Source organism: Psittacula echo (assembly GCF_963264785.1).
Source record: "Psittacula echo genome assembly, chromosome: 1".
NCBI classification, from domain to species: domain Eukaryota; kingdom Metazoa; phylum Chordata; class Aves; order Psittaciformes; family Psittacidae; genus Psittacula; species Psittacula echo.
In genome coordinates, this window is record NC_137735.1 from 85,685,035 (window position 1) to 85,786,539 (window position 101,505).

Sequence of the window (101,505 nt, forward strand, 5' to 3'; positions counted from 1 at the left end):
GAGCCTGCAGCAATGACCTCAGCACACCCAACTGGCTCATGCTTCTCAAGCCAGGGGCTGACTGTTGTGCACAGAACTAATTGCATCAGTCAAGGGTAATGAAATCGGGGGTAATAAAAAGGGTGGTTTAGTGCAGCAATCAAGAAGGCCTCTGCCCTCCAAGCTGTTGCTTTTCAAGGGTAGAAGCCAGGTACAGCACTATGAAATAAGTTGTGGAACTCAGCTGAGCCCCCGTAAACAATTTTACCAGAAGGCAGTATGGGAAAAGCTGCCCCTTGGCCTCAGCTCTGCTGCCAAATTCTAGAGGACTCAAAGTACCTGAAGCTTAGTTTTGTCATGCCATCCCAGAGTTAGTGCCGAGTCCGTACTTCATGAACATGTAATTAATATATGCTGATAATAATTAGTTTCTTGCACTTACTGAAACATGCTTCAAGCCACTCACCCAAAGATGATAGATACACTCTCGTGAAGTGATGCCTGCACACACTCACACTTGAAAGTCCCAAGTGTCTCAAACTGCCTATTTAAAACGAGAGTATACATACTGCATAGAGCTTAGACCATTAGTTTTATCATAAAATAGAGTGTAGTCACTGTGCTCAAGCGCTGTTGTAGTTTGGGCTGGTATAAAGTGAAGTGAGTAACTGGTGGTTGTGCTGGTAGGTGTCATTTCTGCTGTAGGCAGGTTCTAGTGGCTGAACAGCAGGTCTCTATTATTGTAAGGCAGGTTCATTACAACCACCTCCCAAGCACATCCTCCCACTATGTAAGGCCCTCTCCAGCCAAGCCTGAAAGCCTGAAGTTTAAATGCTTAAGACACAGGCTTACAGCCAAGGGCAGTAAGATGCTGAAAGAGACATTTTAACTTTATACAGCTGCCGGAAAATAAAGTTGTCAGTTCTCTGGCCCTGCCTGCAGGTCCATGCAGCCATACTTAAAGCCTCCTCCTCTAGTCCCTGATGTTGCTGTGCTGGGGAGAAGAGCTAGAATCAGCTGCTGTGCTTGTGGTTGGCAGATCAGCCCAGGCTGGCCTGCTGACAAAGAACACACATAGGACAGCACAGTAAGAGGAATGCAGTGACCTTTAACAGCACACTTACTTAAACACAAGAAAAAAAATAGCCACGGTCACATAGATGAGGGTCCTAAGGCTCAGAAGGTTCCATTGATGTAAACATTTACTCATACAAAAAGACTCTTAAAAGCAGAGTTCTGTTTTTCCACAGCCCCATGTTTCAGCACAAAAGAGCTCCTGCCCCAGGGTAGGAAGCTGAAAGTGAGAGAAAGGCAGAGCTCCCATTTCAATGTCCCATAACAAATGGACATGTCATATCTGCCGCATGCCTCTGCTCCCTGCAGGGGGCAGCATCCAGGTGTGCCCTGGATCATTGTCCAAAACCATAATCAATCATCAATTTCCTGGTTCCTGGACACCAACTTTCAAACACTAGTTTTCCATTAGTATTTTTATATAAGACTGAGTGAAGAGGCCTGCACAGGCCCTGTGTTGCCTAGGGCTGTCAGGCGATAGCATACAGCCATCCCCCAGCCACTCTGTGTTTCCTAGTCCCAAACAAGCAGCTGATTCCTGGTTCTCTGCTTGCTGCCAGCCCTCCTGACCCAGCTCCACTCCTCCTTTTAAGTGTACTTCTTAATGCCTGGTACAACACTCTCCGTTCACTGGCTCTGTGGTTGCCAGTCCTCAGTAGAGGGGTTTAAACAAATCTCAAGGCGGTGATCAGCTGCAAACACCTGAGGGCTCCACAAAAAGTCCTTAGCTCATATTTGGTGCTTAGCCAAAAAGCATCAAGGCTGCTGTCCTCAGGTGCTGGGGCTGCAAACACGAGTTCCACCGAGAGCTCATAAAACTAACACCCAGACAGTGAGCGCCCCTTGATGGCAGACCAGCAGGAACAACAGCCTGCCCTCCGCAGGCTCCAAGCAAACAGCACAAGGGACCCATGACCTAGGCCCTAGAGCTTAACACAGAGGTAGGGGCTGCTTGGTTGAGTTTTGCTGCTCATGCTCAGGGAGACATCACCCATCCCCAGTGCCCCACTGCCCTTCATTCCACACAACTGGAACAGGGCAGGGTGGGGTGGCTGGGATTGCAAAATACATGGAGGCGGTCTGTGCACAGAGCTTGTGACAAAGACAAGCCACATGGGCAAGGGCTCACAGAGAAGCCAAGGCCCCTGTGGTCCCAGCTGCGGGCGAGCAAGACACCGTCACTGACAGAGAACCTCAGGGTAGCAGTAAAGTGTGCGCAGAGTTTAAAATCCTATGGCTAGAGCTGCCTCCTCCCCCATCACCTCCAGCACAGCACTGCCACTTCTTGTGGCTCACAAGAGGCACGAAGCAAACACCAGCCTCATCCATCTCTTTCTATCAGAGGCACAGCTGCAACTGGCTCATGCACCAGTGCATATGCTGACAGTGTGTCTCGATACCATAACTGAGTAATTTTGTTCAGCAAATTTTACACAACAAAGAGCTGTACTGCAGAGCAAAAAGCAGCTCTATGGTGAGTACTTCAGCAATTGGTCATTTCCCACAGTGCTCTCCTACCCCTGCACATGACACAGATGCTCCCTCCAGCATCTCACACTTACCTCCTGCTCCAGCAAGCAAATCACTTCAGTCCCTGCATGGATTTTTCATCCTCAGCAAAAGCTTTGCTGTAACTTCTGGTCTCCCTCTTCCCTCAGCCCTACTGTAACAGCCAAACATTCAGGCTAGAACCTCACCCGTCCTGCAGTAACTAACTCACGCCCCCATCACACAAGCTGAACTCCAGGGGTTTGATCAAAACCTCACACTGCTCATTCTTCCCCTTCGTAACACAGGACAGTGCTGTGCCCAGTTTAGCTTGGACCATCTAGGCCATGAGGAAAGAGCTGTTTGTTTTGTTTTGCTTAATTACATATATGACATCTAGAACAAAACACTCCTCACTGTAAACACAGATAGTTAAGAGCAATATGTACAGCCCTGGACATTTGTTAGGGCCAGCATCACATTCCACTTCCACGGCTGATGGAGCAGGCAGAGAGGCCACTGAGCAAGCATCTGGACCCATCAGTGACACATCCATCCCACCAACACACATAGTTCTTTCCCTGCTGCTACACTGCAGCCAGGGGTGGGGAGAGTGAGTGTGAGTGTGTGTGTGTTTCCAAAAGATTCGTCTGCTTTCAGAAATCACCAGGCACATCCCTTCACTGCCTTTTGCAGCCTGACCCTTGCACGCTGCTTCAGCAAGACAAAGGAAATCTTACAAATGCCACTGATCACCATGCTCTGTAGGCAAGAGGCACTCTGATCTGCCACGGAGAACACAGCCTTGACTCTGCTGGAGACATTCGAAATGAGAAGGAATTTGCAGCACATCTCACAGCCACTGCTCAGACAAAAGGCAGACACCAACCCAGCACCGAGATAAGCCCAACACTGGCCCAAAGCAGCCAACTGGCTTGGCCCAGCCCTGGAGGCAGGTCCTGTGTTGCTACTAAAGATAGCGCACTTTAATTGATCAAATTGTAGTTCTCTCCTGCTCTGGGAACAGCTGTGATGATGGCTCAGGTCACCAAAAGTCTCCATAAATCCTAGTCAAAGGACAGGCCACCCAAATAGCTCAGAAGAGCAGAACATGTGTTGGGCTGCACCAAGGCAGCCAATGTCAATATGAAGTGCCTAGGAGGCAGGACAGCGGAAGGCACGTAAAGCACAGGGATGCGGCCATCAGGTCGATTTATTACATGCAGGAATGAAAATTTCTGTTAAAAAAAGCAACCCAAAACTATTTGGGAATATTGATGCTGGTTTTACAGGATAGGCCTCATGGTGACGAAACGGAAGTTGTATGATTCTGGCAGGCCCTGGTGCCGTGTTTGGTTAAATCGTTTCCAGGTGAAGACAGGGAGACCGCCCTGCACCGGGGGGCCGTTGATGGCGGTGGCTGTGAACGCTGAAGCCAGGCGGAAATCCGACACCTGTAATAAAGGACAGGAGTTTGAGCAAAACGGTGGTGCAGTGGTGGACAAGCAGCCATCCCACAGAGCAGGGATAGCCCAGGAGTTTTGATAACAATAAGGTAAAGAAAGTGAGCAAGGGGAAATGCATTGATCAGGCAGCATTCTTCACCTGCACAGAGGCATCTTCAAGCACAGAGCATCCAGCTGAAGGGCAGCAGCAAAGTACAAGCCCACCTGCCCTCTAGCCCTTGTGCTACCCAGTGTGAGAGAGGCAGCACATCTGCCTTTGGGGCAATTGGGTTTGTGCCTCCAAAAGAGGTGGAGGTGCAGTGGGCAGCCTAGACGGCCTGATCTAAACTCTGCTGCATGTTAAGCAATTGGGCTGTGCCCTGCAGCAAGTCAGGGTAATTCAGGAAAGGACAAAAGCAGCAGAGTTAATGCTGCTGCCCAGGTTCCACCCTATTCCTCCATTACCACCCAAGAGGTCTCCAGCCTGCTCCATCATCCCAGACGCAGAGACACTAAAATTGCACTCAAGTGCTTGAAACTGACAGGTTTTGCCTCTGCTCTGGGCTACTTCTCTCAGTGTCCCTCTTAGGTCGCCATCCTCCCCCAGCCCATTCTTGTAAACTGACTGGACACAAAGCAATACCAAAACACAGCACTGGTGATGCCAAAACAGCCTCCACAGGGCCCATCCTAGCAACCAACTCATAATCCCAAAATGCAGCAGGCTGGACCCCACAGGACACAACACCGTACAACTTCCCAGCACAACAGGGCTGGCTTGAATAGCTGCTTACTCAGGTATTGCCCCTCACAGTGAAAATACCACACAGGCTGCCTAGGAAAACTGCTATTTTCTGCAGGACAGTGGGTCTGAGGATTTTCCTGTATCCCCCCCGGAAAGCAAAGTGATCTTTACCAAACTTTGCTCAAAGCAGTTTCACAGAGAGGTGGAGCCCTGGAGCAGGGTGACTCAGTAGAGAGCCAGGCTTTTGTAAAGGTAAAGCTAAGTGCGACTGAAAAAACATTCCTGTGGGATCTAGGGAGGCACCCACACAGCCCCCATGAACAGGAGTCAGAGGACTCATCTTCCTGGAATGATGTGATGACTCCTTCCAGCTTTCTCCTAGGCTCCTCCTGCTGCAAGGCTTTGGGGTTTAACCCCTAAGCACCACAAGTTCCCATCATTCTTTTCCTACACCTCTCCCTGTATCCTCTGCCCTCTGCCACTGTGCCAGGACTGGTGTCAGGGACAGGAAACAGGACTTTGCACAGACCTCAGGATCTGCCCCACCACCTGGACAGCACAAAAGGAGGGAACCGGTGGGCATGGCCATATATGTCGTAGTGCAGGGAGACATCCTACAGGTCTGATAAGAGCACAGAGGCTACAGCAAACATAGAGCAGATATTGAAATGGAGGTAATCTACCTTGGAGTCGTAGCAGCCTGCAGGCACTGGAAAAGAAGGATTCAGGTCTTCCCGACAGCAAATGGTGTTGCAAGGATTGTGCTCAGCATAGGGATCATGCTGGTAGTCTGGAGAAAAATGTGGTGGGGAGGGAAGGAAGAAAATAAAAGAAGTTAGTCCCCTCACAAAAAGCTGATGCAAAGTGTCCAAGCCACTAAAATCTGGGTAAGTGAGCTGGTAGAAACACAGGTCTATCACATTGCTCTCATGCTCCTCCCCAGGTACCAGCTAGAAGTCAGTGCTGGAGACAGGACAATTAGTAGACAAGCTCCTAATCGAAGTCCATACAACTGTTTCTGCATCCCAAGGGGACCACTGCCAACTTCTAACCACAAACATCTGCAACTCCACATGATGAAACCTTGCAGGAACATTGTCAGCAGACAAAAGCAGAAGAGCAAGGGAAGTGGGGATGAGATGTGGAGGGAAAAGTGCAGCAGTGAGAGCCTTTTTTTCCTGTTCTGGACTACAGTAAGTAGCATGAAGCAACGCCTTAAAACACCCACTGTAGCAGCTGCAAACTAAGAGGGGAAGGTGGACAAGCCTCAACATCTACGAACATGCTGCTACTCACAGCCAAAACATTGGCAATACCCCACCCTGGGAGAGGCCTCCCAAACCCCAAGCCCAGTAATCAGCACGCTCCCTATAATTGGGAATAAAAATACAGCATCTGAAGCTATCTGTACTTAGAGATGGGCTTAGCCAGAAGTTAACTAAGCTGGTTGTAATGCAGTTAAGAACCCCCCTGTCAGGGAAAAGCAGAGCAGAGCATTAACTACCAAAGATTATTTGCATAAACAGGAAAAAACAAACTGAACCAAAACAAAAAAAACCCAAAAAAACCCAAAAAAACCACAACAACAACACAAAAAAAACAAACAACAAAAAAAAAAAAAAAAAAAAAAAAAACCACAAAAACAAAACACCACACACAAAACCCAAACCAAAAGACCTGCAGTTTTACCCTAAATTCTCATCTGATTTGACCTAACTGTTGCTTACGATTTAAGGCTTTCAAGATTGACAGGCTGTAGATGTATTAGGGAACAGCAGCCCACAGAGTCTCTTGGAGTTATCAGAAACTCTCTGGAAAGGTCAAACAGCAAGCTTGAGGGCCCTTGTTCTAGAAGGAACTCAGTCTTGTTTCTATTAAGAGTCATTTTAGCCTGGTTTCCTACCTCAACAATGACTTTGTGTTACTCTTTTTTCTTTGTGTGTACTCTGCACATAGGGTAATAGAACTCTGATCTGTACATGAGGCTGCAGCTTCCCACTATGATCCAAGAAATAAAAGTAACACTGCTTTATTAAAATCAGCTCCACAGTACATAAACATGTGTCTTACTGTTGTATCTCATGATGTACTTCATGCTTTCCAAACTGGTCACCTTGCTGTGGTCTCGACGGAAGATTTTTGCTCTTGGAGCAAGCTCGTAAGAGAAATCCATGCCATACTTCTCAACATATGCTGCATACCCACTGAGATTGTAAATCTTTTCATGGAAAGGAATATTGTATGAAGGCCAGTAACCTGCCAAAGACAAAATCCAATCTATTAATCACTTAGAAAAGCTGAATGCTCTTGCTTATATCAAAAAAGAAAAATGAACCATTTTCCATGCTGTGTTGCCTTAACAGCATGTCGAGGAATAACACGTCAAACTGGTTTGAACACAAGAAAATAAGGCAATAGTCACTGGCATGACCAGGGTTGACTCCCAGTATAACACCACTGGAAACTGCACCCAGGCAACCTGCCCCCAGACTTCCATCCTGCAGACTCATCGTGCGAAAGAGCTGAGAAACTTGCAGGAGTCCAAAGTGAATATGCAGAGAAACCTCCTGCAGAGGTTTCCCTGCTCAGCCTTAGAGGGGCAAAAGATCATTCGCCTCCACCAAACTTCCCAGCTTTTTCCCAAGCCTCCCATCACACCACAGCAGAGTAATACACTGTGCTGACATATCAGGGACCCACAAACATACACAGACCACACACAAATATGTCTTTGGAAAGTTGTGGTTGCACACTGCAATAAGGAAAGATGAGGGATAGCTGCACATTTGCCAGTATCTGCCTTTGAGTGTGAAGAAGTGGTTGATTGGCAGAGCAGAGCCCTGCCCTAACCCTTCCAAAAGCAAGTACAAATCCTGCAGTTTTGCTAACTCTAAAGAGCAGATTTAACAACCAGACCTCCAGAGAGTTTTAGGTAGCTGACATACAACTGCCTGAAACAAGACTAGTGTAGAAAGCAGAAGAGCTTGTAAAGAGCCAGGAGACCATCCAGTTCAGGATCTGGGTACAGCAAGTCCTGGAAGAGATAAAAAGTAGATGCCTATACCTTAACATTTAATTTGTTGGGGTTTCTTTTGCAAGGCAGGCAGCAAGGAGTGTTCAGGGAGAGAGTACATAATGTAAACTAGCCCCAAGAGCAGCACACTTTCAGATTCTCTTCAAACTACTAGTAATCTTGGTGTCAGTGGGAATGTTGCTTCTCAAATGACACACACCTGGATTTGGCTTAGAGTTTTACTACTTTATTTATCTAGATATTGGTAAATGCAGCACTCCATGTATTAATGTCAGCCCAGCACGTGAGGAGTCTGGCTGTGAGATACTTAAGAAAAACCAAGTGGGACTCACTGTGAGCAAGACACACAGAAACCAAGCCCCCTGAAGGACAGATACACAGGCAGCATAAACAGTGGAACACCACCTGAGCTGAGACCTTACCAGTCTGGGTCCTGCCTAGCATGCAGCAGCCAGGAATACCCTGTCTGCTGTCATTTGCTTACATGACTTAGAACCTACATGAAGGAAAAGTGTTGTGTACACAAACTGTGTTGTAATAGAGGCATCCTCCAGGAATGAGCACGCTGGCCAGCCTCTGATGATACGGGCCAGAGGATACACATACATCAGCTCCTATATCAGTAGGGTTTAGTTGTAATTCAAAAGGTTGCTATTGTCTCACATGACTGCATACAGATGACTCCCTTATCCCACCTGGAAAAACTTTCTGTTTAAATTGCTAAAACAGAAGAAGCTATTCAAATTTTCCTCCAACAAGAGTTCTTCTGCATCTCAGGCTCTGCAAGACTGCAAATCCCATGCAGACAGTGCAGCGCTCAACCCAAGGGCTGCTATAAGCCAATGAAACATGCCAGTTAGGCCTGGCAGGGTGAACAGTGACAAAAACAAGTCAGAAATGGTGTAAAGCTGAAGGGGGGTGAGAAGGATTACATGAAGGCAGCAAAAATTGTTTGAAACAAAACGGCTTCCTCCTCTGCCCATCAGAGCAAGAGATCTCAGCAATATCAATAGCAATGGGAATATTTACATATCCAGTGGAAGAGACTCAGATCCCAGGTTCTGATCTGATGTGTTACTTTTGATGCTAAAAACAATGTACTACTCATTCATCATAAAGAAACATGAATTGCAGCGCACTCCTGTGCCCTTAGGCATTGTGGCAATGCCTGGAATAAGCCAGAACTTTCCAAGGAGACAGACTCAGGGGAAAATACCAGAGTGAAACAACCAGAGCTGCTAACATAAATGCATTTCCAGTCATTTTGATGATGAAAAGCAATTCATCAATTCACCTCCTCTGCACGTGATTAGAGGAGGGAGCACAAAGCACCAGACACACACTTAAACTTGTGGAATGAGCTCAAGCTCTTGGATGCTGCCATAAAGCATGTATAAAATATGTGTGAAGGAAACCTAACAGTCGGCGTTTTGCTTCACCTGCATTTTTGCTTGTTTGTTTTCCAACAAAGCTGCTGCCGGTCTTGATACTAAGGAATCTTTTAAACAGCAAGTATTTATCAGATAACAGAGCTCTAGAAAAGTTCAGAAGCTGAATCTAACATAGAACTTCTCTCATATTTTAAAGCTCATCTCCTTGCATGGTGACACACTCACCAAACATTTCAAGTAGCCCGCAGCATCACAGTTATTTAGTAGTATTTCAAAGAGACCTTACCTTTTTCCTCATGGGTCTCTAAGACAGGGCAAAATAATACCAGGAAAAAAGGCAAGAAAAAGAAAGAAGGAAGGTAAAGCCTACATTTCACTTCGCTGGTTCTAAAAAACACAGATACTCACCACATTTATGCCACAGCATAAAGAAAATATGAATACAACATAATAGACCTGGCAACAGAGCTTTCTATCTTGCAACTCAGCATTAGTGTTCAGTAAGCCCTTCCCAGTTACAAAGCATGACTCTCCATCAGCTGACACAAACAGATGGCTTTCCTAAGCCAGTAAGTGCTATAGGAGCTATTACCTTTCCGGAGAATATTTGTTTGATCAGAATACTCCACAAGGGTTGGGATCTGTTCAACAATGTACAATGCACCATCATCGAGGCTCTTCTGCAGCTTGACTTTCTTCAGGTCCAGCACCATATACTGATTGTTGTAGGTCCCTAGGTATGAGAGCAAAGAGAGAATTATTTGCCCTGCCTGTGGAAAGAAAAAAATACAAGGGGGAAGGGGAACAAGTCCTGTTTTCTAAGACTCATGTGAAAGTGTACTCACCTGAGTTGCACTTCGAGAAGATTTCTGCCCAAGATTTGCCACCATCTGCCATCATGTTAGCAATGCGGACCCTCTGCCAAGCTAACAGGGATTCAGGCACCACTTGCTTAATGAGGCTTTGGTTGAATACACTGTTGGTAGTCTGCAGCATTACCAAGCCACTGCCTAGTATGTAAAAGTCATCCAGGGACACCAAAAAGCCTTAAACAGCAATAATAGAAATCTGTTATTTTTGTGAACTGTTGATATAGAACAAAAGAGAGTGACAAGCTAAGAGGGTATGAACGAGTCAGCATGTGTGTGTGTCTGAAACCAAGCTGTACAAATATTAAAGATGAGGTGGCAACTTCTGCAAGTGCTTTAAGCCCACCTGTCAGCAGTTTCTCATTTGTCATGCTTTCAACACAGCCTAATTGTTTGTGTAGAGCATTTGCTTCATGTTTTCATCCCAAACTTAGAATAGGCTTGGAAAAGATGTTAAGATCATCAAGTTCCAACCCCCCTGCCATGGGCAGGGACACCTCCCACTAAACCATGTCACCCAGGGCCTCATCCAACCTGGCCTTGAACACCACCAGGGATGGAGCATTCTCAGCTTCCCTGGGCAACCCATTCCAGTGCCTCACCACCCTCACAATAAAGAACTCCCTCCTTATATCCAATCTAAACTTCCCCTGTTTAAGTTTTAACCCATTACCCCTTGTCCTATCACTACAGTTCCTCACGAAGAGTCCCTCCCCAGCATCCCTATAGCCCCCCTTCAGATCCTGGAAGGTCTCCAAGCAGCCTTCTCATCTCCAGGCTGAACAGCCCCAACTTTCTCAGCCTATCTTCATACAGGAAGTGCTCCAGTCCCCTGATTGTCCTCGTGGCCCTCCTCTGGACTTGTTCCAACAGTTCCATGTCCTTTCTATGTTGAGGACACCAGAACTGCACACAATACTCCAAGTGAGGTCTCATGAGAGCAGAGTAGAGGGGCAGGATCACCTACTTTGACCTGCTGGTCACGCTCCTTTTGATGCAGCCCAGGATACGGTTGGATTTCTGAGCTGCAAGCACACACTTCAGCCAGCTCATGTTCATTTTCTCATTGACCAACACCCCCAAGTCCTTCTCTGCAGGGCTGCTCTGAATCTCTTCTCTGCCCAACCTGTAGCTGTGCCTGGATTGCTGTGACCCAGGTGTAGGACCTTGCACTTGGCATGGTTAAACTTCATCAGGTTGGCATCAGCCTACCTCACAAGCGTGTCAAGGTCCCTCTGGATGGCATTTCTTCCCTCCAGAGTATCAACCAAACCACACAGCTTGGTGTCATCAGAAGTTTCTCCATCATATGTCAAGCTATGTTTTCTGCTGAGGATTACATACTGCAAATGCCTAGTGAGTGTTTGTTTCTAACAATGAAATTCCTTTTAAAAATACAACAAAGGAAACCAAAACCAAAGGACAACTCCACAGAGAGATTTTCATCAACCAATTTCAGGTTTAGATTTTTATTCTGCAAGGACAACAGATACACCTTTAAATTAATCCCTTCTGGATTAAATCCAGACAAGCAGAAAAGTCTTCCTTCTAGTTTAATCTTTTCCAGTCTAACCTTTAAAGCATCTCCAAGAAATGAGCACCTCTTAAATCATAAACCACATCCTATATTTGAGAGAGAGTTTCACCTACTCCTCTTTCTGACATGTTGTCATTAGGATTTTTTTATGCTTATCAGCCCTGCAAACTCAACACAGTGATGGATCTCTGGGCAATACTCCCTTCCACATTACATGCCAACAGAAGTCCTAGGTCCAGTTGCAGATCTGGCTGCAGACATACAGCCAGAGGTGGTATACGGAGCTGCAAAGGTCAGCTGTAATGCCATGGATAGCATGGTGACTACTTATAAAGCAGAAATAACTTGACTTTGAGATTCCCCAGCAGATACAGGGCTGCCAGGCTGGGGAAGAATTTTTGTTAACTGAGCTCCTGATGAGGAAGTCATCCAGAACTGGTCTCTTGCTAATGAGTTTTTAAAGGTATCCCTCTTTGAAGAGTACAAAATGCTAAAATGCTGCACATCAGGGTAGTAGTCAATTGCCATTACAAAATGTTCTACAGCAAGCTTTATTAACGCACTCTGCAAATGAACTAAGGTCAGCAACATATGATAGACAGCAATATGACTCAGCTCTGCCTCCAGTTCATAGGCTTTCATCAAAAGACAGGTTTCCTTCAAGCAAAAGTACTGTTTAAGGGCTCAGTTTCAGCAAGATTTCTTTTAAGTCTCAAGTTCTCAAATCAGAACAGATCCAGGAAAATATGCTTTGTGGTCACCTGTTCTCTAAAAATAGGTCAGTACGGAACAGGCAGAGTACCCTGGCAGCTTGTGGTTCCTAGTATTTTATTCTTGGAGACAGAAAAAGAGCATCAATAAATTACGTGCATAAACAGCAGAGTTCTTCCAGGCAGTAAGGGCAAGAAGAGAAACACTCTTAACCTGTCTCTGCCAGTCTATTTTATAGAAAGACATGGGATACTGCAGCAATAAACTATTGTGTAACAAGTCAAGTGCTTACCCAGAGGGAAGAAATTAAATTGTCAAACACTTGTGATCTGAATTGAATGCCATTCCCCCATGATTGCCAATGCCAAGTGTCCTACTTCAAAATAAACCAAACAGTGTTTTCTTCTTTTTCAATCATCAGCTGAGATAAAAGAATAAAACTCAATTCAAAGCAAGTGTCAACACAGGGAACAATGCTGAATTAATTGAAGTTTGAACTCTGTAATTCAAATACATTGCAAAACTCAGCAAAGTTGAAAACAAGAGGGTTTCCTTCTGGGCCTTAGTATTTACCAAGTTTTATCCTGCAATGTTCTATAATACAGTGTGCTCTCCACGATACACCATTACTAGCCTAATTATTCCAAGCCAACATATACCTTTTTGACTTAAGGCATAGGCACTCCTTAAACAAAGGGAAGTTAAAACACCTACAACAGGTTTGCCCAGGACAAAGACATCCACGAAAACAAAACCTGGGTGAAGCCTAGAGATATCAGCACATATTTAGTTTCCTCTTGTGGCATTCTTGTCTTTTTAAGTATATATGAGAATCTATTGTAATTGAAAATGCCTTTTATATGTCAACTGCTATCTCACTGTACAGTTCACCTATTTTTTCTGTAAACCCATCTCCCATTTTTGTCAGCCACTCCCAATCAGGTTTTTTTAACCTCTTCCCCTCCACCTCCCCCCAGCCTTCCTCCAATGAACCTGACTCTTCCTACCTACAGAGAAGCAATAGGACTTCTGAAAGCACTTCGGAATGAGTTTGAGCCATTTAGATTCCGTTTCCAATCACCGCTGGAATACTGAAGTTTCCAGAATCTGTAGTTTCATTCATCATGACAATATTAATCAGCCAAGCAAAGCAAAATATTTTTTGAAATCTGAGTCAGTGTTCTCCAGAGTCGGCACACTAAAGAGTATGTGGGGGGTAACACATTCCTGGCAGCTGCTGTTCCTAAAAAGGTATGCTGCTGGTTTCTGAACCAGATGGCATCAGCTTTTTAGGTGTTTTAAGGGGCCCTTGTGCTCATTCAAGTACAGAAAGGGTCAGTATAACAAGGCTGGAAGTCAGAGCCATGAGGTTTTGCTAATCACCTCACAGGGATGTGAGTAGCTCCAGCTGAGATGCTCAATGCTCTGGGCTACAAACACACTTGAGAATGAGAAAGAAGATCCTTTCTCTGGATTAGTTTTCTTAGTCTCATGGGCAGCTACTTCTCATGCCAATACTGTGCTCCTGCCAGCTGCCTTACTTCCACTTACAGACCTCTCCTAGACACTAAGACATAGCACATCCCACACTATAGCTCTGGTCTCTCATCTCCAAAGCACACCAGGCTTTTCTCTGCTTCCCTCCAGGTTTTAGACACATGTTGGCGGAAGTAGAGAAGCAAGGAATGTTCTACCAGTATCTCATGAGCAAGCTGGTCCCCAGAATGAAAGAGCTACCATCCTTTCCATGTTTTGCCCCTCCTAGCTCTTACTCAGGCCTTGGGGAAGGGTAACACTGCACTTCCTGATTCTGTACTAACACCAGATTACTTCAGCTCAAGGGACAGGTTACTTCTCTCTCCTGCCTTAGCAGGACATGTATAGCCAATTCATTAAGACAATTTGTGCCATCTTGTTCCCATGTCATAGCCTGTCTCAACCAAGCAACAGACCAGAGAAACAGAAGTGGCCATTAAGTTCTTCTCAACTGTTTCCTTTAGCAGCTAAAATCAAGAGTAACAAGACTGTGATTCAGCCCAGAGGAAGTACGTCACTACCCAAAAGAGAGTGCTTGGGTCCAAACGGCAGATTCCCTTTCTTAACTGGAGTTCACAATTAATTGTTCAAGAAGAGGTGCAGCCAAATGCATGTAAATCTTGGGAGCTGCAAGCTCCCTGCTGTCCAAGGAAAACTGCAAATTTAATAAGTTAATTGGGCTCATTTCTTTGAAGTAGAGCAGTGTAGAGCAGTAGGAATTTTGGGGGGGGGGGTGTCTCTTTGATCTTTTCCTAGGTATGCCCTGCAAAACCCAGCATCTAAAGTCTTTGTCATCACATTTCTTCCACTCCCCAAATGGCACTCAACATTTGTGAGCAACTGTACAATGTAAGTTCTCTCTGCCGTGCACAGATTCACATGAAGTACTTATGTCCAGAGCTTAAACGAGACACTGAAGTCAGGGGTGCCCAAGAATTCAGCTCAGACACTTCCTTTCCAGAGATTCACAGAGCTGTCCAATATGCAACTCTGCACAGATGTTTTCAACTGAAGAGGAAACTAAAACTATGAGCAGAGTTCAAGTGAGGATTAGGATTAGTGTGGAAATAAGCAGCAAGTAGCTAAATCATTCTGCAACAGCAGAGATTACTACGTCTGTTCATTTCCACTTAACTGTACCTCTGCAGCACTACTGTTACTCTGACAGGGAGAAAGCGTCAGAGAAAGCATCAGAGAAGACATGCTGTAACAGTGGACATTTCAGCATGCCGGCAGAAACACGGGGAACTGCTGCGGAAGCCTGGCTGGACTCTCAAATTCCTGCCTGTCCTGCTACCTGCTCAGTGACAGCAGAAGCAAGGAAGTGCAAGGCCCTGTAGCTGTACCATAATGCATGTGCTGACATGCATCATGGTTAGTGAATAGCCTTAGATCCTCTAAACTGAGTCACAACAAATATTTTTTGCAGTGTAGTTGCCAGTCTTTTGAAATACTGTAAATAAACAATCTGGACAATTTTACTTTGTGACCCCAGGAGAAATCAGGTAGTTGGCACATTCCTTCTCAGAAGGCAAATGACTCTTTGAAGCTTTTCTGAACAGCTTTTGTACAACAGAAGAGTTTTATTTCATATCCAGTCTACTGAATGACAAGGATCTCTGAAGTACTCATTTGTCACCAAAGGCCCAGAAGGGCATTTTTTTTAAAATGCTCTTTGTTTTCTCCAAAAGTCAATACTTCATGTACATTAGGATCGTGTTTCTCTTTATGAGCGCTTACTAGCTTAGCCTTTCTTACTGACTCTTAAAATCTATCAGGACAGAGAAAAACAGTGGGAAATTGCATGCAGAGAAGTTACAGTCATCAAGTGGAACCACAGCCAGGACCTCCATATTCTGTGGGCAGAAGCTGTGAAAATACAAGGCTTCATTTCATCACAACATGGAGCAAAGGAATTTGGCAGTTCCCTTCCTCCTGCGTGATATCCCTAGATCATTACCAAGCCAGTGCTTTAGAGCTTACTCATCCTCTGGAAAACTGCAAGTTTGTGAACTACACCCACAGCCAGTGCAATTTGCTGTAGTCAATGGGTCATGTTTGTCTAGTGCTTGTGATAGTACCTTGTAATTAGGTGGCCAGTGAGTTCGCTTTGCATACCACAGGTCTCTCAAACTTCACTGTAGCCATGGAAACTATGTTTCGCAATAGTTCTAACTCAGTTCTGTTGGTAGAAGTACACCGTACCACATTGCTGTGTCAGAGCCTACCCAGCCCAGGCAAGCTTTAAAGCAAGCCATCTCTTCAGACTTCATTCTCAGGGAAGCCCACTGGGATTTTGTACAACAGCAAATGGGCCCCAACCACTTCAGCTTAGAAATAGCTGATTATCAGGTATCCTCTCACACAGCATGCTTTATCAGTCTCATTCAAACAGAAGACTTCTATTTCACGTTATACTAAGAATCCACAAAATGAACAACCCACAGACATCACCACAGATACAGTAACAAGAAAATAAAACACTCTTCTTGGCTAAACCCAGTTTTGAATCTGCAGCACAATGCAGCATGCAACAGTTGCTAAATCAAGCTACACTCTCCTGAAGTATAGTACTATCCTCAACAGTATTTCTGCTGAAAGATACAAGATTCAGAATAACCTTCTGTACGTTCAGGCGATGAACAGAGCTCAGACAGGAACCTTTCTCTCAGGTTACACAGGCTTGGCAAAATTCCTTGCAACAAGTAAATTAAATTCCTCCAAGGGAATTGGAGATAACCCAAGTTCTTGAGAGGCTGTACGCTTAACAGGTACTCACCAGAATACCTCTACTCCTTCCTCAAAGCAAAAATTGAAGATGTCAGAATATGCTGCATTTCTGAAGGTCACTGAGGAGGGTCCGAACCCCACAGAAAGACTTGCTTTCAAAATGAAATGAACGCAACTTTGCCTTTCAAAACAATTTCTCAGTCACAGTTCCAGAATTCCCTGCCACTAAGGATCCTTGCCTTTGTAGGAAAGCAGGCATAGTAATTCAACAGAACACATTTTGAAACCATCAGCCAACAAAATTTCATCAGAATGAGACAGTCTTCAACAGCACGTACTTCATTATAAACAGTTTATGAAGATTCTTGAGTGTTTGGGTATTTTTTTGAATTTGAAATTCCACCTTTAAAAACTTATGCAATGTTAACTCAGCCTTAGATTTGCTTTGGTTTTTCATATTCATGTTTCTTGGTGCTACCCTAGCAAGAGTAAATATTTTACCACTGAAACATTAACTGCTGGCAATTTCTAACCTTCTTCCAGGAAACTTGAGAATATTATGTACTGCCTGATCTTCCCAAGGGAGATTTTAAATATTCTGGCTGGCTACATTGCTAACACATAAAATAAGCATTAAAAAAAAAAATACTCCTCTGCAACAGCTTACAGAGAAGCTGAAAGAGGCAGATGTGGGGGAGAAACCAAACAAACAAAACCCAACACTGAATATTTGCTAACCCAACACCAAAGAAGTTGATACAGTTTCAAATGGCTATTGTTGGATACTCTCTAATAATCCCATTACAGCATGAGTCATGCCACAGCGCTAAACAGAAGTGTTCAAAATTGCTATTACCAAACATGTGAATGCTATAGACAAGGTGAGGAGTTCAACAGCTGAGATGAGAGCAGACATAAGCAGAATTCAAAGGAGCATGTTTGTGCCAGAGGTAGAATATTTAACAAGTACTATTCAGAGCATTGGAGATGATTAATCAACAACGAAAGATGACAACAATATCACATTCAAGCCAATAAACTGAAGAAGACATTTTCTCCTCTCAATGGCTAAATGTTTTAAGGTACATTGACGCCAGTGCTTGTTAAGGTATCATCCATTTTATAAACAAAACATCTGCAAGACAGTAAGATGATCCATATCCATATCTTGGATATCGATATTGGTTTAGGTTTCTTAACTTTACCTGGGTAACTGCTGAATGAGACACGGCCAGTCCTAGTGTCTGGATCAACTATATTAAAGTTCCAGTGCTTGTATATTCTCAGTGTGGCAGCATATGTAAACCAGCTGGAATGGGCAAAATATATATTCTCATATCCAGGTAGAACCTGGAAAAAAGAAGCAGAAAGAGGAATAGTTTCAGACCCTACTATACTTTGCTTGTTTTGTACTTGATAAAAAAAGTTGTTCTCCCACATTGTAAGTAGTTTGATTAATTGTATTGTTTAAGAAGGAGCAAATTCTTGTGCTTTTAACTGTGTACTTAACAATGAATTTCTGAAACTTTAGGAAATAATTCTTGCCCATGTGTTGTTTTCAAATAATTAGTTGTCATTTTTCAAAATTAAACAGCTTAGGGGGGTTTGGAACACCTGCATCACATGGTATTCTTGGTTTCCCCAGTTTCCTCTTGAATACTTGTATTTACATATTCACATCAGCCCTCTGCAAACATACCCAACATTAAATTAAAACACGTTATTTCTGTGAAAATGCCTCTGGGTGACTGCAAGTATACTTAATTTAAAAAGGTAAATATATATCAATAATAGCTCTATTAAAAGTATTTCCCTGTTTCTAAGATTTGTTGTTAGCTCAGAAACCTCTTGTGATAGGCAAATGCTTGAACAAATGCTTCCTAATTTGAGTATTGCTGCTCTGGGATACATGGAGTCTCCATATACTGACTAGAACCTTGATAATTTTAATTGAAAAATTTAATTGCTACTATGATGTATCAGACACTATCTTAAAAGTATTTTTTCTGTCATTACTCTCATTGGAAAGCCATTCCAGAATATCAGTTAACGCTTGGAAAATATCAGCCAATTGCACCCAGTTGTTCTTGTGCTAGCACTGTCCTTTAGTTTAAGGAATCCTCTTCCCTTCCTCCCTGCTTAACTTGCTCAATGGATTTGTAGGCATTCACAATACCCCCTTTCAGACTTCACTTGGCTAGAGAGAACAAGTTATTCTCTTCCAGTCTCCTCTCCATGGTATTTCCCCATTCCTTAGTAATTCTAGTAGCTTTTCATTGTCAGTCTCTGTGGGTTTGGTTTGATTTTTTCCCTGCCCTTGAACACAAATGAGCAAAACTGGACCCAAAATCCTATAAAGGCACAAATGACAACCGCATAAAAGCACCTTGACAGGAGTCTCTTTATGCACATACAACATAAACAATGAAGACTCCAGAAATGCAGGCTCATGACACAGCAAATCAACACAGTCACTGGAGATAAAGTTCTTGATGCTCACCTTGATGAGTGCAGAGCAGTGACCCATATCCCACTGATACTTCCCATGGCTTCCTGGCTCCACATTGCATTGTCCACCCCTTGCAGAATACTCAAATAATGCAGGAATGAGGTCTAACAGGTCTCCAACTGCATTCAGAAACTGGACATCAAAGATGCTCAGTGGCTGAGGAAAGGGAGGAAAGAGAGACCACAAAAAGCACTTTCAGCCAGAGAAGCATCAAGACAGTCTCAGCTGTTAGAATTTTTCTTTTGCTCTCAAAGGAAGCTCTTACATGGTCTAGGAAATACCTGCTCACAAGGCCCACACACACATGGGCATTAGTGTGGTATTAGGCATCTAGATACCATTTAGGATCTGGCCCTTGTAGTGGCATTACCAATGCTAACGTTTCTGAGGGGAAAAAAAGGAGACACTAGCTATAAGTTATAACTTATGCAAGTTCTGTGTGTCTTTGCAAACAGCACACCAGTCAGTCTGCTGTTACTGTTATGCTGGTGTAATAATAAGTAGTAAGATTTTAGGGGGGGGTTGTTTATGTATGCCTTTGAAGAGCCTTACATTAACAAACACTCTTGGGAGTTTCTGGATTTTTATAAAGACTGCAATTTAAGATGTCCTCAGGACTGAGGAGAAAACAAATGAGAAGCAAGATATGTTAATAATACTAAGAAAGTATGAAACTAGCTGAAGAAAGAAGTCAGTTGAAAGGCTGTCCACTACGTGCTTTCGAAACCCCTTATGGTTGCAGCTAGCCAGGGCTAACTGCACACAGCTTATTGTGCAACATGCTCTTCAGAACCTTGTTTTAATTTGCCTCTTCAAGAATAAGAGCTTAACAGTGGTCTAACCTCAACCTCCAAAGACCATTTTCTAAGTATTTCCTGTTCTTGCTTGCATCATGCCTTTAGTTAAGGTAAGGATTAAGGAAAAAAGTCAGAGCATACATCACTTTTAGGCTATAAATGGTAATTTTAGAATGGGACACAAATAAAAATAAATGTGTTTAGCAAATAAACACATTGCTTGCAATACAAATCACTATTATTTAACCATACAGCTGACCTCTCTACAAACCCCAACAAAGCGGAGACAAAGAATGGAAAAAATAAACAGCGCAAAATTCATTTACTTTTTATACAGAAGGCTGAATTCTGTGTTACCAATCTACTGTTTTGGAAGAGAGAATAACTTAACAGGAAAAACAAAAATAATGTAAACTCTAGACCATATATTCCCAGTGAAGCAATTAAATCTTCCCACAATACTTACCAAGAGAAATAAGTCGTTCTCATAACTAAAAATCGTGCATTGCAGAAGTCCCTAACAACAGCTATAGTTTCAGGAAGAAATCCAAAACCAACTTTCATATATGTTACATTGCTTTAGTTCATCATATTTTTGCTGTCGGGAACCAAACTGGGAGCAGCAAAGGCCACAGCTGACAAATATCAAGAGATACATCTTTACATAATTTAAGCAACTCAGTGGTATAAATCATTTACAAACCAGTCTCAACAACTGTTATCTCACTGGAATCCATAGAGAGAGACCTGAACACTGTTTCATCACAATTTTTCCGCATCCAGCTGCACTTAAAGGTCTATAAGCTCACCACTCAATGAAGAGAAGCTGTTTTCCAACATCTAATTCACACAGGCACTACTGTACAGTACCACCAGGAGAGGAGCAAACAGGATTGCATATGAGAATGCTCAGCCAGCCTTGCGACATTCAAATTCTACGTGACATGCATTTGCTACCACTACATATTCTCCTCCACAAAACCTGCTTTCATTGCAACATCTACTGGTAGTTACACTGACATTGCTCTGGCATCACTTGGAATTGCCTGTATATTTTTAGAAAGCTTCACATTTCTGTGCTGTCTTACAGTCATTGCAAGTAAAAAATTCAGTAGCTACTAGGAAGTTCATTCAAGCTAGATCAAAGCCAAGCTTCCTTGCCAAGCAAAGAAGCTCTCAGAATTGTACGCACAGCAAAGTGGCCAGAGAGCTGGAGGAAAGACCCACTCAAAAAAAGAAGCAAAAGCTAGGCAAATTCCTAGGGCTCTACTGGCTGAGATTGGGCTGCCAGCTCTCAAAGCCAGGCAGAAGAAAGAAGTATCACAGAAATAAAAGAGGAAATAGGTTGTTAAGCATCCACTAGGGTTTCACTCCCCTTTTGAGGGGCAAGCAAGTTTTGTTCCAGTTTATTTCCAGGAATTCATTGCTTTGCTTGGATAAACCTGGTTTTGTGTTTAAGATTGTCTGATGCTCAGTGACATGACACAAGCACACAGTGCACAGAGCTTCTCTGTAGTCTCAGTAAAACAATGCACTCAAACAGAAGACTCTAACGCAGGCCAAATCTGGGAACTTCAGGAGTGGCCTGAGGCATGTGCCACAAAGCTGAGAGCCCCAGTTTGGAAATAACTACAGCTGATTTCCAGGATATATGGAGAAATCTCCTCTATGAAGACTTAACCAGGGCTCACTAGTAAGAATTATGAGGAGGAAAAAAATAAAAATAAAAAATGTATGCATCATAACAAGTGCATAATCTAGAGAGTATTACAATGTTTTGTAATCACCTTCTCCCATCTCACACAGCAATGTCAGGAAAACTCCTTGCATGCATGGTTTACATCCTGAAGAAGAGTGACTGAATGAGCTAAATTGACAAGCAGAGAGGTAGTATAGTCACAACAAAAGGAAAAAGCCCTTCTGCTGGAATGTGTGGCTCCTCTAGGGTACCGTCCTGAACAGCAAAAAGAAAAAAAATATGAGATTGAGTTTGAGTTACATCAGCTGTAAGGAGAAATAAACTTAGAAAAGATAGCAGATAGGGGGGAATCAACCTTGTCTGCTAAAGGCTTGTCTACATAGGATATTAAAATAGACAAGTTATTCTGTAACAAGTGTTTTCCAGTACCTTCCCCATACATAAGCATTCTCAATACAAAATAAAGAAGTACAAATGCAGAATTGTCCTAGAATCATTGTAGTATTTAAAACTCTGACACCTCCTTATTCAAAGGTAACTTCCCTGCGTAGACAAGCCCAAGATTAATCACAGCGTTGGTAGAGCATTAGGCAGATGAAAAGGCTTAATGTTCTTTGAGTGCCCCTCCTTCAGAAATTGTCTTGACGAAAGGGTTGGGTTTGTTTACCGGATATGAAATGTTGCTAAACCAGACGGAATAATGTCACAGTTTAATCTTAATGATACCTGTAAATATCAAATCCAAAATACAGAAGTTTGCAACATAGATTGCCTTCATGAATGTCTTAATGAAAGCACAGACCTAAAATAGCCCTGCAGGAAACTAGACTCTATGCAATTTAAAAAGTTCAGAAAAGCACACTACAAAACATTTGCATACATGTACAAATAAAAATATCTACTACTACTACTACTGTAGAACAGTTCAGAGTCCAAACCAAATTTTCTTTCCACAAAGAAAAAGTTTGTGGCAGACACAATGGTTCCACAATATTCAAGTGAAGTAGACCTGAAGTTTAGGGGAGAAAAGAAAAAATTGAACCTTACAGAGTGACCTGCATGAACATAATCCAACTCTTCATTTAATCTTTTTGTGGACTTGGCATAGATTCACACTACCATGCATATAAGATAATGAAGAGTCTGATCTTTTCACTTGTCTTCCTCAAATAAGTGCATATCAACTAATTCACTAAATTTAGAACTTTACTTGAAAAGGTATGCATAGTGCCAATAAGAAACTCTGACATATGCAAGGTGTAAAATTAAAAGCAGATTTACTATTGAAACAGCTTGTTTCCGTTCTCCTGAAAATGAAACAATTTTATTCAACTTTGCCCAGTGCTCACAAGCTTTGTAAACACAGCTCCTTTTCTCCATCCCCTTTAACAATTTTGGTCTACCCTTGTCAACCAACAACTTCCCAGTGTTCAGAACACTTTGTCTGTGTATGAACATGAGGGTGGAGGGGGTGGGGAAATGCAAGAACTTAGAAATCTATCTTCTCCCCCTCTTTTTCCTCCCCATGCCTCTGATCTTTTGGGAGTTAAGGAAAAAGGCTTCTCAGCCTTTCTTCTGCAGTGTTTAATTTTCTTTGAAGCTTAGGGCAGTTAGGAGAAATTGCCCTCTGCACTTACAAGATGGTCAGTTGAATTTAGAAGTACACACAGTTTTTCCCAATAGCAGTTAGAACATCAGGCAACAAAATAATACAGCCTGTCACATCTTGGTTTTAAGCTTGGTTTTGATTGGGGTTTTGGATTGGGGTTTTTTTTGGTGTGGGGAGGAGGTGTATGAAAAAAGAAAATAAAAACACCACAACCCACACTTGAGATATTATCAGTATTTCTAATGTTTATCACCACCATGAACCCAAACTACTGCACCAGCAGAGATTGAATCAGAAACCAATAATAATAATCCTAAACAATACATATACAGAAAGGATTTTTTTTGTTTTACATGAAACAACAGTAGTATCCACCAAAGGAAAGAAGGAAGACACGACTCTCAAACCTCTAAGGAAAAAATGTAATAGGAATGCAATTTGCTTTTTAAGACATGCAGAATTTGTTGTGGGAGCTTCCAGTAAAGAGATCTTTTTTTATTTATTTAATTTTTCTGAAGTTGAGAAATAGTAATGGAAATAGTAAATACTTGTTATTGCAGCTGTTGCAGAATATAAATTCAGAACAACACTGGATTAACTGAACCAAACTATAATGCTTAGAAATAAGGAAAAAAAAAAAAAAAATCCATGAAGTGAATTCATTTGCCAAACATTCCACTTACTAACAATCTAAGGGATTAAATTAAAGGAACCTTTTTAACATTATTTTAACGTGTACTGCAAGGGCAAAGTTGAAAACAGCCTCTTTAGATGCTCTTTAATCACAAGGAATAACGAAGATCCTATTGGTCCTCTCTCAAGAGGGTAAGGGGGGTGTTGTTTGGTCATTTAGTTTTTTAAGTACCAACAGTTTACAGAAGCTGGGTTGATTTGCAGAGAAATCAGTGTATCAAAGCTAGAATACTAGTCAGCAACATTGCATCTGCACCTGATTTTATTGTCCATGTAAGCTCAGAGGAAGAATCTTCAAGGTGTTTATTTCCCTAAGGGGATGCTAACCACAGTAAATATGTACACAAATAGCATTTCTGTAGCCTAATGTCTCCAAAGTATTTGAAAAGTAGCATAGTATCCAACAAAGTGAACTGCATGTTCTTTTGCAGAGCTGGCAGGTATCATTTTGATGCCAAGGAAAACCAAACACCAAGGTGCAAGAGCAGCTGTCCAAACTGCACTCAGAGGTAAAAGACTAGTGTTAACTTTCTGGCCCCGGCAAACAGGAAACTGCAGCATCACCTCAAGTCAGAAATACACACACAAGGGACATGATTGCTTTGAGTAAGATATGGATCTCAACATAGGTGATAATGTCCAAAGCTGAAACCGTGAACGGAATAAGGAGTCAAAATAATTCCCACCAACTGCTCCAGGTTCTTTTGGGAAATGAAACAAATATATCCACTGTATATAATTCAAGAATAGAGGACACAAATATTTCAGAATGAACCACAAGTCTTAACTTTCACTAGAAACACCATTTTTATATAGGCATGCTAATGAGATCTCTGAAAAGAGAATAAAAATGACCCAGTCACTTCAGAGGTCAGTGATTTTAAGTATCAAATACACAATTAAATAAGTATCAGGGAATATATGTTGCAGGTAAGGCATGCCTACTATAAAGAAACAGCTCAGACACAAACTAGCACTTTATGCTCCCCCATTTGAAGTTAAAGGATTATGAATAAGTCAAAAAAATTGATGAGTTTTGAAGGGCTCTTCAGATACAGGTGGTGTGAAAGGAAATTAATGAGTTGCTTTTTTCCTAGAAAGTCAAGGTTTCTTACTATCTTCCCTAAGTCAGCACATCATGATGGATTTTTCCATTATTGTGAACACTTTCCCCCCTGCCATTAGGCAAGCCCCAGAGCAAGTTCTACACAAGGAAGAAATGTGCTTTTTACTAAACCCCAATTGTTTACAATTTAAGACTTCCAACTTCTCTAAATTCTTGATATGGTTTAACCAAGACAAAAACAGTCAACTACAATTATTCAATCCCTCCCTCTCACATTGAGAAACCTATTAGACATTAGACTTAAGGATGGCATTGTAATTACTATAGCTCTATTGGAGTTAAGGAAGCTCTGCTTTTACACACAAGCTGATGATCCAGAACGGAATTCTAACTGAATGGACTAAAAAACCCAACAAGCAAACAAACACCACCAAACAAACAAACACACACACACACACACAGAAAAAACCAAACCACAGAACAGCCACCAAAACTTAGAAGATAAAAAAGGAGAAGAAATTTAACAATGTAAAACATACCCAAAAATAGAGAGGCTTTTAAGGTTTGAAATGTGATGCTTGAAAATAAGAATGGAAGCTTAAATACACTCCCTACATGCCGATTCATGCTGTTGCAGCTAGTCTTTATACCAACAGGGTCATTTGCTTTATAACAATTTTAAAATGAAAACAGCAACCACTCTGTCTGTCCTTCCAACATTCACACGCGGGTACAAAAGCCACCGCCAGTCTAATCAGCACATGAGCATCCGGGTTCCAAGTCCAGTGCAAAGGATCTGTGGTGTCATGACTTTGTGGTGACAAGTGCTCAGTCACATTATCTACACTGAACAATCACAGAAGTTTTTGTAGAATGGTATGCAGAATGTGTACTCGTCACTAATTATTCTAATTAATTTATTTTCTTTTATATCAGATTCTATTCTCCCATCTTTGTCCTCTGACATCCCATCCCCAGCTACTGAAAGAGAGATGCAGTAATCTTACTGTTTGTTTGTGTAGTTTAGCCCACTCGAGGGCTCCCATGTACAGACCATCCAACTGTGCAATAATATAGCCAGCATGCCTCCAAAATGGGTCATCCTTATTATTTCTGATTTGTTGTCTTGTCCATTGATCTTGTCTCCTGCAGAGGAACAAACAGGTTGGGTTTTTCTTGTTTTTGTTTTAGGGTACAATTGATAATGCAGGGAAGGGACAAATGATCCAACCTTCCTAGCGTTTTGAGGCAAATCATGCTTTGGAAATTCTGCAGACATCATATGTTGTATCCTCTGGGTGTATATGTTCAGATCTGTATAATATACTCCACAGCAGTGTGCATCTACTAGACTTTAATATCAAGGCATTGGACTCTACCTCTGTGGGTGGCTCTGCTACATTAGATCTAACATCCCCATATAGTCAGCAAAGGGAAACCAGCATTTGATAGGTATTCCCTTTCAAATGCCTATTTAAGGACAAAAAGAACCTGACCTTTGAAGAGCCTATTTCTCTCCCCTAGATACAAGTGCAATGAAGGCTTTTGGCTGGTGGTGCTCAGACACTGCCTAAGACCCACTGCTATGCCTCTGAGAAAAACATGGGAGATCAAACGCAACCATCCCATTGTGCCAAATCCAATCAAGAGGTTACTAACTAAATAACCAAGATTTAGCGCACAAGGCAACACGAGCTGAACAGACCTTAGGGCAAGAGCAGCCTACATTATATGGATCTCCTAGAGTTCCCTCCTTTGCTGTGAGCAAAGGGCCAAAGAAGAACCACAGGTGTTAGTCAGGACAGATTCATGCCTCTTCCATCCTCCTATATTTATCCATCCAGTTTTATGTACAGCAGTAAAAAATGAAAGAATGAACCTGGCAAGGAATCAAACTCTTCCAGCAGTATATGGGTGATAAAACCAGCCAGATTCAACCTTCTAGAAGTAACAAGATGCACAAAGTACATCAGAGGAAATGAATGTGCTCAGAGAATTCAGGGCTAACACCTTTGAGGACAATGCACCAGCTCATACTGCAAAATTGCCATTAAGTAAACCAGTGATGCAGGAGTCTAGGATATAACCAATAGAAAAAATATACAGGGTCACCTAGTATTACCCCTCTCCATCCAACAATGCATCTTAGGGTATACAGCTACCATGTCTGGAAAAAAACTGTACACATTGATATGGTAGCTATCCCATTTCTTTCACAAGGAGGACAACAATGTCGAAAAATGACGGCAAGGGATTGCTAAGATTTTTTCCTCTTCTTTTTGGATAAGCTAAAACAAATCAACTCTATATATGTATACCAATAACAGAATTAGTCAGATATATAACCCCTCATGGAAAGCACAAGACAAGAAAAAGATGGAAAAAATAGTCCCCAGAAACAACCAAAGTTTCACAGAAGTATTTGTAATGGAAGAAAACATTAAGTCAAGGAGATTTACATAACTGGTAATCACAGTTGAGTTTCCCAGTACCTGACCTAGCTCTCCTCCCACTTCTAGTTTGCCACCAGTGTAAGTGCATTATTTGAGAAGAATTGTTTTTGGTTTATAGAGCTGAAGAGAAAAGGGAATTAGGACCTTTGCGATTAGAACAGAATTAACATCAGCAGTAGAATAAACAAAATGCTAACCTAACGGAGGGTGAAAAGGATATACAATGCTAAAAAGATTCAGGTGCCTGGAGACCACACTGTTCAGTGTAACATTCAAATATCAGCTTTTAGAAAAAGCATTTTGACTAGCATGACCTTCAGAATTCATTGGCATTATCCACACACACACACACACACACCCCCCGTAGCAATGGTTTTAAACATTTATTTGAAAGAAACAGAATTAGGCATGGATACATATGCTCTTCGTCATATATTTTCTTTTCTCATACTAACAGCATTCAAGCAGAGGGAAAGGAAGCATGTATTTTCTTAGGCCCATAAGAAGAGATTAAAAACCCTTTAAAAACTGTCATAATCCAAACCCAAGTTTTGAGTATTTTCTTTAATAATAACTAAATACATACGCCATAAAATTCTGAACTCCACTTCGAACGACGGGATTCTTAATTAACTGGGGATACATATTTGCAGCATGGTCATACATGTGCCTGAAAGAATAAAAGTAGCAGAAGTTATTCTTTTGTGTCTCCCTTCCTTTCACTTACCAACCCACTGATCAACAAGCACTGAAAGACAAACACCACAGTGCATAATGTAAGCTTTTCCAGATCACAGAAATTACTTCAGTGCATGACTGAAAGCAACAAAACAGCAAAGGCAACACAAACGGAGTGTTTAAATTTAACTTACAATAAATGACCTTGCTAATAGCTGCTCAAACTACCATTTCCATAAGAATTTAAGGAAAGATAAGCAAGAAGGAGATTGAACTACTTCATAGCTAAATTCACATTCGAGAAGTATTTGTAGGCCAGAAGAATCTTCAAAGCATTAGCACATTAACTTAAAGAAATAGTTTACTGGAGAACAATCCTACCGGGAACAAAAAAAAAAAAAAAACCAACAAAAAAACCACAAAACAAACCCAAAACAGCAAACCAAACACAGAGGTGATGAGAATGTAATTTGCTGATTCAGTTGAGAGAGAATTTCAGCCTGGTACCCAGAAGGTTTTACTTACCATTAACCATGTTTGACAGTGGGATTGAGTACGCCCTCAGCAAGTTTGCCAATGACACCAAGCTATGTGGTTTGGTTGATATGCTGGAGGGAAGAAATGCCATCCAGAGGGACCTTGACACGCTTGTGAGGTGGGCTGATGCCAACTTTATGAAGTATAACCAAGCCAAGTGCAAGGTCCTACACCTGGGTCACAGCAATCCCAGCCACAGCTACAGGTTGGGCAGAGAAGAGATTCAGAGCAGCCCTGCAGAGAAGGACTTGGGGGTGTTGGTTGATGAGAAAATAAACACGGGCCAGCAGTGTGTGCTCATAGCCCAGAAAGCCAACTGTACCCTGGGCTGCATCAAAAGGAGCATGACCAGCAGGTCGAAGGAGGTGATCCTGCCCCTCTACTCTGCTCTTGTGAAACCCCTTGGAGTATTGTGTGCAGTTCTGGTGTCATCGACATAAAAAGGACATGGAACTGTTGGAACAAGTCCAGAGGAGGGCCATGAGGATCATCAGGGGACTGGAGCATCTCCAAAGCCAGGCTGAGAAAGTTGGGGCTGTTCAGCCTGGAGATGAGAAGGCTGCGTGGAGACCTCATAGCAACCTTCCAGTATCTGAAGGGGGGCTATAGGGATGCTGGGGATGGACTCTTCATTAGGGACTGTAGTGACAGGACAAGGGGTAATGGGTTAAAACTTAAACAGGAGAAGTTTAGCTTGGATATAAGGAAGAAGTTCTTTACTGTTACGGTGGTGAGGCACTGGAATGGGTTGCCCAGAGAAGCTGAGAATGCTCCATCCCTGGTGGTGTTCAAGGCCAGGTTGGACAGAGCCTTGGGTGGCATCATGTAGTGTGAGGTGTCCCTGCCCATGGCAGGGGGGTTGGAACTTGATGATCTTAAGGTCCTTTCCAACCCTAACTATTCTATGATTCTATGTTCCTTCCTTTCTGATTAAGCTATATATCTCTATTTTAAAGTGTGTGTAAGTTAATCTTTCATGTTCCCACAGAAACTCCCAGTCACGCCAGCCCTAAACAGATTCACCTTTAGGGAGACCAAAATTTTTGTGGGGCTTTTGTTGTTGTTGAATTCAGTTAGCTGTGTCATCCCTATTAACTAATAGAAAAAAAGTTGTAAAGGTTTTGTTTGGGTTTTGGTTTTTTTTTTGTGGTTGGTTGGGGCTTTTTCTTCATTTTGTTGAAGTCTTCTACATTTCAAAATGAAATGAACTGCCAAAAATGGCTCAGGAGCCCAGAAGTTAAAATCACTCTTCCATTTAGGTGAAATGCAATCATCTGATTCAAGCCAAAACAGAACTCCAGCATTTCTTACTGTGAGTCAAGCTTAACATACAAAAAAGGAGAAATACTTAGTTCTAGGTGGAAATCAGCAGAAATTTATTTCCCCAAGGTCTGGAGTTGATAGAACTACATCAGTCATTAGTAAAATTAGCCCCTATCAAATGCTGAGAGAAAGAAAACAGAACTAAAACAGATACCAGCCTCAAGGAAAGCACATGCCAGCAGGACAGAATTCCTCGTATTAAAAGTCATGAAGACAGCTTCCTCTGGTAAGGATGCAGACACAAGCTTTTCCCAGTTTCCCTCAGGCTATAGTTTGAGAAAACAGCCACAGATGACTGAATGGTTTGCTGATGATTAGAGAATCAATAATTAATTCTCTAACCACCTTCTCCTCTCTCTTTCTGTCCATTGCCCCATTCCCAGCTGGTGTTTTGAGTACTTGATTGCATGTGACCCTGCTGATTCTTAGCTCTGATACCATTCTGACCACCAACTCTGTCTGCATGCACTCAGGCTAAACACTAACCCTGCAAAAAAAGTGAATTCTTCTTCTGTCAGTTTCCATTTTGAATTAGGCGGTTATGTAGATAGATAAGCAACAGAGCTGGTGCAAGAAGACAGCTCTCTCCTGTGTTAGTAGATGAACTGACGCATAGATCATCAGTGGGGGGCACATGCTGGGGCTCATTGGATCTGTGGAGGGAGGTGCTGGGGCAAGACAGAGGAGCATTAAGCAGCTTCACACCATTACACTTTTCTTGAAACTGCAGCTACAGTATCAATTTTACTTCTAGAACCTTCTGTCTCCCATGTAACACAGAATGATATGCCATGATCATAACCTACTTCTTCATCACAACCTACTTTTTGAAGACTAGAGAGTTGAAGAGACAGATCAATATTCTCTACCCCTACAGTCACAGCGAATTTGGCAAATAAAAATCCCAAGTAATTTTAGGAAGGAAATTATAGCCTAACATAGTCCATACTACAAGTCAGAGCTCTTATGGTACTAGAGAAGAGGGACACATAGCACTAGACAATCCATCTGGCAGATGGCCTTTTAGAGATCAGAACCAGATGAGGAGGATAAAAAAACTGCCAGAATCTTACTCTAATCACTGCCTAGGCCACAACAGATGATCAGGCTTCCAGGCTCAATCATCAGCTCTACTCTCTTCATTTTGCTCTCAAAGGTTATGCAACACAAGGTAGATTTTAGTAGCATCTTTAAGCTGTGATGATGAATGTGGAGACAGGATTAGTTTAGAATCAGTGGACTGAAAACAACTTCTTTAATGGCTTTCCATCTTGTATATGCTAACAGAAGACAGATGATTCCTGGAATTGATTTTTCTATTTAAATGCTCAAGGTTATTGAGAATTTTTCCCCTAGTTGCTGTTTAATTTTTTTGCTTTAACAAAGCTTCTGTGCACATGGCTTGCATGTTTTGTAAGTAAATTGGACCATTATAGCAAGGTAAGGCTTTGCAACTGTATCTAAGGCCAAATGCAAGGCAGTTACAAAGCTGGGACAAGAATTCAAAGTCTAAAACCAGCAAAGCAGAGCACTGCTTCTTCAAATTAGAGAGGAAGATGACAAGACTCAGGCCAGCTGAGGTTATACCAGGAGACAGGAAAATTAACTTTGCTTCAAATTTAAATACTGCTATTGGGCACCTGCAAGCCCCAATTGGAAGACATTAAAAGTAATGTCACAGATTTGGATGTGCTCTACCATTGCCCAAGTAAAATAAGGCCTCATTGACACTTCCCTGTTTGTAATGGGAGAAGATAATTCATACTCAAAAAAAGAGAGCAATCATCTTTGGTTGGATGATAGGACTAAGCAAATGTCTGGATCTCCAGACACTACAAACACTATGTGTTTTCAAATAGCTACTATCTTAATCAGGTACCAACACTAGAAAGATGACTCATGCTTTAGAAAAGGCTTGTGTTTCTCTGCTCACTGGTAAATGGGACTGACCAGCTTAGCTATTGTTTTTTCTATCACAGGTTTATACAGCTAGAGCTGAGATTAATTCTTCCCCAGGAATCCAAGATAAAATAATCTCGCATGTCTTATACTTTGCTATTTTTTATCTGTTTGGTTTACATTCTGCTTAGGTTCCTACCAGGGACAAAGTGTACACTTAGATACTTTGTCACTCTTTTGCTTACATGATGAGGCACCTAGCTGTGTCTAAAACCCTGCTTCATGCCTTAAGCATAATGCAAGAACTGAGCTAGCTGAGCATTCATGAAGGTCTTCAAATTGCAGGCACTGCCAAGCTGGAGCTCCTGCTCACCAAACAGCTTCTGCAGGAACTTTTATTTCAGCCTAGGATAAAGCATGCAATGTATCCTTCCCATTAATGCTTCACATCAGAGCTCTTCCCAGGAAGACTTCAGGGTTTCTGCAAAGAGCCACCCTGGGTCATTTCTACTTCATGGAGTCATTACCACAAATGGATGCAAGACAGCTGGAGACCCTGGAGTTGTTCAGGCTACAGGTAACAATGTGCTAAAGGGCACTTTAATTACCAGGCATACCCAATGTTTTCACACTGGTAGGCTTTGCCTGGGCCACCGCAGATGGTTGGTGCTTGTACAGGCAAGTGACACGAGTTTTCACTCTGGTAGCTAAGTGGTTGTTGATGCAAATAAAGCATTCCCCTCAGTTAAACACATTGTTACACTCTTCCTTTTTGTTACCCAGTCCTTAAAAAGGAAGCTTGAGCTGTATGCAGCTACTGCAGGCACTGATGTGTGCAAAAGCAGAGAGTGTTTAGAGACTTCTCAGAAGTTGTGATAATAATGCTAGACAGCTTCCCTGAAGACAGGCTGAATGTGCCAGGCAGTCTGTTGGGAATAGAGTTACAGATTGGGAAACCCTTTTTCCCAGTTTTACTTCAGAAGACTTGTGTAACTGTCCCAAAGAAAGAACATCTGCCTGCATGTTAATTAAGTTTCCGTGACTCTCTAGGCAAGATAAAGGAGAACTGGAGCTCCGAGAGCAATCTTAACATCTGCAAACTTAGTGTGTTCTCACTACTCCCATAGTTCAGGAAATTGCAAACACACTGTGTAAGAGGATTCATTAGTTGCAGTTTGCTGAATAAAAAACCACAAAGGTGCTGCAGCTAAAACCTGAAGTAATAGGTTCTTCTCAAGGATCAAGTTTGTACATCACTAACCAATCTCTGTTCCTCAGCTGGAGCATTTTCAATATGTTTTCTTAGCCTCAGGAGAAGCCCTCTTTATCCAAAATAGCTTTACAAGACCTGACAGAAAAAGCTTATATTCATGACTCCCAGTAAGGAATATGTTTTCATTGCAGTTACAGGTACATAATGGGGCAAAGACATAGCTAAAAACCAAATTCAGATGGCATGCGTATTATTTGATAGTCATTTTTGTGATGGTAAGCATTTTCAGGTTTGCACTGTCGGAGGATTTCTCAGTGGATTTTCTCAAAAAGTTTCCTCTGAAAAGCAAGGCTTTGGCTGCTTCTGGTTTTGCATCTTAACTCTCTTACACTTAAACTCCTTTAAAACAGTTGAATTTCCCACTTTGCTTAAAAGTCAAAGTCTCAAAGCCTACTTTTCCACATTGATACAAACCCTTAACTTCACATCCATGCAGTTCAAAATCTCTGTTCATTACCTTTTCTGCTACATTCACTTCTCTTCAAAGGACCAGTCAGTGCTGGGGCTGGTAGCCCTACAGTAACACAGCTAGGGCTAGGAAACAATCTCAGTAAGCACCTAGAGAAGACGAAAGCCTTGACCTGAATAACTTGTGAATCTTCACTTGCCACCCCTGGAATAAACAAAGGGGAAAATCTTCCTCCCCTACACCTAAGCATAGACTAAGAGATCAGATAAAGTCCCTGAAGACACTGTTTCACATTCAAGCCATGTTTAAAGGAATGGGCATATACTTAAGTTTTTTTAAAAGCCAGGAAGACTTACAAATCTACTGCAGAGGCAGAAGGGGAACAGGGTGTGGGTTGTTGCTACTAGAACATTAACTGCTATCTAATTGGGCTTAGCATGGATTGGGCACTCTGTAGTATGACAAAGCTTAAGCTTAGCCACTTAGAGATGAGTACCTAGGTAAAACCTTGTGAAAAATCTGCTGAGAGATACCCAATTTTAACAATATTCTAAATGTAATCCTAGCACCCCTACACACGCAGTTTACACAAACTGACTGAATAGCACATAACAGTAACCTCTCCTGCAAAATAACCCAACAGCATACATCCAGATCTCTCATGTACTTAATTTCCTTTCCTTCCTGGAGTACAGGTTGTACACTCTGAACTTTAGCATTCCTTTACTCTTTCTCTCAGAACTGTTTTGTTATTGACAAATATTACTTTAGTGAAGTTCCTTTACACTGTCTAGAGACCTAGCTTCCTCTCCAGCAAAGTCTCCTAGACAGTCACATTATTATATGATCAGAGCTATCCATAAACCTTAACTGATCTTCAGATATCTTACTAATTAACATCATCTTGTCCAGCAGCCATATCTAGCAACTGTTCAACAGACAACCTTCCTCTGCTGACCTGTTCAACACAGCCTATGGGTATTTATTTCAGTGTTCTGGAAGCAAAGCTGGTGAAGCCACCTCAAGCATCTCCCAACTATTCCGCAGCCATGCATCAGAATTTGGGATTTTTTTTTTCCTGTGACTAAGTCGACAGAGGAAAAGATGAAGCTTGTTCAACAAGTCTTCCATCATGTTCTTAGCTGGATCACCAGCTGTATCCTACCAGTTAGTATGTCATAATATATAAGAAGCCATTCTGTCTTCCTAGTTTGTCAAGGAACAAACAAGGTTTGGGTTTGGGGTTATTTTTTTGAGTTGGTTGTTGCTTAGAGTTTGGAGGGGGGGGAAGGATGGGTTGGTAGGTTGGTTGCAGTTTTGGGGTTTGGGGTTTTTTTTTTTTCTTTAAAAAACTGCTCTGGATTCATAAGAAGTACAAAATTCTGTCAGTTTCATAGATCTGCATTGTGGGAGAGATTCAGTCCCTCATCTTCTCTCCAAAGGGCTTTCAGTAATAACATGATCCTTCTAGACACACACCAGTCTGCCTTCAGGCTTATCAGTTTTGGTTTTTTTTAATTATTATTATTTATCCAAAAGAGACTAAATTCCTTATGCTATGAAGATTCAGTAGCTGCTCCCAGTAGTTTCTTGACAGTGTTTGCTGAAAAAGGTCCTTAAGGAAGCCCTGTAGCCTTTGCTATCAACATAGGGCTTAGGCACTTTCTTACACATACACTATTCTGTGATTATGTTATTTAATCAGTAACACTGATACAGTACTCTATCTCACCAAGGCGTTAGGAGAGCCTGCAGGATGAGAAGAGGGTACATCTTGATGCCATAATGAAAAGCTATACTTCATATCAGCTACTAATTAAAAGAATACCACACAACTGCAAAATGTATGGTTAGTTTAAATGGATGGGAATTAAGTGAAATGAAAAACAAACAAACAAACAACTCACAAGTACAGAAATCCACTGGAAGTGTCACAAGTTGAGTTGCTTCCTGAGGTACTTACGGAGCTGTGAGATAGCCTTCCAAAAAGCCAGCTGCATACATGATATCTTCATTGCTTAAGGTCTGACCGCCATAGCCTGCTCTGATCTCCAGAACTCCCCAACCTGTTGTCTGTATAGAGTTGTTGTAGAAACCATAAGCATCTCCACGCCTATCCAGCATATTCCTGACCTGAAGTGTTTTTGCAGCTCTATTCCAGTACACAGTTGCATAGCGGATTTCTATGGTGGAGAAAAAAGGGGGCAAAGGAAACAAACAAACAGGAGTAAGTATTTCCTACCCAATATTGAAACATCAAGACAACATTGTCACAATTTTAAAAAGTTAATTTGATAGCTTTCCATCAAGTTCAGTTCTACTGTGGAGATCAACACTAATTTTAACATACTGAAAAGTGGCATAAGAACTAAAGGGAGTTTTACCAAGACATAAATCTTACAGCTAAATACTCTCATGTTACTCTTTTAGAAATCATCTATAATTCTCTCTGAGTTCCAACATAGCTGAGTCTTGACAGAAAATTCAGAAAAGTACTTCCTTACCCTGGCTCAGAAGAAAATCTATACAAATCTTATGGAAAGTAACTATAGAAGACAGCATGACTTAGCAACTGCAAAGGATTATAGGCTACTGTGGATTTTGTTTTCCACCTAAAGATTCAAAAGGCTGCAAAAGTTTTCTAAACTGTCTTTCTGGGCAACTAATTCTGGAGCACTAAAACTCAGTGGATCACAGGTTTAAAGACAAAAGCACCACAGGTATGCAATCCTTTATAAGATACACAATCCCTATCACCCAGTCATATTAGTATCAATCTCAACTGTGAAATGAACAGGAAGGAGGAGCACTAGACTGCTCAAGAGTTCTGGTCGGACCGCTGTTAAAAGCATTCTTCATTAGTTGGGTTTTAATCCTGTTGTCTGAAGAACAAAGAGCAAGGCAAACTGCTTTCCACAAAAAAAAAAAAAAACAAATCCCTAGAACTCTAATTCAGCCTTCCCTAAAATGGGACCTGATTACATCAGATCTCTATTCATACTGATCAAATCACTACTACAGTATTACAAGTGAAAATAATTCAACAAATCATGAGTCAAAGTTCCCAGAACTACTTAAAAAGTTTTAAGGGATAAATTGTAAACACTTAAAATTACTGAGAAACCCACAACATTTTTATTCCCCAGACCCTTCTCCAGTGCGTGTAGCAACTAGTTCTGCCAGTTTATAGCAAGAAATTACAATTTGTTTACTACTTCCTCACAACGATTCATTTTGTGTATCACACCACAACAGCTGCAAAATAGAGAACTTGATCTAATTCTAGATGATCTTACACAAAATACTTAGTACGCATGCTATGATAATGGAACCACAACAAAAGCAACGTAATAGAAGCACAATACCTAATGCTCTTTTAAAAAGCTGTCAGTAACATGTTTGTGATTAAGCAGGTAGTTCAATTTCAAATTAAGTGCCCCCACTTTATTCACTACTATAAAACATAACATAAAGAAGTTATTTTTATGAAGAGCCATGACACATTTGAATACAAAAAGCAAACCCAAACATTTTCCAAGAACTAAACTTTCTCCACCAATCACTTTTTGACATAAGTTATCCAGTTTCTTTAAGCCAGTTTTTATCCATTTTACCAGATTGTTAAATAATCTGTGTCATTCAACATCTACAAAGCTGTTCTTCCCTGGTGTTCCAGCAAGACCAGCTAAAACTGTTTCTTATAGAGAATCAGAGGATGGCTGAGGTTGGAAGAGACCTCTGGAGGTCATCTTGTCCAAACCCCCTGCTCAAGGAGCATCACCTAAAGCCAGTTGCCCAGAATTCATCCCAGATGACTTTTAAGTATTTCCGAGGATGGAGATTTTACAACCACTCTGAGCAACCTATGCCAGTGCTAACCCACCTTCATAGTTAAAAAGTGTCTTCTGCTGTTCAGAGGGAACCTCCTGTGTTCCAGTTTGTGCCTATTCCCTCTAGTCCTGTCCCTGGGCATCACTGGAAAGAGTCTGGCTCCGTTTTCTTTACACCCTCCATTCAAATATTTGTAGACATTGATGAGTTTTCCCCCTTGCACCTTCTCTTCTCCAGATGGCACAGTCCCACCTCTCCCAGCCATTCTTCATGTGAGAGATGCTCCAGTCCCTTAATCACCGCCCTTTGCCACAATCTGTCCAGTACCACTAGACGTCTCTTGTACTGGGGAGCTCAGAACTGGATCCAGCACTCCAGGTATGGCCTTACCAGTGCTGAGCAGAGAAGGATCATCTATCCGAACCTGATGGCAATACTCATCCTCATGCAGCTCAGGGGACAGTTGCCTTTTTTTGCCATAATGGCACATTGCTGACTCATGCTCTGCTTGGTGTCCACAAGGCCCTTTTCTGCAAAGCTGCTTTCCAATCAGCCCGAACATATACTGATATGTGAGGCTACTCCTCCCTAGGCCAGTACTCTGCATTTCTCTTTGCTGAACTGCATGAGGTTCCTGTCAAACATTTCTCCAGCCTGTTGAGGTCCCTCCGAGTGGCAGCACAGTTCTCAGATGTATCACCAGCACGCTTGCTGAGGGTACACTCTGTCCCATCACCCAGATCACTAAGGAAGATGCTGAGCAGTACCAACCACTGGCATACACCAGTCATTACTGGCCTCCATCTAGATTTTGTACTACTATGCACTGTATCTATCTTCATGATATACTAGAGACACTACTCACATGAACAGGAAAAGCATTAGCAAGAACAGAATTTTGGTAGTCAAGCAACTGCATTTCTTTCCCCATTCTATGAATAGAAGTTTTTACATGAATATATTTGGAGATTAAGTCATTTCAGGGACTTGGAACACAGTGTTTAAAAACATGTTTTTCATTTGCCAGGTACTAAGGCTATTTAAAGGACTAAGACATGACAGATAACTCCTCAAGCAGCTCTAATCTTAGTTTTCTGTTGTCTCCTTAACTATTTCTAGTAACACATACAGTAATTGTTACTTTAAGTGAAGGGTAAACAGGGGAATCACTCAGACTGAAAAAAAACCCCAAACATCTATAAAAAGAGCAGGCTGATAAGGGTCAATGCTGAAGAGAGCCAAAGGCCACCTTACAAAGCTAAAAGCTTACATAAGCAAAGAGGTTAGGAAAGGGAGGTCCAGTGAAGAAGCAGTGTAAGGGGTCAGCACAGAACACAACCAGCCTGTCCAGCAGTAAATGAGAAGGCTGATTCCAAGCAAAAAGCCCAGTGCGGGGCAGAGGAGAGACAGACCATGTGCCCAGTGCACAAAGACAGCTGAGATATTGGTAAAAAGAACAAGAACAAACACAAAACATTATTTTCTTCCCATCTTTTCATTAGGCTCTGGAAAGGTGGCAAGTAGTCAAGAGGAACCAGACAGCTGGGTATTGTTATTAGTGCCCATAGGCTAAACAGATATGTCAGAGAAACTTTCTTCTGCCTAGAGCAAAAAAAGTGCTTTCTTTTCTAAAAGAATGTTGATCCCAATGTTAGACACAGGCGTTCTAACACGGCAGGCTGTGTTTCTTTGGTTTATGCACTGCCAGCATGAACATGCAAAGTTATCTTCAAATGTCAGATTAAACTTTTAAATTACCCGTGGAGTTTGCCCTGTCCCTACTTCACTACAAGATAAATTTAAACTGAAGAAAACCAGGACTAGAATAGGATGGGAGAGAAGGGGAAATTACATGATAATTAAACTACATGATGATTTGCAAGAAACCTACCAAGGCCTCTTGATGAACAGCATCAAGATACCTGCCATAGATGTGGCTTAACAATGATGCTGGAAAGGACCATTTCCAATTACCAATTTATTAATTTTTTCCCAACTCATTCACTCGCTGTCCTATTTCACCCCATCAGTTTTTATGTCAGTTTCTGCAAATCTAATTGCCCTGCTTTAAATAGTCAAAATACCTGCGTATTAAATTGCTACGTTTATTTCAAGGAACATATATATAGCCATATAATAATTGCTAAAATTTAGACGATAAGCTTTATCTTGCTATAGAGTTAAACAACTTAAATGCTCTAGAGATGGAGTTAAAACCACAAGCTTACAAAGCTGTGTACACTTAAAACTAGATGATCTCCAGACATCCCTTCCAATCCTAATGATTCTGTGAAAACACGCTTACACTACAATGTAATTAAAACATTTGTTATCACCCAGTCTGTTACAATTTTAATCTGTGCTCATCTAAAGTAGCAGCACTATCGTTGACAAGAAAACCATCCAGAACTGAAGTATGATATGAAATATAGATACAGAAGAAGCAATTGCACATTTCCAAACAACCCTGTATATGCCCTGTAACAAGAAGAACCTTCCCTTTGAATAATGCTGGCATTTTTTAAACATTATTTTTGGAGGATGAGGCAGGGGCCCTGTCATCTCTTATTCCAGCAGTTGTATTGGTAACTCCTTGCATATGAATCAAACGCAGTGTCTCCATGAATCTCTAAATCATCCTTTTATTACTGAAGTTAGACTTCCCAGTGTGTAGCTGAGAATGCTTACAAGCATTTCAGCCTATTAGGACTCTAAAGAATAGAAAAGACTCTGATAACCTGTGGCTATTCCAAAACAGTATCACTTAGAATAACCTAAATAACAAGCCAAAGCACACACTATTTACTGCAATGAATGACTCAGAATCCCTGGGGATAGGGTAGGTCAGTGGAGTCACCATTCCCCTTCATGCAACCAGCCAGCCAGAAGAACTGCATAGCATCAGCAATATGCAGTTCCACCACAACCACTGTATGGTGGGAGACAGAAGTGAAGAACTGCAATAACAAAATAAGCCTGGTAATAAACCAGTGCTTCTTCTCCTTTCAGCAGTCAGTAGGGACTGGGAGGAACCTTTCCTCAAATTGCCTGTTTGTAGAGATACATCAATGTTTCTGCCAAATAAAGATCCAAACATAGGGACTGCAGTTGGGCGAGTGCTAGGATTTCTTCAAGAATTGAGAAGTATCTGCTTTTTTTCAGGGATATACCCTAAATAATGGAAAAATTAAGATACTTCAGCTATGGCTAGGAGGTGGTAGTAGTCCCCTTGTTTTTTTGGCTGAAATGCTAAATCTGTTTTCTGCCTTTTTGGCCTAATAAAGGCATTTCCAAGGTTACGTTAAAAGTGAGCTTGTTTTTTATCTAGTGGCAGTAGGAGAGAGGAAATACAAGTTTGTGAGAATATAGAAAAAGCAGAAGTAAAATACTAAGTAAGAGGACTGAGCAAGATGAAACAAAGAGAAAAGCAGATGCTGAAGAGTACATGATTGAGTAGCAGTAACTTGCAATGAAAGAACAGAATGGATAGAGAAGATGAGGAAGAAAAAAAGAGCAATGCAGCGAGATGGCCCAAGACTATCTAGATATTATATCTATATTAATATCTATTATACCTACAAAAATAACACCTGAAGTGCCTTAAGCATACCAGTAAAATCTGTTTGGCAATATGCAACAGTTGCTTTTCCTTATGCTTTCCCAGATATAAGTTGTTTTTAAAACATAAATATATCTAGATAGGCTACTGGACTTTCTAATTATGGAAATTAATAGAACTCACTTTTCCTTGCAAGCAAAAGAGCTACAATGTCTGGGACTGAGAATTAATATTCTTATTTTTCCTTAGTCTGAGAAAGAAGCCAACTTATAAGCAGTGAAGCACTGGGTAGGTTGCATGTAATAAGCTAATAAACAACCATGAGCATTTCCTATTAATAGCAAAAATACTGGCTTCTTAAAGCTACTAGTTTTTATCCCTATTTCACATGCTTATTTTTATCTATGACTTTTCAAATACGAAGCTTTTTTGTAGAGTTGTTTGGATGTATTTTACAGTGTCCATCTTTCCATTAATAAGGAAGCTATCACTCCACTCCTTCACTGAACTACTAGTTTTGTGCAACTTCAAAACACAAAAACCTAGCACTTCTGTTTTCAGTGTACCCTCTCCTACAGCTAACGTTCACCAGTAAAGATTATATATGCACAGTTTAACATTTAAATATTTCAGGTCCACCACAGTAAGGAACTATATGATGTTTCTGTTCAGCCTTGTAATTTGATAGAGCTTGTCCTGTTTTGCCATTAAAAATTTTAGAACCATTCTTTTAACAGTTCTTAAGAAAAGGTTGTATACCTCTAAAGTACAACTAAGATTTCAAAGTACAGTTATGACTGGAAGCCATTACAACACAAATGTTAAGCACTTCAGGACTTCTTTAGAGATTAGTTTAAACCACACAAGAACTTAACATGAAACTCAGTAATGTTCAATTAAAGGAGTGAAAGCTTTCTTGTTCTGCTTGAATATAAGCTATTTGCATTTTCTATTCTATCGGCCTTAATTCATCCTATTTCCTCAGACATTTCAGGTCTAAGTAATTTTCCAATTTGGCTCTAACAGGCCTGTTATTATTTGAAACCTATCTCCTGATTTGTGCTTACATGAGAGAGAAGCAATATTCAAATGTGAACTATAAATTAAGAGTTTGAGTATTGTACGGTTTTCTTGCTTACAAAGATACTTGACCAGTAAAGCTTGACAAGTTTTCTGCATTACCTAAAATAGTTATACGGCATCCACAAAGGAAACAATAATAACAGTTGCACAAGTACCTTCACTTATCATATAGTCTCTCAATTTAAGTCGTTTTTACCAGAGAACATTCTCTAAAACCACTTTCCTAACTGTCTGATGAAGAATATCCAAGGCATTCAAAATGCTAAAGAACAATGAACAAATAATAAAAAAAAAAAATCTATACAATTCACAATGCTGAAGGCCAACTTTACTCCACTAAATAGCCTAAAGGCATTTCTATTTGCTCCTCAGTAGTTTTCTACTAGTACTTCGATTATGATGTGAGGAATCAGAAATTAGCTAAAACTACTTCAGACCCTAAACTTTGTTTCATTTCTTCTGCATGATACACAGTTGACCCTTCCTTCAGTCCTGCTAATGTAGCACTAAAGTTTTTGCCAACTCCGATAAAGTTTGAAAAGTAAATCTGCAAGATGAGGTGGGACCATCAGCAAAATCATATGCTTGTAATATTTTGGACACATTCAAACAACAGTTACCTGAATTTCTCCTTGTTTTGTGGCAACTAATGTATGAACTAGGAATTCCCTAGAAGATAAGCACTGAATCCAGCCTTTAAGATCTTCAGAATTCACTGAAAGTAGTAGAAGAGGGAGATATTCTCCTGATGAGATTTGGTCCCCAACAACCTTACTATTGCCATCAGTACAAATGGTATTCGAAATTCTCTAATGGACATTCTACTTCCAATGGCTACTGTCACTAACCTTCAACAGTCTTTCAGAGGCCCCTTCACTTTCACATGCTCCACACTTGCTCAGCATCTCTCAAAATTCCCTCCTTTAGTGCCTCCTTTCCCCACCCTTCTAGTTGCTGGCAAACCTGTTTCATACTTTGAAATGAAAATAAATAATAATTCTATGTTCATAACCTCACTGGCATATTTTTTCTATCAATAGTGGTATGTCCACAGCTACAATAAGTCTCAAACAAATCAAGCAGAAACTCAATTTTTAAGATTTAAGAGAGTCTACGAAAAACCCTGAAGCTCACCAAAATGTGCCGTCATGCCATTTGCCAAATTTTGTTTGCATCTTAATCTGACTATGAAGTTACAACAAGAACTGAAATACCCTAACTGAGCCTTACAACTTTGAATGAAAAACTATTACATTACACAAATGCATGACAAAAAAATCCCAGCCATGAGCACAAAATTAGCATGAAGTGGTGTTTGTACCACAGAAAACACCTTCAGATTTTTAAAAGCTAACCAGATATTGGTAAATTAGTTACTCTCATGTCAACACAAGTTAAGCTACTCAGGAAACACTAGATCATGCATAGGTATGAGTTCCGAAACACAGATGACAACCTATACCCACAAGCTAGCATTAAAACTCTGTTAAGATACAGCATGCTGTAGGCCATAGCACCAAAACGAAGCATATCTTGTAAATGATTCCCGTGCATGCCTGCTACATGAAAAACCAGCACCACTGGGAGCTCAAGACAGCCTTCCATCTGATGACTCCCTAGTGTAGCTCCCCTCGCCCATTCTGGGAACCGGAAAGATGTTTTGAAAGCAGAAAAAAAGTATCGGCACTTAGCACCCACGATGCACAACGGCCGAGCCTGTCGCAGCCGGCGGGACGTGAGGTGCTCTTGGAGCAAGCTCATGAGCCCTCGCCAGAGGGTGGAGGAGCTTGACGGCCCCGGCACTGCCGACGAACGAGGCGCCTCGCAAGGCGGCACGGTGGCACTATCCACCCCGGAGAGGAGGCACAGCGACGAGGCGGGACGCCGAGCCCGGCGGGTCCTCCGGAGCGGGCGCGGACGAGCCGCACTACCTCCTCGGGAGCCGCGGCAAGAGGCGCAGGCCAGGCTCAGCCGGTGGGACAGCTCCTCCCGGCCGCCTGGCACCCCCGGAGCAGGGGACAACCCCGCTGTGTCCCTCCTTTCCCGCCCTCCCGGTGAGGGGACTTTAGGGCAAGGCCCCTCTACTGCCCTCCCGCGCCCCGCCCGCCTCACCTGCTCGGCCCCCCGCCGCCGCCCACAGCAGGACAAGCCCCCAGCAGCAGCAGCACAAGCCGCCGCCGAGCCGGGCCATGCTACTGCTATCCCGCACCTCCTCTGAGTACCGGCGGGCGGCGAGACTTTAACAAGTTCCCTCGCTCAGGGCAGGTCCCGCCGCTGCTCCCGCCTCCTCTGGCACCCGCCCCAGCCACGGCACCCCGTGCTGGGGGTGGCCCCGCCAAGCCAAGGGCTGTGCCTCGCACCGATCGCCCTCTCCCCTCACGGCTCCGGGGTGCGCCCCGGTATCGGCCGGCAGCGGCGGCTGCTCTTCACGCTGCGCTTCCCGCCCAAAGCGTCGTGGCGGAGGTCCCCAGGCGGCAGTTGATCTCGCAGCCGCTGGCAGCCCCGCCGGCAAGGCCTGTACGCTGCCCTTCGCGCCCGATCGCCTCACGATGATGATGGCAGAAGGTACTGGGGGAGGCGTTTGATGGACGGCGAGCACAGGGCTCCGGCAGCTTTTTGTCGCTGGCACTTGTTCAGAGTCCCCAGTGTCTGGCTGGGACGTGATGCTCACTCCAGGCCGAGGTTGAGGCTCACCATTGTGCCAGACATCTTCATGAGGCACAGGTCAGTGAGGAGGTAGCTGCTGGGCTGGCGGAGGGTGATTGCCCATAAAGGGGTGAAGGTTGATCAGGAAAAGCTCCTGTAAAGCAACAGGGGGTGAGGAGTTAGGTGGTGGCTTGTCAAACTGCACATTTTGCATCAGAGGAAGAGCAGCTTTCTTTTGAGAAGAAAAACTGCACATGTCCCAGCAGAAAGGCTGCTGGACAGTCCTTTTTCGAAGGCTTACAGATAGCGACAACCTTCCCTGGGATCTCTTCCTGCCCACTTGGTTCAGATAATTTTGCGATACTGCCTTTTCTTCTCTCCCCAGTGTTGGATATTCTACCGCTGTACTAAACCAGCCATTATTAGGCCATTGTGTTGCGGTAATTGTTAAAGATAGTTCAGATTTGATGCCGGTGCCTGTAATACCTTCATATAGCAAGGTCACATGCCAACCAGTTCAGGCCAAGTAGCAATTCTTGGCCTTAAGCCCAGGGAAAAAACAGTGCAACACTACTGCCTACCCAGTCAAAAATAACTCTTAAATGCCTAATCATGAATGGATGCTGTGTTTGCTTTGGAGGGATATTCTCCAAAGGCTTTTCCAAATGGCTTTTCCATTCACTTGTCATGTGATGCTCCCAGTTTTACTGTGTTGGTGAAGTAAAACACAAAATCTTGTTTTCCGTAGAATTCTCTTTATGGGATTACCACAGGAAAAAACCCCACAATATTTAAAACAAGATTCTCTGTGTACAAGTGATGGATGTGGCCAGGAATTAGAGGCACATGTAAACATGCAGGATAGAGAGCACAAATACAGAATGCGGAAACGAGAGGGGAGCATGGATGGGTGACGAGTGACAAGTGTTCCTCAGGGGTTGGAACTGGCACCAGCACTTCTTAACATCTTTGTTGGCAACATGGGCAGTCAACACGCTGGAAGGAAGGAAGGAAGGAAGGAAGGAAGGAAGGAAGGAAGGAAGGAAGGAAGGAAGGAAGGAAGGAAGGAAGGAAGGAAGGAAGGAAGGAAGGAAGGAAGGAAGGAAGGAAGGAAGGAAGGAAGGAAGGAAGGAAGGAAGGAAGGAAGGAAGGAAGGAAGGAAGGAAGGAAGGAAGGAAGGAAGGAAGGAAGGAAGGAAGGAAGGAAGGAAGGAAGGAAGGAAGGAAGGAAGGAAGGAAGGAAGGAAGGAAGGAAGGAAGGAAGGAAGGAAGGAAGGAAGGAAGGAAGGAAGGAAGGAAGGAAGGAAGGAAGGAAGGAAGGAAGGAAGGAAGGAAGGAAGGAAGGAAGGAAGGAAGGAAGGAAGGAAGGAAGGAAGGAAGGAAGGAAGGAAGGAAGGAAGGAAGGAAGGAAGGAAGGAAGGAAGGAAGGAAGGAAGGAAGGAAGGAAGGAAGGAAGGAAGGAAGGAAGGAAGGAAGGAAGGAAGGAAGGAAGGAAGGAAGGAAGGAAGGAAGGAAGGAAGGAAGGAAGGAAGGAAGGAAGGAAGGAAGGAAGGAAGGAAGGAAGGAAGGAAGGAAGGAAGGAAGGAAGGAAGGAAGGAAGGAAGGAAGGAAGGAAGGAATGCCATTCAGAGGCATCTGGACAGACTAAAGAGGTGGGCCAGTGTGAACCTCATTAAACTGAACAAGGCCAATTCAACTGCACCTGGGTTAGGGCATTCTCAAGCACAACTACAGGCTGGGCAGAGAATGGATTGAGAGCAGCCCTAAGGCAGACTTGGAGGGGTGTTAGTTGATGAGAAGCTCAAATTGACCCAGCAATGTGCACTTGCAGCCCAGAAAGCCAACTGTATCCCAGGCTGCATCAAAAGAAGCATGGCCAGCAGGTCAAGGGAGGTGATTCTCCCTCTCTGCTCTCATAAGACTCCACCTGGAGTACTGCATTCAGCTCTGAGGCCTCCAACTTGCTTTAGCAAGTCCAAAGGAGGGCCATGAAGATGATTCAGGGGCTGGAACACCTTTCCTATGAAGACAGGCTGAGGGAGTTGGGTTTGTTCAGCCTGGAGAAGGCAAGGCTCTGGGGAGACCTTAGAGCAGCTTCCAGTGCCTAAAGGGGCCTACAAGAAATCTGGAGAGGGACTTCTTACAAGGGCATGTAGGTGTTCCTGCCCATGGCAGAGGGCTTGGAACTACATGATCTTAAGGTCCCTTCCAAACCAAACCATTCTATGAGTCTGTGCATGACAAAAATGAGATGGAGAAATGGGGGGAGTCTGAATATGACCGAAGCTACAAAGCTCTGATGTGTATTTGGAAAGATTCACTTCGTCATACTTCAAACCTACAGATTCACAGAAATTTTATTTTTGTGTGAGTTAAATTGAAATGAATGTCGATGGTGCCACGAAAATCCATTCCACTCAGAGAACTCACACAAGGTTTTTAATATAACATTTCACTGTTAAAAAAAAAAAAAAAAAAAAAAAACCAAAACAGGAGAGGTGAATGATTTCTGACAGATTTCTGATGGTAGAGGGCTCTTATCTAATATTTGACAGCAAGATGCAATGGTAAGAAATTGAGTCCAAGACAGATTCAAAACAGAAACTAGAAGCAAATTTTTTAAAAGGATAGCAAAAAATTATTTTATTGTGATGTATGATTGACAGACGTGCAGGAACAAAACCACATAGAAAACAAGCCTACAAGAAGATGGGTCCATAATCTCATTGCTAGGAAACTATTTGTCTTCAAAGAATTATGTGAAATTTATGATTTGAAGAATGCAGGAAAGAGAAGGACTACTGAAAACTAAATACTGTTTAAATAAATTGTCTCAATCACTGTTAACAGACATCTACTTTAAATAAGCTGTATCTCAAAGGTGTCAAGAATGGAACCCATTAAACTCCTCTTTAAGAATAGACTTAAGTCACTTCAAAGATTAGAGCAGCTCTGATTAAGATAGTCGTAGTAGGCTTCTTCAGGCAAGAAGAGTCCAAGTGACTCTTGTTGCTGCATTACAGCTACGCTTGCTGGGCGTATCAGATACAGCAACCAGGACAGCACAGTGGTACCAAGTAGTGCAGCAGTTGCACCCAAGAATGCAGGCATAGAGAAAAAGCTTGTTGATTTGCACAACGAGGCAGGAAATAGCAGACTTTGTACTTCTGTACTGTACTGATATTCTTAAACTTCTATCAATAGGTTTAATACCATTTTTAGAATACCAGTCTTTTTTTTTTTTTCCTATCTTCATCCCAATGAATGTTTCCATTAGGATACAGACAGAAGATGGCATGGTATTATAACCCCACTTGGAGTATTGTATGCTGTTCTGGTGTCATCAACATAAGAAGGACATGGAGCTGTTGGAGCAAGTCCAGAGGAGGGCCACGAGGATGATAAGGGAGCTGGAGCACCTCCTGTATGAAGACAGGCTGAGAAAGTTGGGGCTGTTCAGCCTGGAGAACAGAAGCTGTATGGACATCTCATAGCAGCCCTCCAATATCTGAGGGGGGCCTGCAAGGATGCCAGAAAGGGACTCTTCATGAGGGACTGTAGCGATAGGACAAGGGGTGATGGGTCCAAACTGAAACAGGGGAAGTTCAGGTTAGATATAAGGAAGTTCTTTACTGTGAGGGTGGTGAGGTGCTGGAACAGGTTGCCCAAGGAAGTTGTGAATGCTCCGTCCCTGGCAGTGTTAAAGGCCAGGCTGGACATAGCCTTGGGCAACATGATCTAGTGTGAGACGTCGGAGGTTGGAACTTAAGGTCCTTTCCAACCCAAATCAGTCTGTGATTCTAAGGTTCTATGATTAGTACCAGTCCAAGTTTAAGAATGATTACGTATAATCTGAAAGCTGTGGCTGTTGGTTACATGTTATCTGCTGTTTCTGTCTATATCATGTTCCTGGGTGTAGGAATTTACATTCATTAGGCAAAAGTATAAGCCCTACAGCACCTCATGATTTAATTTTTCCGGGAATCTTTGCATTTCTGTGTGTTTACACCTAGGTTGTCCTTTTTTTGTGTTTTCCTACAAAGCCAATACATGTTGACAAAGAAAAAAACAACAGGCAACTGGCTTACTCTTTTTAAAATATTTTGTTTACTTGAACAAAGATGCTGTTCAAAACAATAAAAGAATGATTTTGCACCAAGTTTTATGGTTTGAATACTGACCAATATTTGACAGTGGTGAAAGAAGTAGCTCTGCTTTGAAAGCCACCAATGCACAAAAGGCCTTTGCAAAAGTTTCAGTCACTAGTTATTTCTTCACATGATTGCTGATTTTCTTTTACATGCCTCCCCTGTGCTTTGGTTGCTTTTTAAAGCTGCTTATTAATATAAATGCCATGGTGTCAGTTAATGAGCAAGTCACTTGAGTAAAACCTGAGTTTTGCTTGGTTGTGAAACTTTATCCAAAAGTTGAATTGAAAGTTTCTGAGGTTTAAGTTCAGTAAGTTTGGTTTCTTCATTTCTGTTGCACTTCTGGCTTGGGGGCAGAAGCAGAAATGGAGAAAAGATATGAAAGTGTCTGTTTTTGCAAGATTTCCAGTGTCATTTTGCAAGCTCAATATATTCAGATAAGCTTTAGAAACCATACAGCTTCTGGAGTAATCTCCCAAGGTAAATAACAGAAGTGTTGTCTCTTGAACAATGTCAATTTGATTAAACAAAGCATGTGAGACACAGGGGAAACCAACAGAAGAAGCAAAATGGCAACATGTCCAGGATTTACGTATTATATGTTTAATGACATTTTCAAATATATTACATCAGATCTTTCTTCAAATAGAAATTGCAAATTAAATACAACATCTAAAAATCGTGGCAAATTAAGGCTTTGCTATGAATATTTTCAGAAGTGGATTGTTGAACAGGCTATCCCATTTAAAAAACTAACCAAAACAAACAAAACCAAATATTTTCCAGACTCAAGTGCAGATATTTTCATTTACCTCAAATCAGGTTGCATGTGTCTTACTGAAGTCATCCAACAATTTTGACATTACAGTGAAGAGAGGTTTGATTTACTGATAGGAGGTCAGCTGGTTGAAAGAATGCTTGAAAAGATATTTTCCTTCTTCTCTAGCTGAGAGTATAAGCCTCCAGGCTTTATATGAAGTCTTTCAGAGAGTTGCTGCAGCTTTTTGAGTCATACTAAACATTCAGTTTTAAATATATGTGTCGTAATTCTCTGTGCTGACCAGTTGTAGATATTCCAGGGTACCTGATCGGTAACTAGCTACACGTGAAAGCTTACGTGTCTTGGATCCTTCATTTTCCCTTTTCTGAAGAATATTGGTTATCATCTCTGCTAGGTCATCTTGTAACCGCTGCTGGTTCTCCCTAAAAGCAAAAGGATGGAAAATCAAAAATCAGTTATTTACATGTTTGTAGTGATCCCCAGTGTTTTTTAAACATCTTTATCCCATGTTTATCTTAATCATATTCACATGCTACCGATAAAAAAGTGTGCACAGAACCATATTCAGGTTATGGATTTGTGAATAGAATTCAGGATTTCCATGTGATTTGTCCAAATAGTATAGATCCATGACTCTGCACAGTGTCATGATGGATCTTAAAAAAAAACATGATCGTTTGCATGAAAAGGAAGAATTAATTAGATTCACTCCCAATCAAAATAGATTGTAGCTTTCAACGCCATTACTGGCACCAGCCCTTTCCCTATTCAACTTCAAGCGTCCTTCAGTAACTAAATTGTCACTTTTCATACATTTTCTTCATAAATTTTCTGGAATATCCCATATATGACAATTTTAAGGGGCAACTTTATCAGTCACAACCTATATGAGGAAGCAAAACCAAAACTATCACAGACGACAGTGATACAGCTCAATAAGTACTTTCAGTAAGTGAATTCCAGAAGAATTAGCAATTTTATAATTCTGATCATCTCAAAAGATCATACTGATTAAAAAAACAAAAAAAAAAAAAAAAGAGTTCTGAGTTTACAGATGCAATGTACCGTAGAAGTGGGGTTGACAGTATTTCCTGTGCAGCCCAGAGACATGTACTTTCCATGTGTATTTTCTGCACTTACCACATCAGAACTTGTCCTGTAAGTCTAACTTCCCTTCCAAGGAAATGAACCCTTTAGGCACTTATATATATATATATATATATCATAGAATCATTGAATAGTTGGGGTTAGAAAGGACCTTAAGATCATCTAGTTCCAACCTTCAGTACACACATAGTCCCAAGTCAGGAATGTTTACATGTTTATATGCACATACACTGTTAAGCCTCTAACTATTGAAAGCAAGTTGAGTGATATGAAAAAAAACAGAAGTGCCAGGGAGGAACAGTGAAGGCTGAAGTGTAAAAACTGGGAATTTCTCTTCCCTTTTCACATATAAAGACCATCTTACACAGAAGGAGGTGTTGGGAGATTGTATTTCTTGTCCTCAGAACCCGTCAACCAGTAGGTAATCTCTGTTCCTCTGCCCTAAAAATGTATGACAAAGAGAAAGCACCATTTCAGGATTAGAATGCAATTTCCCATTGTTAATTCACTTAAATAATACTGTATTGTGTATTGATGTGTTTGCGTTTGCTTGTTTTCAGTAACTGATGCTCACAGCAAAGGAATAAAAATCAGATGTAAGAAGAAGAATAACGGGGGAGATGCAGCTGCACAGAGATGAGCTGTGCTGCCTGTCACCAGCTCCCAAGTACAGAATCTGCCAAGTGCAATAGACTGAAATAAATGGATTGTTAGATAGACAGTCAGCTATCAGAGCATGAGGAAATTAACAATAGATTCGGCTTCCCTTCCATGAGATTAATTCACTCTACAGTTTTCTGTTACAGATGATATGTTTCATTTCTTCTCCACATCTTTATGTTGCTTTAATTTATGACTTAGGGAGTTCTTCATTGCCTTCATTGTCTTTATAGAAGTGTCTTCAACCACTAGAGACTGTGATGCCAGTTGATGTGTAACCTTTGTTCCCCAGCTGTTAATGAAGCTGCAGGGTAGTCTCAGCTATATGATGCTTTTATACTACGCTTTTTCTCAGTGTTCATGCATTTACATAGAATCATAGACTCATAGAATCATAGAATGGTTTGGGTTGGAAAGGACCCTAAGATCATCTAGTTCCGCACCCCTGCCATGAGCAGGGACACCTCACACTAGACATGGTAAAGATTACCTTCAAGTACGTTTCTCCTCTCACTTCATACTGGAATGGGCAGTCTGTTCTTTTCAGGATGTTAATAGTGGAACCACTTACATGAATCCTTAAAGCTAAAAATTAGAGACAATGAAAGCTCAACCACATAATCATAGTAAGTATATATGAAAACTGGTGCTATAACAGAAACTCCTTCAACTATTATCAACATAAATTCTGAGAGTCAAATTAAATGAGAATCAGTTACATTGCTGTACAAAAAATCTGACTCCACTATATAGCACAGTATTTAGGGAGGAATTGCTGCTACAGCTGTTGATCTGAAATACAGGTGACCAAGGTATCTGTAGTATTTAGATGCCAAAAGGGAACAGAGTAAATGGGAACTACCTAAATAAAGATAGTTGTGTGAAGACACTTGGCAGAAGAAAGACAAACTGACTCTTGGGACAGTTCCTTAATGGTGAAGTTGAAGACATAATTGCTTCAACTTAAAATACACAGTTTTCATATTTACACAGCAAAGTTGTAACACAATTCTAGTCAAACTAAAAATCTATACTTCATAGAGTAAAACTGAATTCCAGACACACAAGTATTATGTCTTCTGGGGGAACTCAAACAGTGATCCGGCCTATGTACTCCCCATTACCAGTACTGAAGCATGACCAAGGAACAATTTCTTCATTGCTTAGTGAAGTGTCCACTGTCACTTCAGACAGTGAAATAATTAGTAATCAAAACAAATAGGGCTTCTTCATCTTTAAAACTTCTGCAAGCTGATAATAAATTGTTTTCAGCTGAAAACTGACACTTCAGTCACAAACTAACCAACAGCCTTTAGTCCTGTTACACTGACAGCTAAAATGAAATCCTTACGCAAACCCGTGGATTCCATCCGCGAAGCTGTGTTCACCGTGTCTCCAAACAAACAGTAACGAGGCATTTTTATTCCAACCACGCCAGCTGCACATGGACCTGGAAATGGGATGCAGAGAATCTTAAAAGGTGGATCAAGAGACTGTTTGGAAGGTGTCTCACTGTTGCAGAGCAGTGTGTTGCCTGCATTCCTCACCAATGGCAATAATCTGTACCTCACTTTCTGAAGGGTCTAGTGGTCTCACCTTCTACTCCAAAGCTAGACCAGCTCTGTTAGTCTTGCATAATCCAACAAAAGCATAAAAAGGACACAGTTGCAAACTGTTAATTGTATTTAAACACAATTGTATTTAAACGCAATAATCTGTACCTCACTTTCTGAAGGGTCTAGTGGTCTCCCCTTCTACTCCAAAGCTAGACCAGCTCTGTTAGTCTTGCATAATCCAACAAAAGCATAAAAAGGACACAGCTGCACACTGTTAATTGTATTTAAACACAATTTCTGTGCAGAAAAAAAAGCACAGTTACTAGCTGTCAGTTTTGGAAGCAAGAGAAAAAAAGAATAAGCTTCATTATGGAGAGGTCCATAGCGGTGCCTCAAGCTGTTTCCCAGTGCCTCAGTAATTTTCAGTGATATGTTCCTCCCCTGGCAGTTGGTGTTCAGGTGGTTGTTGAAACAAGTGGAAATAAAAAGAAAATTTCCCAAAGTACTTGGGATTGTTGAGTTATCTGCAGTTCCCCTTTCATAAAAAGTATTTATATGGATAAATTAAAACATTAATTCCCATGTAGGCTTGACAGAATTTTTGCTTCCAAAAGTGTAAAATACAGGCTTGCATTTTTTGGCTAGACAAGCATAGCTGGCCATGACTGATCCCCACTTTGGTCAGGGAAGAGTGATCTGTGAAGGCTTATTTGATACAACTGGCTTAATCATACCAGGAACAACGGTAGTTGCTCTTCCTAGCTACTGACTAAGCTATGAATGAATGGGCATGGGCTATTTCACTACAGAGGGGCAAATCAATGGCTTGTTTACTTCTGTTGCTCTTCCTCCAGGTACATTGTTTTCAACGTGACACTTCATGAGGAGAGCAGTTGTGTACAATGTACTAACAGATTTTCTATGGATGTCTATTCTGTTCAAAACCAAGGCAACAACATTGTCATTGTTGATCTAGCACTATTGCTTACCAGAGTGAATTCCAATGCGAATCCAAACAGGCAGACCCGGCAGATGCCTCAGTTGAAAAGATCCCATGAAGCTGAGGATGTCCAGAGCCATCATGGAGATGTCTACTGCATGCCGGTTGCCATTCCTGTTAGGTAAACCACTCACCACCATGTAAGCATCACCAATGGTCTCCACCTGTGGTAACAAAATTAGAACTCACTACCTGCAGACATGGCAAATTACATTTTCAGTTATAAGCAGAAAGGTTGTATCAGATCTTCTTGTTCATGATTAAACATTTCTTCCCTCTGCAGCAAGATTGATTGATTAATTTAAAGTAGCTGAAACCTTCTTGGTATATAAGTGTTTATAACTGTACCCAGCATTCCAGTTAATGAATCTATTACCACCTAGTATAGAAAATTCAGTATAAGCAGGCACATTGCTTCTTTTGTCTTTGCTTAGAAAGGAGATTCCCAAGTCCACCACATCGTGCAATTTGATTTGCACATCCTCTGATTGTTAAGTGAGCAAAAGTGCAGAGCTAATCACCTTGTAAACATCATGATGGTCAAGAATGTGGTCAAAGTTCTTATAGATATCATTCAGCATATCTACCACCTCCATAGGGGTGCTGTATTTGCAGAGTGTGGTGAAGCCAACAATGTCACTGAAGTAGATAGTGACTTCTTCAAATAGCTCTGGTTCTACCAGACCGGTTTCCTTCAAAGATTCTACTACTGGCCTGTGTAAATAGAGAAAGCAGGAAGATAGATGAGTAGTGTTTAATATTAAAGATATTTTTTCACGCAACCCAACCACATAATTGCTTTCTATGTAGGAAACATCAAATAGTTTGATGAAAACTGCCACTGTAATTGTATTTAAGATGCCCATGTCTTTCAGCCAGGGACCTCAAAGCACTTAATAATGTTAATTAATGTGCTACAGCCTTACAAAATTCAAGTGTATTAATAGCCATGAGGAAACTGAGACACAGGCAACTGAGCTTCTTGTGTAAGGTCAGGAATAGTGATATTGAGTCAAATTTAAAACTGAAATTCTGAAAATTCTAACATGTAGATCTACATTCTACCCACACGATAAGTAAGAACAGACATATTTTTCTCTTTTTCCAGTAGAGAAGTAATTTCATCCTAATAATTACATCATCTCATCTTGATTTCAAATGAGATACCATAATAATTTTATGGAACAAAAATTCAATTCCATGACAGTCAATATGTATTCAGAGGGACCTTCATTTTCTTCCATTTCTAAATCCAGGAAAATATCTGTTCCTAGTGGACATATTAAAAGAGAATAACAGCAGGAGTGTCAGAAAATTATAGGTGTTGCACAATGCTGTGTTCCATCTACAATAAGACAATAGAGTGGTAGAAACAAAAAGAGTAGAAGGAAACATGAATTTCTTATTACATAGTCTACACAGCCACACCATTTTCCCCAAAACTGGATTGAACAGACACTTTTTTAAGAAAGATTAGTCATAAAATCAATACCCTGACTACTTAAATACCCTCGAATATAGTAATGACATACCAGGATAGTTTTGCTATTGTGTCAATAATATTTGTCCTATCACACTCTGAAGCATCCATCTAGCCCAGTATGGCCCAGAATGGCTCAGCCCACCTCAGCCCTTCTGCTGAATCGCTAAACCCCAGCCTGAAACTGGATTGCACTTCTACTCTCCAACTGAAAACACTCCTTCTACACTCCTACTACTCTCTTTTTTGTTGGAGCAGAGCACAGCTCTTCTGGGAACCCAGAAAGGCAGTGGAAAAGAGATTTGTACTGGAAAGGGAGATCCTGTGCATAAAGAGATGTTGGGGAAGGTAATGGGTCCCAGTGCCATCTTGGCATGAAACTCCACTATGCTGTGGAGACTTTAAGGACAGCTTCTTCTTCTTTCCTCCCTAGCAGGATCAGATAAGAGGTGAATGAAATGGAAGATTAATATTAATTCCAGCCCTCACTCTCCAAGAATCAGGTGATATATGTAAAAAAAAATGACAGTCAAAATCCTCCTGGCCAGTTACCTTGGAAGTAACATGAAGTTAAGCCTGTCTGCTCTGTCTCGCTCTGCTTTATATAGCTCTGTCCTTTCCTCCACCAGGTGCTCCAGATTCCGGGAATATAGCTGTAGACGCCGGATCAGGGTATCCATGTAGCTTTCATTGGTCTGGCCATGGTAGTTACTGTGAAGAAATACACAGGAGCCAAAAAGAAAGGTTGATAGAAGCACGTCGTTGAGCGAGGCAAAAAAGAGGCCAAAAAGGAGCAATAGAAACTTCTCCAGTGTTTTACTTCCATGTAGTTAGAATGCACAGTGCCTCGAGTGCATCATTCTTTTTCCTGCTTGGAGGACATATATATATAAATCAAAAGTCTGTGATCCATGTTTCTCAGTTGAAGCTAGTAATTCTTAAGACACTCTTAGATCACATATCTCTGCTAATACTCTCAGCTCCAGGTTACCTTGGATAATCTGTGAACATTTGTTTATAAAAGGTAACTGTCAACTTGAATGCTGAGAGGAAGCTAAAGATAGTAAGTAGTAAATTGCATGAAACATTTAGATGGGGACTTCAGCCAGAAGCATTAACACAATTTTGGGCTTGCTGTGTGGAAGACAGAGCAATTCAATGGAACAATTAGCAGCTCCTGGGCTAGTTTTACTCACAAGATCCTTCAGACTCCAGCCTACTAACTCCTGGAAGCAAAAGTATGGTAACATGAGTCACTCATAACCTCTGTTTGTCTGGGCAGCCTGCACTTCCCAGACCAGCCTGAAAGTAGATGAGGCCAGGCTCACTGGAAAAGTCAGATTAGTATTGTACCCAACTGGACTTTAAAACTACTCTTATTTCAAACAAATCTTTATGTCAGGGATGCACCATCTTAGACTCCTCACAGGGGGAATGAGACACTGCATGTGGCAAGAGGCAACCTCTCTGCTTTTATAGGATGGGGGCTTAGGACCTGAACCAGGAGGTCTTTCTATTCATCTGCAGTAAGATTATTCAACTGATATACTCAGTTATGCATAGCACAGTTGTCCTTCTGCCCATATAAAGTGTGAAATGATACAAGTACTGTTGGGGTTTGTTGATGAGGAGAGCTTGAAAAAATGGGAAGCAATTTCCCCAGAGAAGTGATTAAAAGCTCACTGTTTGAACATCAAAATAATCAATTCAGACCAAACTCTGTAGGAACAATGCAGCATTGGCCAGGTGAAAGGCCTGCATAACTCCACATTGTTTGTCCAGCTATGGCCCTTACTATGCCACAACTTTATACCAGTAAACCCCTGTAATTAATATTTCTGGTGAGTTACAACCCAGCACTTCTAGTCAGCTTAATTTGGGACCATCCAAGCTCCTGTATGGCACAACCTAGCTCATTCAAACTTTCTAATCATCCTCCAAACATTTATGTGCTCTCATTTCCTGAAACTTAGAAAACATGAGTCACTATCCAACTCTTGACTAGAGACAGGGGGTGAATTACTTAAATGGTTTAAATCTCTAATTATCCAGCTTGCTACTTTCACAATGTAACAATTTGAGGTATGGTGATAGTCTTACCCTCACTCAGCTAATACATGCATAGATGCTCATGTACACCCATGTACGTATACGTATGCACGTGCTCACCTACTTTAATGCCAAGGAATAAAAGAGGATCTAAGTGAAGACACTCAGTTTTTCCACTGAATCATAATCACATGAGCTTACTTAGGAGGAGTTTGGAGCATCTTAAGAAACAGAGCTGCTGCTGCTCACCTGAATATTTTAGCCAAAGTATTCTCAATTTTCTTAAAGTCTGGCCTTTTCTCTGGATCTTCTTCCCAGCAGCTCTTCACTAGTGTATACACCTTCAAACAAAAATTTAAGAAAAGTCCACCTGAGTAATGGATATAGAAGGTTAATGGTGCTAAACAGCAATAGTTCATTGGGGAATTTCTGGTTACTCTTGACAGGCAACATATTAAAATACGTGACTAACTGTTTTGAATCAATGGTTAGGACACTCATTGCAGGCATCTCAAATTTAACTCTGTGGTGACTAGTGACATGATCATAACTTGAATTTGTATTTGCAGTACATCAATAAAAGGCAAGTAAATGGATTCAGTCTTGCAGCTAGTGCCAGATACAGTTACTGACATGGAGGTAAATGATGTGATAATTATATTTCCAATATCGTGAGTCCAGGATTTTTCTAAAACAAATGATTCAGCCAAAAAGAATGAGGTTCATTGCTGAATATGTTGATGTCTACCATACAAACATTTTCACCCAAGCAGGAAGCCTTAGGGTCTGTATAATCAGTCGAGAGAGGTATATTTGAGGTGTGATTCATGCCATCTTAAAGATATCTAAAATAGATCAGCAGAGTGGCACCATATAAGCACCCATTTCTTTCCAGTGAAATAATTTTCATGAGTTGTATTTCATTTCACTTGTAACAACTATAGAACACCATTTTTTCCCATGAGGTTAGGGCATTTGGCATAAAATGTGCAAAGCTTTCATCATCCCATGATCATGAGCTCTAGCTTGGCCAGGATTTCTGCCCTTCACCCAGAAAATGCCTTAGTTAATTATTAGCTTACTTCCATCTGTCTTTCTCCCACTGTTTCCACTGACAGATCTGGTCGGAAAGGCTTCACTCCTTTGCCACTCTCCACTCTGTAAAGTTTCTCTAACACAGGAAAAAGATGAAAACTTTTAAACAAAAATCGTAAGAAGGACATTCCGTGTGGGTAGTGTCCTATGGTATTACAAGTCACTGTGTAAATAGAAGCCTTAAAGACAGTTCCCTCATTTTGACGTGAATTTCAACTTTGGAGCTTTTCTAAATATATGGCACAAGATCAAATCAGGCTGGCTTGAAGGTACCTGAAAGCAAAATGAATAGGAATGCCCATGAGTATTTATTGGTCACGGTAGACATGGTTATGGCATCTTCCCAAATAAACATTAGGCATTATTAGTGTGCCTCTCAGCATGAAGTATAGCTGTAGTAAAAAACAATGTGAAAAGCCCATTGTAACTTGATCAAAAGTGCAGAGACATACAGCTCTCATATAGTTCAAATAGTCCTACAGATGCTTTGCTTCCTTGAAACTAGGCTATCAATGTATATGGTTTAAAAACATTGTATTTGTTAGCTCATTTGTACTTTTATTCATGAAATCTGTTCTATGAAGGTTATTTGGATTCTGAACACATCAGAATACAGGCTGCATTTGCATGACTCGATTCAGGCACAGTGAGAGCTAGAACAAAAATCTCTCTCTTTGTTCTTCTCCTCCAGACCTCAACAGTTCCAGAGGGAGTTAGTTAAAAAAGAGAAGCAATTTTTTACCTCTGAGGTAGAGAAAGAGAAACTGAAAGAGATCCGTGAATAAGCATGAAACACATTTACTAATAATGTCTGATTATATTTGGGAGCCATTTTTACTGAAGGAAGCATATAATGATATGAGGAAGGTTTGTAATCCTGATGGTATGTGCAAGTCTAGAACAACTAGGGATGCCTAAGCATATCCAATATGCTTGATCACTTTAAAAGATTCAGTAGTTTTCAGTTTTGTATGACAGAAATTACACACTAGAAAATGAGCATGAGGCTTGAGTCTCACAAATGCTGTGGAGTGGAGAGAGTGCTAAACAGTCTTATGTGGGCTGAGATGAGGCAATCTTTGTGTCATGGATGCAAGAGAAACGTGCTGAATTTCCATGTTGCACATACACCTGAGAGCAGAAGTAACAGCAGCTATTAGCAACGCTACAATTAGCCAGGGGCAGAAAGTAGTGGAACAAGGAGGTAGCTTGAATTGAGCATTAGTATGTGACAAGATTTCAGTCTTGTGCACTGAATGAAGTGTTTCTGCAGAAGAGTGGGGCAACCAGTTGGCCTAACAGCTGTCTCGCAGAGAAGTCAGTGAAGAGGACTATGACCTAGTTACTTCTATACATTAGAAATCCAGTTCTGTATGCCCATCATGTTAGTGGGACTTCTTTTCTCACATTAATAGCAATATTGTTGCATGTTAAGTTGGTGGATACATATTTGCAGGTTGAGAAAATTATCTCACTGAGTACCTGGAAGTTGAGTTTAATTTTCCTAAGTTGGTGTATAGAATCTAGGTACAGCGTTTTTAAAACAACTCTTTTAAAATCTGAACACAGTCCTTGCTGCTGTCAAAGAAGTCCTGGAGAACTGGCTCTATCAGTTGTCCTGAAATATCAGTTTCATGTCTTCTAACCTGCAGAGATTAAGTTCTGACAGCCTAGTCATTGAAAGACTTTCTGCAGGATACTTAAAAAACCAAATTAATCTAACACGCAACATGGACATTTCTTTGCCCATTACCATTGCTTCTAATTTGGTATTCTTTTCTCTCTTTTTATCCTGGATATTTGTAAATCAATAGTCATGCCAAGTTTGAGCTACTGTCTTCCACAGTTAGATGATTCCACAAAAAAATTCAAAAGTGTTAGAATAAGTATGGTCCACCCTCTTGCTGTCTTATCTTGGCTAATGAATGAATTCAGACATTTAAATGAGGAGGCACTTCAGCAACATATAATAACGCTCATTCCTTTCTGTTACATTAAATTTGATGAACTGCTGAAACTAGGCTGAACACATTTACTCGAATTGCACAATCAAAAATTAAGAATAATGCCAGAAGCTATTAGATCAGCAATATGTATCTTATATAATGCTTTTAAGGAAAAAGTTTTCAGGATAAAACAATCTCCTCACTGAATGGAAAACTTAATATTTCAACTGAAGTTTACAAAGCAGATTTTTTTTTTTAACAGAATCCAAACTTACCAAACAGGCTTTGGGCCCAGTAAGTTTATTGCTGTCTTACTAAACATACTGATAACCTGTGACTAAAGGTGCTGAAAATTCTTTCAGTTGGATGGATTAACCTAATGCTATTTGAAAGGGATGGTTTTTCTAAAATGACAAAATGCACTGTTAGGAAACAGGTCAAAGTTAAAACAAGGAACCAGATTGTGATTGTGACTGTGACAGCCAGGGTCAATCAGAGCAGTGAGGATGCCACCACATCTCAGAAGAGCCCAGAAACACTGTATCTGAGACTAATTTAATAACCATTAACATAACACAGAAAGACTGTAACTGCTCAACAAATATAGAATATAGTTTGTCATGAATTTACTTTGCAAGTCAAAATGAGCAAGCAAGAACACTGCTCTTTCCTTTCTCTGTCTATGATACTTGTAAGGTCCTTGCATTCACAAGGATTGTGCCTACCTCTTCCCAAGAAAAAGGAATAGAAACTTTTATTTTCTCTGCTTTATCTTAAGCATAGAGTCCTGAAGAGTTTGCTTGAAGGGGAACAGGCATTTCTAGTCTCCCTTAGGTCTACATTTCTATTAAAGAGTTGGTGATGTGAAATACTGTGTTTCCCCAAATATGAACACAAAGTTGTGATAATGTAGGATGATGAATGTGCCTCAGAAGTTATTCCTAAATATAATTCAGGAAAAGAGCTATTAGGCTGTCCAGCTGCTGCTCTAGATGTTTCAACAAATGTGAGGCAGATCTATCAGGATGACTCAGAGGTAAAGGCAATGTCTAAACTTGTTGTTGGTAACTGTCACCAGGAAAATCTCAAACCCACACATGCTTTTATGTCAGTTCTAGTACACCTAGTTCTGGATTCAGGGAACTGGGATTGACTAGGCTATTAACCACTCAAAAACATTGTCATAAAATTCACAAAATGGGGTTTAATGGATGCACTACAGGAGGAGATGCTTTTTCTGACAGAATTTAAATGACTGAAGTTAATTTTTTCATGCTTGAAGGAAGTCTGAATTGCCAGTTTTTAAACGCCAACTGTTCTTGCTGCTGACTTTTTGCTGTCCTGTGTTGACATTGCTGATTTACAATGCCTAATATGAGTGAATTATTATATGTTGTGCACAACTTGTAACAGAAAAACCTTTGTGGCCTTTAAATGTTAGAGTAAGCCTGAACAGCATTCTATAATGTTAATTTTTTGCAATGATGTAGCCAAGGTGAGAAAGGAGGAGAAAGGGCAAGAAAACTCAATGCAAACTTGATTTACAGGAAGAATAAGGACACTTGCCCCACAGTGAGATCCTTCAAACAAGCTCTTCAATTATCACATAGTGAAAGAAGCAGCAGTTCAAGCAGCTATCAGAGACAGTGCTTTTCACAAAACATTTAGAATGGGCCAGTTACAGCTACTTCATCCCGGAAGGCTGCAATGAAGGAGAAATCTGTGGATTTACCTTTGTTGTCCCTGCAGTGTCTGGTGTAGAAGGTCTCCCTGCGTAGAATAATTTCTTGGGCAATGATCCCGTAGCTGTATACATCACCCTTCTGAGACACATCAGCATGACGGAGATGCTCAGGAGCTGTCCACAGGTCTGAAGATCCCAATGATAATGGGAGATAAGGTAAAGACGGAAGTGAGAGAAGTAGTTGAAAAAGAATGATCCTTCTCAGAGCATCCATTTGCTACAGTGGTATTTCCTTTTAGTCTTTCCAGATCAATCTCAGCGCCCACTGGTACAGTTTATTTCCTATTTTAGCATTTTCTTGAGAAGCTGACATCAGTACAGGTGAGATAACCCTCTGATGTGGTAGTTTTCAGTTGTCTGGGATTTGTTGAGCCTACTATTTTCCACTGTAGATGCAGACCCTCACACCTCCAGAAAAGTTATGGCTATTGGCAATAAACTTGCTTTTCTTAGCTACCTTTCATGTACTACTTAGAAATAGCTTATGCATCTGTATAAGACAAAGGAATGCCAGTGCTATAAAAAAAAAAAAAGAAAAGCTGAGTCATAAATTATTGAGCTAGATGCATGGAGTTTGTTATACAAGATGTCAGATGAGAAGACTATAATATTTCCCAGTGGCCTTTATAACATGAATCTATTGAAATAACTCTCAAGTGCTTTTGAGCCTGACATAATATTCCCACCTCATAACCGCTTTCTTTCTACAGAAATTATTAATCTGTATTTCTAGTACAGCAGTCACCACTGTACCTCAAAACCTGAATGCTGCCATGGTATGACAGTTATGACATGCTGGTGATGTAACAGTGACCTGAACATAGTGACACTGAATACAATGTTATGATATCAGCCTGAAACACTCAGCCACAATGAATCTGTAGATCTCTTGTGAAATGTTAATTCTTCTTCAAGGAAAGAAATCTAGTAGCCCAAAAGTTTGAGGCTGCTTACAAGCAATGAAAGACGATAAATACATCACAATGTAATAATAATAACAATAATATAAATTCTAGTGTGAAAATTATAAAATAAAGAATGAATAGAGCTCTTACATTCACTGCACTTTTCTTACTCCTTTTTATGTTCTCATTGCTACTCCTGAGCATGTTTATGTCTGAATGTGAAAATTTCTCTCAACCTAGTTGCAACCACAGTTTCTTCTCAGGTCATATACAGCAGTTATGGCATCATGCTGTGTTTATTATACCCCAAGCTCTACTATACAGATTGAGATTGCATAATTTCAGATGGGCTCATCTTTTCACTCAAGATCAAGTAAGAAGGAAAAGATGAGTAGGAAGGAGTGCTCTATTTTACAGAAATGTCCAATGAATATGAGACGAATAGAAAATGCAGAGAAAAGTTGTTAAAATTATTCCAGTCTGATCAAGCACATATTGCTAGATTCCAATCTAAAGAATGAAAAACATTAAGGTTATTACTGCATATCATTACAGATTTTTTTAAGGATGATCAGTCACGAGCCTTAATATTTAAATGAAATTACAGAGCACTGTGGTAACGTATCTCATCAATGACAAGACCATGTGGTATTTAACTTTTTTTTTTCACACCAGTTCAGCATTACTGCTGAAGAGAGCTGTTTGCATGAAGGCCTTGAGTGCTGAAAATATTTCTTGTATCTCAGCCACATGTGAATTCTCTGTTTTCTAAACTATAAGTTGAAAATTATTCTTTTTCTTTCCTTCTCGCATACACTGCCTAATTTCTTTCTCTACCTGCTAATAATTCTCTCATTGTGTTAAGACAAGACAGTGTTTTCAGATAGCATTTGTATGATGGCTGCTACAAGAAACAAAATCATATATGTTTTTTACTCTGTACAAGATGTAATTAGACCCTACAAGACTTCTAATATAAGAAAATTCCACTGGGTTGGAAACCATGAAAGAAAGTCTAATTGAGTACTGGTTTTACCTTTTCTTGGAGGCAGAATTGAATTACAGCCAAAATCAGTGATCTTCACTACCATGCGATTGTCTACTACACAGTTTGTGGATTTGAGTCGACCATGGACTTCAGTTTTGCTCGAGTGCAGGTAAGACATCCCCTGTGGTTGATGATAAAAGAGGAAGAAAGCAAGACTACATGTGAGGCACTCAGCTGTTAGCAGAGTCAACAAGAATGTGAAGTACTAGCATAATATCTGTCCAAGTAATTAAATGGCCTTCAATGGCAATGGATATACATAAATTGCAATTCCCCATCATGGAGGGAAACAAATATTATTTTACTTACGATACTTTCCAAGATGACAGGATGATCATTAGAAGGATAATGTCATGCAAGACAATCCTTCCTTTTAATTAACAAAAGCCCGACATGGCATCTTGGGTTTTGATAAGATTAGAGCCCAAATAAGCAATTAGGAAAAATTATTTCTTCCCACAGAAGTTTTTCAGTAAATGCTTTTTTGGTAAATTTAGTACAGATTTGTTGAAATGTCACACCAAAAAAAGTGCTTCCAACTCCAACTTCCAACTTCCAACAGTGTTCATCCAGTGAAAACCACAGGTGTGAGAGGAATTGCACTTTATGTCTGCATCATCTTTGAAGATTACCATACACCAGAGGTTTAATTCAGAAACATTACAGCAGATCCTCTTCTGCAAAGCAGAGAGCTAGGGACAGGACAATGCAGAGTGTTAGATGATGCACTAAGGCTGTATAAGGCAGGAGATCAGATTAGACAATCACAATCAGACTCTTCTGACCTGACTAATTATGGTTTTCTGTATACTAGTCAATATATATCAGCCATCCATGAGCTAAACTCTGAAGTGGGCACCATGAGGACTGGCCAGTGCATTTTCAGCTATATTTCCTGAGATTCAGACTCTTGACTCACAACACACACAGGCATACAAAGGTGTGCAGTATGCTCCTTTTCACTGATCACCTCTGAATTTATCTCATTTAGTCTAAGACACTCAAATATTGTGCAATACATGAGAAGGGGCCAGCACTGAGGCATAGCAGGATAGGAACATTAGCAAGTGGGTGTAAACTGAAGGGAGCAGGTATGCTAATTTGCACCCTCTTGCTATTATTTATTCTGTTTCATCTCTCTCTTCTTAACTACCTAAGTTCACACCTACTTAAAGCCTTCTGCTGGTAGTTTTTCTTCCTATAGTCCTCCTCCTTTAGCTCAGTATACAAAGCAGAATCGATATTCTGTGAAAGCCCGAACAGGTATGTCATATCTGTTTAGTTTCTTCTCTGAATGGTCTTCCACTTAGACTCCTACATTTATAGCTCCTCCTCTTATATGATAACTTTTAGATAGACTTTAATCAGGGATACATAGCCCATGTGGTCACGAATACACTGTATGACATGCTGGGTTTCTCTCCAAAGACGGAGTACTCGTAACTTGGAACAGATCGGCAAATGCTGCAAGAGATCACTAAGATAACAGTGGAGGTTTGGGCACAGTAGATGTATGTCTGAGACACAAGAAGCCTGCAAGAGATGCAATCTTTGGGGAATGCTGTTGGACTGCATTATCCTGGACCTATCTAAACCATGCCAAAATTTAGAGAGTCTGTGTACAGGCTATATCCAAGGAACACATTTCTTGATTAAGCAGCTTTTATCATGCAGCCCTGACGACACTATCCAGGATGTTTTGCTGTTTTGCCTGCTTAGGTCTTATTTCCTCCAGCTGTGCCTTCTTCCAGCTCCTGCTTTCATCAGCCAGGAAATACACTGATTGCTACAGCAGAATTCCCAATCAGTTTCAACATCAAATGGCAGGCAAAGCTGATTTTGATTTCCTTATATCAGTGCTTTCTTGTTAACTGTTTCTGGAGGCAGAAGTCTTATATCTGTGCCTGATAAAATTTTCCTTTTTCCTTCCAACTATCCTGCACACCTGAAAACATAGAGCTTATTAAGAATCAATATTATTAACAATGTGATCTTCAAAGTCTATAATGACTTTCAATGTGGTACTTCTAAACCGTTGAGACACTTTTGTAACTGCTCTGAAGCTTTAGTTCTGACTGAGAACCCTTTTCCTGACACAATGCAAAAATATTACAATTCCTTGCACAATATCCTGCAGAGCCCTTTATTTAATTAGTGTCACAACAACAGTGTATGCACTAATAACTGCAAGGCTCAATTTATGCAATTCATCCTTAGCAGACCTTTCATCAGAGCTCTTTGGTCACATGTAGCTAAATCCATGTAGCTACAAGTGGTGCCATCAGACCTAAAGAGAACAAAGACAACAAAAACAAGGAGAAAAATGGAAACAGAGCAGATTTAGGGCTTTCCCTTTGTCTAACCCAATTACCAAGGAATAGAAACATCTGAAGATGAACAGCAAAAGGTTAAAAATACCGGTTTTTTTTTATGCTTTAAAGAGGAAGGGAAACTCCACTGCTCCTATTTAAAATGAAACTTAATGCTAAACATTAACTGAACTTGAAAGTCATTAACAAGGCCAACAAACTGTGACAATTTGGATTAAGGGGGCTTTAATAAAGGGCAAGATTTTCAGTATCTCTTTAGAACAGACACAGTGGAGTCATTCAGTGTGGAGACCAAATCTGAACTGATGCATGTAGGGAAATGAGAGCACCGTCCAACTGCAAACCAGCAACAGGAAGAGAGCAGTTGAACACTAGCAAAAAAGGAGAGGTAATTCTCTATGTTACCTGCAGGGGTATAATTAATTATTATACCTGTGAATTATAAAGGATCCTTACCTACCAGCTAAACAGATACAAGTCTGTAATGTAGAAGAGAATTTCCTTTACCAACCATAAAATGCAAAGATCTGCTGAAAGCTACTGAAAAATAATCTTGGTTTCTGTATAAGATTAATTTCGTCCCTCTTAAACTGCCTGAAATTGATAGCTCTAGTGAGAAACTGGAATTTCTCACTCTAGTGAGTGAGAAAATTAGGATGTAGAATAAACAGTTTGTTTAGAAAAAGTTGATCCCATTTATGGATACAAATCAGAATAATTCCATCATTTGAAAAACAACTGTTTGCCTTTGTATGCCTTCCATGAGGCCAGAGAGCAGTGTGTTTTGCAGGTCTTGTGACTGCAAAAGCCCTACTAATCAGAGGCACTGATAAACAGGTTGTAACCCTCTGATCTTTGGGTCACATTTATTTGGGACATACTTTATTTGATTATTTATAAATACCCAAAGCCAGCTTTAGCCCTTTGTACCTCTGCTTTGAGAGCCACTGGCCCCTCCTGCCTCGTATACATGTTCCAAGAGGAGGAAAGAGTGGAAGGGCATACAGCTCTAACGAGGAAAGGAGAAGACCTTGAGCGTTGCCTTTCTCCAAAGGATCAGTTTTGCAAGACCGGGCAGGTTGATCAACATTGCACTGTCAGCAGCCTGCTTACCTTGGCAATATCATACATGACAGAGATTTTAAATTCCCAGTCCATGAACGTGCCATCAGGGTAAGAGATTTTATCATTTAAAACATCCTGTCAAGAGAAGAAAAGAATGGTTCTAATCTACATCAGGGAAAAAACACAAGATGAGATATGAGTACCTAAATTGCACAGCCTTTCAACTAGTGACTGAAAGAGAGAGTCCTTCATTTTTTATAGGGAGTACATGCATTACAGCAGGAGATGACTCAAAACAGAGGATATTAAATATATTTTAGGCTTACGCACAGCTAGAAAAGTGGGGAAACCAGAAAAGAGTGTTTTGTATCATTAAAGGTAAATTGTGAATTTTCTCTTAAAGCCAAGTCTTTAATAAAGTAAAATAGCTGAGACAGAAATGAGCAAGGAATGCAAGAGGAAGGCAGAAGAATTTCTGTGCTTTGTGCTCACAATCCATTTCCTATCAATTTACTTATGGCCTTATAAGTTCAAAGTAGACTGTTTCTTTAAGTGTCGGTTATTTACAGCTCTCCCAGCCACTATGGTTCACATTGCCGAAAGTAAACCTCCATGAGTAAGCCAGTTTACAAGAAAAGGACTGAGATAGAGCTGTTATTTTGCTGCTTTACTGTGAGTTTGTTCCAGAGACCACTGCTACTGGTTAAAAGTCTTTGTATGAACTCAGATGTAGAAACAATGTGTGCCTGCAGAAGAGCTAGTGCCACCATTACGTAATGATTAGCATTGAAATAATATTGGTAGTAATAAACCATAAGTCTTTCCATAACTTTTGCCAGTCATGAGTTTACAATTTCTTTTTATAAACAAAAATTAAGGGTTGTTGTCCCTTATGCACAGGATTTGCCAAATTCCAGCCTCAAACTCTTTGACCCTTATTACTATAGAATATATTCTTTTCTCTATTCTTCCACACCCTGGGGCCACTGTGGGGTCCACAAGGGCATCATCAGAGACAATGGCTACAGCTAGGAAAATAAAGAAAAGGTTATATTCTAAATGCTTGCATTAGGGGACACAATACAAATACTGGCTGTTGCTGTTTGGGAAGAGCTCTGCCTGCACTGTTTCTTGCTTGCACCTCACTTCATCCTTTGGCTGCTGAGAACCATTCAAGCTGATGGCAGCAGGAGGAGCACCTGAGGAAGGCTGGAGAGGACTGAGCAAAGAAGAGGAAACTCTGCCACCTTTTGCTCAGTCCATGGCTGCTGCATGAGGGCCAGAGACATGGAGATGGAGATTTTCTTCCTTACTTGAAATTTTATAATTTGGGGGTGGAAGGAGACCTGCAAAATCCTTTACCCGCAGAGAACCTCTTTCGCAGTATTCAATCACCCCAAAGATCATGGTGTCTATCTTCACTGTGCCGTAGAACTTCGTCAGGTTGTAATAATCAATCTGTAGGAGCTAGAGGAAAAACAATGCATCTATTTTTAAAAGCAATCACTGTTAGTACAGAAACACAGGTCAATGATACTTGTGTGACGTGGCTTTTTATCACAGGCCTGATAAGATGTATGAGTTTCATTTAAACTAGTGTATAGTAGGGCACTGAGTGAAGTGCTTGAGGACATCTGTCATTCCAGAGCCTTCTGGATTAGGGAGATAAGAGTGGCTGCTTTTGGATACTGCAAGTTAATTCCAGAGCCCGCTATTCTCTCCATTATTGCCTCCCTACTCAAACTACCCAGTTGACCACAATAGCCATTATGAGTGACAGAATGTTGTGAATCAGTCAGTAAATGAGCAAGTAATAAATATTTAATGACACTGCATGATATTATGCACTTTGTCCATTTTTATAGACAACTGTATTTTACTTTGAGGTATTTTTACAGCTTATTGAATCCAGAGTATAGCTGTGTTGTGTAAAAAGGAAAAACACTCAAAAAAGATGCAGTAATGCAGCGAAATTCACGTCTCATGTTGGAAGAGTCTGTATGCACAAGTTAGCAGAGTTACTTGTATTTAAAGAACTGCATTTGGCATTCAGTAATAAAATTTAACTACAGCGTTCCACTGCTAATCAGCATGATATGAGCAAAAAGAGTGCACTGACTTTTAGTATCAGCTGCAAAAATGTATTTAGCAAGGCCATACGACAGAGCATGAATTCATTCATCTTCAGCTTCACTGGCATACAATTCAGACTCTGCACTGGTGATGAGATCACACACACAAAGAGAAAGTTCATCAAGCAATATCCTTTGAGGAACTTATTACCCATCCACCTCACAAACATGCACAAGCATATGGCTGTGGCAGTTGACAATGGAAAGTAATGACTTCATTCGTAGGCTCCATCCCACCCTGCAGTGTCCAGTTGCTACATGCAACAGTTACCTTGTTCAGTTCTATTTTTTGCTTCTCTGAGAAATTACCATCACTGTTTTTGAGATCCTTTAAGATCACCACCTGAAGAAAAAATACCAGTGAGGAGAAAAAACCAAGCTCATAGGTTTAGTACAACAGCAATTCATCCTTCTTTTCTAGTAAATGTCCATACACAGAAATGTTACAGAAACACCTGCCTACTGCTTTGCTGTTGGAGTTTTGGTTAATCAGCTAATAAGTAACTGAGTTATATTCCCTTCAAAAGATTTACCAGGCAGATGGGAACTATTTAGACCTGTCAGTAATGCAGATTTTATCTTAATATGAATATACCTCATTCAGGCTGATAGCTTCACTGAATGTACAAGAATTGCCATGTAAATAGCCTGTCCTCCATTAATCTGTTAATCTGGTCATTCTGCTTCTGTGCTTCTGGACTAGGCTAGAGGTTCATGGAGTCTAGTATTTTGCATCCCATCAGTAAGGAAGATGCAAAGCACCTGATAGTGAACAAATAGCTTATTCCTTCCATCAGATCAAGCTATTTTGCAAGGTCAGGGAAGGTGGAATTTTCTCTGGAGAGGGACAACCACCTCCCAGAAAGAGCCCTCCTAAGACAAGGAAGAGAGTGTGAACGCCGCAGTCAGGTTACCTTCTTGTCATATTTGCCTTGGCGCAGTCTCTGGGTGGTGTCACGTCTCTTATCGTCATCGATCTGAGAATAAAGAAGAATAATTAACTTGCAATTATCACCTACTTCCCACTTGGCAGGTTCTGAGAGGTAAGTAATGTCAGTGCATGCTGTACAGAGAAGCATAAACCTCTCTCAGGAGGGCCACTACATGACACGAAAGTATGGGACATCCTCGCCACTCCCACAGTTGGCCAGGCCTCCGCATGCTGCTTTCATGCTCTTGGGCGTTACAGAGGCGTAACAACACACAGGGAAATCATCTGTAACAGGAAGAGACTGGAAATCCGTACCCAGCCCATTCTGCCATCACAAAATGAGCTTTAATGCTGCAGAACAGATATATTGTATTAGGAAGTGATAGATGAGGAATAATCTCCTTTTTTAATTCAAGACAGCAAGTGAGGGTTAAAAAAACATTTTAAACCCCCCAAACATTGAACAGATCCTAGTTCAACCAGAGCCATAGCCTGCACTGTAGTCAGAGCATACCAGCACTCCAGCATTGATGAGCTTTAGAAGAATCCAAAACTCAGCTTTGGGCATTGTGCTTTTCTTACCTTCAAACTAACATGACTTGTCTCACTGGTTTCCAGAGGCAAGATTTTCTCAGGCGGTATATGGGACCATTTCTTCCACCGGCGCTCATTATCTCTCCTGTATTTCCTGCAAAATGAGCAAACTCATTCAGAATATCCTTCCAGAATATCCTATCCAGAACAGAAGATTAGGACAGGTAAACTTCTAGTGTCAGGGTGACACAAGGATGGGGTGTCAGGTAGCAAAGCTTGAGCACAAGCCCCATGGACTTTTGTACAGTTTTCCAGTTTAAGGCTGCTCTAATTACCCTAGCTTTGGAAAAGCCTAAATACTCATTCAATTTCCTAGATATAACAGAAGAACAGATTTAGCAGAAAACTTCCAGGCAACTGCCAGAGTCTTAAGGGATGTCAGACCAATTTGAAATACGAAGGGTCGTCTGGATTTTATATACTTTTTCCTCCGTGTTATTGAATGTACTCTGAAGGGAGGTCCCACAAACAAATGCAAGCCAAAAAAATCCTGCCATCAACACTAAATGGTAAGAACTGATGTGAATACCGTGCCAGAGGAGGTAACAAAAGCGTTATTAGTTGCCTTTTTGTGGGTGGCCTGTGTTCTGCATATTTTGCAGAAATGAGGGAAGAACCCTCAGAACAGGCAGAAGGAATCTGCTGTCTCCTTTGCAGAACTTCAGAATAGACACTGTCTTCTCTTAGAGAAAACTAGTACTCATCAAATTATCTGCTTATTTGTGTAAATCCTTCCTCTATTAAAAAAACCAACACAGGACTGACTGGAGAGACTGCAGGAGAATCATAACACACTGATGACTGCTGGCAAATGCTCTAAACAGGGGCATGGGTGGTATTGACTAATAAACCAAATCTTCACTTTTCCAATATATTTTAACATACACGTATATAAGAAAAGGAAGACCAATAATTGCAGCAAGATCTGGTTTTTTTAAGAATGAAAGGAAAGCATATGGTTTGTAAAGGGGGTGGCATTTCTTCCAGCAAAAGGACATATCACTGATTTCTATTTCTGCTTTTTCCATCATGATAATGCTGAACTGGGTTATACTCATGAAATTCTAGCTGTTAATGAAGTTGGTGTGAGAGGAGCTGAACTGAGTTAGAAGAAACTGAAAGACAGGATGCATCCATGCAATGAAAGCACCGAAACATCATGGTGTTTTGACTCCTACAGTGACTCAAGACAAATACTTCTTTCTAGATTGAACTTTTATGTCACCAATAGACTAAAGAAACATAAATGAACCCAACTAAGCTAAAGATGGGCAGTAAAGTGGAAAAACTCTGAAGACTGGACTGAGACATATTTTTGTGCATGTATAGGAATCAGAGCTTTTTAGCAGATGCAAAACTTCTGAGCCTTGCTGCATTTCCTGCCATGATTATTAACCTGACATAACAACAGTACGGATGCAAACACTGATTAGCATATACTAAAGAGTTCACACTGAGGGCAGCCACCCAGGTAAGCTAATTAATGTCTCTTCAGGATCAAAGGCATTGCCCTAGGAGGAAAACTGTTCAAGGACAAACTCAAGGCCAAAGGCATTGGTACCTTAGAATCAGCAAAGAGATGATCAGAACCAGAATCACAATTCCTGTGAGTGTAAAAACAGCAATAGTCAAGATGTGTGGACCTGCAAAAAGAAAATTGAAAAATAAACAGGTTGACAGAGGATGCTGAAAACCAGTATTATACTTAAGAAATTACGCTTACCCACACATGTGCAAGTCACAGTACCTGAGACGGATATTCTTTGGTCACATCCAAATTGAGAGGCTTTGGTAAATTCCAGCACTGCCTAAAGATGACATGTGCAGGATGAAGCACAACCTGGAGCAGTGCAGTCTTAAATCCTTGCCTAAAGCATGGACTCTCTATAAGGACACCCAGATGGGAGGTGAATTTAACACTAAATCTCACATCAACTCAGCAGCAGTTTCCAGGAATTTTCTTTAAAAACAAACTAGAAGCTTGCTTTTCTCAGTAACCACATTTTGAAAAAATGAAGCAGCCAAACTTCTCTTTGCGATAACTTCATCAGAGTGGTTGGTGGAAGCAAACCTTGGATACAACTCTCTGCGCAATTGGATGTAGAGGGGTAAGCAGTTGGCCATTTGAAATCAGTCACTGGCACGGTACAGCTTTTAAGATTTCCCACATTTCACTGGGCCTTATTGGCCCAGTTGTTTAAAGTCATTCTACAGTAGTTGTAGACACACCTTTGGAGACTGTGAATTAATTTCTGAACAAGGAAGACAAGTGCTGCTGAGTGGGCTGTACTCTTCAATATGAAATTCATACACTATAGAGGGATATTAATCTGGTGACAGCACAAAGCTAGTAAAGTCCTTGGAAGCTGCCAGGTGCCGAACAATTTGAAAATCAGGCTGTTCAGCCATCTGAGGACTTAGACCCAAAACCACAGAGCACATGAGTGTCCTAATCCTGAGCAGGCAGGCAGGACAGACAAGGCTGGGAACTGACAATTTAAGGTTGTAATTTTGATTGTCTAAAAGTGGAAAAGCAACCTGAAGCCTGTTTTGAGTCAGTTCTTGGAGCTCAGGTGTACTGGGAAGGAAAATTGCAGCCATCAAGCTCCTTTGAAGAGCAACAGGCTGTTAGTGCAGAGCTTCATCGGGTGGCCACACATCTAGAGTGTGCCTACTCTACTGAGCAAGTCTCTCAGGGAAAGAAGATGGAGGCAAATCTGGTTTTTCTCAGATTGCCATATAGGTTATGGATAGTAAAAGTGTGGAGCTACTCAGTCTTAGAGGCTAATGCATTTCTGCCTGTTCTCAGAAACAGAAATAAAGGCACACAGAAAAATGATAAAGTGTAAAAATTAATAAATACATAAAAAGCAACATGACACACACTGGCTGCCCTCAGAATCAGGCAGCAACTGAGCAGGGATTTTCAGTATACCAATGTGTCTGCATCTGACATAGAATTCAATTTTGGAACTCCTCTGGGATTTGGACCCAGCTTTCTGGCTTTCATTTTTCTTGTCTTGTGTATCATGTCTCCCCACCTTCATTCTGTTGTTCATCCCAGCATCAAGTCTGAGAGTCTCTTAGCAACTTAATATTAGTCTGATGCTCCATTGAAAACTGTCAGTATGAATATTTCCCTCCACCAAGAAACGACAGTAAGTCACCACTAACAAAACGACAGATACATGAGAATGTACTAAGTATGAGAATGTGCATTTCGCACGAATTCTTTAAAACTTAAGTTGTGTGAATCGTGGTTTGCTTTGCAGGTTTTATTTTCCCCTGGAAGTGCGGTGGGACCACAGTTTCTCGTTCCTGAGGCTCTGCTACCACCACCTGGCTTTTAGTATTATAACATACAAAGGGAGAGTGCATCACAAATTAACTACTCTCAGGTCCTCTGGAACCAGAAACCTTTGTGTAATATGACGGCTGACCTTATCCATGTTTACAGCAAGGGTTAAAACTTTCTAAGGAATGAGAAAATGTGGATGAAGACCCTTTCTTTACGGGGTGCCAGGAGGAAGGAGGGTAGCAGAACTGGGTCAGCTGTTCTCAATTACAGCTTAGGAAGAAGCAGGGCTCTGGTTGCTGTCTGTTCACCTCCCTGGAGGAAAAAACATATTTCTGGTTGGAAAGTTTTGACTGGCTTTGGCAAAGCATAGTGATTGCTTAAACTTTGCCCATTAAAAAGTTGCCCTTTGGGGGAATGTATTTATTTAAACTCACACTGAATGAAGGTTTATTTTCAAAAATGTGAAAACAAAATAATCAAGTGCCTGTGGGAGGTGGTTTTACTTTGGTTTAGTATAGCTTGGCCACAAAATCAGGCCTACGTTAAGTGCAGAATGTTAAGCTAATGGCCTGTAGATACTGGCTTTCTGCAATTCCCATTTTCCTTTTGCCCTTGTATAGCAGCTTCAAATAAGGACGCACTCAAGGGAATGTTTTAAAGATACGAACATCCACTGACAACACAACATGTTGTGGGGCCCAAGGGATGACTGAGAATGGGACCGGAGCAACACTGCAAACAGGCAGCACATAGCTTGGGGAGCTGCAGGGGCACCCTGTCATTGGCGTTTGCAGCACTGGTGTCTCAGCACAAGTAGGACTCGTGGGCATACCAAAGAAGACTATAGATTTGACCAGATTTGAAAAGTAAAAGCTTCACTGAACTGCCTCTGCTTTTTCCAAAGCTATCTAACTAGAGTCTTGTCAGGGCTGCTACCTGCTTCTCATGTGTCCCTGGCAATGAACTCCTGCTTCTCTTAGGAGGGGTAAGCCCTAATTTGAAGACATTTGATTCACTTTACTGAGGAATAAAAATGTTTGAAACCATGTCCCACCTTACTGTGAATGGACTCTTAGCAGAGAGTGTTTATTTCTCCAGTTATTGCTTTACCTATTCCCTAACAGAGGTAAACAGTACAGCAAACTAACAGAGGCCTTTAGCAGACAACTTTAACACTGGCATCTTCGGACATTCACTCAAGTGAATGCTAACCCAGCATGCACTAGCCCTTGCAACCACTGCCACTGCAGTAATTTTTATCCTGCAGATCGTACCCTGAATCATATACCTTTCCACTGCCAATAACCATGTGGCAGCAGTTTGATTGGAAAATAATCTCAATCTGATCAGACTGACAAGGTTGTACTCTGTTGTGCTGAATAACTAGAGGGTTCATCCATTCTATCCAGGAGTCACCAAAAACTCAAAAGAAGAAGAGGTGGTGATTTCTGGGATTTCAGATTGAAGTCTGAGTGTAGATACAGCAATAACCTAGTTTCCCATTGTCTTTTTGCATAGCACCAGCTCTTCTAACAGATCCTTCCAGAGAAGCATCCTGAACCTGCACAGTGCTGTGAACTCTCCTCAGCAAGGATAAAGGGGCAAGCAGAAGCCACCATGCTGCAATGCAGAATCAGATTACTCATCATAACCTTAACTCTGCTGCCTTTCCTTAATAGTCTCTAAAGCAATTCACGCCACCACCATTTTCTAATAAAGGTTAATATGTTCAGGGGTAACGTCTTTCAAAACACACCATGGTGTTCTCCACAATCACTGGTACAGTACAGGATCTACAAAGAGACTTTGTAGCAGCACCTAAGCAGAAATGCAGATTTAGAGCTGAGCTGGATGCAGAGAACATGCGAGGCTGGAGCAGGGGAAGGAAAGATGCTGTTCTGCCCCCAACTCCTCCCATCACTGGCTGGGGGCAGTGTGAAGGTACCACACTTGGTTCATAGCAGGCAGATCTCAGGATTGTATGACTTGTCTTAGAAGAGGTAGGTTTAATGGGTATCTCACCAGTGCTTGGAGTATCACTGGGCAGCTTGTGGTTCTTCCAGACAAAATCAGGACTGGCAGTCTCCATGTGTGTCTCGTTGTTGTGAGTGTTGAAATACAGAAGAGTTTTGAACTATGGGTGTAGGAGGGAAGAAATACAGTCAGCAGCTGTACTCTCCTTCTTTTATTCCTTGCTTCAGACTACCATTAATAAGCGTATTGCCCAAACTCAAATAATTCTTGCTCTTTCTGCTACAGTAGTGCATTCCTCAGCTTAGCCATATTTTTAGCTGCCATATTCTTCCTCATTCGTCCCCTCTCTCTGAAAAGAAATGTATCAGTCCCACAAAGTACCAGTTGCACTTCACTTAATGAATCACCAGATGACATCAACCCTGTCAGTCTCCAGCACATCTCTCATGACCCCCTCCTGGCATGTACAACATGCCTTGGCACACCATCGCTTCTGTTGTGGTTATTTTCATCATTCTTATGCAATAGTGCAGGGCATTTTGTTTCTCCTTTTACATATAAGGTCAAACAGTTGTTCTCTGGACATACATACATGATTTGCAGTCTGTGACGTGTACAGCAGCGTCAAATTCGTATCAATGTCTCCAAATTCATCTAGAGTCACAGGACCCAGAACACCTGCAGACACAAGGAATTAGTCAGAGGGCCTGCTTTCTCAGAAACACAAGTATGTAGCAGGAAGGGTGGGATAAATAAAAGGATTTCTGATGCTCAGGGTATTCATCTTCATCATGTATATGCTAGAATACATATCAGCTCAGAGTAGCACTACTTCTGCCACAATAGCATACTACATTTTCTCTACAAAATCCAATAACAGGTGTTGAACTGACTGCACTGAAGAGGAAAGTCTCCCTCTAGCTATAGAAAAATATATTTGTCAGGTTTCTTCAGCATACCAAGAATGTCAGAGTAACCTCACTTGTAGGGACATTTTGCCTGTTTCCACCACAGTTTGGATCTATCAGCAAGAAAGGAAATATAGAGCTACTTTCTTTCCCCTTATTCTTTTAAGAGCTACCTGCTTGGTTCTAAGAATACTATTTTAACCATTTTTTTTTCCTTTTAACTTCCTGCCTCTGTATGTCAGCAAATGTGCAGATTGAGAAATTGCCTATGTAGCACATTCAAAGAATTTTTAAGGTGGAACTTCCTAAGTCCCTCAGCATGGCTTCATTTTGCTCTCATAAAGTCAGTCATTTCATCAGGTGCACAAGCTTAGCCAATACCTACCACTCCTGAAAGTCTCACTTTCATTTTTTGCCTTCTTCCATCAGAAGAGTCTTTTTGATCACCTTCAGATTGCTTTTTGCTGCTGTTGCTGATGACTTATTTGATTTTTCTTGAAGTTCAGCACCACTATTTTAGTTCAGGAATTATCCTTCTCCCTTCTCATCTCAAAAATTGATGCTAAGTTTTTCATGGTCCACTTTCTTAATATCTAAATAATTATTGTATGGACTCCCTGCTCTCACAGCCTCCAGCACAAGAAGGAATGAAGGAGGTTCAACACCTCTTTTTTTTTAATTGAACCTACAACTAATCTGGGGCATTACAGTGTGAGATTGATAGATAAGTAAAAAAGTTTGTGCAACTTACATTTCAAATTTGAAGTGAAACTGAGCAGATGAGTTACTGATACTCAAAAAAGGATGCTGTCTCCAGGAGGAATTAGTAACCTGTATTTTGATATGTTTGGGATACTGTATTTAAAGCAAAGATAAGCATGAAACCTGTTGGGACATATTAGGAAAATTTGCGAAACTTCTATAAATATGTTTGCTGGAAGCAGGTGGGACATAAACATGAAGCTTTGAGTCATCATTTTGGTATAGATCTCTGAATTGAAGTTACAGTTGGTACCTTGCCTCCAGAGAGGTAATGTTGTCCCTTCTTTATCTAAGTCTTGCCTCTGTCTTTTCCTATAATCAAATTCTGCGATTTTAAGCCTGTGGTCTACAAAAGCCCACTGGTGCTAGACAACCTATGAGGACAACAAGAAAGTTGACTAAGAGCCAACCCATTGCTAGCTGGCTTACACTCACTGCAGGCATCCAGGCCTTTGTAAACTGGTTGAAAAGGCCGAAACTATTTCATTAAAGCAGGCTAAGTGGATGTAATTTTGAACTTCAATCATATTTCATATGTTCTAGCCTCAAGACTAGACCATTAGGGAAGGCTTTGGAATGCTACTGTTGCAAATTAACAACTTGAATGCCAGGTTGCCTTTGGAGGAAGCATGGATCCCAAAACCTACCTATGTGCCTCACTCTTCCAGCTCCCTTCTCATTCTCCAAAGAGTCTCCCCATAGAGAGTTCAGCTCTGTCAAAAGAATGACACCAGCTTCTGGTCCTGGTCCCTGTCCTCCACCTCTGCTAGCTGGGAAGCTCTGTCTCTCCTTCCCCTACCCCTTGTTAGGCAGCAACATTCTTTAAATGTGTTTTGTACTTCAAAGCAGCAGGAAAGCCCAGAAAGCAGTCTGGTCCTCAGTCTGTTGCTAATTGTAATGTTTCAAACAATTGTCATTTTGACTTTCTATCTCTTCTGTGTTGTGTACACTGAGGTGATTCTGCTCAACTGCTATGTAGTACTTCTGCTAATACTGAAGATAACATCCTTGGAAAAAAATTATAGAAAAAGAAAAAAGGGTTGAGATAAAACTCATTGAAGGGCTTTGACTTGTTTAGTGTAGAAGTGACTTATCGTTAGAATGCTTAAAACCAAATTTCTTTCCCTTCCTCAGTTTAGTGAACCCTACGCAGGACCGGTTTTTTTACCTTCAAAAGTGATATTTCGGGATTGATTGATGAAACTAAGAGCTGACACTGGGCTCTGGGAGGAGATAAATTTCTTCAGAATATGTCCGAACAGTAAGACTGCATTAAAATATCCAACAACAAAGTCATCTTCCATCTACAACAGGAGAAAAAGAAAAATGGCAATTTGAGCGTTCATGTGTCTACCTTAAAACTACAATATCTGTAGTGGTCTCTTTTGGCAAAAGCTCCAGCATGGAAGACCAGAATCTGCTGAACACTGAGTAAGTAGATGGGCAAAGCCACATCAATGTTCTCACTTGGAAAAATAAAGTAAACAAACATATTTTTGGTGTATGAAGACAGGGAGGTGGTGGAAACTTGTAAAAGGCCAATGTAAAGCTGTGGCATGTTGATCCTCATGTAAAGGATTGAATAAATCCTACACTGTAGGTTCTGAGTAGGCTTGCTCAGCAGGACCCAAAGTCCCTGCCTTTGGATTAGACTTTCTGTGCAAATAATCTGGTGTGGCGCCAGCAAGTCTGGGCTTCCAGATGGCCACAGCTCAGGGACAAGGAGATGTGCCAGAATTTCCAGCAGCCTGCCATAGAGCTGGCACCCAGAAAGTGTTGAGCCCAGGCTGGGGGATCTGAAAGCCCTGTAAATCCAGCCAAAATCTTCGGGCTGCCTTCTGGAGAGCTGGCAGTCAAAGCCACAAATCCTGGGAGAAACTCTACATGTAGAGTCTGGTTCCTGGGCAGACGGCAGGAGTATCAGTTTCACTAAGCAGACACAGTGTTTGCACAGTTTCTGCTTCCCAGGAAATTAAAAAAATACATACTTCCTACAGAAAAACAACAACAAAAAAATCCTATATTTGAAGTTTAACTGGAAAGCCCCTGGGCAGAAACAGCAATGGTTGCCACTGCTTATACATATCTGTACACAAAAATCAGTCAACATTTATTAGTTCCGAACTTTCCATGCTCACATCTTGATTATACCTATAAATCTCCCTTCAGTGATATCTTGCAGCTACATATAAGATTTTCAGTCACTCTGAATTGGAGTCAGAAGGCCATATACCTATAGATCTCCCTTACACCCAGTGAACATGACATGTGCAGACCAAATTAAAAGCTTGAGTTGAACTTCACAAAGCAGGAATATGAGAGCCTGCACGTTTGCCTTGTGATACTACATTTTTACATCATTACAGCAGGACAAAATGTCATCCTATGATAATGTAAGAAAATATCAGCATAGAAGCATGATGGGGTGTGATTACAGCTGCATTTTTAGTTTTTATTTCCTAGTGCATGAACACGAATAGACTGAATGCATTAGTCAGATATAAAATAGTGTGGTTACCAGGACGGCATCCTCAGTCGTTACGGTATTTGAGCTGTAATTAGCTGGTGGCAGAGTCAGGACAAGTACATTCTGCATGTAATGGGCTGAGCTGCTGTTCCTGAAGTACATATTACTGCAAAGCAAATCACAAGAACCCCACGAACAATCAGCCACAGGGGCAATGGCAACCTTGACAGAATCACTTTCCTGTTCCCAGCAGAACGGTTACTTAGCAAGTTAAAACAATAGTTCTAAAAATTAAATTTCATCATGGACAAAATTCTATGTTGTTCATTCCCAGATGCCAATTTCTGCGCTTAACTACATTAAAAGGTAATATCATAGAGATCTGGCAATTTGAAACTCAAAGGTTGCAGTGAATTATTGTTATTATTGTAACTGTTTGGTTTCTGTCCTATTTATTCCCTCTTCTTTCAAGCAGGACTTTATTAAAACTGAATCCCTTCTTGGAATCCACAGTACTGCAAAACTGAATCCCTTCTTGGAATCCACAGTACTGCAACCTGTAGTTTCTTCATGTTATTGTGCATGTTTCTGACCTCTTCTGCACTCCTGTGCATGTTCCTCTGATTTTGATATTTCTTGCTAGAAATCACAGCAGGATTTGCATTAAAAGCATTTAACAGGAGGGCATGAAACAATCAGAGGTGCAGAGAGCAGCATATTGATTTATTTGTTTAATTCAGTAAGCTAGGAAAATCCAGGAAAACTATGCTGAAACAAGCAGAAAAGGTTCTAGCTTCCAGGCATCTTTTGTTTCATCACCCTGACAGGCCATCTGGAAGTGTTTTGTAGACTGGCCACCACTGGATTCACATGTTACAGAGCAATTTAGCAATAGATTCTAGTGTCAAGTGGCAGCATCTGTCATTGCTATAGTCAGATTTATTAAAAATATACATATATATAAATGTATGAGCCTTCTCTCATTTTTCATGTTTGATCATGCTTTTATTTGTTCATTCAGTATTATATAAAGAATTTTTGGACATCGCAGGCTCTGATCCGTGGCCATCAGCGGAATCCTGACACCAGAGTCCTGTCCCTGCCTTTCCCTGAACCTTCTGACTTTTATATTGCACTTTTCACCCTGAAGAATTTCTAAATGCTCTTCATTCAGGCTTAGGCTGAACCAGCCAGGTGAAAAAGAAACTTGGTTAGATGCCACCAGACTGGATAATTCTATAGCATCTCACCTTCCCTGAGGGAGGTTTAAACACTATCTTTGTGCTCTGGCTTCCAGAGGGCTCAGAGCTGAATAAACTTTAAATCCATCACTTTGTCTGAGGGACTTGCCTCCTGCAGAAGCATGTGACCTTGTCTGCTGTCTTCTACAGCTTGAGTTTACATCTAACACATTGTCTGTATTTTGTTTCTGTTTCAAGATGAAGAACTAGACTTGAGTTATTCAGCAAAATCAGGGATATGTAGCAAATTTAAGGAGAACAGCATATAAAATGAGCTGAGGCAGCTGGGTATATCAGAAGGATGCATATCATAGCCGAGAAGCCCCTAGCTGCTCTCACTTACTGTGAGGCAACAATTATACAGGCAACATCAGTAAGTAAAAGCACTTTCATATGTAGTCCCTATGGTGCATTTGCAAAGAAACAGGAATTGTGTCCAGTTGCCTCAGGAGAAGCAACTGGGTATTACTAGTGCCTGAATAAAGTGCTGAAAGTCTAAAGCTTTTAGAGGCACTTCCGAAAAATATAGATGGTGAAGTTGAAAGTGTACAGGACAAAGAAGATCCTGTTAGAATTTGAACCACAGGCTCCAGTTTGGATCCAAAGGTTAAATGACTGAAGTCATTAATTCAAAGCTCCTCAGCCCTACCCTGTCAAGGTCAGCTTTAGACACAAGGCTGGGAAGTCCCACAGGTGCTGGAAATTCAGGGGTTCTTTTGCTATATCAACAGTGAAATAAGCAAGATCAAGACATGGACAGATACATTTGCCCTGTGATCATCCATACTATTAAGCTGCCAGCATAGTCCTGAGCATGGTTTTGTTCTAGCTTTCTCTCAGACCCTGACTTGCTACAGTGACTGAAGCCATATCCAAAAAGCAGCTTGGGCACGTACACTTAGCCATATGGATGTGAGCTGTTGTGTGTCACTTAGGCTTAGGGCCAGAAATTAGCTCTTGGTCCCCATATAAAGTCAAAGATTTTGAGGATATCATTGATAAGGCCAGTTTATGTCAGTGTTCATCTATAAAGATTTTGTAATTAGTAATAAAAGGATGAAATTGAACAACATAAAAGTTAAGCTGTATACTAAGAAATGCCTCTGAAAAATTAGATTTATGCAGTTACAAAGATGTTTAAGAGACAGTTATAAAATAAGAGTTATACAGAGGAAGGCACAGTTGTACTACTCTTTTAAATAATTTTAAAATGGAATCAATGAAGCCTAGAAAAATATACTGTAAGCCACATTTACATAATTGTCTGGTTGGGCAGAGTGTATGAAAAATATACATTATCACATATGAACAGCTCATGACCATTCTGACTTTCTGGTTCTCTCATGGCTTCCTGCACTGATTAGTCCACAGGATGACATTATAACCCCACCTGTTCTGTCACTGCCACTGATGTTGTAGAGGATATGCCATGAATTGAACACTAAGCAGCTTAGATAAATAGCAAGACATGAGGAAAGACAGCAATGGAAAACATTTTGTGAGAGAGCACTTCTTCAACCAAGCAGTTCCACTATACTATTTCCATTATCTCTACCCTTCAGAAAACTGCAGAGAAGAGGAAAAGCAAAGGTAATACTTTACTTGAAGAGATCTATCAGGATGATAACAATGTCCTTATCCACTTCCTCCATCCCTAGGTCTGTGCTGACATCAACTGGAGAGCCACACATGATGATCACTATAGATGGAGCAAAAATGGAGACAGATTGGTGAAAAGTACAGACAAAAAAAAGGACATTTGCCTGGTTCCCCATGCTTGAGTAGCAGACAGCAGAGCAATGCTGGGCTAAAGCACATTACCTGTGCTGTGCTGGGACCCAGGCACAGAACTACAGCTTTTCTGCAGTAAGACAGGGATATTTGAGGGAAAGTAGTAAAAGTTGCCTCAACACCTGCACCATTTTCTGTCTGATTGCACCACAACACTGTTTTCCCACTCAAATAAGCATTAGCAGTTCTGATGCCATATGGGCTACTGAACATGACCATTTCTCAGTTAAATGGCATTTGAGTAATAGTTTCATTGGCTTACTTATTACTCTTGCACTCACCTGGCCGGCTGATGCCAGGTGCTTATTCTTGGGAGAAGATGAGGTATTTACTCTGTCATTTTTCTAGTCTAGATGGGCCACTTCCAGAAGGAGTGCCCCTTGATGGCACAACTGAGGCCCATATATGTACCGGGGCTGCAAACACAGGAATGTTAGAAAGCTAAGCATTTTTGTAGTATCTAAGGCACTTCTTTGGAGGAGTTGTGATTCCTGGATTTCTGAATCTTGTGCCTAGATGGGAAAATTCACCCCAAAGGCTCTCTGGAACCAGGATTTTCCCCCATATTTTATGGGGATGGAGAGAGGAATCTAGGAACTTTGTGCCATTTTTTGTTTACATCCTTGTGAATTGGTGTATCTGTTTTCTCCATCATTTCTGTGGAAAGTCTATACCTGAAATGTAACAAAGGGACACGTTTGATTTCCTGGGAAAATCAACCTGGGAAACCAACAGTGCACCCTCAGCCCCCTCTCCCCCTCCCTGCCTCCTCCTCCCCCCTTCATTTACCATTGCTTTTTCGGTCTGGATCTTTCACAGTTTTTTGAAGCTGCTCTGGAGTCCTTAATATCTCCTTGTACTTCAGTTTTTCGGAGAAGAGTGTGATTCCAGCATCTAGTGCATTAATATACCTGACACAAGGGAGCACAGATACTGTCAGAAAATGGCTAATTCCTCACTTTCTCCTAAGTAAGCCAAAATGTGAGACAGGCTGTTTACAGCACACAAGAGGGTGTGTAAGGCAGTATGGAACATTTTTTCTGCAGCAGTAGAAGAGAAGAAATCAATACAGGGCATGAAAGACTTAGAAATGTTACGAAAGTCACCCAGAGGTATTTGAACATGGCTGTACAAATGATGTGATAAGACATTAACAATTAAGAAAGGAAATCAGAGATATGGGGAAATTGCAGTAAGTGAGACTAACTGTGAGCAGACCAAGGAAGCTTTGCTGTTTTAAGACATCAGTGGTAATCTTAGAAGATACACGTGAAGGTTCAAAGGAGTAAAAGGGAGCTGCAGAAAGAACTGAGATAGAAAACACACATGAACCATTACTGCGAGAGAAGTGAAGGAAGGTAAGTAGCAACAAAAAAACCCTGTACTTAGTCAGTTAAACCTTGAAAGGGAAAAGTGAGGACAGCAAAAAACACAACCAAGTGAGTAAAAGCTAACTAAAAGATTAAGCAAAACCAGCCAACTCCTAAATCCTATTCTTGGCTCAGCACGTTATATCTGAGAAGAGACATTCTGTCTGAAATAAAGTTAATGCAGAGGGAAAATCAAAAGAAATCCCTTTGTTTTCGAAATGCTTAACTTTTAATTTAGCAACACTGTGATCCTAGTCCTATAAACTACTAAGTATATTTTGCTTCCCATATTTTTATAGGAGCAGAATCATTAACCATTAATTTACAGGAAGATATCCATAGTTGAGACATAACCTGATTTAGCTGTCACTGTGGGTATTCACTTATTCGTATACATATATGGGGAAGACAATTAGCCCATGCAGTAGAACTTTAGCAAAAATTGATTTTTTAAATTAGACAGTTCATAAACTTTCAAGCTGAGAGTTTCTATTAAAGAAGAAGGAGGTGCATTTTTACAACTATATTAGTATGAAAAATTGGCAGAGATAAAAAATTAATTTAAAATTTAAAATTTTTTTGTTAATTCAGCATTAAAGAAAAGGAACGTGAATAATTCTGAAGTCAAAATCCTGAACAGAAGTATTAATAAAGACCAAGTAAGAAACACTTGGTAAATAATTTACATGCATAGACTTCCTTGGAAGATATGAAGCCTGCAGGATTAAAGGGATTTAGCTAAAGTATGTGTAGTTGTATTCAGCAACTACAGCTGCAAACATGGAGAAATAGGGAGTGTAGTAAGAGATAAGTGAAGTGCACTGATGTTTCAAAGCATCAAAGAGATCATCAAAACATCATAGCATTATCTGATTAAGTTGATATCTATACTAAAAAAGAAGGAGCAAACAATAAAAGACCCAAAATATCTACAAAACAGTGAACTGGAAAGTGGTTTTTATTCCCCTTAATTCAGAAACAAAAAAACCCCCACACAAATTCTGTATACAAAACGTTCTGTAAGTACGTGCTTACATCACTCTGAAGAAAACAGTCATAAATTTACTTAATATTCTGCAAGTTCCTCAGGTTATGGATTGGCAAGATAAATAATAGCTATTTCCATGAATTCTTGGCAGCCTTTGAAGTATGTTTATAAAATTACTAGAAGAAACTAGTTTGTTTGGGTTTTTTTTACTTAACCAGTATTTTATGTCCCAAAATTAAGAAAAAATCAAACGAGTATAGAAACACTCCAAGCTGAAAATTAAACAAAAGTCAATAATGGAAGAGCAGTCATAAATATCAGAGACTATTTGACTAAAAAAAGCCTTTGATTTTAGCCAAAGAGAACACCCAACATTCTTGAGAATCAAGTACAGGCTGACATTTCAGATCACAAAGTGAAAACTGTCTCTTTTGCTCCAAACTGGTGAGAGCATAGCTTAAACTCTGCAATCATTGAAGATCATTTTGTTCAAAGAAAGATACAGTTTGAACTCACTCTGAAAATGTTTTTTAGTAACAGTACCGTCCACAGATTGAAGTCATTAATGTGGAGAAACTTTACGAGAGTAACAAGAGACTGATAACAGCTGACCTAAAAAGGCATCTATGGAGAGCCTCTCATGTCACACTATTTACATCAAGGATGCAACAAACAGATATTTCCAGCAGGGACAACAGGCTATGCTGTCCACAGCAAAAGCCAAGGCTTGAGCATGCTGGAAAGCAGTCCAAATGAAACAGACACACAGTGCAGCTAAAGCGTATAATTCATGTTTTCTTTCTCATTCCTTAGTAGCTGTAAGGCACCTCCCAAAGTGTAGGACTCAAAGGACAGCTTGTAAAAGCCATATCCAAGGATGGAGATGGAGTTTATCAACAGCCACGTCAGAGATAGATCCAGTTCTTACCAGAGGCACGGCTCCGAGTTTTCATTCCTCTTGTAAATGTAAACAGATTCCCAGGTTATGGTTTTGAATGGTAGCTGAGATTCTTTCCAAAAATAATAGAAGAAGTCATTGACTTTCCTGGCTGGGGTCAGAAGGCGTGTTAGGTTTACTTTGTAGTCACAGGACAGTCCAAAACTCCCTACAGAGATCAGAGGCAGGCTCAGTACTGTTTCAACTCTGAAGGGAGAGACAAGAGAATAAGTTTGAACAGATTCCTGTCACACCAAAGCAGTTACCACGTGATTTCCGCTCTTATCTCCCTCTTCTCTTGCTCCCTGCATTGGTTAAACAGCAATCTTAATCTGAAACAGAAGGCTTCCCAAGAACACAGGAAGATTTGAGGTAAGGGTAAGGCCCTGTTGAACTGGTCCAGGCAGCTTCTCTCACTGCCCCCAGTTTCTCCTGCCCTTTTGGGTACCATGCACCATTTCAGCCCAAGGCCTGTGACAGGAGTCCAAAGACTTGAGGATCCATCCAATTCTGCTCCCTGGCTGCCATTAACATGGGATGGATTTGATCTTTTTATTGGGGCAGTGCTGAAGGGTGACAGCTTTTTACCATCAAAAAAGCTTTACTCCTACAACTCAAAGGAAAACTCTATTAGTTTCACTATGCCATATTTTAGGAGCTGTACAACAGCAGCAAACAGGAAGAAAAACTGAGGCAACCCTCTGCTGGCAGGAAATTTGTAAAAGGTAATTTTTATCCACAGAGACAATAAGTTTTTAAGGTTAAAAGTATTTTCCTAGATGCTGCATTCTTATCAGGCTAGATTAAAAATATTTTAGTCCTTGTATGGTGTTTTTTTAAGACAGGCAATTTTGCCTGCAAAAGACATGGCTATTAGAATTGTTTTCATTATTGTAATAAAACTTTATTTCCCAGGTAAAGCGCACTTACAAATTACGGGGTTTATGCTTGTTGCAACAGAAACAGGCACAGATGATGTAATAAGTAATGCCAGGGGGAGTATTTCACTAATGAAATGGACATTATTCTGTTTGAACTTAGAACAGAAAAGAATAGACTGTTTCAGTTGGAAGGGATCTACAACCATCATCTAGTCCAACTGCCTGACTAACTCAGAGCTAACCAAAAACTAAACTATGTTGTCTTTTAAACACTGACAGGCTTGAGGCATCAACCGTCTCTCTAGGAAGCTTGTTCCAATGTTTTGACTAACGTCTTGGTAGAGAAACGCTTCCAAATGTCCAATCTAAATCTCCCCTGGCACAGCTTTGAACCATTCCCATGCTTCCTACCACTGACAAGAGCTCAGCACTTCCCTCTCAACTTCCCCTCCTCAGGAAGCTGTAGAGATCAATGAGGTTGCCCCTCAGCCTCCTGTTCTCCAAACCAGACAAACCCGGAGTCCTCAGCCACTCTTCACAGAACACGCCTTCCAGCCCTTTCACCAGCTTTGTTGGCCTCCTCTGGATGCATTCAAGGGCCTTCACATCCTTTTGAAATTGTTGGGCCCAGAAATGCAAACTGCTTAAGATGAAGGTACACCAACACTGAATACAGCAGGATAATCACCTCTTCTAAACAGCTGGTTATACTATCTTTGGTGCTCCCCAGGATGCAGTTTGCCCTCTGGGCTGCAAGGGACCACTGCTGACTCCTATTAAGCCTGCTGTTGACCAGCACCCCCAGATCTGTTTCTGAAGGGCTGATTTCCAGCCACTCCTTTCCCAACTTACACTTGTGCCAGGCATTACTCTGTCCTAGGTGCAGAATTGTTAAATTTGGAAAGAATTACATTTTCAGAATTTGGATTTGTTAACTTTCATCCCATTAACAATGGCCCAGTGATTCCCTGAATCACAGACGATGAAGAAGTTGGAGGTAGACAGCCAGGCTAATTCCAAATGCTCGTTACTTCCACTGTTCTGTCACATCCCAGCTGATGCTGTGCATATCGACCTCTTGCAGTTAACACTCAGTGTCACTTAATATCCATCTGACAAACCAAATATGAAGATGAAACACAGAAGAGTGGCAGCCAAGCACAGGCTGCAGGCTCTGCACGCTCCCAGCCCACTGCCCATAAGTGCCCTCCGCATGGTGTCCTGCTCACACTTAAAGTGCTGTAAAGTAAAGCACTTGTTCTGATTTGCAAAGGTATTGCACCATGGGCAAAAGCCAGCTGCCTGCTTGTTAGTGCTCTTCATTGCTTTCCATAAACTTCCCCTACCCATATTTTATGCTGATTTATCTGTGTCAGAGTCCGAGGAAAATACTCCAGCACCATTCTGGGCAGCTCCATATCCAGCAGATAGAAAAGCAAGTATAAAGTTAGGAGGCAGAATGAATAAAACAGGGTATATTGCATAGCATTTTACCACAGTCCTATATATATAACATTTATTCTTTTTATTCTTATATAGATCAATCACATGCATTCACCAGTAACATTGTACTAATTTCTGGTCATGGCACTCAAAGAAAAGCATAGAGCTAAAAACAAATAAAGCTTGAGGTGAAAGTGCCTCATCTTCCCAGTATCTCTCAGTGAAACCAAAAGGTTACCGAAGTTTAAAAAGGGAGGTGATTCACATGATATGGATTTGTGTGTTATGACTGATACGAGGTTTTTAACTGATTTATGCTAGAAGTCTGCAGATTCAGCTTACACGTTTCCTAATATCTGAGAATTAACATTAATGTATAATATAATATAGAATAGAATCATAGTGGTTGATGTATAATACAATAGTAGACATTTCATTCTTCAGGAATTCTTCCTTAGGCAGGAGAGCTCAGATTAAACTGACTGCTTTCAATCTAATCACACATTACTGAAGATGGTTGGGGTTGTGGGATCTTCTCTTGACACATATAACTCGGGCCCCTCCCAATGACTGAACACCCACACAGAAGGACCCCACAGCTGCAGTACTGTGATGTTTACGTGCCTCAAGCTAACATCTCTTTCCTGCTGCAGTTGCTGAAGAGTTGAGTTTTTCAAGCTCTTTATCAATTTACAGTCAGCAATTAGAAAAGTTTCCCTTCTAACAATGTGCTTTGGAATGGGTTTTAATTCTCCCTACCATAGTGGCTATGCATAGAAATCTTATTGCCTTGACTGTATACCTTGAGGTGTCTGATGTATCCTGACCCAAATGTCTCTGATGGCTTCTTGTACACAAAACAATTTTGTTCAGCAATTGATATTTTCAAGAACACAATATTATGGGAAGAGGTGGTACTTACGAGACCATTTGATAGGTGGCATAAGTGCAAGCGGGTCCTATGACAACACAACCAAGCCTGCCGCTATTCTGCAAAGGATCAGAAAGGGTCAGTAGTGGGGATAGTGCAGAGGACTGGCCAAAAGAGGAGGATGGAAAAATAAAGAAAACTTGAGGATTTGAGGAGTCACAGGACTGAGCAAAATCAAGAGCAGAGTAGCAAAGGAGCTACAGAAAGGTTAAAAGCACAAACCTAGAGTGAAAGAGGGAGGTATCACAGAAAGCTAAGAAAAGGCAAAGCACACAATAGTGCCTGTAAATAGGACCTTCATTAAGGGAGACAGCAAGTTAGGATTAAAATGTTGCAATTGCTACAACTGCACATATGAAATTACACAAACCAGAATTGCTTGCATTTGCAGAAGACAGAGTGGTTGGAATTACAGGATACTGCGTATCAGAAAAATTATTAGTTATGTGCATATGAAGTTTGTATGAAAAAAATTAAAACCTTCCATGACCATCAAATGAGGCCTGACCAGTAGCTTTGTGAGTCATGAGGGACTTCTTATCAAAGACTATTGCATGTGCTCATAAATTGCTAGATTTGAGAATTCACATTGGATTGACAAAGCTTCACTTAGAGGAAACAGTTATTAGACATGACAAAATCTACTGAAACACAGCTTCTTGTAAGGCACTAGTTCTAACTGAAGCTTTTCTGCATACTAGAGCGTTCAGCTAGTTTCTGCCATGTGACTTCTGTGATTTCTAGTGAGAAGTGAGCGCTTCATCTTTGCCCTTTGGGCATAGTTCCATATGCATTTCTTTGCTATCAGTGCCAGGCTAATCTCTCTGCCCGCATGTTCCCATCCTCACACAGCTGTCTCCTTTGTGTATTTGTGTAAACTAATGGTGAACCAGATTAGGGTCTGATCCAGTTGGAAATGGACCTTTTCTGCTCTGCTTGGGCTGTTTGAGGGTTTGGGGTTGTTGTTTTGTTGTTTTTTTTTCTTGGCTGCATTTTGCTTTGTTGGTTTTTTTTTAATGGATTGCTTTGATTATGTGGCCACACGAAGAGCTGTGCAGATGCAAAAAAGAGGACAAAGTAAGTATTAGAAAAGAGTCCCAAAGCTGAAGGCTGCTGGTACTGCCCCAAATGTCTAATGATAGCCCCCAGGAAGAATCTCTCTTCAGTATTTGCCTGCTTGTCTCCACAAAACCTACAGGAATACCTCCTCTTTGAAAACTCCACTTCTCTGTCAAATTTGTTTGAAACTGAACAACAGGACCAAAAGCTAACAAGGAAAGACAGAGACACATAGGCATGCACATATGCAGAAAGAAACAAGTCTTGTCTTCTTAGGAAATCAACTAAAAGAAGCCTGCTACTCACATAAATTTGCTTGATGAGCTCCACGCCTTCACAGGTGCTGGTACGACAGCCTTGCGAGACATAGAGTGATGAGGTAAAGCTGTGGAAGGTGGCACTGACTGTAACATTTTCTTCTGTAATGCAAACACAAAAGTAAACAGCATTATGAGTTGCAGATAACCACTAATACACAGATCTGAGCAGTCTTGTTCTAAATTGTCTCCCACCAAAAACCTGCTAGAAAGTCCATGTACCATCTAACCCCCACTGCTTAGGATGAGATTGTAAAATTTGCTCCAAAATTTGCAGTGTGGACTGTTGACTTCTGTTGTTGAGCCTTAGTACCTTCAATACAAAGTACTTTTAGTGTTAGCCATTATTAGAGACATTTTTTAAGACTCTGTATGAAGTAACTGAGAGACCACTTTCCAATAAAATTGACAAAGTCTCTTCAAGTAAAGGGCAGAAAGGGAATAGATACCATTTCTCTGGAACCTCTTTCCCCATGATATTCTAGAGAATGATAGTAGATTGGTGATATTGAAAGAAGAGGTAATATATAAAAACAAATAAAAGCATCTTCTGCAGTGATTCTAAATGAAGGAAAAACATATAGACTGCACATTCTTCACACTTCAAGTCATAATGTGTGGCAAACAGATGGGGTCAAGAGGAAAATTATTTTCAGAAAGTACAAGCTAATACAGTCAGGAGAGGAAGCAAGGGCATCCCAGTTTCCACACTAGATGGATCACTGGTGTTGTCTGATCCAGTTCAGCAATTCCCATATTTCAAATCCCAACTGAACATCTCCAGAAAAGCATGCAGGAAGAATCTGCCCAAACACAATGAAAGCAAATATGGTTCTGCCCATCTGTGGGCAAAACTTCTGTTTTTACAGAAGGAGGTCATTGTTTCTGTAAGATCTAGATAAAGTGAACAGTTAAGCAGAGAGCCTGTTGGAGAACCAGTTTGGTGAAGGTCAGATGAGTAGAAAGCTGTGGCACAAAGTGTCAGAAGGAACCACAGCAGCAGAAGAATAACCAACACCTGTCACCTTACCTGTCAGCTGGACTTCATTTTGTACCCTTTTCAAGGCTTGCTTCACAGCTAATTTCAAATTATCAATAGTTGATGGGAAGTCCGAGTAATTCATGAGCATTACATTGATCACGTAATTATTGTCGCTACATTCATTTGAGCAAACTTGCTGCAGCAGCTGAATTGAGAAAAACAAATGCCCAAGGGCCAGACCCAACATCTGTTTCTTCATTATTGTTCAGTTTAGATCCATTGTGTGTGTCCTCTCTTTTCTGTTTCCCTTCCAACCCTCTTCCTTTCAGATACTCTACATTGGTTTTGTTCCTGGATGGAACGAAAGAGATCTCCACGCCGTAGATTCAAAGACAGGCTGTATGATCCTTCTCTCAAGCGCTTCCCTATCCCCCTACCCTCTTCCACCTCTGCCTGTCCCTCCAACGTGCTAGGTGCACTTCTGTTTGTGAAAAACTAACAACAGCAAAACTCAGGAAAGGAGAGAGGCTAAAGGTTGCTGTGAATGTTTGCTCATGGTAAGGTTGAGGCTATAAAACTGAAACATTACCTGAAACCTTGTCCTGTAAGGGCACTAACTTTTCATTAAGCGGATGAGCTGAGAGAAGGAAGAGGAGGGGACAAATGGACTGTAAAGACAACTCTTTTAAATGGAAATAAAACACAAGATCCATTAAAGCCTAGAAGAAAACAGATGGTTACTTCATGTTTGCATTGCCCTACATCTCTGGTTAAATTGCCACACCACTTCTGGTGGCTAGGCTCATAAATCAATGGTATATTTTCTTCTGTCATAAGAAACCAATTTCATTCCCTCAGCTTTTACCATTGAAGCACCTTTTGTGTGGCAAAAATGTCTGACTTGCAATCCTCCAGACCAAAGCCTTTGTTTTTACTTACAAAGTAGACTCAGCACAAAGTTTGTCTTTCATACTCACCCAGCATTACGCACCAAAGCACCCCAGGTCTGCCCCAGACACATTGCTCTCTGGCAGCACAGGTCTCACTGCCCATTGCTTCTTTGTAAGATGGCTCTAAAAACGGGGCCCAAATATATTCATACTTAATGTGATTCAACCTCTTGCATCATACAAGGATTAGCAAAGCTGAAGGCTTCTCAGACCTGTGGGACCAAAGCTAAGTTTTAAACGGCATCAATAAAAGCCATACACTGAAGGACTCTGTGCTATCATTTCTACGTGGGGCTTTTGGTCTTTCCTGAATATTGAATGATCTCAGGTAAGGCAGGTAGAATGAAAGGAAGACAGACATCTACAAGCCTTATGGGTAAGTCTGGGCTCAAAGGAGAACTGCAAGATAAAAGAAATCAACAGGGAAATCTAGATAAAGTACTGAGTGTGACTGGTCTGAATTTGGGGTGTTTATGCAAGCCTACATCAGCTTCTTATTTTCTACCAAAACCTGGACTAAGGCTGTCAGATAATAAATCCGTTTACTTTTATTACCTTTCTGAAATAATTTTAAGAAAAACAAGGAAAATAATCAGCAAAAGTGTAAATAATAGTGCTTTGGGGTTTAAAATTGAACTGCAATTCCATGGTTTCTTTCAAAGCTGTATTTAAAAGGGGTTGAATACACTTCAAATATATTTGCATAGACATTTTATATTATTCTATTTTAATACCAAGTGATTATTGCTGGAATCTTTCTTATACCAAACAACAAAGGAAAATGTAAGCCAGCATTTAAGAGCAGATCTTGAACACCTCAGCATATCTCATCTAGCATTTGTTATTAGTAATGCAGCAATTCTTAATTGGCAGTCTGTCATTTAAACATCTGGAGTAGTATGGCTGGCTAGAGCCACAGAATGAGAATGGAATATAGCTTTTCACGCTGAGATCATGGGCTCATCATGGCCCCATTTAATAGGTATTTACAAATTCCTTGAAATTTGTCCCTTACAAGTCAGCAGGAGATTTCTCATTAACTTCATCAAAGCAGGATTTGCAATTTTGTACTCTTAGGACAAAATTTTCAGCCTATTTGAGAGAAACCATTCACTATCATGGATAATACAAGTAGAACTGAGTATTTTACACTGCTGGTCATGCAGGAAGCATGTAATAGCACTGAGGTCTCCCTGGTTTTGTATCTATTCATGTCTTTATTTGGTTTTCATAGCACCTTAAAAATATCCTTTAAAAACAAAAGGTAAAATCAACAATAGCCTTGGCACAGCATTTCTTTTTAATCTTTTCCTTAACCCCTGCCTTCACAGTGCCACAGGGAGTCCTCAGACAGAACATGTTATAAATAAATTGTTGACCTCTCGACTATTTAATTGCCCACTGTTTGTAATCTCTCAGTGTCAAGTCCCATGAGCAAGCGTTTAGCATTGGGTGATGTGGAGCTGGAGGGTATGCAGCAGGAGGCTGCGGCTGGAGTGAAGCAAGTGCTCCCTGGAACCTGCTGAGCACCACACTTTCCCTTGTACCTCAGGGCTTTGCACATCAGACACAGTTGCCTGGCAGACTGATTGGTAACATCTGCTTCATGGTGTGAAAGAGACAAAGAAAAGCTGTGGCATCATGCTGTAAATGTGAGAGTTACTGATACTAGAGGAGATCAAAAGGGTGGAGAGAAGAAAAAGTAAATGAGTGAGTCGTGTAAACCACAAAACCAGAAAAACCATATGTGTAAACTACACAAAATTGTAGGGCCTGCTACAAGCAAAAGCAAAAAAATTTGTATATTTGTAATACACTGTTACTGCCTGTGCCTGAGAGATCTTTAGTCCCTGTAGAATAGAAGAGGTGAGACACCAATGCCAGTCCATTCACAGTGCCGTGGCTGCAGAATGAAGCTAAGCCCCCTAGGATCCCAGCTAACTTCATCTAATTCTTTCGCAAACTCCAGCCTAGCAACCTATAAAACCAAGAGGTTACCAGTGACACAAATCAGCCAGATACCCCAAAAAATCTTCCATATCTCTTCAGGCCCTGCTATCTCAGTAACTTTTCTCCAACTGTGAGCCAACTCTCACACTTCAAAGGTTAGTCAAGGAGGGATACAATTCAGAAACCTAGAAGCCAAGTTATGTGTCAGAGGAAAAGAAAAAAAAGCTTTTTGACTCCTACAGGCAACTGCAGCTTTAATTAGAAATACTGTCTTAGAACAGAATAGCATTGGGAGCATCCTGAAGGCAATGCAAATGGCTCTGCCTGCCCCTGAAAGGATGTGATGACATGGTGAAACAGCAAAACTCTCAAACACCAGGAATATCTTGCCTAAGGTAATTTCTCCTGACACCCCCAGGATAGCCCACAAAATTTATCCTAAAATATCTTTAAAGCACATCTTCTAGAACTGCTTATTCTTTCTTATGAGTCGAGGTTTAATCACCTTCTAAGGAATAAAGTGATAAGAAGCTGCATCTGACGTCCCCAGTGCATTTTTTCTGGCTGTGGTTTCTAGGCACCAGCTATTACTACCATCTTGTCAGAAAGTTAAAAATATCCTAGCACTAAGTAGTTCCACTATGTGCAAGTATCTATCCAAAAAGACAGTTCTTAGGCGTACATCACTTTGAGTACCTCATCTCTGTAATCCTAGAATTATTAATAGCTGATGGAGGTCTACTCTTGAATCATTGAATACAAACCCTATAGTTTATCACTTATTCTGCCTTCAGAAGCACAGGGGCAAATAAGATTCAGATAGGCAGGCCCTGTATTTATTCATCTGAAGACAGAATTCAGATCCTCACGAACAACAATATCTGTGCATATATTGCATAGTTACAAAACACCATAATAGATCTCTATGAGTGTTCTTATAATCTGTGTTAGATTAGAAATACCAACTTAAATTAACTCACCGGAGAACTGTATCATTGGCTTTAGTGAAAAGAGATTTTTAGTGCCTGATTCTACAGCACTATTTGTTTGTTCTGACTTCTATTTTATTGGATAATAAACAACCAGATATTATAGGGTGTATATAAAACAGATAATCAGCACTGACATCCTGATCTGGAACTACTCCGAGAGGTTTTCTCAGTCTTCTGGGATACTGAAAGACACACAGACAGGGAAAAAGAAACCAAACGAGCGAAAACCACAGAGTTTTTCCTTTAAGTCCCTCAGCCTGTTATGCCCTGCGGAACATTTTCCAGTCATTTTTTAATGGTCCATGTGACAGGGCTTTCCTCATTTCACTGGTTTCTTTTTTGTACAGAGTCTGAGAGGCCTGAAAAATGGTAATGAGAGGACAGCCTGAGCATCACAGAATCCCTTTGCCTATTCTGCTCATATTGTAAAAGTGCAACAGTATTCAGAACAAGGCACTTGCTCTGAATGCATCTCCAATTCCTTTAGCATATTAATTTTTACTGTCACGTAGCTTAATTTATTTTTTACTTAATTCCAAATCATTATGTCCACTTGATTACTTGGAGATGAGAAAACAGTGAGAAGATATGGAATGAAAACTTTAGAAAGCTCAGAAGAGCCAAAGAGTTAAATGCATGTCCCAACTGCTCCCAGTCAGTCAAACTACTACTGTGGAAGTTAGAACAAATAGTAAGTCTGACAATAATGTAGACATATTGTCAGCTCATCTTTAATTTCTTTGGTACCAAAGACAATCAACGTAGCATTTTTCAAGCCATTATTTCGTAAAGAAACATGCATTGTGATACAATTGTCTTATTTTGAAGAATAAAATATTTGACAGTATCCTTTAAAACAGATTTTTTCCTATCTATTTGTTACAATTATTTATTTTCTCAGTGTCATTTAATTATGATTGTTATGATCAGCTTAAAAGTTTCACAATTGTACGTTATTGCTTATTTTCTCCAGAGCCAGGAACTTTTACAGTACACAAGAATCCAAGGTTCCATTAAAATAAGAGCGATGCTGCAAGTCTCCAGCATTGCAGAATTAGGAAATGTGAAAAATGGACATTTAAAAAAAAATCTGAAAAGACATGTAAATAAAAAGAACAGTGGACACATTTATGGATTTAATTCTCATTAAAAAAAAAAAAAAAGAGAAATTCCTTGGTTGCCATGGCTGTGCCTGTATTTTTGAAAAACATGAAGTTGTCAATTTTATGTACAATACAGGATTTTTAATATTAAAATTGCATGAGATACTACATGTTTCAATAGATGACCTTATTTAGGCACCAGGATAAATGTAGAAAAACTTTGATGTTGTTTTCAAGTTCTATTCATTCTTAAAATGACTGATTGCAAATTATTTTGTTTGCTTGGGGCCTTAATAGTTTTTACCCTGTCTTTAAAAATATTCAGGAAATCATGTTGAAGAAAAATGAAATAGAAATGGTTTAGTTTCCTCTTTTTTCCAGTTTTATTAGACGCAGGAATCCCAAATGTGATGACAGACAGAAAAGATTACTGTATGTCTGTGTCTGTTTAATGTCAGTAACGTACAGGTCTAGCCTGTATAGTATAAAGATGTTTTTAACTTTCTGTATTACAGAAGACCAACAACATGGTATATTTTTTTCTCTTTTAAATGATTTTTACAATCTTTCTACTGTCCAGATTTAGAAGACAGTAATGTAAATTACAAACATAGCTGTATAGCATACCTATATAGAAGCTATATACATGTATATAGTATACATATATAGCAGCTGCATAGCAACTACACTGACTTTCCAGAACCAATTTTTTTTTTCTCATTTTCTATACAAAACCACAAAGGAAGATTTTACAAACATTATTCTTTGGAACTGAAACTATCTACTGATAAACAACAAGCCTCCAAAAAAGCATGCAAATATGTGAGTCATGTACTGCATGATCCTGATGGTACAGCATGATCCTGACCCAGAACATATCCTGATAAAGTAGAAGTTCTGATTATATTGCCATTGTCATGGGTTATCAAGAGTTTAGGTCTGATCTTGGAGTTCACGGTTGCTGCCACATATTAGAGTGAAATTACATTGCAAAGCACTGATTGTTCTCATCACAAGTTACTAATCTAGTGAAAGGAAATCTACAGGTAAGAGAAAGAACAGTTGTAATTGAAATACTTGTCTCTAAATTGGAGAGACATCAATATGATAGATGGACCACTTTGGGAATAAAGAACTGGCTGGAGGGATGCACGCAAAAAGTTGTGGTCAACAGCTCAATGTCCAGTTGGAGACCAGTAATGAGAGCTGTCCCCCAGGGATTGATGTTGGGACCGGTCTTGTTCAACACCTTTGTCGGTGACATGGACAGTGGGATTGAGTGCATCCTCAGCAAGTTTGCCGATGACACCAAGCTGTGTGGTTCAGTTGATATGCTGGAGGGAAGGGATGCCATCCAGAGGGACCTTGCCATGCTTGTGAGGTGGGCTGATGCCAACCTTACGAAGTTTAACCAAGCCAAGTGCAAGGTCCTACACCTGAGTTGTGGCAATCCCAGGCACAGCCACAGGTTGGGCAGAGAAGAGATTCAGAACAGCCCTGCAGAGAAGGACTTGGGGGTGTTGGTCAATGAGAAAATGAACATGAGCCGGCTGCAGTGTGCACTCACAGCCCAGAAAGCCAACTGTATCCTGGGCTGCATCAAGAGGAGTGTGACCAGCAGGTCGAAGGAGCTGATCCTGCCCCTCTACTCTGCTCTCGTGAGACCTCACTTGGACTATTGTGTGCAGTTCTGGTGTCCTCAACATAGAAAGGACATGGAACTGTTGGAACAACTCCAGAAGAGGGCCATGAGGATGATCAGGGGACTGGAGCACCTCTCATATGAAGACAGGCTGAGAAAGTTGGGGCTGTTCAGTCTGGAGAAGAGAAGGCTGTGTGGAGACCTCATAGCAACCTTCCAGTATCTGAAGGGGGCCTCCAAGGATGCTAGGGATGGACTATTTATCAGGGACTGTAGTGACAGGACAAGGGGTAATGGGTTTAAACTTAAACAGGGGAAACTGAGGTTAGATGTAAGGAGGAAGTTCTTTACCATGAGGGTGGCGAGGTGCTAGAACAGGTTACCCAAAGAAGTGGTAAATGCTCCATCCCTGGCAGTGTTCAAGGCCAGGTTGGAGAGAGTCTTGGGTGACATGGTCTAGTGTGAGGTGTCCCTGCCCATGGCAGAGGTGTTGGAAGTAGATGATCTTAAGGTCCTTTCCAACCCTAACTATTCTATGATTCTATGAAATTGCATTATACTACCAGCAGCCTGGTATGTGGTAACCACATACCAGTAGATGAAGCTAAATACGTGATGTATCATAAATATCTAGCTCAATTAATAAAGTCTTCTTCCTTTTAACCCTTTTCTAACATGTACACACTTGAAAGTTAACATTATTCATCTATCTAACTTGTACACTACCAAAATAAATAGTAAGAAATCTTTCCTCTTAACTGTTGATTACATATTCTTTCTCTAAAGGACTTCATTTTCAGAGTGACAGGCCACATATTTCTTTTCAGCATAAAAGTTAGCCTCTGCTCTAGACTAAGCAGGATACAGCTTTGTCAAGTGACTCATCTGTCACGGTTTAACCTCAGCCGACATCGAAGTACAACGCAGCTGCTCACTCACGCCCCCTTCCTGACCTAGTGGGAAGAGGAGAGCAGGGGAAAAAAAGGTAAAACTCGTGGGTTGAGATAAGCATAGTTTAATAGTTGAAAAAAAGGTAATAATAATAATGATGATGAAAATGACAGAGGAATAAAACCCAAGAAAAACAAATGATGCACAGTACAAGTGCTCACCACCTGCTGACTGATGCCCAGCCTTTCCTGCTAACACCTCCTTGCCCAGTATATATACTAAGCATGGCATTATATGGTGTGGAATATCCCTTTGGCTAGTTTGGATCAGGTGTCCTGGCTGTGCTCCCTCCCCGCTTCTTGTGCCCCTCCTCACTGGCAGAGCATGAGAGACCGGAAAGTCCTTGATTAGGGTAAGCGCTACTTAGTAACTAAAACATCGGTGTGTTATCAGCATTATTCCCATACTGAATCCAGAACACAGTACTGTACCAGCTACTATGAAGAAAATTACCTCTATCCCAGCTGAAACCAGGACAGTATCCCCCAGGTTTGGGGATGAACCAGTATAGAACACAGGACAAAGGGACAAAAGGGGGTGGTAACATGCAAACCGGTTCCTCATCAGTACGTTTCTCTGGCGTCTCTCGGCTCCGCCATGTTATAAAAGGTGAGTCTCAGTAAAGGGCAGAGACTGGCTATTTGAAATTAATCAATTTATTAAGCAAGCAATAGTAAGCAAAACAGCGCTGGGCGGCCGGGGAGTCTCCACTCCACCAACGGCGCGCACCCCCTCCCGCAGGTTCTGTCCTTTTATATCTTTTTCCTCCAGTGTACGTGTCCTTCTTGTTCTTATCTTCACATGTGGGGCTTGTTGCTGGAGGCTGTATTCTATCTCTCGGTGGTCGCAGGGATGAAGATAAGCTGACTTTCGGCCTAGTTTCACTCGGTGGTCATGGGGATGAAGATAAGCTGTCTTCCTCCTGACTTTTTACCTAGTTTCAACATATCTACTCGACACATCCCGACTTCGGGATATCTTGTTTAAACACCAGATGCCTACGGTTACAATTCTGCATAAGCAGATGCAGGGCTGTTACAGTTGGTTTTCTTTAAGCAATATTCTAAAGTTTACAAAAGTGTTCTAAATTTTTACAATATAATTCTCTCAAATTGTAAGATCAGTCTGATTGAACAGACTCCATTTATCACACACCATACACTTCATTTCCAACTATTTTCCTGAGTGAGGGGACACTCTATTCTGCACCCGTATGTGAATCTGTGTTTCCGGAGGATTAAGTGTCAGCAGCGGGAATTAGACCACATTAGGCCTACCTGCCCAGCGTGCCAGTGACTAAAGATAGACTGAGAGTCTCCTCCCACCGCTCCCCGTCCCGTGCTGGCTCCGGAGACTGGAGCCCGCCGCAGCGGAGGCGGAACCCGGGGGGGCGGC

The 101,505-nt window shown here is 40.9% G+C and overlaps 2 protein-coding genes across 2 annotated transcripts; both read right to left on the minus strand.

The window, feature by feature from the left end:
• Positions 1 to 3,827: 3,827 nt before the first annotated feature.
• On the minus strand, positions 3,828 to 44,148 carry PLBD1 (phospholipase B domain containing 1; the record flags this gene model as incomplete). Its single annotated transcript, XM_080635268.1, has 11 exons — positions 3,828 to 3,995; positions 5,415 to 5,521; positions 6,802 to 6,987; positions 9,749 to 9,889; positions 10,002 to 10,202; positions 17,745 to 17,889; positions 19,040 to 19,204; positions 25,920 to 26,058; positions 27,952 to 28,035; positions 35,448 to 35,667; positions 44,070 to 44,148. 11 exons carry the CDS (start codon positions 44,146 to 44,148, stop codon positions 3,828 to 3,830), a joined length of 1,635 nt encoding a protein of 544 aa, XP_080491394.1.
• A 5,630-nt stretch (positions 44,149 to 49,778) lies between these two features.
• On the minus strand, positions 49,779 to 92,781 carry GUCY2C (guanylate cyclase 2C; the record flags this gene model as incomplete). The annotated part of the gene is made up of 27 exons (XM_080634736.1): positions 49,779 to 49,953; positions 51,003 to 51,079; positions 51,789 to 51,883; positions 52,650 to 52,748; positions 53,844 to 54,018; positions 54,376 to 54,568; positions 55,887 to 56,045; positions 57,633 to 57,724; positions 58,466 to 58,554; positions 62,157 to 62,294; positions 64,110 to 64,242; positions 67,565 to 67,651; positions 68,879 to 68,983; positions 69,920 to 69,991; positions 70,563 to 70,625; positions 71,162 to 71,267; positions 72,735 to 72,816; positions 76,494 to 76,605; positions 77,038 to 77,123; positions 79,284 to 79,419; positions 80,634 to 80,748; positions 83,426 to 83,522; positions 84,404 to 84,525; positions 86,901 to 87,116; positions 90,156 to 90,223; positions 91,530 to 91,642; positions 92,571 to 92,781. 27 exons carry the CDS (start codon positions 92,779 to 92,781, stop codon positions 49,779 to 49,781), a joined length of 3,216 nt encoding a protein of 1,071 aa, XP_080490862.1.
• Between the last annotated feature and the right edge of the window lie 8,724 nt (positions 92,782 to 101,505).